Source organism: Helianthus annuus, chromosome 15 (assembly GCF_002127325.2).
Source record: "Helianthus annuus cultivar XRQ/B chromosome 15, HanXRQr2.0-SUNRISE, whole genome shotgun sequence".
NCBI lineage: Eukaryota > Viridiplantae > Streptophyta > Magnoliopsida > Asterales > Asteraceae > Helianthus > Helianthus annuus.
This window is the reverse complement of record NC_035447.2, coordinates 172,181,395-172,316,670: the sequence shown is the minus strand read 5'-3', so window position 1 is coordinate 172,316,670 and position 135,276 is coordinate 172,181,395. Positions and strand designations below refer to the sequence as shown.

At 38.3% G+C, this 135,276-nt stretch overlaps 5 protein-coding genes and 2 long non-coding RNA genes across 8 annotated transcripts; 3 read left to right on the top strand and 4 right to left on the bottom strand.

Moving 5' to 3' along the window:
- Positions 1-13,695: 13,695 nt before the first annotated feature.
- On the bottom strand, positions 13,696-14,943 carry LOC110914640. The gene is made up of 2 exons (XM_022159424.1): positions 14,238-14,943; positions 13,696-14,168 (listed from the first exon to the last, which is right to left on the bottom strand). The coding sequence occupies exons 1-2, from the start codon at positions 14,941-14,943 to the stop codon at positions 13,696-13,698; spliced, it is 1,179 nt and encodes a 392-aa protein (XP_022015116.1).
- Positions 14,944-15,022: 79 nt separating this feature from the next.
- LOC110914641 lies at positions 15,023-73,257 on the bottom strand. Its single transcript, XM_035984523.1, has 3 exons — positions 72,931-73,257; positions 15,806-15,934; positions 15,023-15,725 (listed from the first exon to the last, which is right to left on the bottom strand). Exons 1-3 carry the CDS (start codon positions 73,255-73,257, stop codon positions 15,150-15,152), a joined length of 1,032 nt encoding a protein of 343 aa, XP_035840416.1. The 3' UTR covers positions 15,023-15,149.
- Positions 73,258-87,740: 14,483 nt separating this feature from the next.
- LOC110912986 (cytochrome P450 90A1) lies at positions 87,741-93,972 on the top strand. The gene is made up of 8 exons (XM_022157840.2): positions 87,741-88,302; positions 89,481-89,630; positions 89,744-89,989; positions 92,360-92,446; positions 92,532-92,610; positions 92,773-92,879; positions 93,382-93,500; positions 93,587-93,972. The coding sequence occupies exons 1-8, from the start codon at positions 87,769-87,771 to the stop codon at positions 93,732-93,734; spliced, it is 1,470 nt and encodes a 489-aa protein (XP_022013532.1). The 5' UTR covers positions 87,741-87,768; the 3' UTR covers positions 93,735-93,972.
- Positions 93,973-94,594: 622 nt separating this feature from the next.
- On the bottom strand, positions 94,595-96,539 carry LOC110912987. 2 transcript variants are annotated; one of them, XR_002578323.2, is made up of 5 exons: positions 96,348-96,539; positions 96,207-96,251; positions 95,328-95,481; positions 94,958-95,254; positions 94,595-94,804 (listed from the first exon to the last, which is right to left on the bottom strand). It is a non-coding gene; the product is annotated as an uncharacterized LOC110912987 (long non-coding RNA). The 2 variants fall into 2 exon arrangements; XR_002578322.2 differs by having other exon boundaries at positions 95,355-95,481; positions 96,348-96,533.
- A 1,666-nt stretch (positions 96,540-98,205) lies between these two features.
- LOC110914642 (KH domain-containing protein HEN4) lies at positions 98,206-99,940 on the top strand. Its single transcript, XM_022159426.2, has 4 exons — positions 98,206-98,210; positions 98,516-98,662; positions 98,794-98,803; positions 99,458-99,940. The coding sequence occupies exons 1-4, from the start codon at positions 98,206-98,208 to the stop codon at positions 99,905-99,907; spliced, it is 612 nt and encodes a 203-aa protein (XP_022015118.1). The 3' UTR covers positions 99,908-99,940.
- Positions 99,941-110,887: 10,947 nt separating this feature from the next.
- On the top strand, positions 110,888-113,630 carry LOC110910931. Its single transcript, XR_002576592.1, has 3 exons — positions 110,888-111,005; positions 112,096-112,184; positions 113,459-113,630. It is a non-coding gene; the product is annotated as an uncharacterized LOC110910931 (long non-coding RNA).
- Positions 113,631-121,224: 7,594 nt separating this feature from the next.
- LOC110912988 (PHD finger protein ALFIN-LIKE 2) lies at positions 121,225-124,645 on the bottom strand. Its single transcript, XM_022157841.2, has 5 exons — positions 124,344-124,645; positions 124,233-124,265; positions 123,156-123,378; positions 122,313-122,433; positions 121,225-121,673 (listed from the first exon to the last, which is right to left on the bottom strand). The coding sequence occupies exons 1-5, from the start codon at positions 124,441-124,443 to the stop codon at positions 121,419-121,421; spliced, it is 732 nt and encodes a 243-aa protein (XP_022013533.1). The 5' UTR covers positions 124,444-124,645; the 3' UTR covers positions 121,225-121,418.
- Between the last annotated feature and the right edge of the window lie 10,631 nt (positions 124,646-135,276).

Genomic DNA, 135,276 nt, shown 5'->3' with positions numbered 1-135,276 from the left:
TCATTGATCATTACAAGCACTACAATCAGACCAGAGGTGATGGTAGGTGTCCCCTAAGTGTTATGGGTTGAGCATAGGGTGCCCATGCCCCATTTGTTGGTTTTTGATCGTTCAAGACTCCAAAAGTCAAGAAAACATCAATATTCTGCATCTGGGCACTTTACGCGGCCCGCATGGGAGTTCCCATGCATTTTAATGCGGGTCGCCTAAAGATCAAATAACAGACGCGAAACAAAGGAGGCTCGCGGCCCGCCTCAACTAATCCTTAACCTTCACGCGGGCCGCCTAAGGTTAAGATTTCAGGATTTTTAAATCTTTTTGTAATGATTACAGAATCTGGCCATTAATAACGAAATCTTTCGTAATGATTCACCTGACCTTTCGGTTTTGAAGGGGTAACCTTGCGGTTCGGCCCTCGGTTATTTACCGATAGGGGCCTCGTGTTAATTACCCGCATTATTAAGTCCCCGGTTTATTTATTAATTATATTGGAAAGCCTTAACTTTCACTGTTGACGCTTTTAACCCTTCTTCTACGAATTCGATCGTAACTTTCTCGTTTCATATCGAAACTTCGCGAAATTCATATATATTATTCTAGTGAGGGTATAATACCGTTACAAAGTTTTTGGAACGTTAAAGGGTCACTCAGAGGTATTATTAAACATGTTGACACAGTTAACCCCTGTAGTTTGTAATCTCTCACTTTCTTCCGCGTTTTGTTTTTGTACGATCTATAATTTATTCGTTGAAGGTTTAAGCATTATTTAGGGAATACTATACAGTATATTTACCCTTGTTGACATTTATAACCCTCGAATTTATATACTTTCAAGGTTTGTCAAAATTAGTCCTTTATTTATTATAGATGCCACGTGTAAACAAATGACACGTGTTAACACATCATTGGACACAAAAATTCGAGGTGTTACATTAACAGTGGTAGTTCCAGGTACAACTTTGAGGAGGAAACTCACAGGTTTGGGTATGGTATTTAACTTAGTTGCACAATCGATGCCATTGTGACACACTCGTCTTTCCTAGTGACATCTTTCACATGTTTTTATGTGTCTGTTGTTGTAGACTTTATTTTTCATAAATTTTGATTTTTAAGGTTTTTCATTTTTAGAGAATGGTTGTAAAAAACAAAATTTAGGGGGAAAATTTGAAATGAAAAGGAAAAAGGGGTTGGAAGATTTATATTTAGTCGTGGTTTTTGCAAAATGATTGTGATCTAATATGGGAAATGACAAGAACTAACTTGATTAGGTATTGACATAATTAGGATCTAAAGGAAGATGCGGTTTCAGGTGAACTTTATGTCAGTAGGTTCAACATTTCAGACAAGTAAATTGCAGCTTGGTAATACACATAAATATTGAACGAAAAAGTGGAAACCCACCTTGTTGTAGGGTTACACAAACTGAAAACATCCAAAAAGGGTTGTGAGATATAAAACACCCACAATGCTCGTGTGTCTGTATAGTAATATACACAAAAAAAACATGCAATGACATACAATTACCAAAGACACACAAAATTGTGCAAAATCAAAAAAGAGCAAAAAAGGCATGCAGCATCAATGACGTGCATTAGGAATAAAAGATACGTCTTGGTGCGTACATATATATAAGTAATATTTTACCAATTAAACTCGTATTAATTTGGTGATTAACTTCTTTGATTGTACAATGGCACAGACCCAAAGCTCTCATAACCTGATCTAGATAAACTCTTAGGATAAAAAAGTGATTAACTTCTCTTATTATGCGGCGGCATATGCATGAACCTCTCATCATCTGATCTCAAAAGACATGAGGATGGATAGGTTTTACCGCATAAGTATGGGGTTCATTGGTTTCTTCTTAAAAGTATCTACAACATGATAAACAATCATTGAATGCACGATGAACGAATGATGCATTAATTTTAAAATGACAAACATACCGAAGTTGCTAAAAATTCCAAAAATATTTTGATTTGTGTACAATTATTTTTAAGTCTTCCATATCATATTGAATGTGTCTCAAAATGTTTGAGATATTCTTTGAATTGCACACTACAGATGAATATAGTTTTGTCTATTATTTGAAATTGTCTAAAGAACATATGGAGTTGTGTTTGTGATTATGTACATGTTACTGTTGGAACCTAAAGACTATTGTATACCGATGGTCGTTTAAAGACATGAAGCTTTGAAGATTAGTCTAAATGTTTTGGTTGTTGGCGTCATAAAGTGACGCCTGGACAATCATTGCATAGTTTTGATGTGTTCTTTGTGTTGGGATTGTCATTTGTAGTCGTCACTTAGTAACGGTGCTGCCACTCTCACTAGCGTCGTTGTCGCCAGCACTCATGATAACAGTGATGTCGGTGCCCTAGTTTAAGGCCTATATATAGGTGGTCAATTGGCTTTAGGATGTTAGGTTTTTGGATTATCATTTCACCGGTGCGTGTTTGTCATTGGGAAGATTAGCAAAGTCTTGATCGTATTGTAAACTTTTCTAGATTATATTCAAAGCTTCTTATCACGTTCTTATTGTGTTCTTGCATATACTTAAAAGTTTTCTTAGTTTTCAATCCATTTTCGGGTCAAACATCAAACTAATTGATGTTTCAGATCTGATTATTGTTGAGAAACATCATTTGCATTGAAAGATCCGGGTTTTAGAACATATAGTTACTTCGACGATTAGCTATAATGATGGTTGATTATGAATTGAGCAAGATATAAGACCAAAGCACTTGTTTCCTCAAGCTTGTAGAATATATTAAGCTAGAAAGCCTCCTCCTACGTCTTCTTCTGATTCACTAAAAAGAGAGATGAAAAAGTAAGTTCATGCTTGTCAAAGATGATGCACTCAAACAGGGGGAGATTCTCATATTAACGTATTCAAAAGACAAAAGCGACGGAAGTGATCTTAAACAAAGGGAATTTGGAAAGCATCAGTCTAGGGGGAGATTGTTATGTCTTGAAATTGATACTGAAGCTTGCCAAAGTGAATATCACAGCATGCATGGATTGATGGTTCTGAAGATGATTCAAGAAGTTGATAACATTAGCCTAAGGAGGAGATTATGCAAGTTGAAGGATCGGATCTAGTAAGTCTTGAAGACTTTTGATGACCGATGACACTCGACAACACTCATCAACTGTCGTCGGCAACCCAGACACAACATGCGAGTCTTAAATACTAGTTAATACAAAGCTCCAAGATATCCATGCTATCATTCGAGGAATTACCCGTATCTAGATATTTAAACATAGTTATTATTATTTTTTTAAACAAGATAAAGAATAGTTTAGTGACCTTTTGTTAATACAACTTTTGGAAAATATATTAGTGACATGAAGTTTTGAAACGCCCAAATTTTTCACATTTAACATATAACATAAACTTCCACTTGTGGAGCCCCAAATTCCTCATTCGACCAATCGACACATAATAATTTTTTTTACAATTTTACCAAAATTTTGACATGACCCGTTCGTAATAGGTACCTTTCTCCCTGTTTTAACAATACCATTACTATTAATACTACGACACTTTCCAACATAATCAAAGTTAAGACCGTATATGGTTCGCCATGAACCTTTTGTACAAACTACACAAAAGTTTAGTATCCAAACTTTTACTACAAACTAGACATTACAAAATAACATTTACTAAACAAAATGGTAAGTTAACCCATCAAAACAAACAACTTGGACCGGAAGCGCATAAGTTCGACGTTTCGTGTGTGTTTGGTTCGGTGCGCCGGTATCAAGCAAGGGATTTACCTAGCATTCATAACAAAAACATTATTAGTTCAAAACACATATTACTTCAAAAATCCTTTAATTACCTATCATTGTTCAACCCGTTAACATGTCTTGTTACTTTATTAGCATCCATACTTCCATTCGGAAACATCCAATGTATCGCTTTCCGAATCATTCACCATGAATCATTAAAGACCATACTTTTCAATACACTTACATCAATCGACCCGTTATGAACCTTTACAACAATTCCATAGAACCAAATACTACTTTTCATAAAACTACATTTAAAGTAAATAAAGCTCATATGAACTTACCGCGATCTTGTGATGGTTGTGCCTTTGAGTGACTTGCGCCTTCTTCCTTCTTTGTGCCTATATGTCATAATCTCGTACTTTAGCTTTCTTTTAACATTAATTTCACAATCCTTATAGTATGTTATGGCATTTACTAGTCACATATATCATTGTCATGAGAAAGTTGCATCATCTTAACAAGTATTCATGCAAAAGCCATAACTAAACTCATTTAGGCATTTTGTCAAACACATGGTGTGCATATCACTAGACTAGCATAATGTACAAGCATTTTAAGCACAACTTTCATAGTTCACTCCTTGAGTAACATAAACATCCTACCATGTTAGAATCTATCATTCAAATCAAGAGCATACAATTCTAAATCAATATTCATAACAATTTCATAATTCAATCATCAAATTAACCTACAAAACTTCAAAATTTCTAAGCATTATTTGACATGCAAATGGGTTTTTGCCCTAATCATGTCCATACTAAAAATTAGCATCTAGTGATGTCTAAATCTCCTTAGAAACCGTTAATCATACTGAATTTAACATTACATTCACGAATTATACTAAACCCATTAAATCAAACATCACCAAATTGCAAAATTCGACTTACTTGATACAAGAAACACTTAGGTGATCACCATTCTTATCTCATGCATTCAACTAGACCCCGATTTCCCTTTTAATTTGATGGATTTGTGAAGTTAGGGTTAGATGAGGAGTTCTTCTTGGTTCCCTGCTCACGATCGCACACCCACACTTCCCTTTACTGGGCATTTTTCTTGTATTAGGTGTTTTAAATCAACATTTTCATTTTAACCCCCTCATCTATCCAAAACATGACACTTTCTCTTTTGTTTATTTATTTATTATTCTAGTAACATTTATGCATACATAAGGCTATTAAATTTATTAATATTAAAACGTATCATACGAAATTCGGGGTGTTACAAGTCTACCCCCCTTAGAGAAGGTTTCGTCCCCGAAACCTGAACACGTACCAAATAATTCTGGGTAATGTTCTCGCATTTCTTCCTCCGCTTCCCACGTGAGATCCGATCCCTTTCGATGTTATCATTGAACCAACACTTGCCGAATGGATTTGTTGCGGAGTTGCTTTACTTTAGAATCTTTTATTGCCACCGGCTTTTCAACATAATTTAACTTCTCATCTACTTCAATATCATCCAAAGGTACGTACGCCGTCTCATCCGCTAGGCACTTTCGCAATTGCGATACATGAAAGGTGTTATGAATTCCATCCAACGCGGGTGGTAATTCTAACCGATATGCCACCGTCCCAACCCGGGCGAGTATTTTGAATGGCCCAATGTATCGAGGGCCTAGCTTCCCGCGTTTACGAAAACGGATTTTTCCTTTCCATGGAGAGACCTTTAATAACACATGATCTCCCACTTGAAATTCTATTGGTCGCTTTCGTCGATCCGCATAAGACTTTTGTCTATCTTGCACTGCTTTTAATCTTAACCTAACTATATCAATCTTTTCATTCGTCTTGGTCACTACATCTTTTGGCGCGATCTCTCGTTGACCCACTTCCCCCCAACAAACCGGGGTTCTACATTTCCTTCCATAAAGCATTTCGTAGGGGGCCATTTTTATGCTGTTATGATAGCTATTATTATATGAGAATTCTACCAAAGGTAGTTGATCATCCCAGCTTCCTCCGAATTCCATAACACACGCCCTTAACATATCAACTAATGTTTGAATGGTTCGTTCTGACTGACCATCGGTTTGTGGGTGGTAGGCGGTGCTGATGTGTAATTGGGTTCCCAATTCATCGTGAAACTTCCTCCAATAACGAGATGTGAACCGGGTATCCCGATCAGATACTATAGACACCGGAACCCCATGTTGGGATATGATCTCGTTCATGTAGACTTCCGCCATCTTTTCTGAATTATAATTTTCCCGAATAGGTAGGAAATGTGCACTTTTGGTCAGTCGGTCAACGACCACCCATATTGCATCGTGCCCTTTTCTTGTCTTGGGAAGCTTAGTCACCAAATCCATCGTTACATGTTCCCACTTCCACACCGGGATCTCCAAGGGTTGTAACTTTCCATACGGCTTTTGGTGTTCGGCCTTTACTTGGGAACACGTCAAACACTTAGCAACATACTTGACAATGTCTCTTTTCATCCCCGGCCACCAATAATTCATCCTCAAGTCTCGATACATCTTTGTAGCCCCCGGATGAACGGAGTATCGAGACTTGTGAGCCTCATTCAACAATAATTCTTTCACCTCACAATACCGAGGTATCCAAATTCGGTTGTACCTCGTTTTCATACCATTTGCATTCTCTTCCAATTCATGAATAAACCCTTTTGTTCTTTCTTTCTTTGGGTCAACAGCATTTAAAGATTTCGTCTGAGCTTCTCGAATTTCATCAAGGAGTTTAGAGGTGACTACCATCTTCATGGATTTTACCCGAATCGGGGATGGGTACTCCTTTCGACTTAGAGCGTCCGCCACTACATTAGCCTTCCCGGGATGGTAATGAATGTCACAATCGTAATCCTTAATGAGTTCCAACCATCTTCGTTGCCTCATATTGACATCTTTCTGCTCGAAAAAATATTTGAGGCTTTTATGATCCGAGAAAATTGTACATTTCACCCCATAAAGGTAGTGCCTCCATATTTTCAAGGCGAACACTACCGCCGCCAGTTCAAGATCATGAGTCGGATAATTGCCTTCATGTTGCTTGAGTTGTCTCGAAGCATAAGCAACGACTTTACCTCTTTGCATTAACACACAACCTAGACCTTGACGAGAGGCGTCAGTATACACCACCAAACCATCCGTTCCATCCGGTAATGTCAACACCGGAGAGTTTGAGAGCTTTTCTTTTAAAGTTTGAAACGCTTTTTCTTGTTCTTCACCCCATATAAACTTTTCATTCTTCTTTGTTAACTTCGTCATAGGAGAGGCTATCTTGGAGAAGTCTTGGATGAATCTCCTGTAGTACCTAGCCAAGCCTAGAAAACTTTTTATTTCGCTTGGATTCTTCGGGGATACCCAATTCATTACCGCATCTACCTTGGACGGATCCACATGAACACCGTCCGCATCGATCACATGACCCAAAAATTGTACCTCTCTAAGCCAAAAGGCACACTTTGAGAACTTTGTGTATAACTTTTCCTTGCGAAACGTTTCTAATACATCACGTAAATGGGAAGCATGCTCTGCTTCACTGCGGGAGTATATCAGAATATCGTCGATGAAAACGATTACGTACTTATCAAGCATATGTCGGCACACCCGATTCATTAAATCCATAAACGCAGCTGGTGCGTTTGTCAGCCCAAAGGACATTACTAAAAACTCGTAATGTCTGTACCGTGTTCGAAACGCGGTTTTCGGTACATCTTCTTCTCGCACACGCAGTTGGTGATAACCCGACCGCAGATCGATTTTTGAAAACCAACTTGCCCCTTGTAACTGATCAAATAGATCATCAATTCTGGGCAACGGGTATCGATTCTTCACCGTTAATTTGTTCAACTCTCGATAGTCGATGCACATTCGCATCGAACCATCTTTCTTCTTCACGAATAGTACGGGTGCTCCCCATGGTGGAACACTTGGTCTAATAAAACCCTTATCGAGCAACTCTTGAAGTTGCGTCATCAATTCTTTCATTTCGGTAGGGGCCAACCGATAAGGAGCCTTAGCTACCAGTTTTGCACCCGGGTTAAGATCTATTTTGAATTCTACTTCTCGTTCAGGCGGAAGGCCTAGTAGGTCTTCCGGAAACACATCCGGATATTCATTCACCACGTTCACATCTTCAAGCTTTGGGACACCTCGATTGGTGTCAATCACATAAGATAGATAAGCTCTACCCCCGTTCCTCACATGTTTAACAGCTTTGATTATAGAGCACAATTTCGGCTTGATAACCCTTTCCCCTTGAACACTTATCCGTTTCCCCCCCGAGGTTACTATATGAATGATTTTCTTTTCACATTGAATTTCAGCATGGTTTTGGGCTAGCCAATCCATTCCTACCACTACTTTAAATTCCCCCATGTACATTGGAACAAGGTCTATATTAAATTCCTCATCTTCGATTATTATCTTACAGTTTTTACAAATATCATGCAACAAATAGCTTTTACTATCAACAACTTCAACCTCTAAGGGTATTGACATCTTTTCAAGTTTAAACGATGGGTGAGCTAACAATTCATTAGAAATGAATGACTTACTAGCCCCGGAATCAAATAAAACATTCATAGGCATAGAATTAACCAAGAATATACCTGAAACCACGTCCGGGCTAGCTTTAGCTTCATCCGAGGTTAACTGAAACATCCTTCCGCGAGCCTTGGGGGGCTCATCCTTCTTTCCATCTCTCTTTGCCCCTTGTTGGAGTTTCGGACATTCCGCTTTAATGTGCCCCGTTTCATTGCAATTATAACACGCCTTTGAGTTTTCGGGGCACCTATAAAACAGATGTCCCTCACGTCCACATTTGTAGCATCCCTTCTTTCCTGACAAACATTCACCCGAATGATGCTTCCCACACATCTTGCAAGTCGGAATTTCACTACTTGCTTTCCCTTTCTTGCTTTGATCTTGATATCTTGCCTTTTTCGATGGGCTTGCGTTGGTAGGCTTCTCCGCTACCCTTTTTTCTCCCCGTTCAACCTGCCTTTTTATCTCAATTTCTCTATCTCTTGCCCATTCAATTAGTTCATTCAACGTTGCACACTTGGAGGGATTTACAAATTCCCGATATTCGGCCTTTAGCATAGCATGGTAACGTACAATCCTTTGCCTCTCCGTCCCCGCTATCTCCTCACAGAACTTCACCCTTTCAAGGAACTTGTTTGTTATCTCGTCAATCGTTTCATCCTTCTGTCTGAGACGCAAGAAGTCTTCCTGAATCTTATCAATTGCGGATTGTGGACTATAATATTTCAGGAATGACTCCTTGAATTCTTGCCATGTTAACGACTGTACTTTATCATCCCCCAATTCCTTCGAGTATGCATCCCACCAATCTTTTGCTCAAAATTGTAGGAGGCCCGTGGCAAACATTACTTGATCTTCCACTTCACATCTACTTCGTGTAAACACGGCTTCAGTGCTTGAAATCCACCTTTGGCAAGCTATCGGATCAACATCCCCTTTGTATGGTAAAGGATTACATGCCATGAACTCTTTGTACGTACATCTCCGTTTGCTTTTCTTCACTTGCAATTCACTAATCATTTCTTTCAATTCTTCCACCTTAGATGTTACCGAGGTATTAACTACCTCCAACACTTGTCCCTCGACTTCCTGAGCTAGTCGGGGTATACTAGCCTCAATTGCTTTCTTTACCTCTTCCACAACCATAGTTCTTATTTCATTTCGGCGTGCTTCATCGTCATCATTCACGTTCACCCTATCAGCCATCTACATAAAACATTTATCACATTCATTAGATTTCATTTCATACTTGCCAACATCATATTATCATGACATTTCCCATTCATTATTCGTACTTCATGCCTTGTCGTTGTCGACAATCGTATCGTGTCGTTCTTATCTTAGACATTCATTCATTCTTTCTATGATAACAAATGTTTCTTCTCAACATTCACATGTACTTTCCCTCGAGTCTAAATCACCTAATACATTTAATTTCATGCATTCTCGTTGTATATCAAGCTATCCTTGTGACTTGATAAGCATTATTAGGGTTTGAGGGTTTAAATTAAGGTTTTTGTTACTACCTGCGGTCTTGGTAAGCTTTGGTTGCCCTTCCCTAGCTGACGGTGCAAGAAAAGAAAAATTTATATCTGGTCGCCACCGTAAGCTACGGTGGCCACCGTAGCTTACGGTGGAAGAAAAAAGCTTACGGTGATAATTTACTGTCTTACGGCAGAAATTTGCAGCCGCACGGTCGTGCGTCCAATTGCACGACCGTGCATAACCTAAAACGTTGGGAACCCTGGCAGTGCACAAGCCCGTGCACTGTCTTACTCGGAAACGCACGTTCGTGCGACCAGTGCACGACCGTGCACCGTGCCCAGTTGCTTAATTGTTGCTGAAAATTTCCAGCCAACCCAAGTTTCACGAAAACGGACATAACTCATTCGTTATTGATCCGTTTTACACGATTCTTTTTCCTACGCGTCCGAAATTTAATTACGGATCCGTTTATCACTTCGGGTCGCATCAAAAGCTGATTTATAAGCAAACGGCTTATAAACCCCTTTATACATTATTTGACCCGTTCTAACCCCAAACTGAAACGATTCATTCCCTAACATTCTATAACATTTCGAAACTAATTATTCATACTACAAAAAGAAAATTTTCAACTTTTAAAAATACTTACTTGCTTTGCGCCGCGAAACGAACACACACTTCCTCACGAGCTTTCAGTTTGAGTTCAAGCACTTAATGCTTAAATCCCTCAAACCTAGGCTCTGATACCAACTTGAAACGCCCAAATTTTTCACATTTAACATATAACATAAACTTCCACTTGTGGAGCCCCAAATTCCTCATTAGACCAATCGACACATAATAAATTTTTTTTACAATTTTACCAAAATTTTGACATGACCCGTTCGTAATAGGTACCTTTCTCCCTGTTTTAACAATACCATTACTATTAATACTACGACACTTTCCAACATAATCAAAGTTAAGACCGTATATGGTTCGCCATGAACCTTTTGTACAAACTACACAAAAGTTTAGTATCCAAACTTTTACTACAAACTAGACACTTACAAAATAACATTTACTAAACAAAATGGTAAGTTAACCCATCAAAACAAACAACTTGGACCGGAAGCGCATAAGTTCGACGTTTCGTGTGTGTTCGGTTCGGTGCGCCGGTATCAAGCAAGGGATTTACCTAGCATTTATAACAAAAACATTATTAGTTCAAAACACATATTATTTCAAAAATCCTTTAATTACCTATCATTGTTCAACCCGTTAACATGTCTTGTTACCTTATTAGCATCCATACTTCCATTCGGAAACATCCAATGTATCGCTTTCCGAATCATTCACCATGAATCATTAAAGACCATACTTTTCAATACACTTACATCAATCGACCCGTTATGAACCTTTAAATTCCATAGAACCAAATACTACTTTTCATAAAACTACATTTAAAGTAAATAAAGCTCATATGAACTTACCGCGATCTTGTGATGGTTGTGCCTTTGAGTGACTTGCGCCTTCTTCCTTCTTTGTGCCTATATGTCATAATCTCGTACTTTAGCTTTCTTTTAACATTAATTTCACAATCCTTATAGTATGTTATGGCATTTACTAGTCACATATATCATTGTCATGAGAAAGTTGCATCATCTTAACAAGTATTCATGCAAAAGCCATAACTAAACTCATTTAGGCATTTTGTCAAACACATGGTGTGCATATCACTAGACTAGCATAATGTACAAGCATTTTAAGCACAACTTTCATAGTTCACTCCTTGACTAACATAAACATCCTACCATGTTAGAATCTATCATTCAAATCAAGAGCATACAATTCTAAATCAATATTCATAACAATTTCATAATTCAATCATCAAATTAACCTACAAAACTTCAAAATTTCTAAGCATTATTTGACATGCAAATGGGTTTTTGCCCTAATCATGTCCATACTAAAAATTAGCATCTAGTGATGTCTAAATCTCCTTAGAAACCGTTAATCATACTGAATTTAACATTACATTCACGAATTATACTAAACCCATTAAATCAAACATCACCAAATTGCAAAATTCGACTTACTTGATACAAACACTTAGGTGATCACCATTCTTATCTCATGCATTCAACTAGACCCCGATTTCCCTTTTAATTTGATGGATTTGTGAAGTTAGGGTTAGATGAGGAGTTCTTCTTGGTTCCCTGCTCACGATCGCACACCCACACTTCCCTTTACTGGGCATTTTTCTTGTATTAGGTGTTTTAAATCAACATTTTCATTTTAACCCCCTCATCTATCCAAAACATGACACTTTCTCTTTTGTTTATTTATTTATTATTCTAGTAACATTTATGCATACATAAGGCTATTAAATTTATTAATATTAAAACGTATCATACGAAATTCGGGGTGTTACAAGTTTGGATTTAAATATTTGTTTACTATATGATATGGCGAAGCTTGAGATTTCCGACCGGGTGACAGAAGTCATTGGACCTAAAAGTTTCTATAAAACCAGGGGGCCGAAAACGTATATACACAAAATTTTCTATACTAAAACTACATACTCTCCACTACTGAGCGAAAAGTTTGGGGGATCAACCGCCCCCTCCCGCCCCTTAAAAGCTACGCACATGAATTGATAAGGGCATTATATGCATGTGCTTGGTAGGGAAAGTGTGGATGGTCCATTTTTGAAGCATTTGCTGGATAACTATAACTCATATATTTAAAAATGTGTTTTTAAACACTTGGCTTTTTTATTTATTTTCAAAACATCATGATTATTTATAAAAATCATTAAAACTAAGGTTTTTTTAAATATAGAGTTAAAGCCATTTTAGTCTTTATGGTTTGGACCATTTTGTCAGTTTAGTTCAAAGGTTTCATTTTTCGTCTGTGGGTCCAAAAAGGTTACACCGTTGCCATTTTAGTCCACTGGGTTAACTTCATCCATTATTTCTGTTAACAAGAAAGGAAATTCGGTCATTTTATATGACCAAATTGCCCTTCTAGTTCACAGAATTACATATAAAATAACCGAATTGCCCTTCTCGTTAACAGAAAAAATGGATAAAGTTAACCATGTGGACTAAAATGGCAACGGTGAAACCTTTTTAGACCCACAGGCGAAAAATGAAACCTTTGAACTAAACTGGCAAAATGACCCAAACCATAAGGACTAAAATGACATTTAACTCTTAAATATATTTATACAGCTATAGTAAATAGGATTTATCTTTATTGTAACAATTCAATGAGAGAAACTGATATTATATCTACATGGTAGAGGATCCTGTACATTAATCCAGAAGTGTGAGAAGTGTATTATAACAGTATATATAACACCATATAAACACCGTATAACACTATGTAACACTATATAACGGTGTTATATGATGTTACATTGTGTTATACGATGTTTATATGGTGCTATATTGTGTTATAATACACTTCTGAATTAATGTACACTATCCCTACCCATATCTACGTTACATTTTGTATAGTAAAAAATATTTGAAATATAAAAGTGACATATACCTACATAAAATGAAGCATATAGGTGAAAATGGAAGAAGATTTACCAAATAGTAGGTTTTGTCTAAGTAGTTTAATAATGATTGTAGAGATAACATCCGTCACTCTAAGGTGCTGTTTGTTTTTTCTGAGGTAAAACGTCTGCAGTCTGCGGACCACATCTGCAGACATCTGTAGCAGAAGTGCTGGACCAAATGTCTGCAGTCTGCAAGAAGAAGACTGTTTGTTTTTTTTACTTCTGCAAACTGCTGAAATAAACAGAAATATAAATAAACTGATTTATTAAACTTAAAAGAGTTTTTCAACATTCAAACTTAAATAATAGTTATACAATACTTAAATAATATTCATAAAAAAGACAATAACATTTTTTAAAGCATTGTATCCGTGCTTTGCATTAACTGCTCAGCAATCTCATCTCGTAACTGATTCATATATCCTCGATCCAATGCAGTACCATGTGCTTCAACCTCGTCTTCACCAGCATTAACGTGCACTTGCCTATTATGCACCGAAACATTGGGTTGATCGTATTCTGTAAACAATTCATCGCTCAAACCCTCTTTCCTTATAAAATTATGTAGCGCGAAACATGCAATGGTAATGTTCCTTTGCGTAACCAATGGAAATGGTGCCATCCTCTTCAAAATAGGGAATCTTGCTTTAAAGACACCAAAAGCACGCTCAATTACGTTCCGAAGTTTTGCATGAGCATGGTTAAATTTCTCTTTATTAGTCAATGCACGTCTTCGGCGAAAATCTCCTAGCCAACACCTCACATTACGATATGGAGCCATAAATCCCCGTATATGTGCATACGCGGCATCACAAAGATAATACTTGTCTGTAAAGATATACAATTATTTTAGAAAAGTAAACCAAGTGATAAATATCTAAAAGAACATAAACATACCTTGTGGTGGAAACGGGAATGGTGCATCTGGATCTGATAATGCCTCTGATAATATTCTTGCATCATGTGCTACACCTTCCCAGCCGGCCACGACGAACGTAAAAATCATGTTGAAGTCACAAATTGCTAATACGTTTTGATAACAATCTCCTTTTCCTCTTCCTCTATATAAATCTTGTTTACTAATAGGGACAACAGCATGTATTAAAGTTCCATCTAGTGCACCAACTGCTCCTTTAAAAACCCGTCGTAGTCTCTTGTTATGTCCCGGTATGTTTGGATTAGGATTGAAAGAAGTTGGTACTATCATTTCTTTAGCAAAAAGCATCATTTTATCCAACACTTCATAAAAATATTTATGAATTGTTTGCTTTGAGTGTTGAAATCTACGCTTGATAACTACATATCGTTGATTATGACCGATTATCATCAAAAACATAGCCATCTTCTCCTCAACCAATACATGTTTACTATCCTCTAATGAATAATTTACTCTAAAATGTGCGCATAGTCGGACAAATGATTCACGAGACATACGTAGAAGATCAATGCATTGTTCGGGATTTCCTGTCAATAACTCTAACGTGTATTTATGTCCCGTCATACGCGAATCATTGTCTCGCACTCGTTTTAAACCTCTCTTCCAAAAAAACCGGACATACAAGTACATAAGAATAACGAGAAGTAATTTCTTATTATAATCCATTATGAACCTGTTTTAACAATTATAAACAATCAAAAGCATAAGCATAAACCAAATGATACAATCATCAACCAAAAGCATACAATGTTAAACATAAAACCATACAATGTCTAAAACATAAACGAAAAGCATACAATGTCAAACATACAAAAGCAATGAATCTCTCAAACATAAACCTAGCAGTCGTGTTAAGCATATAAAGGTCTTCACTACTTTATTAGGCCTAAACTTTTTGCCGTCATTCCGGTCCACCCTCTTAAGACCTCGGGAATTTCTGGCAATGCCATCCACGCCTCTCTCATGTCGGAGGACACCCCAAAAATGTGAAAAGCAGCTAAGAATATAGGATCTACCGGGTCTAACCCAACCAACTTTAACTTCTCAGAACACTCACGAACTGTTGGCCCTTCTTTGCCTTTAATCAAAACATGTAGAGCCTTGTGCATATCACGTGCTAAATCATCATGGTTAATAGATGATTTTGAGGTTTTGGCCCTTTTGTTTGGATTAGGCTCAGAAGTGGGCTCGGAAGTAGGCTCAGAAGTGAGCTCTGGAGTAGGCTCTGGAGTAGCCTTAGAAGTGTCGGCATCATCTTGTGTGTCATGATAATGGGTGTCCATAATCATAAGCGATTGGACACGATGACAAGAAGATCCAACCCCGGATGTTGTTTGGGTTGAGGTCCACTTGCAATTTCCAGTGGTAGTATTTCCATCAAACAATTCTGCACAAAGTTCTGGAAAGGGCAATGGAACTGTCTTCAATGATGCAGCCTTCGGATGCCCCTAAACCCAAAGTAAAAAAAAAATATTGTTATAAACTTTTTTTTTAGAATTATGTTTAAAATTTATATAAATGAACATACCTTCTTAAATTCTTCCCATTCCTCGTTCGTTAAGCTAAAAGTATTTGTTTGAGGGTTGTATATGTTGCCGGTTTTGTTTTTCAAATACACCCAACCTACGTATTTGGCTTTTAGATTATCATATGCATTCTACATTTGTTTTTGTGTTAAATCCAAACCAAACTTTTCCTTAAGAACTTTTCCTAATTTATTCCACGAGTCTTTATGCAAACTCAAGCCTTTTCTACCCACCGTGTGTATCTCTTCAATGCAAGTCTCTAATAAGCATTTTAGATGGCCGTTTGACCATTGTTGTTTCTCTCCCATTTCTACTAATCATGTCAATTAAAACATAAGCTAAGCGAAGCGAAAGCGAAAATTATATTCAAACAAACAAAAATCCTTAATTAAACGATTCATCAATAAGCATAAACGAAGCGAAATATTCCAAAACACCCAACATCTATATTCCAAAACATAAGCGAAGCGAAGCGAAAGCGAAAATTATAATCAAACAAACAAAATCCTTAATTAAACAATTCAGCCAAGAACTAACTATAAGCATAACCGAAATTCAGCCAAGAACTAACTATAAGCATAACCGAAATTCAGCCAAAACATCTATAAGTATCTATGTACCAAAACACATTTAAGTTGATCTATAAGCATCTATGTACCAAAATATATTTATGTTGATGTAATAAAAAAAAAGAAGAGTCTGACTAGAAAATTATATATATACACATGACTGAAATCAAGTAATTATCAAATAAATCAACTGAGTTTGATAGCATCGATGTTTGAACAAATTAACAGATCTGGAAAAAACATTTGTTATAATAAATTCAGCAAGAACAAAACCTCAAAATCAGCCAAGAATAAAACCTCAAAATCAGCCAAGAACAAAACCTCAAAACATTTGCTAGCAAATTACCCATTTGTTATAATAAATTCAGCCAAGAACAAAACCTCAAAATCAACAATTGTACCTACCAATCTACTATATTAGCAACAAATTACCTTAGATCGGCGGTGGAAGGTTTTAGATCGGGGGTGGAGAACGACTCGACGGTGGAGAACGGCGATGGAGAACGAGTCGGCGGTGGAGAACGGCGGTGGAGAACGACTCAGCGAGGGGTGGAGGGCGGTGTGGCGGCGGCTGGAGGTGGAGGAGCAGGGGAGGTCGCTGATGAATGGAGGAGCAGGGGAGGTCGCTGATGAATGGAGAATGGGAACTAGGGTTTGTGTGTTTGGAAGAGGTTGAAGGGATATGAGAAGAGGTAAAACAAGATCTGCCCGAGGAAGAGGTTCTGAAGAGGTTTTTTAATGAATTGTCTTCTAAAAAACAAACAAGCTTCTGGACCCTATGTCTGCGCGTGGTCTGCTTGATGAAGACAAAAGGGGTCCTGAAGCTCTTTTAACAAAAAACAAACAGCACCTAAGTAGAATGAAATGACATTTTGGTCCCTAAACACAAACTTTTATCATTATGTATTCTCAAAATATAACATAAAAAATCAAGTACAGAAAAAATCAACATAAAAAATCTAGTACAAAAAATTCAGTACAAAAATATTATACAACATAGAAGGACAACACAATTTTAGGTTTTTTAGTTATCATATTTTATATAGTAATACGGTACCCAAATTAAAAATAAAAAGATAATCGATTTTATGGTGCAATTTTTTTTTAAAAATTAATGTCGATCTTATGGTGCAATTTTTCTAAATATACCCTTACACCCCTCTTTTTTCTTACATTTTTATCTTAGTCATTAATTTGAAAAATAAAATGTTAAGATCTCTTCTTGTTCTACTTAAATACAATCAACTTTTTATTTAATCCTATCCTAGGTGAAAATAAAACGAATTATAAAAAACAGAAACTTTAAAGTAGAAACATTAAAAGTGGCTCAAATGCTATTCTTTATGGAAGATTCAGATGATACGTGAAAGGAGAAGCAAGACATGAAATTTGTTTGTGTATTTTATTGCTATGGGAAGATTCAAATGAAAACCACTTTTAACGCAAAAACTTGAAAATTAACTAAAAAAGCTTAAAAACATAAAAAAAAATTACAATTTTTTTATTAAAAATCGCTATTTTTTATATATAAAAAAACTTTTTTTCAGAAAAAAAATTGTAATGCACATGTATAGTACACTGCTTTTAGCTCTATAAAGAGCCGCCTCTCCTCAGAGAGATTTAGCAGTTATCTAGTTTTATAAAACTAGAAACTCGTAATTTCGTAGATGATACTCGAAATCACTAGAGTGTGATCTTAGAGCGAGTATCAAAAGTGTCTGGAACCTCTAGAACCAGTATCTGCTCCATAATTCGCGATCCAGTAGCTTTAGAGATTCTAGCAGGGTTAATCGTCCGTTAGCATCAATCCTGAAAATCATCTGTTTGGGGCTTGAACAAGATTCAATGCGAAACTCATGGGAAGTAACTCAGCGTGCACTACAATGTTTTTTTTTTTTTTTTTTTGAAAAAAAAGTTTTTTATATACAAAAATTAGCGAAAATTGGTATGTCTTTTAGGTTTTTTTAGTTAGTTTTTGAGTTTTCGCGTTAACTAGTGTTTTTCATTTGAATCTTCCCCTTTATTGTTATAGAGATAAAAATTTTAACTTATTTGTACACCTGCCAATTTTTAACTTATTTTCCTCTATTACTCTCTAACTAACTAAAACCTAACCTAGTTAGTTTTTGCTTATGTGACATCTGATGCAGCCCTTTTTGCTGATGTGGCAGCTGACATGGCCTTTTTGATGACGTGAGAGCTGATGTGGTAGCTAACGTCGTGTTTTTGATGACGTGGCATCTAACATCAGCTAATTGTGTTAGGGTTCAGTTAGTTAGGGAGTGCCAGATGAAATAAGTTGAAAGTTGGGAGTGTTGTGGTACAAATCGAAAGTTAGGAGTGTTATCGGCCAATTGATGAAAGTTTAGGTTATTTAACCCAATATCCATTTTTTGTATTAGGCCCAAATGAACAAATGAAAAATAGTATTTATTGCAAGGCCTAATTGAAGAATCAATTTTAGAATAAAAAAGGTCCACTCTTCTAACTCTAATCAATATGCAATTAGCTTAATTTCTTGCTAACTGTAACACCGTGTGCGCTCGTTTCACCCAATGTCGTCCTCTATTGGGGAGAATTTAGTGGTGTCGCAAGGATAATCCAGATTGGTTAATGGATTTTTATAGTAATTTCTGTATATTACGATTTACCCAATTATTGTTAATTCTAAATCCCTAATTGATAATTCGAATCTTTGAATTTTGATATCATGCCTCTGAATTCACGATTGAAACTTTGAAGGCAGAAAGAAGAAACAACGTTTTCTTTACACCTATTCAAAAGGACCTTGACTTTATAGTTCGCTTAGGGTCTCCAAAAATGTTTTTTGATTCCTTCCGATCAGGTGTTTAAATTCATTGGGTACTTCATCCATGGCAACATTTATATCTATGAAACAACGAGAATCTAAACCATTAATCACGTGGTCTCGTGTTTCCAATGTTTTCCTTTTACTTTTAAATTTGGAACTTCAATTAGGCTATATGGCATTGAATCTCCATAAGCCACCTTAGCGCCACATCAATAAGAGGCTCTATTACCTCTCTAATAACACCCAAGCAATAGAATAACACCCAAAAAAATCATTACTCAACATTTTCAAATTAAATTTACATGGCGAGTTGGAATAAAACATAATCAACCGAAATTTAAAATATTAAAACTAAAGGTACGAATTTAAATAAGGGATATTGGCCTCTAATAATCCCTACTAGACGTCATTGACCATTGGCAGCCCCACCTCTTTTATTCCCGCTGACAGTCCCACCTTTCAACTATTTTTCCTCCACAGGTGGAGTTAAGTTTTTTTCCGAATTACAATCTGCGCTCTAGGACTTTTGATCAGAACGAGGATACGAGTCTATTGATGTAAAACTTACCTCGAAACGGTGCTCCAAACGACTTGATTTTTGTTAATTGGAAGTTTAAACCCCCGAATTGAAGCACCGTTTTCGTCGTTTGGAGCACAATTTCAAGGTAAGTTTTACATCATTCGACTCGTATCCTCGTTCTGATCAAAAGCTCTAAAACATTAGTTTGTAATTCGGAAGTTAAGTTTTTTTAACTGAGGACCGGTGGAGGAAAAATAGTTTAATTTAACTGAGGACCGGTGGAGGAAAAATAGTTTAAAGGTGGGACTGTCAGGGGGAATAAAAAAAGATGGGACTGCCAATGGCCAATGACGTCTAGTAGAGATTATTAGAGGCCAATATCCCTTTAAATAAAAATAACAACACATTGTTCTTAAAATTCTATAGGACAGATTCTCAAAATTCTCCAAGCCGCAACATTAGCAAACTGAGTGTTGTGTTGTATTTGGTCCCCACTACTGGCCGCGACAATCACTTCACCTCAGGTAAACCCTTCTCGCAATTCAACGCATTGATAAAACACATCTCAAATCATGTACACTTTGTTTGTAGAAGCGAAAACCTTCCTAATATTGCATTAATACGCTGGTTTTCACCCACATGTTGATGGAATGTAGACATAACCATGTTCCAAAACCGTCACGAATCTGAAGGCATCCCTAGCTCGACGACGTCCACCCAACTCGTGGCCAAAACAATATCCTCTTTCTCAGTCCAACTTCATGCTATTTTAAAATTCAATAAAGAGAAATTTTTAGAGTAAAGAATGAAGAGTGAGATGAGGTAAAAAAAGGTGTGTTATATATAGAAAATAAAAAGAATTTGACTTTTTTTTTTAAATTTGACCGTTCACAAATGCTCATAATACATGTCACCTACTCTTCCTCATTTCCATTTGTTATTGTGCTTGCGAGTAAGTAATCAATGACACCCCTCTTAACGACGTTTGGGAAACGAGATGGAAGAGATGCAATATTAGTGGTTTTTGTCTAAGGCGAAGAGGACGCCAGTCCATACCACACAGCCTTACCCATGGTGTCCGAGTTCGATCCCCACTTGAGACGGTTCATTCTCCTCTGTGACGGCTCTCAACTCGTCAAGCCCTATGATGAACGAGGTACCTATGAGGTTTTTTTTCTTAGACGCCGGTCACTCTCTGATGCCAGCTAGGACACGGTTAAAACACTCATCTCTGGTCGGAGAGGGGTGACGAGCCTTCCTAATGTGAGGGTGTGGGGTGTCTCGCACAAAAAAAAAAAAAAATGTGACACCTTGTCGTTAAAAAAATAAAATAAAAGAAGCTAATTTGTACATCAGAATTATTTTGAAATTCAAAAAATAAAAATTTTATTGTGTATTATTGCTTTTGCTATTGATATTATATTATAGTTTATGACTTGGTTTAAATAATTTTTATTTTAGTTTGGTGATGTGTGAGAGTCAAAATGTCATTTCTAAATAATTTGGCCAAATTGGGGCAGAAGACAATGACTGAACAGAGGTGCACGTGATGAAAGTGGGCCCTATCATATATCCCTTCATATATCCCTATCTTAATCTCAATCTATTTAGAAATTGCTGTTTGTATTCATATTCGCCAGTCGTACCGCACGTGCCCCCATCGCCAACGAAAACTTCAAATCAGTATGGGAGTGTATTTCATTTTTCTAAACTGGTTAGAATATTTTTTTAAATATTTTTTTCTAAAGGAAAAAAAGTTTATATGAAGAGAAGGAGAGAATTGAGCTATGGAAATGGGAGGAAGAAGCTTATATAGACTTTAGCGGCAACACAGGACCCTTGACTGGAAAAATCTTGGAGAATCTGACCGGGAGCCAGACACGGGACGTGGTCAGCTCTTGTGAATCCTGATGGATTTTCGAAAATCTTCAAGAAAGCTTTTTGTTGTTTAGTGGTTGAGGCACGACCCGTGTCTCGACTCTGCAGGCCGAGGGAGATCTTCGAAAGTCAACTGAGGATCGTTTTGTCACTTTTCTCGAAGCACGATCTGTGTCTGGGACGCGTTTCAAGTCGGAAAACGCGTTTTTTGTCCTTTTCTGATGGAGGCACGCCCTGTGATTGGGTGGCACAACCAGTGCTTCTAGTACTTGACCACAAAAATCATATTTTAGCTCCGTCTCGTCGAAATATTCAAGATTCATATATTATAGTCCCCGTAACTCATTTCTTAGCCCCGATATATGTTTATGTCAAGTTTTGGGCTGTTCTCGTTTCATCGTTGTCGTTTATTTGGTTAAGGAGACCACCACTTCATCTCTTCTTGAGGAGACCACTAAATATCCATGACTTGAGGATCATGCGCGGGGCGTGTCTTGCAGGCACGGCCCGTGTCTTGAGCTGCAACTTGACATTTTCTTATTTTTTTTCATTTTTCGCTTCTTTTGTCATTTTACGGCCTAATTGTCCTGAAAATAAAAAGTACACAAATTTAGAACTAATTTACTAATATTTTTAAGAAAACAATCTTAGATTTGAGCTTGAAATGATGTGAAAATATATATAATTATGGGCACATCATTGACCAGGTACCGGTCGTGCCCTCACTCCCAATTTATATCTATCTTAAATGATAAAGTCGGTGGATTTTAGCGAATTAGTCCTTTTTCATTTTAATTTGAACCTTGCTTTTGTTTCTTTTCTACATATATGGTCCCTCCTGCCGTCTTTGTATACTATTATATTAGTATTGTCATTTCGTCATTATATTTTCCTATATTAGGCTGGATAGTTGCTTTATGAATTGTAAGCCTTTGAATTTGTAATATTTTTTTCTTTTTTACATTACTTCTACTTATGCGTTAATTTGAAGGGAAATAGTTTGCTTATAATAATGAAGAGAAGTTTGTTCATCGTTTGTCCAATTGCAAAAATTTAACATTATACTTTTATATCAAGTGTGGAGTTACAATAGGAAGTTTATTTGGCTCGTAAGGCTAGGAAGTGATCTTAACCATCCATTTAGTTAATCAAGGGCTAAGATTAAATGATGGAAATTGAAGGAAAGAAAAGAGGCGCGTGAGTTTGTTTATGGTCATTCTAATTCTAGTCAATCAAAGTCAATAGCTTCTCTCTCCTCCAATTCCCTCCTATTTTTTAAACGTTAATAACTCTTTCATACGACATTATTTTTTTATAAAAATTGCACCAAAAAACGAACGTTTTTTTATCTTTAAAACGAGTATACTATTGCTATATTTTCAAAAAAAGAAAAAATTAAAACCCAGTTGCGTAAAACGCAATAGAAAAACCCCCAGTTACGTAAAACGCAATGAAAAAAAACCTAAAAAATGACATTTTTCTAAAACGCAATGCACAAAAAACACAAAGAAATGACTTATTTGTAAAACTCAATGGCTAGAAAACACAAAGAAATGTCTTATTCCTAAAACGCAATAGACTAAAAACTCAAAAGAAAATGTACTTTCTAAAACGCAATGGACTAAAAACACATAAAAATGTGTTTTACCTAAAACGCAATGCACCAAAAACACATAAAAAGTGTTTTACCTAAAATGCAATGCACCAAAAACACAAAGAAATGTCTTATTTGTAAAACGTAATGGCCAAAATGTCTGTTTTCTAAAACGAATGGACTGAAAACACATAAAAAAGTGTTTTACCTAAAACGCAATGCACCAAAAACACAAAGAAATGTCTTATTTGTAAAACGCAATGGCCAGAAAACACTTAAAAATGACTCATTCTAAAACGCAATGGACTGAAAACACCTAAAAAATGTGTTTTACCTAAAACGCAATAACTAAAAACACTTCAAAAATGTGTTTTACCTATAACGCAATGACTAAAAACATTTAAAAATGTGTTTTTTTTTCTAAAACGCAATAGCCAGAAAACACATAAAACTCTCTTATTTCTAAAACGCAATGGACACATAAAACTGTCTGGGAACTGTCTGTGACTGTGAACTGTCTGAATTGTCTACGAATTACTGTCTTCGAAATGAGCCAATTTCTGGAAAATTAATTTTTCTGATGCATTTTTATTACAGCAATTTAATCAGAAAAAAAAATTTCCGAGCTGACCCTTGGACCCAGCCAGGGGCTGCCACCCCTGGGACCCCGCTACCAGGGGCGCTGCCCCCGGACCCCGCCATGATCGTAAAACGCAATGACTAAATTAAAAACCCAGATCGTAAAAACGAAATTAAAGAATTTCTTACATGGATCGAAGTGATTTCTTCAACAATTGACGAATTTTGAATGATTGAAACACTTATCAGCGCTCGAATCGAACGAATCGAGTGATTATCTCCAAAATCACCGAAAAAACGAGATTTTTTATGAAATTAAACTGGGTTTCCTTCAAAAAAGCTGAAGAACACGTTGATCGGGTGTTTGAATCATTGATTAGTGATGAAAATCGCACTATAATGTAGTGATTATTGAGATAGAAAGTGAAGAAATGGTTGAAGATGGTGGGTTTTGAAAATGGTGGGTTTTGAAGTTACTGAATTTTGAAAAGGAAGAAAAAAGGGTTGGATTGACTAAAATACCCTTTTTCTTTATTTTAAATGTTGCCACATGTCATAATCCTATTGCTTCCTACACTTCCTAGCCAAAATAAACTTCCCATTTGATCCTTTACCTTTATATCAAATCAAATACGAAAGACTAGCATATAATACTTAACTATAAATCATCATGTGTTTTTTAGTTTAGTTAGCATGCCCAGAGTATTCATATTCATTTTCATATGGTTACTTTAAGTTTAGTTAGCATGTCAAGAATATTCATTTTCATATAGTTACGATTAACTATAACACGGTTTTTCATTGTCTTTGAACGCATGTGGATCATCCATCACATAGAAGGCAAGCGATAATTACTTTACGTTTTGATCCAATCGTAATGCTCATATAAGTTACACTAAGTTCAATTGGATACGTCAAAACACGCCTTTTCATAAATTTAATTAACGCATCACATAACGTATGGACTAATCTATTCGATGTTTGCGATGTACCCGTTCCGCAACGCGCGCGAGTCTTGTAACTAGTTTACCGAACATTCTCTAATTATTCAACCTTGTATGCTTATGTTCATTCAATCAAGTTTGATGGCATCTATCTTTGAAGGCATGAGTGACTAAGTTATTCAATCACTTGGAGAAGATAAACCCTTGATTACCTTTTGCTTTCTTTTCTATGGGACAACCATTTAGTGTCTTTATAATGACTTCAAATAAATGATTTTCTATATCGAAAGTGACTTTTCCGAAACACTTAAGAAAATCCATTAACTTTGTGTTTGTTGGTTCAAGATTCATATTTCTATGTAGTTTAAAAACACGTTAATTTCGTAATTTCCTGGAAGGGGGTTAGAAGTAATGGGTTAGACTTTGGGTATTTGAGGTTCTTGTCTTGCATGCAGAGGTTATATTCATTTAATATTTTATTTCCAACATTGCAGTGGTTGTAATATGATAATGATTGTGACAACTTTCCAATATTTTTATAGGTCGTAATGCCTCTAACTAGGATCCTTCCATTTTATGGCATTAACACACATATTTCTCTTTCTTCATATAACGATTTTAGGTGGTTGTCATGTGGCGAGTGATTGTCGCAACTTTTTGAAGAGACGTATGATTTGGTAATCTTAATCGAAGCCATTTCTATTTCTGGATAGTGATCGGTTCGAAGTCCAAATTAAAGGTGTTAATCATGATATTAAGGAGGAATCAAGCACAAGTGATTCTTTCTTGTGATTTTTTTTTCAAACCTTTATCTTTTGTTTTGGTGATTTTGTAATTTTTAACGGTGAAATCATAAAAAAAAAAACAACTCTCTTCTTAGTTTGACTAGATGTTGATCGCATCCTGATACTAAAAGCCCTTGAATCCTTGGACGCTCCCGGTATCCTACCATCGCTATACTATACCAACAATGGGTGCACTTGCCTTGACGTGTCATAGTAGTGATCGTATCGTATCGTATCGTGATTATAAATTTAAAGCTTGAAAACAAGTAAAAATAACAAGAAAAATATATACTCATGCGACCACGTCAAGTTTTTGGCGACGTTTTTTTGGGATACAATGATTTTAGGAAAGCTAAAGTTGGCGGCCTAGTTATTTTATATTTTGTTGCTTCATATGGATCGAACAACATACTAAACGGATCACACTCGATTCATTGACGTGTCGAGTTGAGACCGGTGGAATCAATAATACTAGATCGAAGATTGATGAAACAAATTTCAATAATAATGATCACAAATTACAATACCAATAAAGTTTACCTCTTCAATAAATCTCAATGTCCAACCCTAGGTGTGTTCCACTATGGTTGGTGACTCACACCAATTCTCTCCACTACAAATGAACCCTAACAATCCTATTTATAGTCAGTCATGCAACTCTTGTAACTCACCTAGCCGCCTCTAGGAACTTACATGTGATACTAAAACAAACACTCTTAGTTTTTCTTATAGTTGTTGAAGCGAAACTAGCTTACACACCATAGTGTCGCATAACATATTAATTTCACTTACAATCTTCAATCATAAAGCTTGCATCAACAGACTCTCCCTTAAGTTTTTGACTTTATCTTGTATCTTCACGAATCGGTCGCTAACCGGAAGTTTTTCATTTAAGATCTCCATCACAATGTAAGCTCCTCCTGATTGTAGGTCCCTCGGAGGATGAGGTCAAACCTTAACCTTGTTATGTGAAACACACTAGCAAGTGCGGAATCCAAGCTAGAGTGCAAACCGAGTTGAAACAAGCACAAACACAACACACAAAGTTCACCGATTAACACCACTTGTATTAATACGAATGAAAGGTTCCGGTTACAAACTCAATGTTTACAAGTCAGTTTTGCAAACTCTCTAAGTGTGTGTGTTCTTGACAGAATGCTCTCCTATCTCTCGAGTGTCTATCTTTCTGTCTATGTGCATCTCCCTTCTAGTGAACACACTGCATGGGTATTTATACCCAAACACAGCAAGTCTGTCCGAAGGATCATGTGGACTGCTCGATAGATGATCTATCGAGCATCCAGCTATCGAAGGATACACATATACCTCGAAGGATGGTATATCCTTCGAGGTCCAACTGCATCTATCGAAGGTTAACTATCGAAGGTTAACTTTCGAGCATATCGAAGGATCTATATCATCCTTCGATGTCTCATCCTTCGAGACAGACAAAATACAACCATATTCAAACTGTTTGTCCAAGTCAAACCAGGAGGACGGTTGACTTGGTCAAACTTACATGACTAACAAGGACATCGTTTTACATCGTGACCGAATACAGACAAAGTACAGACACAAGTGCACCAACAAACTCCCCCTTGGCTGTAGCTTTGTCTCGATCTTGATCATCTTTGATCTTCGTGTCTTCAAGACTCTGAAGTCCTTTTAAGTCTTCAATGTCGGAGGATCTTCAAAGTCTTCACGTCTTGAAAGCAGAAAGTGTATCAACAAACTACCCGTATCATGTAGGAAGTGTGTTGACAAACTCCCCCTTAACATAAGCTCCCCCTTGAGTTATGCTCGTGAATGACTTGATCTTTATAGCTTGAGATCCTTGTGGTGTTGATGATGGTCAGCGGCAACTCGATCATCTTCATCATTTGAGTGCCTTCACGTCGTGTCTTCATTCCGAAGCTTGTCATCGACTATGTTCTCCTTGCCTTTAGGATCTGCACATGCAAGAAATCTAAACGCGTAATGAGAACAACTGCTTGGAATATAGTTAGCATAAACAAGTGACACACGTATGACCATGTTTCAACCAAACACCGTCCGACAGTTTGAAAGTTTAATAAATTGTCAATTTTAGATTTAACTTTCAAAGACTTGCAAATATCGACCGTTTATGAAGATTTAGTCAATTCGGTTTTCGTTCAGGTTTCAGGTAACGAAGACTCGAGATCCAACATCGTACGATCGAAAATAAAATGGAAATAAAATCTTTTTGGCTTTTATAAAGTTTATATTAAAACATACCTAAATTTTTTTTTTTTTGTATTTTTGAATATTTCAAATGTAAAGACTGAAAGCAATAAATAAATATATACAGACATTCTTTTTGTGAGTTTCGAGGGTAAGAGAATCATATCAGTGTACGGTCATGCCAAGACACTCTTGTTGTTCAGTTAGTTAACATTAAGATAAGCATCCTATAACAATTATCGGTATTGTTGTCCACTTAAGCTCAACTTATCAGATGTAATCATGGCGAAGGGATACGTTAAGGTATGATTTATACTTACCGACCGGTGTTCATCCACATCACGACACATTCCCGTATCAAGGTATGCACGAGGGTTCATCTTACCGGTGAGTATACCGATTATCATCTGTTTGACCGTATATGATGTGAGATTCTCACTTATTTTGATTTGAAAACAAGCCCTATGTGATATAATCACTTATTGATGAGGAACTTGATTTTCATATGCATGAGGGCACAGGAGCAAGTCCGTGAACAGGTCAGTACTTTCGTACAGCAGAGAGACGAACTTGACTCCCGGATAAATGTGATATATTATCACTTATTTGATTGGACATGTGATTGTTTATCACTTATTGAGGTCGAATGCAGTATGTAATATGTACACGTATGTATAGTATCATGGAAGATCTAGACTTGCGTCCCCGTTATTTTTCGGTAAAAGATACAACCATGATACCCAGATGATAAGCAGCATAAAGACCGAATATCTCAGAACCTCGGCAATCTATCAAACGAAATTTCGGTACTAAGACCATATGCCAATGAATGGTTCCCACCTGATCTTCAGTCGATTTAAGTTTATATCACCCTGCACACTTTAAAATGATTGTGAGCCTACCGATACATCTTATATAGAGCTGCTTATCGTTTTTCATTTAAGGTTTAAAGAGGTTTGGATAGACCACCGATGTACTATCATTTTCTCTTTTTCTCTCCAGGAAACTCATTTTTGTTTTTCTATTGTTTTTGTGTTTTTGAAATTTTTCGATGTTTTTGGATTTTCAGATTTTGGATTTACTCCCCCTAAAATCAATAAACTAAGATAAATTTAAAAACACAAGGTATTTACAAAAATGATTTTCCGATGTTGGTTTTACTCTTGCTTGACCTTAATGCCGTTTACCAATAATAAAAAGTCAAATCTTGATTTGTCAAATGCTTTGGTAAATAAGTCGGCACGTTGGTCATCGGTGTGGACCTTAACAACATCGATTAGCCTTTTCTCAAAGCAATCACGTATGAAGTGATATTTGATTTCGATGTGTTTGGTCTTTGAGTGCTGCACAGGATTTCTAGTGATCTGTAAAGCAGCAGAATTATCAACGTAAATAGGAGTAGTTAGGAATTCAAAACCGTAGTCCCGCAATTGTTGTTGGATCCACAGAACTTGGGAGCAACAACTTGAGGCAGCAATGTATTCAGCTTCGCATGTTGATGTAGCGACGCACGTCTGCTTCTTGCACTGTCATGTGACTAGGCGATTTCCTAAAAACTGACATCCAGCCGTTGTGGATTTGCCGTCGATTTTGCATCCGCCAAAATCAGAATCACTGAAAGCGACCAATTCAAAGTTATTATCCCTAGGGTACCATAGACCGGTGTCAGGGTAACCCTTCAAATAACGAAAAATCCTTTTTACAGCTGCAAGATGTGAGGCCTTCGGGTTGACTTGATATATGGCAAGCAGGCATGTTGGGTACATTATGTCTGGCCTTGATGCTGTGAGGTACATAAGGGATCCGATCATTGCGCGGTAGTATGAGGGGCTAACAGCTTCACCCTTCAAGTCTGGAGTAATTCCGTGATTTATCGGCAATGGGGTACCAATGGGCGTTGCATCAGACATCTGGAACCGGCTCAAGATGTCACCAACATATTTAGCCTGATGGATGAATATCCCAGACTCAGTTTGTTGTACTTGTAGGCCCAAGAAGAAGGTCATTTCCCCCATAGCACTCATCTCGAATTTATCCTGCATAATGCGCTCGAAATTCCTACACAAGACATCATTAGTAGAACCAAAAATAATATCATCAACGTATACCTCTACCAGAAGAAGATATCCATCTTGTTCTTTGATGAAAAGAGTACAGTCGATAAGACCTCTTCGAAAACCGTTCTCCAGCAGATAGTTAGATAAGGTTGCATACCAAGCTCGCGGTGCTTGATGTAGACCATAGAGAGCTTTGTTGAGCAAACAAACCCGATCGGGATGGATAGGATCTTCAAAACCTGGAGGCTGTTCGACGTACACCTCTTCTTCAACCACACCATGTAAGAATGCACTTTTGACGTCCATCTGGTAAATCTTGAATCCTTTGAATGAGGCATAATCCAGAAAGATCCGAATAGCTTCCAGACGTGCAACAGGTGCATAGACTTCGTTGTAGTCGATCCTTTCTATCTGACGAAAACCTTGAACGACTAAACGAGCTTTGTTCCGGATAACAACTCCGCGGTCATTCTTTTTGCATTTGAAAACCCAACGGGTACCAATCTTCTTGTATCCAGCAGGTTTCTCTACGAGTTTCCAGACACCAAGCTTCTGGAATTGTTGCAGTTCTTCCTGCATTGCTTCAACCCAAGAGTTATCTTTCATGGCTTCTTTCCAAGTTCTTGGCTCTTCCTGTGAAACATAACACGCGAAAGACCAATCGTTTTGTTGCCCGGATTCTCGAATAGCTGCATACAGGCCTGCATTGTTGTTGTTTCGCAACATGTTTCTTGTTTGAATGCCACTTTGCACATTTCCAATGATGTTTTGTTGAGGATGGGTATTATGAATCCTTGTTTCTGGATTATCTGGAACTGGAATATTTATACCCAGGTTGTTGAGATTGAGATCAACAATTAAATCAATGCCCGGAATTGACGAAGAGGGTGATGCAGTTGCTTCAGCTGTTCTATGGGTATCCACTGGAGGAGTACCCTCTGAAGTACCGTGAACTGCTGTTGTTGGAGCTTCTTGATCTGCATCCAGAAATTCATCATCCTCTGAAGATTCATTCAATTCAGCAGCATCGTGAAAATCCTCATTGTCGAGAGTATTATTGTTCACCGAAGATGGTTCTTGATTGACAAGAATTGGACGAACCACCGGTGAAACTGTTGCATTGTCACTCTCGAAAAACATCCTTGCCGCAACACTTTCTTCAACGGCTTCAACATTGATCGAATTGAAAAAGTCATCGTACTCAAACATCCAAGGCTGACCAGGACATTTGACTGGCAAAGTGTGCCTTTGTACTCTGACCTCAGACCATTCTCGACCCTTTTAGTCTCTAGATTCCAGACTCGTAAGTTAGGGGTGGCATACCCAAGAAAGTATCCATCAATTGCTTTTGCCCCAAACTTTCCATTAGGATCGATGATTGTACATGGAGCTCCAAACGGTTCAAGATAAGACAAATCTGGTTTCCGTTTTTGAAGAAGCTCAAAGCAGGTCTTATTGTGCCTTTTGACTGTAAGGACTCAGTTCAATGTATAACATGCAGAGGCCACAACTTCAGTCCAGAATGGAATGGGCAACCGCGACTCTACCAACATTGTCCTAGCAGTCTCGATCAATGTGCGGTTCTTACGTTCAGCGACGCCATTCTGTTGAGGAGTATAAGCTGCACTAAACTCATGAAGAATACCCTTTGAAGTGCAAAACTCCGCCATGGCATGATTTTTAAATTCAGTACCATTGTCGCTACGTATCCGCCTAACCTTCAACTTATACAAATTCTCAATCTGAATGATCAAGTTTTTGATAATGCCAAAGGTTTCACTCTTGTGTGCCATGAACGCCACCCAAGAAAATCTTGAATAATCATCAGTTATCACGAGGCAGTATTGATCACCCCGAATACTCTTGTGCTTGACAGGACCGAACAAATCCATGTGCAAACGTTCAAGAGGAACTGCCACCGTGTTGATCTTCTTAGTAGGGTGCTTCTTCTTCGTTTGTTTACCCTTTTGACACGAAACACAGACGTCTTGAAGATGGAAATTTTTGAGGGGAACACCATTCACCAATTCATTTGAAACCAAATGATTCATTTTGCGTAAGTGAATGTGACCCATTCGTCTGTGCCAAGAAATAGATTCTTTTTCTGTGGCTTTAGAAACGAAACAAGTTGCTTGTGCAGACGTAGTAATAGCTTGGCTCATATCAAGGTCGTACAAATCATTTATCCTTGGAGCTGACAAGAGAATCCATTCTTTTGGAATTTTGAAGCCCGGCTTCAGCACATAACATCCATTAGCATCAAAGTGTACTGAGAATTGCTTGTCACAAATTTGAGAAACACTAAGAAGATTGTGATCAAGTTGTTGCACAAAGTTGATCTTGTCAAAGCTGACAATCCCGTTGGATATCATTCCTTCACCCGTAATATATCCACCTTTATCTCCAGCAAAAGCAACATAACCTCCTCTAATAGATTTGACGTCGTAGAGAAGCTTCATGTCGCCTGTCATGTGCCTGGATGCCCCACTATCAACAATCCAATGACTACTGATAGTTCCTCCTGGAACACCCTGCACATGAACTCAAATGATTAGTTGGAGATGGGGACCCAAGCCATTGTGGTCTTGGGTCTTCCATTTTCATCAATAACAATAACTTCTTGTCTTTGATGATTGGTGAATTGTGATGGTCCCCCTGATTCAGTAACCGTTTTTGGTTTCCAGGTCTGTTTTGTTTTACCAGTGTTATCTTTTGAAATTTTAACTTCATGGTTGTCTAAAGTTTTTGAATTGTCTGGTTTTACAGAAACAACTGTTTTGTTAACCACATCGGTTTTAATTGCCTTTTCAATTTTCTTGACCTGTTGGCGTTTCTGTTTCTTTTCCCTTTTTTTTACAAGGCGGGGATCTTGTTTTGCAGAAACAGATCGCTTACGGTCAGTTTGGTCACGGGGAACATCAACCTTTTCTTTTTGTTTATGAAGATATGGACAATTTCGAATTATATGTCCAATTGTTCCACACTCAAAACATGATCTTCGTTCAACAAACCCCGAAGTATCATGTGTTCTTTTAGCCGATGATGTTGAACTTTGTGAACCCGAGGTACTAGGCTTTGAACTGGTTTGTTCATTTCTTTTCAGAACAGTAGCTTTCTTGACAAAATCTAAGTTAGATTTATTTTCAAACGTTTCAATTTTGTCCGTTCCCGTCGATTTCACAAAGTTTACATTCTTGTTTTTCTTCCGATTCGGCTTCTTTTGAGTTTGAGCCGGTGATTTTGCTTTTGGCTTGGTGTGATTTTGCTGTTTCTGCACTGTTGGTAATTTCTTGTTGCCATATTGTTTTCGAATTTCGTCCTTTGGAATAGGAGGACACTGTGTAACTGTAACACGTGGTCCTGTCTTTCCCAAAAACTTACTAGTCGAATTCTCAAAGACTTTACTGATTAAGGATTGATTAACATTCTTAATAGGAAAATCTTTGTCTGAATAAATCTTATCATCACCAACAAGAGTGTACAGCAAGTTCACACTCTCCGACTCTTCTGCAGATGAGGACTTGATTGCAACAGTCTTAGCGGGTTTTGCAGGAGGATCACATAGAATATGATTCTCAAGAGGTATGTCCTCATTTTTGACTACCGCATCAGACTTTGCTGGGACAGCATCATCAGATTCATCATCAGAAGAATCAGCATCCTCAGTAATGACTGGAGGATCCTGATTCAGTTCAGCAGAAGACACACATGTATCTGCTGATACATCCGAATCTGATGATACTTCCTTTGTATATCCAAGCCCTGCTGCAAATTCTTTCACATCTAGAGGCACAGATGGTTCAAAGAACACTCTGTCCTCCTCATCCGGCATGGCATCATAATTATGTCTCACTGGTGGTGGACAATTTTTATAGCCTATGCATGTGACGTCCCTTTTCTCCTTTTGGACATCAATGATGTGATCCAACACATAGCTAGAACTCAAATAACTATCTAACTTGAGTTGGATTGCCTCACTTTCCGTTTTTACACAAGCCATTTCTTTTTGCATTGTCTCAAGGCGAGATATATACAAATTAATGTCAGTTTGTTTTCTGGAAACCATTTTAGTTAACTCGGTTTTATCTTTCTTTAAGTTTTCGATTACCGATTTAAACTCCTTTTCATGATTTTCATAAAACATATTGGCTTCTGTACATTTGGAAAGGTCCACAGTCAATTTCTGATTGTGAATAAAAGTCACATCATACTTTTCTTGCAAAGCTTCATGCTTACTTTGCAAGTCACACAGATTCTCATTCACTGTAGTATGTTTGTCTTGCAAGTCAAACAAGCTAGCTTGTAAAGCATCATGTTTGCCTTGCAACTCAGACATACTTTTCTCTACATCAGCACATCTAGCACGCAACCTATAACATTCATCACAATTTACAACAGTGGGTTCATCGACACATACCTGACTTGACGAACCGTCGACATTAGCTATAAAGGATGAATGGAGAGAAGACGAAGTATAAGCAGCTTGATCCACCAGAATAGATCTTCTATCTCTTAGTGCTGCAGCTTCCTCCAAGAGCTCATCAATGTCAGCATCAATCGAAACATTTACTGTCTCACCCACATGATCATCACCTGAACTGGATGATTCTTCATCAACACTCCTGCTGTACCCAGAAGAGTCTTCATCTTCAGAAGATTCACCACCACTGGCGGAAGATTCTCCACCACTGGTGTGAACTAAATCCTTCACAACTTGAGCAAAACATGCTGTTCCATCTGGAGCATCACCACTCAACTGGATTGACCAGTCACAACCTTCATCCATGTCACACCCCGATTTCCACGTGTCTCACCGGTGGGCCCGGTGGGGGATTACCGTGACGATGTTGGCAACAATAAAGTCAAACCACACAATTATATAATGCACAGCGGAAGCTTAAAGATAAATAAATATATTTCAACCTCTGATTGTAATATCAAATGTATTACAGAAGTCGAATGTATCCACAGCGGATCAAAATAAATAAATATTGTTCATTCAGATACGGCATCGAGTTTGCGAGACTATTCGTGATGCTTAGGCAGCTAATACCAGCCAATTTCGTCTAGCACCTGCACTTAATCTTTTTGGGGAAAATACGTCAGTTTACACTGGTAAATACATTCAACTGACACATTTGAAAATGTTTATTAAAATTGATTTGAATGCACAAGGCACAAACTCTTTTATAACTTGGGAAAATTATAATAAAATCTTGTGAACGTTTTACATGTTCTTTTATGCGTTCAGTAGCCCGGGTCGTGCCGGGTTAAAGATTTATAGACACACCACGTTTGCGTAAAACCGTAGTATAAAAACCAACGGCTACGTCTTTTAATTTAATGTCGACACTTTATACCGGGTGTACGCCTACACCGGGATGTCGATGGTCGTGGCCATTTCGTAAAATGATGCCAAGGATATCCGGGACAACGGTCATTAAACCCCCCAAAGGCTTTTAAGCAACAAAACTGTTTAAATGAGCCGATCATATTATTTAATTAACCACCTAAGCGATGGATGAATATAATGCTCAATCAAGCGGTATTAATATACCGTAACCCAAGCCCATATAGGGGAAATAAGTTAAAGTATTTACCTTTGCAAGTATATTTCCTTAATTGGATTAAATCACCGATAGCTTTTACTGGGGCTCCTAATCTGGAACGAAGGTTTTAATTAACCTCTTAGAATCCTAACGAGTCTTTATAATGGCCGTAGCCTAGACCGGTTGGTTCCGATATATATAGATATGGTTTAATCGCGCGAAAAGGCGAAAACCGAGAATGGAATGTGATTCTGCCCCAAACAAGTTCAGAGACTTGTTTTATATGGGTTCAGGGTTCACACTCTGGATTTTGGGGGTTCAAATAATATAATTTGACCCGTATCGGCTAGTCTATGAAAACTAGTTTCATAAGCCGAACCGTGCGCGCGTTAGGCGAAACGGTTAACCATGAGAGTCGTACGCTTATTTCCTAAGTCAATATGCCTTAAATGGGTTGTGGTATCAGTAGGATACCTTCCGTGACGCCCGTAACGAGTTTAAGTTAATATTATGCCCCGTAGGGGCTTTTCGGTCATTTTAAAGGCTTTAAAAAGGCTTTTCGAGTTCTACAGGAAATCTGAGTTTCCCGAATAGCTTATAAAGCTTAAAATACTTTATTTATTATTTAAAACCGGTAGCAACTGGAATCGGGTCAAAAGACCTTGTAGAACTCATGTTTTGGCCGAAAAGGGCATATTCGGTATTTACCGAACCGTAGCCATAACCGCAGGTTATGAGCGAGGTAAAAAAATTATTAAAAATCTTTAAAATTCCCAAAATATTATTTTAATACAGTGGGTAAAAGTTTTGGTGACGAAATCTTGGTTTAGATAGGTGTTATGCTAATTGCGCCGTTTATTACAAAAGTTTATTTAAATCGCGCTAATTAGCATAACTCTCATTCTAGACCTCGGATTGACGTGAAACTTTAAGGACATGCTTATAATTTAATAAGCAAGGTTTTGGTCCGTTCACGTGTCCGAAATACTCGTTTTAATTTCAAAAGGCCGTTACGGTCAACTTATAGGCGAATGATGGAAATGCGTAAAAGACTCGGGTAACTCATGAACCGATCACAGAGGTTGATACCAACATGTAACCTGGTCCTAAGAGAGTCCTAAGGTATATCTATACCTCACTAAAACGGGTCAGAACTGAAGTCAAAGCAAAAGTCAAACTTTTGCGACATTCGGCTCCGAACCGGTTCAATATAGCAAATGATCGATTCAAACGAGCGCAAACAAGTTTATATACTTATTATCATGTTTTATAAGTGTCAAAACAGGTTTCATAACATATACATTACAGATTATGCATAAATCGCTAAAATAGCTTTCTGTTGACTTTTTAACCGCACGTTTGACTCGATATTTGACATAGTTAGAGTGGTGATCAGGGGGAACCATTTTAGAGGTTTATTACCCACATAATTACCTACTCAAAACTACTTTTGATCCGTCATAAGACTGAACCATTTGCAAGTTATTGTAATGACAACCGTTAGTTACGACGGTTGTGTTTATAGGCTAAAACTATGGAAATGTATGACCAAAATGGTTATGAACGACTTACAGAAGTGTGTTCTTGCTTATAGAGCAGAGATGGATGCTAGAGAGCTCTTTGAATGATCAGATGAATGTGTTTTGTGTTGTGTGAATGTTATGCACATAATGTGGCTATTTATAGCCAAGGAAAGCTCTCTAGATCACTACACAACAACCTACACTGATCATGATGATGGGTAGATGTCTCCTGAGGTGTATGGGTCAAGTGTAGGGTGCCCATGCCTCATTTATTAAGGTTTAATCGTTCACAATGTTCAAAAGGCAAGAAACTACAATGTTTCTGCATCTGGGCACTTTACGCGACCCGCATGGAAGTTCCATGCTCCTTTAACGCGGGTCGCCTAAAGTTCAAATATCAGGCGTGTAATTTAGGAGGCTCGCGGCCCGCCTACACTTAAGCCTAACCTTCACGCGGGTCGCGAGAGGTCAGTTTTTCAGATTTTTAAAATCTTGTGTAATGATTATCAGAATCCGTAATTAATAACGAAATCTTTCGTAATGATTTACCTGACCTTTCGGGTTTGAAGGGGTAACTTTGCGGTTTGGCCCTCGGTTATTTACCGATAGGGGCCTCGTGTTATTTACCCGCGTTGTTAAGTCCCCGGTTTATTTATTAATTATTCAGAAAGCCTTAACTTCTGTTATTGACGCTTTTAACCCTTCTCATACGAACCTGAGTATAACTCTCTCGTTTTAAGACGGAACTTCGCGGAATTTATATAGTATATTCTGGTGAGCGTATAACACTGTTACGAAGTCTTGGGAACGTTAAAGGGTCACTCAGAGGTAATATTAAACATGTTGACACAGTTAACCCCTGTAGCTCGTAATCTCTCACTTTCTTCCGCGTTTCGCTTCCGCACGATATATGATTTATTCGTTTGAAGGTACAAGCATTATTTAGGGTTACTATACAGTATATTTACCCTTGTTGACATTTATAACCCTCGAATTTATATACTTTCAAGGTTTGTCAAAATTTGTCCTTTATTTAATATCAATGCCACGTGTAAACAAATGACACGTGTTAACACATTATTGGACACAAAAATTCGAGGTGTTACAATCCACTTGAACCACAAGTGCCCGGTTGGCTTGGTTGTTGACAGGCACTAATGTACGCTCATTGTTTCTGTTCTGGTTCTGCTGGTTGCCTTGGTTTCTGAAGGGGTTCTGGTTCCCGTGCTGTACTGGCTTTGTACATTCCCTTTTAAAGTGACCCCGTTCACCACAGTTGAAGCATTTTACTGCCTGTTTATCGAACCCATACTTGGTGTCTTTCTTGCTTTCCAAGCTGGTTCTGCCAGTACTTTCCATCCAATCCTTTGCTCTTCTCACAGCACTAGCAAAGGCCCACTTGATATCCATCAAGTCCATCTCTTCTTTATCAATCTGCCGATAGTCTTCTTGTGTCAGATTAATGTTGCCAATCTGACCTTCTATTAACCCACAGTATGCGCTCACTACAGTGTTAAGCAGCTCCATGTGTTCCCTTGCTACTTCTACACTGACTTTAGAGAAGCTTGAAGTGTCGAGCTGTACTGTATTTGGCTTTGATTGCTGACCAGCAGATGATGTTCCTCCATAACACGCATGTTGTTGTCGAGAAGGAGGAGGAGGAGGTGGTTGTATTGGATTTCTGCGAAGCTTCTTCACCTGTCGATCTTCAATCGACAAAGGTTTTTCTATGAACTTTAAGCTCTTATCTATATGCACATCTGTATGCGGAATCACCAACGATTCATCGGCGAAGCACTTCTTGAGATTGCAGATGTGGAACACATTGTGAATTCCATTGAGCTCTTCAAGCAAGTTCAACTTATAGGCAACTGATCCGACCCGTTCAATGACCTCAAAAGGTCCTATGTATCTCGGACTCAGTTTGCCTTTCTTGCCGAAACGCATCACCCCCTTCCAGGGTGACACCTTAAGCAATACCTTTTCACCCACTTCGAAGTGAAAGTCCTTACGCTTTGGATCAGCGTAGCTCTTCTGCCTATCGCGGGCAGCCTTGAGACGTTCCCGGATCTGGACAATCTTGTCCGTTGTCTGGAAAACAATCTCTGGTCCTGATAATTGGACCTCTCCTACTTCCGCCCAACAAACAGGCGATCTACATTTTCTACCGTACAATGCCTCGAAAGGCGCAGCCTTTATGCTGGTGTGGTAGCTATTATTGTAGGAGAATTCGATCAGGGGTAGGTTCTTATCCCAGTTACCACCTAAATTGATCGCGCATGCACGAAGCATGTCTTCAAGCGTTTGGATAGTATGCTCACTTTGACCGTCCGTCTGTGGATGGTAAGCCGTACTAAAGTTTAAACGCGTGCCCAAAGATTACTGGAAACTTTTCCAGAAGTGAGATGTGTATCTAGTATCCCTGTCGGAGATAATAGACACAGGTATGCCGTGTAAGGCTACAATCTTATCAACATAAAGTTGGGCTAACATATCGGAGCTATACGTCTCCTTGATGGGTAGAAAATGAGCTGATTTAGTCAGCCTATCGACTGTGACCCATATTGTATCGTTTCCTTTCCTGGTTTTGGGTAACTTGGTTATGAAGTCCATAGTTACGCATTCCCACTTTCACTCGGGAAGTTCAGGCTGTTGTAGCAAGCCAGACGGCTTTTGGTGCTCGGCTTTGACTTGAGCACAAGTCAAGCACTTTGCTACGTGGGTGGCTACAGACTTTTTCAAGCCTATCCACCAATAATTTGCCTTGAAGTCTTGGTACATTTTATCAGCACCAGGATGAACTGAGTATTGGAACTATGGGCTTCCTGGAGAACAACATCTCGTAGTCCTCCATAAATCGGAACCCATATACGTCCGTTCAGCCTCAAGATTCCATCCTTGCTAAGAGTCAACTGCTCCTCAGTTACTCCCAGCTTTTCATTTGGATAGTTAGCTTCCAACACAGCCTCTCGCTGTGCAGCTAATATCCTTTCAATTAGATTGTTCTTGACTTCAATGCTCTTGGCATTGATTCGAATGGGTTTTACCCTTTCCTTTCTGCTCAAGGCATCGGCGACTACATTCGCCTTGCCGGGATGGTACCTGATCTCGCAATCATAGTCATTCAGGGTCTCCATCCAACGGCGTTGCCTCATGTTCAACTCTTTCTGGTTGAACAGGTGCTGGAGGCTTTTGTGATCAGAATACATCACAAATTTAATGCCATAAAGGTAGTGCCTCCACAACTTAAGTGCAAATACAACGGCACCCAACTCCAAGTCGTGGGTGGTGTAATTCTTTTCATGCACCTTTAATTGCCTTGAAGCATAGGCAATCACCTTGCCCTTCTGCATAAGCACACACCCTATGCCTGTGTGTGATGCATCGCAGTAAACTACGAATTCATCTGTACCTTCTGGTAATGTCAACACAGGTGCGTTGCTTAGCTTTTGCTTCAGTATTTCGAAGGACTCTTGCTGCTTTGGGCCCCAAATATACTTTTCTTTCTTCTTGGTCAAGGAAGTCAAGGGCGCAGCAATCCTTGAAAAATTTTCAATAAATCTCCGGTAGTATCCTGCTAACCCCAGGAAACTACGGATTTCGGTAGGCGTCTTTGGCTCTTGCCAGTTCATGACTGCCTCTACCTTAGCGGGATCTACTCGGATACCACGCTCACTCACAACGTGTCCTAAAAATTGAACCTCTCTTAGCCAGAATTCACATTTCGAGAATTTGGCGTAGAGTTTCTCACGCTGTAGTAATTCGAGAATGCAACGGAGGTGCTTCTCGTGGTCTGCTTGGTTCTTGGAATAGATAAGGATATCGTCGATGAAGACTATGACGAATTTGTCCAAGTACGGCTTGCAAACGCGATTCATGAGATCCATGAACGCAGCCGGTGCATTTGTGAGCCCAAAAGGCATCACTAGGAACTCGTAATGACCATAGCGAGTCCTAAATGCTGTCTTATGTACATCTTCATCTCTGACCCTTAGCTGATGATAACCCGATCTCAAGTCGATCTTGGAGAAGTAGCTCGCTCCTTGCAGCTGATCGAATAGATCATCGATCCTTGGTAAAGGATATCTATTCTTTATGGTAACTTTATTTAGTTCTCGATAGTCGATGCACAACCGCATCGATCCGTCCTTCTTCTTTACAAATAGGACAGGAGCTCCCCAGGGAGATGAACTAGGTCTGATAAAACCTTTCGCCAGCAGTTCATCCAACTGGGTCCTCAGTTCTTTCATTTCCGTTGGAGCTAGCCTGTAAGGTGCTCTTGCTATCGGAGCCGCTCCAGGAATGATGTCTATTCTGAACTCCACTTGTCTATCTGGTGGCAAACCAGGTAGTTCTTCGGGAAAAACCTCAGGGTATTCAGAAATGACAGGAAGATCCTCGATCTTCGGCTTTGGTTCTTCAATTATCACCTGAGCCATGTAAATTACGCAGCCTCTGTTCAAACACCTTGAAGCTTTCAGCATAGGTACGTCTTCGGGTAACCCGTACTGCGTATCTCCTCGAATGGTAAGCGATTCACCATTCGGAGTCTTTAGCACTATATGCCTCTTGCCGCAAATGGTTTGGTCCTGATTACGGGATAACCAGTCCATGCCTAGCACAATGTCAAAACCCGCTAATTTGAAGGGAAGTAGAGATAAAGGAAAAGAATGGTTCCTAATGGACATTTCACATCCTTCTAAAACAGTAGAGACGGTTTCGATCGTGCCGTCTGCTAACTCTACTTCGTATTTCACGTCAAGGGTTTTGATTGGCATATTTAGTAGTTGGCAAAATTTCTGGTCTACAAAGGACTTATCAGCGCCAGAATCGAATAGTACTCTTGCAAATATATTATTTACGAGAAAAGTACCTGTAAGCACATTGTCGTCCTTAACCGCTTCCTTTGCATCCATGCGAAAAACTCTCGCATTTGACTTCTTTGTCTCTTCCGCCTTCTTGGCATACTTTGGGCAGTTACTCTTGATATGCCCCTTTTCGTTACAACCGTAGCAGGTTGCATCCTTGATCTTTTTGCACTCCACAGTCTTATGATCCTTGGACTTGCATAGTCCACAGGAAGGAGTCTTTGATTGCGACTGTGAGTTCGATGCAAATCTGCATTTCCCAAAGTGGGGTTTCTTGCAGATCTTGCAGCTGGGCCTTTCACCAGTTTGCCCATCCTTCTTTGCCTCCGACCCTCTTTTGCCTTCACCGCTTCCACGGTGCTTCTTCCCTGATCTTCGTGAGGTATCATCCTCACGTTTTCTCTTCTCAGCCTCCTTGTTCCTTAGTGTCCTCAGACGGACAGCGTCTAAAGTTAGAGACAAGGAGAGGTCAGTTACTGACCTGAAGGTCGTCGGCCGAGAAGCCTTTACGCTAGCCTTTATTGCAGGCTCTAATCCCCCAATGAAACGGGCGATTCTTCTGGGTTCTGGTGTCACCAGGTATGGAACTAGACGAGACATGGTATTGAAACTCGTCAAATACGCCTGGCAGTCCAGGTTCGTCATCACCAGTGAGACAAAATCAGCCTCTATCTTTTCAACCTCGTGCTGAGGGCAGTAGTTTTCTTTAATGAGAGCAATAAATTCCTCCCATGTCATCTTGTACAAAGCAGACTTACCAGATGCCTGCACCAACGCCCTCCACCATGCCAGGGCCTCGCCCTTAAAAGACTGGGACACATACTTCACCACATCCCTCGCTGCACACCCGCTGATGTCCACAATAGTGTCCATCTCATCTAGCCAGGTGATGCAATCAACAGCACCTTTCTCCCCTGTGAATTCCCGGGGCTTACATGATACAAAGTATTTGTAGGTGCAACCCTTAGCACTGGATGCATCAGTATATTCTCTATCGCGATGAACGCTGTGCTCAGTGGACGAGTGTTTGTCGTCATCTTTCTTGGGTTCAGAGGGTGGTTTGGAGTGTGTCTTTGGTTTAGAGGGTGGTTTTGACACGGTTCTGCCTTGGGACTCAGTATATTGACGATCAATAGCTGCCTGAACAGCAGTGTCAATCAGAGCCTTCAGTTGTGCGCCTGTCAGATGCACTGGCGTATTGTCATAGTCATCTTCATTTGTGTGGCTGTTCTCTCCATTGGGATCCGCCATTGTAACTTGAATCTGTTACAGAAGATAACAAAATTTTATTTAGGAGATTATTATATAATTGTCTTTTATGACAATTTGTCAACCATGGTACAGAGACCATATTTTGGTTAACTTATTATTTCATTAAATATTAGGATTTGAATATATTCTATTTCAGCTATATAAATAGTATTGGCGGCATAAAGCCTAATCATGATAATGTTTTATAATATTAGCCGAGATTTCAGAGAATCAAAGGCATAGAGGTTCGAACCGTAGTTCTCTTATCTCTTTCTGACAGAGAGTCATAGACTACCACTGCCTTTTGTCTTTATAAGACAATTATTATGGCCCATAGGCACTACACCTCTAATGGATGTTTTAGTATGGTTGGCCCGTAGGCACTACATCTCAAATGGATGTTTTTAATAAGGTTGGCCCGTAGGCACTACATCACTAATGGATGTTTCTATAAGGTTGGCCCGTAGGCACTACATCTCTAATGGATGTTTTAATATGGTTGGCCCGTAGGCACTACATCTCTAATGGATGTTTTAATATGGTTGGCCCGTAGGCACTACATCACTAATGGATGTTTTTATAATACTGGCCCGTAGGCACTACATCACTAATGGATGTTTTAATAATACTGATCACCTTCATTGGTGATTTAACCCCCGATTTATAAATCATTTAGTGGGGTTTTGAAATCCTTAAAGGATTATTGTATAAGAATGACGTGCGTGATTTTTAACGAATCACGTCTGCCATGATTGTTAACATGCGTACAGAGGTTAACAGGGAATCAGAATCTTTTCAATTAGGTCGTACCATCTTGACTGGATCTTAAAAGACACCAAGCTAGGTTTCACCTTTTTTAAGATTCTTTATCTAGGCAGATCAATATAAAAGGAATGGTTTTGATTTATTTTATACATATTAAAACAAAACGCATAACATACATTCCATAATCTTAAATACAGTTACATATTGCCCTAAACGGGTCTTTCAAATAGTACATACCTCCATAGAGGTTTAAAAATAAGTGACAAGTCCACGCAGGGACTAATACAAGATAGATGTCCATGCAAGGACTAAAGATAAGTCCACGTAGGGACTGAAATACTATAAGTTGTCCACACAGGGACTTATTTCAAAATAGAAATTACATTAGTACAGCTATTAAGGGCTAATGGTCACGTTTCTTCTTTTTGCCCTTTAGTAGGTTCGCCAAGCCTTTGAGAAATCCTCGGTGGCTTTTCTTCTCTTCCTCGAACTCTCTCTCCACACGATCTAGTCGATGGAGTATTTCTTCCTGTTCAGGAGGAGAGAAACGTGGTTGTGGCGCTTGATGCGGAACTGGAGGTCTGGGAGGTATTGGATACCCATGAGCTGAGTAGTCCGGTGGTCCCATGTTTCCATGTGCTCCGTCAGGGTAGCGCGCATTATATCTTGCCGACACCACATATGGGTCGCGCTCATAGCCGTAGTTGTATTGTGCTTGTGACGGTTCGAACGGGTTATAAGCCGTTGGACCCGTGTAAGCAGGTATGGGTTGGTCATACCCAAATGGTGGCGAATTTCGTGCAGCTGGTGCGGAGTTCGCCTCCTGTATAGGACTTGAAGGTCCTTCTTCTTGTAGCGGCGGATAGTGGCTACTACTAGAATGTCGAGGAGTGCTGAAGTGGATACCCCCTCCTCCTCGTGTAGACATACGAGCATTTGTCCTCCTACGCCTTGGCGGATCAGGTATTACTGGTTGTGCCGGTGGCGGAGGTGGTGGCGTAACTGCCTCAAAGCGTGAATCCTCAGAGGGATCCTGTGGATGTCTCGGTTGTTGAGATGTCTGTTGAGGTGGTGTGTAGTACCACTCATGTCGGTCAAACATCGCTTGGAAACTGTCAGGTCCTTGATAGGGCGTTCCATGGAAGGATGACCCATCAGAAACTTCTATCGGATGCGTGGGCGTACCACGAGCCGGTTCAGTAGGATCCTCATCTTCCTCCATGGGATCTTCAGAAAAGTGGTCTTGTGGCCCTAGTGGAACAAATCCTGAGGGTTCCTTTATGTAGTCGGTCGGATTAAACTGACCTATGTAGTATGGAGTAGGGTCGTCATAATTCCGGGTCGATACCGAACGTTGTAGAGGTATGAAGGAAGGTTGTGGGTTGTTGGGATCATTTTCTGAATTTGTCCCAAAGGAGTGCCGGTAAGATGGCGTCGAGCTGTGCGAAGTGGAATGCCTCGCAGGTTCGTACAGATCTCTTCGTCGTTGTGGTTCTTCACTCCTTGTCATTGAAGGATGTCTTGTACCTGATGGTCCAGCTTCGTTATCGTGATGTGTCACGATTTCTCCTCTGCCTCTTCGTCCCCTTCCTCTTCCTCGGAATATAACAGGTGGCATTTTCCTGCTTAATAAAACTTTGAATACAATAATAAAAGAAAAGACAAAATTGGAATAACAATTCGAATTTGTCCTAAGTTCTTGTCTAGACTCAAGTATGTGCAATTGTGTCATTGAGATTAAACACAATAGGATAGTGTTTAATTCACTCAATGTTGGCTCTGATACCAACCTGTCACACCCCGATTTCCACGTGTCTCACCGGTGGGCCCGGTGGGGGATTACCGTGACGATGTTGGCAACAATAAAGTCAAACCACACAATTATATAATGCACAGCGGAAGCTTAAAGATAAATAAATATATTTCAACCTCTGATTGTAATATCAAATGTATTACAGAAGTCGAATGTATCCACAGCGGATCAAAATAAATAAATATTGTTCATTCAGATACGGCATCGAGTTTGCGAGACTATTCGTGATGCTTAGGCAGCTAATACCAGCCAATTTCGTCTAGCACCTGCACTTAATCTTTTTGGGGAAAATACGTCAGTTTACACTGGTAAATACATTCAACTGACACATTTGAAAATGTTTATTAAAATTGATTTGAATGCACAAGGCACAAACTCTTTTATAACTTGGGAAAATTATAATAAAATCTTGTGAACGTTTTACATGTTCTTTTATGCGTTCAGTAGCCCGGGTCGTGCCGGGTTAAAGATTTATAGACACACCACGTTTGCGTAAAACCGTAGTATAAAAACCAACGGCTACGTCTTTTAATTTAATGTCGACACTTTATACCGGTTGTACGCCTACACCGGGATGTCGATGGTCGTGGCCATTTCGTAAAATGATGCCAAGGATATCCGGGACAACGGTCATTAAACCCCCCAAAGGCTTTTAAGCAACAAAACTGTTTAAATGAGCCGATCATATTATTTAATTAACCACCTAAGCGATGGATGAATATAATGCTCAATCAAGCGGTATTAATATACCGTAACCCAAGCCCATATAGGGGAAATAAGTTAAAGTATTTACCTTTGCAAGTATATTTCCTTAATTGGATTAAATCACCGATAGCTTTTACTGGGGCTCCTAATCTGGAACGAAGGTTTTAATTAACCTCTTAGAATCCTAACGAGTCTTTATAATGGCCGTAGCCTAGACCGGTTGGTTCCGATATATATAGATATGGTTTAATCGCGCGAAAAGGCGAAAACCGAGAATGGAATGTGATTCTGCCCCAAACAAGTTCAGAGACTTGTTTTATATGGGTTCAGGGTTCACACTCTGGATTTTGGGGGTTCAAATAATATAATTTGACCCGTATCGGCTAGTCTATGAAAACTAGTTTCATAAGCCGAACCGTGCGCGCGTTAGGCGAAACGGTTAACCATGAGAGTCGTACGCTTATTTCCTAAGTCAATATGCCTTAAATGGGTTGTGGTATCAGTAGGATACCTTCCGTGACGCCCGTAACGAGTTTAAGTTAATATTATGCCCCGTAGGGGCTTTTCGGTCATTTTAAAGGCTTTAAAAAGGCTTTTCGAGTTCTACAGGAAATCTGAGTTTCCCGAACAGCTTATAAAGCTTAAAATACTTTATTTATTATTTAAAACCGGTAGCAACTGGAATCGGGTCAAACGACCTTGTAGAACTCATGTTTTGGCCGAAAAGGGCATATTCGGTATTTACCGAACCGTAGCCATAACCGCAGGTTATGAGCGAGGTAAAAAAATTATTAAAAATCTTTAAAATTCCCAAAATATTATTTTAATACAGTGGGTAAAAGTTTTGGTGACGAAATCTTGGTTTAGATAGGTGTTATGCTAATTGCGCCGTTTATTACAAAAGTTTATTTAAATCGCGCTAATTAGCATAACTCTCATTCTAGACCTCGGATTGACGTGAAACTTTAAGGACATGCTTATAATTTAATAAGCAAGGTTTTGGTCCGTTCACGTGTCCGAAATACTCGTTTTAATTTCAAAAGGCCGTTACGGTCAACTTATAGGCGAATGATGGAAATGCGCAAAAGACTCGGGTAACTCATGAACCGATCACAGAGGTTGATACCAACATGTAACCTGGTCCTAAGAGAGTCCTAAGGTATATCTATACCTCACTAAAACGGGTCAGAACTGAAGTCAAAGCAAAAGTCAAACTTTTGCGACATTCGGCTCCGAACCGGTTCAATATAGCAAATGATCGATTCAAACGAGCGCAAACAAGTTTATATACTTATTATCATGTTTTATAAGTGTCAAAACAGGTTTCATAACATATACATTACAGATTATGCATAAATCGCTAAAATAGCTTTCTGTTGACTTTTTAACCGCACGTTTGACTCGATATTTGACATAGTTAGAGTGGTGATCAGGGGGAACCATTTTAGAGGTTTATTACCCACATAATTACCTACTCAAAACTACTTTTGATCCGTCATAAGACTGAACCATTTGCAAGTTATTGTAATGACAACCGTTAGTTACGACGGTTGTGTTTATAGGCTAAAACTATGGAAATGTATGACCAAAATGGTTATGAACGACTTACAGAAGTGTGTTCTTGCTTATAGAGCAGAGATGGATGCTAGAGAGCTCTTGGAATGATCAGATGAATGTGTTTTGTGTTGTGTGAATGTTATGCACATAATGTGGCTATTTATAGCCAAGGAAAGCTCTCTAGATCACTACACAACAACCTACACTGATCATGATGATGGGTAGATGTCTCCTGAGGTGTATGGGTCAAGTGTAGGGTGCCCATGCCTCATTTATTGAGGTTTGATCGTTCACAATGTTCAAAAGGCAAGAAACTACAATGTTTCTGCATCTGGGCACTTTACGCGACCCGCATGGAAGTTCCATGCTCCTTTAACGCGGGTCGCCTAAAGTTCAAATATCAGGCGTGTAATTTAGGAGGCTCGCGGCCCGCCTACACTTAAGCCTAACTTTCACGCGGGTCGCGAGAGGTCAGTTTTTCAGATTTTTAAAATCTTGTGTAATGATTATCAGAATCCGTAATTAATAACGAAATCTTTCGTAATGATTTACCTGACCTTTCGGGTTTGAAGGGGTAACTTTGCGGTTTGGCCCTCGGTTATTTACCGATAGGGGCCTCGTGTTATTTACCCGCGTTGTTAAGTCCCCGGTTTATTTATTAATTATTCAGAAAGCCTTAACTTCTGTTATTGACGCTTTTAACCCTTCTCATACGAACCTGAGTATAACTCTCTCGTTTTAAGACGGAACTTCGCGGAATTTATATAGTATATTCTGGTGAGCGTATAACACTGTTACGAAGTCTTGGGAACGTTAAAGGGTCACTCAGAGGTAATATTAAACATGTTGACACAGTTAACCCCTGTAGCTCGTAATCTCTCACTTTCTTCCGCGTTTCGCTTCCGCACGATATATGATTTATTCGTTTGAAGGTACAAGCATTATTTAGGGTTACTATACAGTATATTTACCCTTGTTGACATTTATAACCCTCGAATTTATATACTTTCAAGGTTTGTCAAAATTTGTCCTTTATTTAATATCAATGCCACGTGTAAACAAATGACACGTGTTAACACATTATTGGACACAAAAATTCGAGGTGTTACAATCCACTTGAACCACAAGTGCCCGGTTGGCTTGGTTGTTGACAGGCACTAATGTACGCTCATTGTTTCTGTTCTGGTTCTGCTGGTTGCCTTGGTTTCTGAAGGGGTTCTGGTTCCCGTGCTGTGCTGGCTTTGTACATTCCCTTTTAAAGTGACCCCGTTCACCATAGTTGAAGCATTTTACTGCCTGTTTATCGAACCCATACTTGGTGTCTTTCTTGCTTTCCAAGCTGGTTCTGCCAGTACTTTCCATCCAATCCTTTGCTCTTCTCACAGCACTAGCAAAGGCCCACTTGATATCCATCAAGTCCATCTCTTCTTTATCAATCTGCCGATAGTCTTCTTGTGTCAGATTAATGTTGCCAATCTGACCTTCTATTAACCCACAGTATGCGCTCACTACAGTGTTAAGCAGCTCCATGTGTTCCCTTGCTACTTCTACACTGACTTTAGAGAAGCTTGAAGTGTCGAGCTGTACTGTATTTGGCTTTGATTGCTGACCAGCAGATGATGTTCCTCCATAACACGCATGTTGTTGTCGAGCAGGAGGAGGAGGAGGTGGTTGTATTGGATTTCCATACATGTCTGTGGTGGGAGGTGGCTTAACAGGAACTTGCACTGGATTGCCATACATATCTGTGCTCGTGCTTGTGACAAATGTCGTTTGTAGTGGAGCATGTGGACCGGTTCTTGCAGACGAAGAATTTGAAGTTCCATAATACATTTCTGGATTCTGTGGCAATGGAACTCTTTTTGCCTTTAATGTCTCCTCCTGATCCTTGTTTTCTAAAAGCTGCACGAAGTCGTTAATATTTGTAGTTCTCAACACTCCGTTATACTTCAAGATTTCCAAGAAACTACTCCATTGGGGAGGCAAAGCATCAGCAAACTTCTTCACCACTTCTGCTGTAGTTGTTGCTACTCCAAAATTATTCAACTCGGTAAGCAAGTGATAAAACCGGCTTGTCATGTCTCCCAAAGACTCCTTATCCATGCACGTGAAACAGTCAAATTCTTTCTTGAGCAGATCATGACGCAATTGACGTGTTGCTTCATTCCCTACTCCTCTGGTTTTCAACCCATCCCACAGCTTCTTCGTTGTCTTGAAACTGACAAACTGGTGGTAGATATCTTTGCTCAACGCCTGAGTGAGAATGGCGTATGCTTTCTTTTCCAGATCATACGTTTTCTTTTGATCTTCAGGAAGATCTGCAAACGTAGCAGTATCTGAAGCAGCAACCTCTATAGCTTGATCAAAATCTGTAGTGAAACGTATCCACAGTTCGGTATTTTGCCCAAGTACGTATGTACGAAATCTATCAACCCAGCCCGGATATTCATTTAAATGCATCAACTTTGGAGGTCGATTCAAACTTCCGGTTTCGCTTTCGCTCAATAAGATACTTTGAATGCTTGGAGTTTGATTCGATACTAATGCCCATTGACTTGACGATATGGCATTTGCTTGTGAAGATGTCGACACCGGAGACTCGGCCCATGAAGGAGATAAACTTGTACTCGTGTACTTTCCAGTGTCTGGAGCCGGTGTACCCCACCATGAGGGAGTGGAACTTGTACTTGTATATTTTCCACTATCTGGAGCCGGAGTTCCCCACCAACTCGGATTCATGTTTGAACAGAAAATTGAATTCTATATGAATATCCCGACAGATAATAGCAAGCCGAAAGATCCAAGCTCGTAGGATCTGAAAAACACAAACTTGTTAAATCTAAACAGACCACAATCGAAGGATCAGCACTTGTTCGAAGGATCAACAGTGTTCGAAAGATCACTGTTGAATTTTGAACAATGATTTCGACAGATTCACAAATTCGAAAGATTCACAATTTGAAAGATCCTTATCTTTCGAATATATATCCTTATCTTTCGAATATATATCCTTCGAATAGATTCCCTGGATCGAAGGATAAGTCTTACACTTCGAAGGATTGTTCGAAAGATAGTTATCTATCGAAGCTTCCTTGATCGAAAGATGATCTTTCGATTTCGAAGGATATCCTTCGATCGCTTCTGACGCAACTGACACTGAGATGACAGGTTGGTGAAAAAGGTGATGGGTTGGTAGTCAACTTTCGGCAGAAAGGTATGTTCAGACCTTTCTTTCTACCAACTTTGATTTTTCAAATAAAATATTCCCAAAATGGAAAACCTTATCCAGAAAATCCGGTCACCGGAACACACCGGAATTTGGCCGGAAATCACCAAATTTCTTAAAAACAAGTTTTAAGTTACCCAACCCGTCTTTTAACACACCCGGTTGGTTTAGAACACGTTTTTATGTTTATAAATGCAAGAAAACCACCAAAAACGGGTACAAAACCAAGTGTCCAAACACACCAAGACCTTGAACAAACCCGGTTTTTAACAAGGTAAAGAGCCTTAGCTCTGATACCACTTGTAGGTCCCTCGGAGGATGAGGTCAAACCTTAACCTTGTTATGTGAAACACACTAGCAAGTGCGGAATCCAAGCTAGAGTGCAAACCGAGTTGAAACAAGCACAAACACAACACACAAAGTTCACCGATTAACACCACTTGTATTAATACGAATGAAAGGTTCCGGTTACAAACTCAATGTTTACAAATCAGTTTTGCAAACTCTCTAAGTGTGTGTGTTCTTGACAGAATGCTCTCCTATCTCTCGAGTGTCTATCTTTCTGTCTATGTGCATCTCCCTTCTAGTGAACACACTGCATGGGTATTTATACCCAAACACAGCAAGTCTGTCCGAAGGATCATGTGGACTGCTCGATAGATGATCTATCGAGCATCCAGCTATCGAAGGATACACATATACCTCGAAGGATGGTATATCCTTCGAGGTCCAACTGCATCTATCGAAGGTTAACTATCGAAGGTTAACTTTCGAGCATATCGAAGGATATATATCATCCTTCGATGTCTCATCCTTCGAGACAGACAAAATACAACCATATTCAAACTGTTTGTCCAAGTCAAACCAGGAGGACGGTTGACTTGGTCAAACTTACATGACTAACAAGGACATCGTTTTACATCGTGACCGAATACAGACAAAGTACAGACACAAGTGCACCAACACTGATTAATTTGAGTTCCAATTTAACTAGCACTCCCCTTCTTGATAAGCTTTACCTGGTTAATCAGGAATCTCTAATATAACCAACATATGATAAAGGTTAATTCCTCCTAATTTACCACCTCGTGTGCATAACTAGATTGTCTATATGTTCTGCGACTCTAATACCACTTGTAGGTCCTAATTACTATCTGGTTCTATCAGGGGAGGGGGGGTGGTTCACTAGTGATAGAATTTATCACTCACAAGCACCAATCAAGTTCCGCCATGTCATCGACCATTTTTCCATCACTCACAACCTTTTTTAGTGGAAATACCCATCACTCATAACACCCAACAATAAACCCCTATATCCCCTCACAATTTTCCATTCTTCACGCGTGATATATATGACGCGTTATCAAATTACTCCGTTATCAAATGAAGTGGCGGTGGAATATTATCAAACTCCACGCGTGATATTTGTCTATCACGTGCAAACAAACTCCCACCCCGGGTCCTCTCAATAAGGATCAAACACAAATGTATGCATGTGCAGAATCCATGCATATAAGTATCGTGTTGGTAATGTAGAAACATGCATAAGCAATGCAAATATCAATATTTTTTTTATTTCATCAACTTAAGGTGCATACAGACTTTGAATGCTTAAAAGGTTACAATGACCAAGATTTGACACGTATTAGTAGTGAAACAAGAAACAAACCCACCAACCTAGTCCGTCTCGCTTGCAAGTGGCTAGGCAACACTAACGAGTGTCACTTGCATTAGCAGAGTCGCTTACACTTCAACATGCAAAACAAAATACGACTATAGATTACAAGATGTCTATATTATCTTCTAAGCTCGTCATCAAGTATGCACCCACAACATCTCATAAACTTTATATGTATTTCATCTTGAATTTCTTTATGTAAATATCGTTATTAATTAACCTTCAATAATACCTTTAACTTTTGTTTCATATTTCACAATGCTACAATATTGAACCTTAAGTTGATTGGTCAACATTTTTCCCTCAAGCATCATAAATATAGTATATATTATAATGTAACATCTAACTTGAAGTAGTATGGTGAATGAAAGTAGAAATTGGATCATTTGATACTTCATGGTTTAGAAAGGTCGAATCCGTGTTTATTTTAAGCTTTTTATAAATTTGAGCTTGAAAAAGTATGTTTATCATGTTATTTTTGGAAGAGAGAACTTAGTCAATGAATCTATATCTATTTATACTATATAATAAAAGAAACTATTTTGAGAACACTTGTCATTATATTAGGCCATGTCTTATGATAATAATTATTATTTTAGCTTAATCTTTTCTAATTAATTATAGATAATCCTCTCACTAAATATTATTTAGTTTAATTATTACTTTTATATTTATCTATTTACTTCAAATTCAAACTTAGTTATCTAAATTGATATTAGAGTAAATTATGATTTTGACCCATGTGGTTATATCACTTTTACCCTTTTAGCCCAAAAAGGAATTTTTTAACATCTGAGTCCTCAACGTCTTTTTTTCTAACCTTTTTGGACCCCAACTTCTTTTTTCTAACCATTTTGGCCCCTAAAAGTAAATGGATGAGGTTAGTGTTAGGGGCCAAAAGGGTTAAAAAAAAAGAGGTTAGGGGCTAAGATGTTAAAAGATTCATTTTTGGCTAAAAGAGTAAAAGTGATATAACCACATGGGCCAAAATCGTAATTTACTCTTGATATTAACTATATATTTGAAAGTTTTGTTTAGTCTGGTATCAAATAGATTTTACGAAACTTAAAATGAAATTAACTAATATTACTTATCATTTCTACATTTATAAGTTTTAAATAAAGGGTTAAATTTATTGAGACTTCGTAACATTTACAAGTTTTAAATAAAGGGATCTTTACAATCACCATATCCATCGCGTATCGAGTATTATCCATTAGTATATTGAAAGATATGACTTTTTTATTATTGGTATATAAACTTAGATTTATTAAACTCGTGTAGTACACGTGATTTTTTTTTAAAGATATACCTTTTTTTTATTTTTTACTATACAAATTTACATTTATTCGACCCGTGTAATACATGAGGTTTTTTAAGATGTAACTTTTTATTATTTGATATATAAAATTAGATTTATTCAATTCATACAATACACGGGGGTTTTTTAATGATATATTTTTATTATTATTTAGTATAAAAATTTACATTTATTCAACCCGTATAATACACAAATTTTTAAAGGTGTAACTTTTTTATTATTTGGTATATAAAATTACATTTATTCAACTCGTGTAATAAATGAGGTTTTTTAAAAATGTATTATTTTATTATTTGGTAAACAATATTACATTTATTCAACCCGTGTAATACACGTGGTTTTAAAGATATAAATTTTTTTATTTGGTATATAAAATTATATTTATTTAACCCGTACAATATGGTTTTTATAGATATAAATACTTATTATTTCATATATAAAATTATATTTATTCAACCCGTGCAATAAATAAGGTTTTTAAAGATATATTGTTTTATTATTTAGTATATAAAATTCATTTATTCGACCCGTGTAATACACAGAGTTATAACCTAGTATAACATATAGTAATGAATTCGTTAGTTTTTATTTCATCTATCGCTATTATTATTTATTCATAGAATATTAGGTAATGAGGAGTATAACATATATTAATGAATTCGCTAGTTTTTAGGTAATGAATATAACATATAATTAATGAATTCGTTAGTTTTCATTTCATCTATCTCTATTATTATTATTCAAAGAATATTTAGTTATTAATTGGTACTTTAAGAACATTAATTCAATAATTTGTAAGTAAGCGGTTCAATGATAAAGACACTAAAGCTATAGAGGTGGTTGGGAACGTTAAGTCCCAAACATTCTTGTGGTTGAGAAGTAGGTCGAGTTTTAAGAATTTATTGTGAAAAGATTGGTATGATAACTCGTTGTATATGTTGTAATTTTGTATATGTTGTAATTTTGTTTGCGGCTTCCTCGGCTTGAGGGGGTGCGTGTTTTAGTGAAGTTTAAGTTTAAAAAAAAAACCGTATATACCAAATAATTATACACTGAAAATAGGAAGATGTTATCAACTATATCAAATCACATCCATTCAAGTCCCGTTTACATCATCCTTGTTGTTAACTATATAAGACAACGATCACAAAGCAAAAGCAAAATTCAAAACTAAAAAGTCGTTGATTTTTAAGATGGAATAAAACAAATATGTTTCAGTCAAAGACTATTACTAATGATCGATTTGATATCTATTAATGTCACAAAGCATCAAAATAATCTAATAAAGTGTTTTTTTTTTTAATTTAAATAGATAACCTAGTTATGTTTATATCTGTAATTTTGAAAACCATGTGTCTTGTAATAAATTTAAAACTAATGATAACAAACGACGTTCCATAAAAGATGTATTCTATCAATTAAGGGGATGTTTGTTTACCTCTTAATGAGATTTTTAATGGTTCAGACATCTTACTGGTTCAGCACTTAATGGTTCAGACTGTTTGTTTCATGAGCAGATAGTTGAATGGTTCAGACATTTGCTTCTGAATGGTTAAGACCTCTAATCTAAATTAGTCAGACATTTGCATCTGAACGGTTAATCATTATACAAACTCTTAATGGTTCAGACCTCTTACTGATTCAGCACTTAATAGTTCAGACCTCTTACTGGTTCAGCACTTAATAGTTCAGAGCTTTTACTGATTCAGCACTTAACCATTAAAATGTTACTAGATAGCCCCTAAGTCACAAGTCTTTTTTTATTCTTGTTACCTTTGTATATACATATTTTCGTTATACTCGATGATAAAATATTACATTTAATTGAAATAAATGTCATTACCCAATATTCCAAAATTATGCCGACACCTATCACTCCTCCATCGTTATCACCTTTGGACACGTCTGTTGATTTGAACCCTAAACCACTCGTGTGCCATTATGCCATTAATAGCCTCAAAACTAGGGAAAACAATGAAATAAAATAAAGAGTTATATATGCAATAATTTTTCATGATATATCGGTATTATAAAATATGGAAAGTGCATCCCCCTTTTCGTATGTATATACTATATCAGGGATGTTCACGAACTAAGCCGAACCGAACGAACATATGCTTGTGCTGGATAGTTTACAAACCGAATCGAGCGGAGCAGCTCATTTAAAACCGAGCCTCAAATTAATCGAGCATTTTTCGAGTAGTAAATATTCCGAGCGAGCGTCAAGCGAAGTTCGAGCGATTTAGACAACCGTGTTGCCCAATTTAAATTTGGTGAGAGATAGTGATAACGTCGGGTCTCGAGTTTTTATGTCTTTAAAAACAGGCACATTTCATAGCATAATATTTTTCTTATGAATAACAATGTTGTGGCCGGCGAGGCAATGATCATATTGCACGAACAATGACGATGAGAGCAAGAGACGATCGACTTGGGGTAAAACATGAAACATTGAGGCGATGAACTGACTATCGGTTTTGGGTTTAACTTTTAGATTTGATATTAATCTTTTTATTGGCGTGATTTGGTTAGTACGTATAGGTATAGTTGTAAATTTGTATATAGTGGACCAAAATCTAATAGAGTGGTATATATAAAACTATAAATTTAATTTATATTTAAGTATATATGTGTATATATGTGTTTATATATGTATGTGTCTATGTATATGTATACATATACTAATTAAAAATAATAATTCGAGCTGAACCGAGCCGAGCGGACCTTTGCCCATGCTTGGCTCGTTTACAAACCGAACCGAGAAGAGCGACTCGTTTACAACCGAGCGTCAAATCGAATGAGCAATTTCAGAAAGTGCGTCGAGCGAGTGACGAGCGGCGAGCAGTTTGATCAGCCCTATACTATATATCTCTCTGCATATATAGTTTTTCTTAATGGTTATTTGATTTAAATAACCTTAACTTTTACTTGTTGGTTGACAATACTTCTAACTAATGCAATGTTCATCAACACTCTCAACTTTTAACTTGCTATTCTCTGTAACTCTCAAATTAATTAAACTCTAACCCAGTAAGTTTAACTCTAACCCAGTATGTTTTATTGCTGACGTGAACTTATTGTGATGAGGTGGTGTGCTGATCTGCAAATTAAAACAATACACTTAATTAGAAAACCCACCCCAACCTTCACACACACATATACTCTCTCTCTCACTCTCTCACTCTCTCTCTCTCTCTCTCTTCTCTCTCTCTCTTTAAACTAACCAGAGAAAACAACCTCAATGGAGACGAAAAAATCGCAAGATACCAACTCGATGAGATCATCGGCGGAAACAAATAAACCTCCAGCCGATTCGCCCCTCCACTCCCACTATCGGAACTCGTCGAATTCCTACTGGAAACCACAAACCATATCCAATCGTCCCAACCACCACCTCCTCTCAAGCAGGTGTTAGCGTTTGGTGCTACTCAAGCCGCCACCATAGCTCACACTATCAAACCAAGTGTTAGGGTTAGTCAGATCTGATGGTGGCGATGATAGGTGAGGTGATTGTAGTGATGGAAATGGTAGCAGTTTCATGTTATGGTGACGGTAGGGCGGTGCGTTTTGATTTGGGGATGGTGGTGGGTGGGTGGTGGCAGGTTGTTGGGTTATGTAAAATCTTCTAATGATAAAATCCAAAACCCAAGGAAACCATCTTCTCTGCCTAATGAAATAAGTTTAAGTACAATTTCAGTTTAGAAGTTTCCCCCCTTGAAAGCTTTACAAACAACCACCAAAAGTGTTGGAATAGAATTGTTGCCTCAAAGTATAGAAGAACAGAAGTACAAGTGTTGGATTGTCAAAGTGTTAGTCAACCAGTTAACAACTAAGTCAACAAAAGTCAAAACTGAAGACCAGAAGACCAAGTCAGCAAGTTAACAGTAGACCGGAAGTACTAGATTCCTAAAAGTGCTGGAATCCTCCAGCAGTTTAGGAATCCAACTGTTATCTCTTCTTTATTATAGAAATAGTTTAATGTAATAATACCTTTTGTAACTATCCAACAGTTTTGTTAACTGCTGGTAGTTACACCCTAATCAGGTTGTTTAGGGTCGATTTCATGGTGACGTCATCAGCAGTTCTCTCCTCCTATATATAGTACATGTGTGTCGTTGAATTTTTTAACACTTAGAGCCAAAATACATAAGAACTAAGTGGGGGAGAGAGAGAGAGAGAGAGAGAGAGAGCGTCTAGTGAGGGGGAGTACATTCTGTACTATGATTGTATTGTAAACATTTGAATTGAATGAAATCTTTATGCAATCATTCCTAAATCTAACTATGTTGATGATGATGTGTTTGTAATTGAATTTCCATATCTATTCTACTGTTTAATCAAAAACACAAACTTCACTCTCTCAGATCCAATAATTGGTATAAGAGCCTATTACACTGAATTGATTTCAACCCTAATTCAGAAGATAAACTAGCTCATATTGATAACTGATTGAGTGATCTAAGGGCTTGAGAGGAATTAGACCAGTCAAAACACTAAATTGTTTTGATATTTTGATTTCTGAGAAAAAAACTCAATATAATTCATAGAGATGTCAATCACTCATGATCCTCACAATACTGGATCGGCAAACAAGCCTCTGATGCTCGTTCGCCATGAATTCAAGATATGACAATGAAGGATGGGTCACCACTTATCCTAGCAGAACACAGGTTACTTGAGATCTGTGATATATGGCCCACATGTTCCCTCTATACCGAGTAGCGAAAGACAAGATGTCAATATTCCTAAAAACCCACCGATTACTCCGAGCAGGATTTCAAAAAGTTGGAGCTCGATGCTAAGGCATTCGGGGTATTGGCCATGGCCTTACCCAATGAAATCTATGCTAGATTGCTCCATTTTGAGAATGCCAAGGAGTCGTGGGATGTTTTGAATGAACAATTTGGTGGTATAGATGAGCTACAAGAGAATAATAGAGAAATCCTAAATCAGCAGTATGAAACATTTACCCATATCAAGGGATAATCTCTGTAAGGACCTGCAAAAATGTCCCAAAACAACCCGTAAGTAGAAACCCGGACCCCTAAAACCCAAATCCTTGTTGAAAATCAAGAAATTCAAAATTTAGGGGTCGCTCGCGGGCCGCGTAAGACTTAAGGGAAGCTTACGCGGGGCGCGATAGCTCGATGGTTCGACCGGATAAGCTTTAGGCCACGTGGCGGGCCTACGCCTGACACGCTAGCCCTAGTCGTAGCTAGGGTGGCCCTCGCGGGCCGCGTAAGATCCTCTTAAGGTTTACGCGGGCCGCGAGAGACTCAAAATCTGGCTATAAATAGTACGTCCATGGGGCTTTCATCTGTGTTCGAAAAATCAGTTCAAAAGACGAAAAATACTGCTCAAATTCAAAGATTTACATAGGGAAACGCTGCTACGATTACAGAGTATTAACTCGATCACTGCTACGATACAATGTCCGATCGATTGAAACCGATCCGATTAATGTTTAAGTGTTGCCCGAATCCGGGCTATACTTTGTCATTCGTCGTGAGGGTTTTGATTTCGTGAGTTATCGTAAATGTTGTGTTAAGTTACTGACCTAGTTTCGTATGCATTGTTATTTAAGTAGGTTACCAGGCTAAATCAGTAGGCAAGGTTCTGTCCAACTAAACTTGCAATGTGAGTCATTCTCTTTTTATCAAATTGCTTTACAAAACCCTAAATGTTTTCCAGTTATACTTTGCAGTGATTAAGTCTTTGCTAATCTTTAATTACTGGCAGTATATGGGGGTTTTGTACACATTACTACTAATGATTTATCACTCTTAGGTGGGCGAGCCTAATTAGTGATATGTCCACAGTCATAGATCCGGTCGAGTGACAACTGGACCAGATAATTAATAGATAAGGGCAAATACAAAAACTCTTAATGCTGTAAATTGTAACAATGTGTCGTTTTGAGCAAATTGAATGACTCGCCAGTATTTCCCCGCTAATAAAATCTTTTTAAACATGTTTCAGGTGATTTACTGTGAACCAGGAAAGAGTGCCGCGTAGCACTACGGCTTGAAGAATGTGGCTCAGTAAATAAAAGAAATAAACATGTAGTAAAACAGGGAATTTCCCCGTGAAATTCCTTTATTGTAAATTATGGGGTTTATCCCAAAAATGTGAAATAAAATAATTGGGTGTTTTCAGTTTAAAAGATCCTGTTAAATTTTCCGCTTCCAAAATAAACCCCAATACCACGGGTATCTATTCCGCGGCTGCTAAAACGGGTAAAACCGGGTCGGGGGTCGTGACAGAAAAAGGTGGTATCAAAGCCACTGATTTAAGCCAATTAAGTATTTAGAAATACTTAATTTTCCAGATTGTCATTCTATGATTCTGTGAAAATTTAATTTACAATAAATGAAATTTTAACTTAAATTTGTGTGTTTTTCTTCATGTGTGCTAACAGCATGAATGAACTGTCGGAGGCACTCCGAAACTTTACAATCCATACCACCAATATGGATATCACAGGAAACCCATCTGGCTACCAGGCAGCTACTGAGGAACCACTAACATTCCAGGCCCAGGCCCAGGAGAAACCAAAGCCGAAAAAGAGGAGGAGAATCTTGGACTGGAAATGCGGGCGTAGGAAGAAGCCAGCTGCCCAGAAGTTTAAAAAGACTGAGGATCCGAAAGATAAAGTGAAAGGAAAGGAGATCAGGGAAAGTTCCGGGCAAGCCCAAGAAATGCCACCTTAGGAGGAGCTTGATAGCAAACTGGAAAATTGTGACCTCATCGGACCTGCCGATGAAAACCTTTTCAATTTCCCAGCCCAATCACAACTTCCAATTAATTTGGAGCCTGCTATCCCAGATCCTATTGTCAACAACCAACTTCTACCCGGAGAATTGGAGGAATGGTGGACGAGCGACTGGCAGTTTCAGAACTTCATGAATAACCCCAACTTCTATTTACCCAAGTTTGATCTTGAGCCTGCACCAAACCCACCTATGAGCATAGAAAACTTGGCTGAACTCTGCCACTATGGCGAGGAACTGGTGGATGTGGGAAATAGAATTCGGGAAGTGGGGGAGAAAATCACGTGGAAGTACGACGAGAGGGAGCGTCGTTTCTGAAAGGCCGGTTACCTGTGGTTGTGTGTTTAATAATAATAAAATATAATCATGTATAATAACTCAAAATAAAACTTTTGTAATATAACTGGTGTGTATCGATGCATACTAATATATAAAAATATGAAAGTCGCAAAGTCGACAATTTTGGTTATACGTGTTAACGTGATTATGTGTGATTACTTTATTGTGTTTGGTTGTTATTTATTTTGTGACAATAATTTGCATACATTGTTAAAAATTATTCAGATGGAAAACGCAGAAAACCAACCAGTCAACGAAGTTAATCAAACTGAACAAAACAATGAGGATCATTTTCTTAATAGGCAAGACATAGAAAATATCGTTGCCCAGGGAATAGCCAATGCTATCCCGACAATCATCGCTGTTGTTAAAAGCCTTGTTGAACCTTCGCAAGCCAACGATAGTAAACACACGCGTGATGATAATTTTAGTAACAGTGTAAATGGAGGCGGCAACAATGATTATAATGTGGTTCAAGCCCCAATACTCAAGAAAATGAAAGTTGCAACACCTGGTTGCACTTACAAGGAATTTCTTGCCTGTAAACCGGTCGAATTTGCAGGCAATGAAGGGGCGACTGCCGCACTGCGTTGGTTAGAGAAAACCGAAGCAGTAATTAAAATAAGTATATGTGCCGCGGAAGATAAGGTCATGTATGCATCTCACCTTTTCAAGGAAGAGGCATTGGAATGATGGAATACGGTGTTGCAAGCTAAGGGAAGTGACATGGCTTATGCCATGAGTTGGGAAGAACTTAAGCGAGTGGTGGAAATAAAATTTTGTCCCGAATATGAAAAGGAACAAATGGCAAATAAGTTCCTAAGCCACCGAATGGTGGATGTTGACTGTCGAGGGTATACTTCGAAATTCTTCGAGTATGGAAGAATTGTACCAACTCTGGCTTTACCAGAACCGGTACTTATTTCTCGCTATATTTGGGGTTTAATTAGCGAGATTCGTGATATCGTCAAAGCTGCAAGACCCCGCACGATTGATGATGTGGTGGAATTGTGTCACACCCCGATATTTCCACATATTACCGGTGGGCCCGGCGGGGAGTATCGTGACGTAGTTGATATCATCATTGTCAATACACACAATAATATAGCACAACAGAAGGCTTGGTGAATAAACTATTACAAACCATAATGTCTGAGTGTTCGAGTTTAAGAATATACAGACTGGAATGTAATAAGATCCACAGGCGGATCATAAAAGTACAAAGAAACAAAAACAACAGACTTCAGGTATCTTATGGATTTGCAAGATCCTCTATTGACACCTAATAGCTCCAGCCTATTACGAGAGGTATCTGTCAATCAGTCTTTTAAGAAAATACGTCAGTTTACACTGGTAAATACAATTAACTAACTCTTTTGAAAACATTTATGAAAATTGATTTAAGTGCACATGGCACAAATCATTTATAACTTGGGACAATTATTTAACGATAATCTTGTATACCGATTTACATGTTTGTCATACAATTGGGGCCGATTGGAAGCCGGTCGTGATTAACCGACTCACCACTTATAGAACCCACAAAGGAGTTATCCCTAACTTGTGGGTTTATATTTTAGCATTTGCATCTGTCAGGTGTATGCCTACACCCCGTGCATAGGTCGTGACCATTTTCAAATGAAATAAGCCGTGGATATCCAAGACACGGTCGAATTAACCCCCAATTTTCATGTTATCAAACAAAACGGATTAAAACGGGTTATGCAATTTATTAATCACAATCCGATTAAATGATTTCATACCCGACCATGTGGTATTACTATAATACCATATCCCAAGCCCGTATAAGGGAAAATAAGTTAAAAGTATTTACCTGATGCTAGCAGTATAATCCTAAAGCTTTTTGAAGGCACCTTCTACCGGAATCTATTTAATCTGTATAGAAGGTTTATTAACCTATTAGGATGCTAACGGGTCTTTAATTTAGTCAAGAACTTAGACCGGCTAGCTAGAAGGAAACCTTACGGTTCTAAACGCTAGATTAAGTGGAGACCGGAATAGAATGTGGTTTAGACCCGACAAGCTTGGATACTTGTATAATATGGGTAAACTAAACACATTCTAGAATTTGAGAATTTAATGATAAGGTTAAGCCCGTTTCGGCTATTTTACGTAAACTAGTCACGTAAACCGATCCGAACGCATAAACGCGTAACGGGTAACCAAATAAATTATATACAGGTCTTAATCGGTATTATGCTCAAAATATGTTAATACATTAGTAAGATGTTAACATATATGCCCAAAAAGTAATTTAAACCAAGTTAAGTCCCATAAGGGCATTTTGGTAATTTTAATGCTCATAAAAGAATTTAAATATTAAACTGAGTTTCAGGTCTGATCTAATCAATAAAAATATGTATTTTTATAAGTTATAACAGTAGGGTACTTTATATATGTGAAACTTATCTTATATAACCAAACTATGCACCGTAGGGGCATTTTGGTAATTTCACATAGGCTTTAAAGGTAAAAATAGACTTCTGAGTTCAAAAACTTTGGCTTACTATTTAATTATATAATTTAACTTAAAACATCAGTAGGTAATAAGTTTTATAGGCCAAAAATAGTTTTAACTCATACTATGTGCTAAAAACGCTTAAAAGTCGGTTTTAAGGGATATTCGGGTTAAAATAGGAAATCTGAGTTTTTGATCAGTTTATAAAGTTCAAAATATTTTATTTATCATATAAAATCAGTAGCAAAAAGTTTGACATCAAAATGTTATGTATAACTCATTTTATGCATGAAAAGGGTAAAACCGACAATTACCGAAATCAAGCTATAATCCTATGTTATGCTCAGCCTAAAAATAAATAAAAATCTTCGAAAATCCCAAAATATTATTTTACATCAGTAGGTAAAAAGTTTGGTATCAAAAATTGGGTTTAGATAGGCTTTATGCTAATTACGCTATTTAATTAATAAAAAGCTTTCTAATTACGCTATTGAGCATAACTCCTAATCTAGACCTCAAACTGATGTCAAATTTTCGGGACAAGTCTAAATATCAGTAGCAAAGGTGTTTGTCCATTCACATTGCTAAAAATCTCAGTTGTGTGTCAAAAGGGCGTTTATGGCATTTTTAAGCATATTAACAATCATGTGCATATAATTCAAACCATTAGGCACCATGCAATATAACTTCAGAGGGTTATACTACTGAGTAATGTGGTCCGAATGGAATCTTAAAACATGGGAGAATCAAGCTTAAACGCGTCAGAACTGAAAGTCAAAGCAAAAGTCAAGCTTTTGCGACTTTTGGTTATAAACTGGCCTTAGACTATTAATTGCCGGGTTTGGACTGATAAAACATGTTCTAATATTAATTACCAAGTCATTAGAATGTTAAAATATAATTTAGAACTTCTGTTTTATTAATTTTGATCATTTTTAAAACATTCTGTCCAGTTTGACTTTTTGTCAAACTACTTTGACCTGACAATTGACTAGTCAAACGAGATAATTAGGAGGTACCCTTTTAGGGGTTAATTACCTACCTTAATATGGTTCCATAACCACTTTCAATTTGATCAGTGGCTGGTCCATATGTGATTAAAACGAAAGTCAAATCTAATTTACGACAAGTAGGGCTGTAAACGAGCCGAGTCGAGCCGAGCTAGACCTAGCTCGAGCTCGGCTCGAACTCGATTCGAGCTGGCTCGGCTCGAGCTCGAATTTCAAATCGAGCTGAGATTTGAGGCTCGAGCTCGACTTGATTAGAATTCGAGCTAGCTCGGCTCGGCTCGATCTAGCTCGAACTATCAAAAAACCGCAAAATTTACTACTTAAAAAGCCCTTAAAAATGAATTTCTTCATAGACCGAGGGCTATAATTGCCATTTAATTTAACCATATAGCTAAATATGCAAGTATAAATAGTTGATTTACTTTGTAAATTGTCTTTACCTTCTTTTATAGGGGAGATACTCCCTTAGTTTTTGTTTTCTAAGAGATATGGGACAAAAAAATGAAAGATGTAAACCTTATCGAGCCAGCTCACGAGCTCACGAGCCGAGCAAGGCCAAACTCGAGCTCGGCTCGTTTACAAACCGAGGCGAGCCGAGCTGGCTTGTTTACAACCGAGCCAATTTCGAGCCGAGCTTTCTTCGAGCTTTTTTCGAGCGAGTTTCGAGCGAGCTGCGAGCCACGAGTTTTTTGAACACCCCTAACGACAAGTTTGACTTTTAAGTAAATAAGCTAATTAAAACGACTAAGCAAGTAATTAGAAGCTTACTAATGGTCCTAGCTATCTTTTCTACCCTTGTAAGTCTTCTCCTTGTCCTTTGCAAGCTCCAGAAGTTGTAGTATAAGAAATTGTTGTAAGAGTGCTTGTGAACTCAAGAACTAGTTCCTTTATATAGCAATTCACAAGATCATAGATCATTTCCAGGTGTTAAGGGAGGCCCTAGGATCACCCCAGGTTTCCTAGTTGATGAAATAAACCGACATATAGCCCCTAGAATCGATACAATCAAAGTTAAGGCAGTGGAACAGCCTAACCCGCACCTGGCAGCCCTTTTCTACGCTGGGCATTCTCAGGCGGGCCGCGTAAGCCAAAGAGGGGGCTTACGCGGGCCGCGTAGGCCTGTTTTACTGGTTAAATCATTTTGAAACTTTGCAGCTTTAGTCCCTGGTCGTATAAAACCCTTTTTAACCTTATTGTTGACATATAAGGCCCTTGTAGTTAGTTTGTTGAGGCTCAAGGATGTATAAACCAACTTCGTTAGGCTCGGGTTTGTTAAATATCACTACGAATGCAAGTTTCATCAAGTTGACACTTATAGCCCAAAGTCTTGAAAACATGCTTAACGACCTCGAAAACACGTGAAATTTTTATCACTTATTCTTGAGAGTATATTTGAATATTCCGAAGCTTAGGTTTCGTTAAAAGGTCACTCAGAGGTCAAAATTGACATGTTGACACGTTTAACCCTTGTAGTTTTATAATCTTCCGATCATTTTCACAAACGGCTTCTTATATCCAATTGATCCCTTGTTTAAGGATATATTCATCACGTATGGTCATTCAGAGGCACAAGTTTGGTATGTTGACACTTTTAGTCCCTTCGCTTATATATTTTCACTGTTTGTCAACTTTAGTCCCTCAAACTCAATATTTCACATATTTAGAGTTTAGGACACATGTCTATACATAATTGGACATGTTCTTACGTGGTGTTACAAATTGGCCAACACCTTGACCGACGGCCTGGTACGTACGCGGGAAGAAAACAGGAAGAAGGAACTAGCCCAAAAGATTACCCAAGGCTTCCGTGGGGGTAATACTAGTAATTTCAAGAGAAAGGGTACTGGGCAATCTTCCACCCCGCCATTCTACGGAAATTGTAAAAAGAAACATTTTGGAAAATGTAAGGAGATTGCAATTTCTGCAAAAGATTAGGCCACCGAGAAGAGGATTGCAGGAAGAAATCAGTAATCTGCTACAACTGCGGCGAAACAGGGCACTTCAGGCCTGACTGCCCGAAACTGGGCAAGCCAACTGACAACAAGGCCAAACCTGCAGAAGGAACTACTAATAAGAAGAATGCAAGAGCCTTTCAGCTGACCACGCAGGAAGCCGATCTGATTCCGGATGTAATAGCTGGTACGTTCCTGGTACACGATGTTTACGCAAAAGTATTATTTGACTCTGGTGCAAACCAAAGTTTTATAAATACTTCATTTTGCCAAGCTCTTAACCTACCTTTAACCAAACTTAGCCAGATTTATACAGTAGAAACGCCGATGGAAATTCTGTTAACATAGATTAGGTTTTGCAAAAAGGAAAGATAGAACTTTTAGGCCACAAATTTTCTACAAACCTGCTACCTATGAATTTAGCTGGATTCGATGTCGTGCTAGGAATGGATTGGTTAGTAGCCAACCATGCTCGAATCCTCTGTGATAAGAATTCCATAGAAATTTATACACCTGCAGGAGAAGTAATTGTGATCACAGGAGATTAGCCACATAAACCAATGAAGTTCATTTTAGTAATGAAAATTGCTAATTATGAACGGAAACAAGGAATAGTGTATATGATTTTGGTAATCATTAACACTAAAAGTAAGGAACTTAAGGAAATTCCTGTAGTATCAGAATACCCGGATGTATTCTAAGAAGAACTACCAGGATTACCGCCCAATAGGGAAGTAGAATTTAGAATTCATCTAATTCCCGGAACTACACCAATAGCTAAGGCACCCTATCGGTTAGCACCCACCGAAATGCTAGAATTGAAAAAGCAGTTAGATGAATTGTTAAGCAAAGGATTCATACAACCTAGTTCATCCCTTTGGGGAGCACCAGTGTTGTTTGTGAAAAAGAAAGATGGTTTGATGCAAATGTGTATCGATTATAGGGAATTGAATAAGGTTACAATTAAGAATTGATACCCATTACCCAGGATTAATGATCCTTTCGATCAACTTCAGGGAGCTAGATACTTTTCTAAGATAGATTTACGCTCCGGATACCATCAGTTGAAGGTACAAGAAGAAGACATACCTAAAACTGCTTTCAGAACTAGGTATGGTCACTACGAGTTTACAATCATGCCTTTTGGACTAACAAATGCTTCTGCAACATTTATGGACATGATGAATAGGATCTGTAAACCGTATTTGGATAAATTTGTAATTGTTTTTATTGACGATATACTTATTTATTCCAAAAGTTAGGACGAGCATTGTGAGCACCTACATGCACTCTTAACTTTGTTAAGAAAGGAAAAGCTTTATGCCAAATTCTCGAAGTGTGAATTTTGGCTACAGGAGCTGCAATTTTTAGGTCACATAGTGAATCACGAAGGTATTCACGTAGATCCCTCCAAAATAGAAGCGATCACCAAGTGGAAAGTCCCGCAATCAGCTATCGAAGTTAGAAGTTTTCTAGGATTAGCTGGGTATTACAGGAGCTTCATAAGAGACTTTTCTAAGATAGTTGTACCATTAACTAAGTTAACCTGTAAAACAGTTAAGTTTGAATGAGGACCTAGGCAAGAAGAGGCCTTTAAGATTTTAAAGCAAAGATTAACAAACGCCCCAATTCTTTCCTTACCAGAAGGGACGGAGGATTTTGAAGTTTACTGTGACGCTTCTAAGATAGGATTAGGATGTGTGCTGATACAACGCAAAAAGGTAATTGCGTATGCCTCAAGGCAATTGAAAAAGCACGAGGAAGATTATACGACTCATGACTTAGAATTAGGAGCAATAATTTTTGCCCTTAAAATTTGGAGACACTATCTGTATGGAAGTAAGTTTACCGTTTATACAGATCATAAGAGCTTAAGGTACATATTTGGGCAAAAACAAAATTAAACATGAGGCAAAGAAGATGGATGGAAATTCTAAGTGACTACGACTGTGATATTCAATATCACGAAGGAAAGACAAATGTAGTCGCAGATGCCTTAAGTCATAAGTATCATGAGAAACAAAGACGGGTTCGTGCTCTTAGATTAAATCTATGGTTAGATTTAATGGAACTATTGAAGAACGTTCAAGAAACAGCAATCAAGGATGATGCCGAAGGAATGAAAGGCAGGATAAAAGAATTAGAGCGAGGGACTGACGGAATTTGGAAATTCCACAAAAAAAGGATTTGGGTACCTAAGCAAGGAAATTTAAGAGATAAAATTTTAGAGGAAGCCCATAAATCGAGATATACCATGCACCCTGGTAATAATAAGATGTACCAAGATTTAAGAAATAACTTCTGGTGGATAAGAATGAAAAAGGACATAGCTAGATATGTATCTAAGTGTCTAACTTGTTCGCAAGTTAAAGCAGAGCACCAGAAACCTTCAGGATTACTCCAACAATTAAAAATGCCTGTATGGAAATGGGAACTCATAACAATGGACTTTGTTACTAAGTTGCCCAATACCAGGAAAGGTAACGACGCGATTTGGGTGATTGTGGATCGATTAACCAAATCAGTCCATTTCCTGCCCATGAAGGAAACCTTTAGCATGGAAAGATTAGCAAAATTATACGTAAACGAGGTAGTATCCTTACATGGAGTCCCATTCTGCATTGTATCAGATAGAGATAGTCGTTTCACTTCTCATTTCTGGACAAGTTTTCAAGAAGCAATGGGGACCCAGCTGAATTTAAGTACTGCATATCATCCCCAAACAGACAGACAAAGTGAAAAGATGATCCAAACCCTGGAAGACATGCTCAGGGCATGTGTAATAGATTTTGGTGGGAACTGGGATGACCACCTACCCTTAATCGAATTCTCCTATAACAATAGTTATCATGCAAGTACCGAAACTACCCCATTTGAAGCACTGTATGGACGAAAGTGCCGAACTCCAGTTTGTTGGGTAGAAATAGGAGAAAGTCAATTATCAGGTCCCGAGATTGTGCAGGAAACCACCGACAAGATAACTCAAATCAAGGAAAGACTGAAAACAGCTCGAGATCGCCAGAAGAGTTATGCGGACAATCGGCGCAAGCCGCTAGAATTTCAAGTTGGAGACAAGGTACTCTTAAAAGTTTCTCCTTGTAAAGGGATAGTTCGGTTCGGTAAGAAAGGAAAGCTAAGTCCAAGGTACATAGGACCATTCCCAGTGATCCAGCGAATAGGACCAGTTGCCTATCGCTTACAATTACCAGAAGAGCTGGCTGGAGTACATGACGTGTTTCATGTATCTAACCTCAATAAGTGTTTATCTGACGAATCCCTGGTAGTACCTCTTCACAATATAGAGGTAAATGAAAAGTTAAAATTTGTGGAGAAACCGCTTCAAATAGAAGATAGAAAGGTCAAGTTTCTCAAGCACAAAAGACTAGTACTGGTCAAAGTCAAGTGGGATTCGAAAAGAGGACCTGAGTACACATGGGAAGTGGAATCGGAAATGAAGCGAAAATATCCTCACCTGTTCCAGTAAATCTCGAGGACGAGATTTTAAATAAGGTGGGGAGGATGTAATGACCTGTAAAAATGAACCAAAACGACCCGTAAGTAGAAACCCGGACCCCTAAAACCCCAATCCTTGTTGAAAGTCAAAAAATTCAAAATTTAAGGGTCGCTCGCGGACCGCGTAAGACTTAAGGGAAGCTTACGCGGGGCGTGATAGCTCGATGGTTCGACCGGATAAGCTTTAGGCCACGTGTCAGCCACGTGGCGGGCCTACGCGTGACACGCTAGCCCTAGCCGTAGCTAGGGTGGCCCTCGCGGGCCGCGTAAGATCCTCTTAAGGTTTACGCGGGCCGCGTGAGACTTAAAATCTGGTTATAAATAGTACGTGCATGGGGCTTTCATCTGTGTTTGGAAAATCAGTTCAAAAGACGAAAAATACTGCTCAAATTCATAGATTTACATAGGGAAACGCTGCTACGATTACAGGGTATTAACTCGATCACTGCTACGATACAATGTCCGATCGATTGAAACCGATCCGATTAATGTTTAAGTGTTGCCCGAATCCGGGCTATACTTTGTCATTCGTCGTGAGGGTTTTGATTTCGTGAGTTATCGTAAATGTTGTGTTAAGTTACTGACCTAGTTTCGTGTGCATTGTTATTTAAGTAGGTTACCAAGCTAAATCAGTAGGCAAGGTTCTGTCCAACTAAACTTGCAATGTGAGTCATTCTCTTTTTATCAAATTGCTTTACAAAACCCTAAATGTTTTCCAGTTATACTTTGCAGTGATTAAGTCTTTGCTAATCTTTAATTACTGGCAGTATGTGGGGTTTTGTGCACATTACTACTAATGATTTATCACTCTTAGATGGGTGACCTAATTAGTGATATGTCCACAGTCATAGATCCGGTCGAGTGACAACTGGACCAGATTGAGCAATATTTTTTTTAAGTTTCAGTTTCACCCCTTGACTTTCACCTACTATCAATTGTAAACTAACTTGTTTTTTTTTATTATGTATGCATTTTAAGTTTTACATCCTGCCCCCTTTTTCCTATAGATTATATAACTAGGGGTTTGCCCCGCCCGTGTTGCGGGGCACTGAGCCGAATATTTCTCTATCATAACATGTTCGTCCATGTTTTGGTTACCTGTACATACTACTTATAACACAATCCCAAAAACAATACACTGAGTCAACCAAATAAATTAAAACACTATCATACTTTTGCTTAAGAAACACAAAAAGATAGAAAAACTATAATTTTAAACTAAGGGCAAAATTGTAATTTTTTAGGAAAAATGAGCGTGTGCCAGGAAGTCGTCTGGCACGAATAAAAATTACACCGAGTCAAACAATTAAAATAAAGCACTACAACAATTTTCTCAAAGAAAAAAAAAAGCTAAAACGATGGCATAACTGTAATTTTACACTGGGGACAAAATCGTAATTTGACTGGGAAAGCAAAGAAAAACGATGTGAAAAATGTGAATTTAAATTGAGGGCCAAATCGTAATTTTGCTGGGAGGGAAAAAAACAAAAATAATGGCAAAACTGTAAATTTAAACGGGTCAAAATCGTAATTTTTAACCAAGGGCAAAATTGTAATTTTTAGTTGGGGGCGAAAGCATAATTTTATTTTGAACTGGGGATAAAAACGTAATTTTGAACTGATGGCAAATTCGTAATTTTAAAGCGGTAATAAAATCGTAAATTGGTTGGGCCAATGGGGGAGTTCCAGGCAGCTGTCTGGCACTACTCCTCCATCTTATGTCTGTAGTTGTACACTGGGGGCAAAAGCGTAATTTGTATGGAAAAACAAACAAAAACAATGACAAAAATGTAAATTTAAGTTAAGGGTAAATCGTAATTTACCTGAGAGGAAGAAAACAAAACTATTGGCGAAACTGTAAATTTAAACCGGGCAAATTCATAATTTTGAACCGAGTGTAAAATTGTAATTTTTCATCGGGGGTAAAAACATAATTTTATTTTGAACTGCTGGTAAAAACGTATTTTAAACTGATGGAAAATCGTACTTTTAAAGCGGGACAAAACCGTAAATGTTATAGTTAATTTTCCGCCAAAAAGAAAAATCAAGGAAAGGACTATCCGGACACCCTCTGCGCCTATTTTCACACTTTTTGTGCCCTAGACGCCTCGTATAGGGCTATACGAGGCGTCTATGCACTGAATTCAAGGGGGTCTCAGAGGGTGTCAGGCACAACGTTTAAGGAACTCTATACGAAGGGTACAACCCTATACGAGGCGTCTAATCTTGGGTTTTTTTTTGGCTAAAATGAGGGGTGTTTTGGTGGGTTTTGGTATGATTTTTTGGATAGTTTTTGAAGATATGTTTTTTGGTTGAAAATTTTTTTGGTTTTAAAAAATGTTTTGTTTTGTTTTTTTTTTTTTTTACACTATAAAAAAGTTTTTGTTTTTTAAAAATCAACTATTTTAAAAATTGGCTCTTTAAATATATTATATCGATTAAATATTATAATGTTTTTAACATTTTACTTTTTTAAAATATTATTCTTCCGATTAAAATTTTATCTCTTTCAAATATTGTTTCCGTATTATATTCAGGGGATATACTGTTTCCATATTATATTCAAAACATATTTTGTTTCCGTATTATCTCAATTTAAGACAACAATCATTAAGTAATCGAATAACTGAAAACAAACATAAATATGGCATATGTAAGATAACTTTATATATCCATAACAAAAATATATAAGATAAGTTTGTACATCCATAATAAAAATAAAAAACAACAACAGGTCTATGCATCCAAATCCAAATCCGAATCCGAATCCTGATGCTGCTGATGTGGTACTCGAGCCGGTGGAAGCGGTATCGGGGGTAATCCTTCTCTCTCTCGTCTTTCCTGCTCGGCCTGTACCAGCCAACATACCAAATCGTTGAGCCTGTCAAGCTCCGCTCGTACATCCGGATGTAGCGCAGCTCCTGGGGCATGACCTGGAATAACGTAACGTGGAAACTGAGGCGCCCCGGCAGGTGGCGGTGGCTGTGGCACCGCTGCACCGTCTACATCCTCTGGAGGGTCCTCCACGGGCATTGCATCAGCAGGATCTGCAGGAGGATAAACGGCCTCGAAATGCTCTGGTAGGGGCTCCTCTGTCCATATGCCCCCATCGCGGTTTTTATACCGCAGGCCAACGGGGAACCTCTTGATTACCTTCATCCCCCACAGCGACTGAAAACCCATCCGCGTCGGCATAATTGCCGGCGTCCGTAGATGTGGGTCCTGGTGCAGTACGAGGCCCAATGAACGAGCAATGACGGTCACGTACCCCCCGCCATACAAAAATCCGCGCTCCTACCGGTGATGGGCGGAGGCGTAGTACTGGGCTAGACCGTGTGCTAGCGCGTACGGCCTCCTATACAACAAACAATAAAGGAAAAAAAGATCTGTGGTCGTACACCACTCACGGCTGTAGCCGCGCGCTGAAATAGAAGCAGCGAGCAAATGGTGCAGATACCTGCAGATAGTGTTAGCGAAATACAGAAACAGAGATTAATAAACAATGCATATAATCACAATAATTGCCGTAATAAATGTACATACCTGTACAGTGGGTCCCTAACAAACGACACCCTCCCCTTCGACTTGTCGTGCTCCCAATGATTCTCCCCCGCAATCACCTGCCAAAACCCTACAAGAGTGGGTTTGTCAACCACCACTAGCCCCGCTGTGTAAACCTCAGTCTCGATCTCCCCCTGCATGTATAAACCACAATGCACCGTAAACTCTGCTAGCGTCATCGAACGCATAACGCCAGCGAGCCTGAAAGAAACCTCAGGCGGAGGGGGAGCACCTGGGTGCGGAAGCGGCACTGGGACCCCAGGAGCGTGAAATGTGAATGACGAAAGGAACTCGACCAGCAGCTCCCTGTAGGTCGGCGTGTGCGCCAAATCAAAAAGACGATGCCACGGCAAATCGACAGGTATAAACCGACGCACTCTCGGCGTCTCAGCAATCCCATCTATCGCATCCCAGTCGATCGCTGCATGCGATCCAATGTGCATCCTCCTAAGCTTCTGGCAATGACGGGCGGCATCGGTGCCGTCGGGAAACTCTAGATACGGATGCCCCTGTAGCGTATCTAGAGGCGGCCGTCGTCTCCGTCGTGGACCCTGCTGAATCGGCTGACCCCCCGGCGGTGCCCCATGAAGCTCTACGTGAATGTCATCGACCTGAATCATATCGTCCTCCATAATCAATCTGCAATTAAATACCGTATACGTATAAAAACAATAATAAATAAATAAATAAATAATAACAATAATAATAATAACATTAATAATAATAATATTAATAATAATAATAATTAATAAATAATAATAATATTTATAATAATAATAATTAATAAATAATAATAATATTAACAACAATAATAATAATAACAATAATAATAATATTAATAATAATAATAATATTAATAATAATAATAATAATATTATTAACAATAATAATAATAATAACAATAATAATAATAATATTAATAATAATAATACATAATATTAACAACAACAACAATAACAACAACAACAATAATAATAATAATAATAATAATAATAATAATAATAATTAATAATAATAATTAATAAACAATAATAATAATAATAATAATAATAATATTAATAACAATAATAAATGATAATAATAATAACATTAATGATAATAATAATAAACAATATTAATAATAATAATAATAATAAAAAGAATAATAATAACTATAATAATAACATTAATAACTAAAAAAAAAGTTTCAGAGCCTCGTATAGCCCTCGTATAGGGCTATACTCGGCGTCCTGTTCTACCTGCTTCATCTTCAACCTTTGATTCAAACCCCCAAAACCCAACAAAAACCAAATTTCAGGGCAAACCTACGGTCTAAAGGCAAAAACGAGGTAAAAATACTAAACTACGAGATGAAATACGTACCAGTGATGCTTCAAATTTTCGAAAATACGGTCGAAATACTAATCCGAGGCGTATAGCAGTGTGTGCTCCGTATATATGTTTGTTTTTTGTTTGGGGGTGATAACCAGGGTCGTCTAGGCCCCGCCAGCCTTATACGAGGCACAGACGACTCGTACAGACCTATACGCGTCGTCTAGCCTTTTTGTTAAATGACTATTTTGCCCCTGTATAGCCCACAGTATAGGCATTATTCAGAGGCAAAATGGTAATTAACCAATCCAAAAAGATATTTCTGGAGTGGTTAATTACCATTTTGCCCCTGACTAAGGCCTATACTGGGGGCTTTACAGGGGCAAAATGGTCATTCAATAAACATTTTTTAATAATTAAAAAAGGAAAAAGTGTAAAAGTTGCCGCCTCAGTTGTATGGGTCGTATAGATCTATACGCGTCGTCCAGCTTTTTAAATTACCTTTAAGCCCCTGTTAAAGGGCTATACTGGGGACTTTCAGGGGTATATTAGTAATTAACATAAAATATTTTCAAAATTCAAATTTAAAAAAAAAGAATTGTTACCGCCCCATTAGACTACACGTACAGGTCTATACGAATCGTCATTTTTCAAAAAATTCAAATTTTGATATTCAAATATTCAAATTTTCAAAAACCCGCTCAAATAGACGACCCGTATAGATCTATACGAGGCGTCTGGTGAAGGTAGAATGACTTTTTAGCCCCTGAAATAAGCCTAGATTGGGGACATATCAGGGGCTAAATGGTCTTTCGGTCAATCATATACGACACGTCTAGCTCTATACGAGTCGTATATTTGTAATTTTTTTATAAAAATGTTATTAACCTGTTTTAATGAATTCTAATTATAGAATAATGATAGAAATTATAATAAAAATTATAGAAATTGTAGAAAATTATAGGAATTAATACAAAAAAATACTATTAATTACAAAAAATACTTTTAATTACAAAAATATACTATTAATTACAAAAATCATTCTTCCGTACAACTATCTATGTAATTAAGATTGGGGTTTGATCTTGGCGGAGGATTCATTATCGATGTATACCATTCTAGACGTGGCAAGTACATATCTTCCCATTGTTCCGTATGGAGTCTTCGGTGGGTCAACCATAGCCCGTGTGCTGGTGGCATAGGATAATCCCCTTCCAGCTTAACATGTATGAAGTGGTTCTCGTTAACATGTGTAAGCGTTATGAATAATGGTTGTTGATTAGCCGGAGGACTTAGTATCGGGAAGTAAGTGGAACTCGCACCCATAGTTGTCGTTAACAGGTGCACCCCGATACCGTACGTTTGTGCAATAAGAAGTCCTGCTAAGGGGAAGTCCATCCAGTTATCCTCCCCACAACTGGACACTAAATTCCAAATTAGGCCCTGACGATGCCTGTAAAAGTAGCCTTCATCCTATGCTTCAAATATTGGGAACCAGATCGATTCGTTCTGATCCATTTCTTGGACAAGGTCCCTTCGAATGAGCCCCCATGAACTCTGATCCATACCTAAGCCCACAGCCACAGACCGAAACCCACAATGAACGTCCGGCATCACATCTCGTATGCACGAGACGTGCATATGAAACACTGGTGGAATGGCAGACTTAAACCGTTCGATGATTCCCACGTACTCGTCCCCAATGATTAAAGGAAAACCATGATCATCTCATGTCTCTTTCTTCTTAGAACTCTTTGAACGACTTAGGCTCGCTTTGGGTTTTTGGGACCTTATAACCGACTGTTGAGAGGCCTGTGACGGAACGTACGAGCTGTGGCAAGGTTTATCATACTTACTTTGTCGGGAACCTTCAAAGCACGTGTTTGCATCACCGAAGGAGCTTCTTCTCAATTCTTCATCTATACGAGAGGCCTCGTCCAACCTTTGTTGTACCTGCTTTGTTGTTGGTCGGCCACGAGTATTTTGTTGGACAACCGGTGGTTTCTTGGTAGATTTCTTTGGAGTCAACACCGCTTTAATCTTTGACATCAGGATTTTTTGCTGAGCTGGGGGGTGCGAATCTAATTGTTATCTAACAATATTTAGCTCTTCGACCACGTCAACGTTATCGTTTATCAATTTACAACTTTGGAAGTTACGTTTCCGCCAGAAGACCTTTATGTCTTCGAGTTGAATCGGACGCTCTGCACGGTTAAAAACAACATTGTTTAAGTCACATGATTAACGGAAATATATCACACAAGTTTTGTACGTTTAACAATTATTACCTTCACACATGTACTTTTCTATCCTACAAGCACAGGGCAACCCACAGCTGTACCACATTTTGCAACCACATGATGAATGAAAGCGCTCCAAGACATCTAGCTTCCTAATTGCCTATCCCCTCAACAATTCAAGGGCTGTATGGGATACTTTTCCAAGTAGGTGTTGAAACATCGGGTGTTTGTGGTGGTTCATTCTTTTTTCGATGCTTTCTCGAAAAGTCTTCCTTATTTCACCGAACGATGTCTCAACTATATCCCGGACACAACCAACTACACGGTCCATCGAGCTCCTATCTAGGACGTATCTCTTTAAGTTGGCGTGTTGGCTCTCAACTCGGTTTGTGGTACGATTACCAACGTTGCGCCTCTTATCAGTCCACGTAAAGACGAACCTCTCCTTATAGTCTTTTAGCCAGTTATCGTACACGTAATTGAAGACTCCTAAAAAGTAAAAATAATTTAATAAAATTTGCATAGGTGAGTCGTATGTTATTAGAAAAACTTACTAGAACGTTTGCACTCCACAAGTCGCTTTCGCATGTTGCGCAAGTGGTACTCGTAGATGGGTATGGATGGAGACTCAATCAATGTCCCCCAGAATGACAAAAATTTCTCCCAGTCTTCGTCTGTGAAGGCACCCTTGCAGTGCTTCATAACATTCTGTTGTATGTGCCACCTGCAAAGAAGCCTGGAGGCGTCTGGAAATACTTTAGCACACGCGCCCATAAGGGCTAGGTCTCTATCCGTTAAAATCACACGTGGCTCTATACATTCATCCAACATTGACTTGACCCTCTCTAGCACCCACACAAAGTTATCACCCCGTTCTTTACTAACAACGGCATGCGCGATAATAAACGATTTGTTGGTAGGCGTCACACCAACAATCTGGATAAATGGCATATTGTATATGTTCGTTTTGTACGTCGCATCGATCAGCATGACGTGGGGGAATGCACGCCACATGTCTCTCGAGTACCGATGAAGAAAGAAGATCTCCGTTACGATCTCTGTTCCGGGTTCCTCCCGTGTCTCGTAAATAAAGTCGTTGTTTATCAGCATGCTTTCTAGTGACGGCATGGGAGTCAATCCTTGTCTTTGTTCGGCTCTAATCTTCGCCACAACGTTTTGAACGTCTTTCTGAACATGAAACCTGTCGGGGTTCTGCTTCCTTAACGTTTGAAATATTTTGCGCGGCTCCATGTTTTGAGTTGTCAGCTGTTCGATCAGTTTCATTTCGCTTGGAGTAAACCTTCGCACAAACGCGTGGGCCGACAGGTCCTCACAAAGTTCGTGGTTATGTTCAATTGTTCCGTCTTTTATCTCCCAGGTTTCATACGGGTGGTTTCGGACAGCTAGCAGGTAATACGGGCAACCGGTTTTTTTGCTTCCAGCTTTTCTAAGTGTTGCTGTAGTCTGGTGCTCACCACCACGATCATATTCAAGCCATATCCTCCCGGTTCTTCCCCCGATTTTCTTTGATCGACGGGTGACAATAACGAAACCATCCGCGTTTGCTATTTCTTGTATTCGTTTCTTTAGTTCATCTAAAGAGTTGAAAACCTGTAACATCGACAATAATAATAATAATAATAATAATAATAATAATAATAATAATAATAATAATAATAATAATAATAATAATAATAATAATAAAATAATAATAATAATAAAATAATAATAATAATAATAATAAAATATTAATAAAATAGTAATTTATACCTGCTTTTTTAAGTACGGACTGTCCAGGATGGGAGGTGCCTCACCACCTTATCTACCATATCCACCATAACCACCATATCCTCCAACGTCCGGATTGTTTTGATGAACGTAAGGAGTGCCCGGGGAAATGAATTGCTGATGATCACCGTCTCTTCCGTATCCACCGTATCCACCATATCCACTATCTCCTCCTGTAACACCCTGTGTTTTCGAATGTCAAAGTCAAAGTCAAAGTCAAAGTCAAAGTCCAAGTCAACTTTGACTTCTTTGACTATAATTAGTCTATTTTATATTTTATTTGTATTATGTGGAGTAAGTGTTGATTAATCAGAATGAATCGAAGTAATCGAATGTTTAATCGACGCGAACCGATTTACGACTGTGAATAGTAGGAAGTAACAATGCGATAAAGTTAACTAATCAGTAATCAAACCGATCTAACCATCATCGAACTCGAATCTCGAATTACGCGAACTTTTGGTTGTTGTTATACGTGTGTGTGTGCCTTATGTGTTACCTGTGCGTGTTTACTTTATGTTTTGTGTGTGATCAGTCAAATCAATCGAAACTCGAATTGAAACTCGAAACTCAAAGCGAATGCAATCGAAATCGAATTATGACGAATGGTAATGTCAAGATAGTGTGAATATAGATGATTGTATGTTAGATATAGTGATTGGGACTGAAAGTAATTTGAATAGGAAACTCTATCGTACTCGTATCGTCTTCAATCGAAATCGAAATATCGAAAATCGTCGCACCGAACACTCGAACCAGGCTGTTGATCGATCAGGCTGTCAGCCAATCGAAAAGCCCAGCCGATCGAATGGACTGTCCGATCGAGCAGGCTGTCCGATCGGGATGCCTGGCCGATCGGCCAGCTCTTTCCCATTTTGGAAGCCTATAAATAGGCCTGTCATTGTCATTCTTTCCACTTTTGGAAACCCTCTGACCGACCAGCTCGTGTTCTTCACTATTTCTCAGATTTCTCTCAATCCCGATAAGATTTCATCCTAAATCTTGTACGTTTTTTTATCAATGAACGCTCCTACACCTTTCTATCTTTCAAATCTTGATTTCTAACCGTGAAATCATCAAGATCTAAGCATTCTAGGATGATGTCATCATGGTGTTCTTCAAGAACATCATGTTTTGGCCTCAACCCACCATGAATAGCTCGGATCTAACCGATTTCCACATAAACAAGCTAAGATCTATCACATATCTGAACATTTACATGGTGTGAAGGATTGAAGGAAGGATTTCCAACTTTCTTTCAACTCTATTACACTCAATGCCTTCAAACCGGTGGAAAAGGAGCTTGAGCTGACTCACCAATCATTCTAGTGGATGAGTGGTTCAAGATTCGGATTCTATCTACGAGGTTCACTGACTTCGGGCTAAACATCAAACTAGCGTTCCGAGCAGTTTACCGGCCGGACTTGGGTGATTCCTGTCCGAGCAGGGGAAACAAGTAAGAACGAAAGCTCCATGGTTTAGCTCGTTGTCAAACTACCTCAAATCATGTCAAATAACCAAAACAACCAAGTGTTAGACGAACAGGACGACCAGGTCAGGATGCTGACCGAACGGTTAGGCTGTCCGAACGGACAGCCCAACCGATCGAACATGTCAGCCGATCGACCGGGCCAGCCGATCGGCTAGCAAGTGGCCCCCATACTTTGACAATTCCATGAAGTATAGTATTGAACGAGGTGATGTCCGATCGAACGAACCGGTTGGTAAACATTACTCATCGGATCATGAGATACTATGCTTCAACCCTTAATCGATTTACAACTCGTAGTAGTACGGAGTGCAACCCGATCGAACATGTTGTTCGATCGAACTGGTGACCTCCAGCTGAGGACTGACGGGTGGTCCGTAGGACAACCCTTAAAAGGTCTAAATATATGCACATTCCATGCTTTATTCGGTTAATCGCTTGAACTTGGTAACCACTAGATGATTTGATATACAGGTGTTAAAGTGTTCAAGATGCTGGAATTAGGAAGCTTAGATGGATGTGGGAAGATGGCATAATCAAGATGTGAAGAAAATCAAGTTTTTAATGAAGAAATGAGGAAAAAGAAGATACATCACCTTAACCTACGACCTCTGCCGTAGGCTACGGCCCCCACACCAAGTGCCAAGATGTCTGCCGTAAGACAGACCCCATGTGCCGTAAGGATATGCTGAGTGCCGTAAACTACGGTACCTGGCGTAGCTTACGGCGCTGTATTGACTTTCTGGCCCTATTGACCGCCGTAAGCTACGGCAGGCGACGTAGCTTACGGCGCTGACTGATCCAATTGTGTAACCTTCGCATTTATTGGCCATTTGATGGGGATTTATGATGTCTAATCATGCAATTTCGGTTACTACTTGGCTAGAACGAGTTGGGAAGTATTTGAGAGGCACTTGGGAGTAAAGAACATCATCTTGGAACTATCTAATCATCTAGTTTTCATTAGTTATTGTTGGTGATTCTTGTAAACAACAATTTCCTTCTATTTTGCTACAATGTTTGTCCAAGCCATGAGTGGCTAGGTTCTTTATGGTCATCCTAGGTTAAAGGTTTGCATGAAACAATTATGTTTTGATTCCATAATTTCTAGAATGGTAAACTCTATCTATGTCTAGTTTATCATGGTGTGTGATTGCTTATTTGTAAAGTGTTGATTCTTATGATATTCTAGTTTGAAACCATACATTCTTGGTGCCGTTGGCAATCGAGATATCATGGGTAGAATTAGGATTGGGTAAGGGTTGATTGGTCATCGGGTAACAACCTCACGTTCTAGGAATCTGAGTACTTAGTTCCCTTTCATCACAATAAGTAATTATGCATGAACTATGTCTATGTAGTTCTTTCTAGTGGATGATAGCACAATTGTTGAAGCAAACCGGAAACTTAGGATGGTCATTCGTCTCCAAATTGTTTACAAACTCAACTTTCATTTCACAAATTACTTAGTATTTTTAGTTTTAAAAACCAATCCAATCAAACCAACTCTTGAATTTCATTTCTCTTGCAATTAGATTAATTTAGTTAAATTAGATAAACTTTCAAATAACACATATTCCACAAACTCCCTGAGTTCGATACCCACTTGCCACTATCTATATAGTTGTTATTGGGATTAAATTTGATTGTGACCACGACATCACGTCAAATTTTGGCGCCGTTGCCGGGGAGTAGTGCGCAACGTGTGTTATTTTTGCTTTTCTTTTTAAGTTTGTTATTTTTCTGGTTTACGCTGGGTGTGTTAGTGTGCAGGTATTGACAGGTGCATGCGTACTAGGAGCTCTCACAAGCTATCACCATTGGCGTTTGATCCGGAAATTGAGCGAACATTAAGGGGATTAAAAAAAATGAGTTACCAAGAGAAGTACAATTACGGTGATTATTATGAATATTCCCAACTTTCATATGAAGGCCCTCAGATGTACGATCAAGACTATTATCATGCTCAGTATACATTTGATCAGTATGGTTATGAATGGGTAACCCAACAACCTACTTTGCACTATCAGTCACATAAATCTGAAAGTCTTGACGAGATGATGAGAAAGAGACACATGGTTCATGTTGAAAAAGAATTAATAAAACCTCATTTGTCAATGGAAGAACGAGTAGAACTTTTGGAATGGAAATATGATTTGTTACCAAAAGAGGTGAAAGAGATGAGGCCAGGGACGTCGATATTGGAAAAACGTCAAGCAAAACAACACTGGATATATGTGCAGATTGAACAAATGACACCTATGGGTGATGTAGAAGAAAATGTTGTGAGTCCTCCCGAACTTGAAACTGAATTATTAGGGCCAAATGAGGAATATACAATTGAAATTATTGTGGAGGAACCACCTATGGAGAGCAAAGTTGAGGGCCTTTTACTTGATGAACCAATCAAAGTTGATTACAACTCTCCGGCTGTGGTGGTTATGGAAACCAAGAGTGTTAAGGATGCATGTTTAGAAACTAGGAAGGTGGTACTTCATGATGTGGGAGATTTCATTCATAAGTTATGTTTATGGGAGAGTTTGGATTTGTTGGGCACAGAAAACGAAGTAGTGAAGTGGAGAGTAAACTACCGAGCATTTGTTGGAAATTCGGTAGGAAAATGTGGATTTAAAGAATTTTGCAAAGAAAGATGGGACGTGACAAAGCACACACACGATAGAAGAATCAAACACCGTGCTTACATCAGCAACGAAAAAGGTAAATGTGCATTGAGACCACCTTGAGACATATCAGGTACGGTCTGGCTGAAGACCTAAATTTTAGCGCTGCTTGGGAGGCAACCCAAGGTGTTTTTAGATAAGTGTGGGGAAGATGTGCGGAGAGTTGTGTGAAGGTGATGATAGGAAGTCGGATTATCTACAACATCTGTTGTGTCAAACTTCACCAGGTCAATGTACTCTTTCCTTAGTTTTGTTATGTTCTTTAGGATTAAAATATTGGTATTTGTTGTTAACAAAAAAAAAAAATTGGGGTTCGAGATGTAAAGCAAATGTTGGTGTTTTTGTTGAAAGCGATCTTTCCCTCAAAACCATACATTGGGACAATGTATCCCAAGTGTGGGGATGGGGGAAATTTTTGAGAAATTAAAAAATTTTGTAAAACCAAGCGAAAAGTGTAACAATTTGAAAACTTGATATTGTGTCATTTGACACACCGACACCCGTTCTTAGTCTTTTCTTGGTGAGAATTGAGCCACATATGAAAATTATTTCTTTGTTTGAGTGGCGGTGTGTGTAGTGTGTAAGTAGAACTTGTGTGTGAATACTTGTTAAATCCTAGAGTTAGCATGCTTTTGAAGATGATAGGGGACTTTTAGGTAGCCTCGTCTAGATGTGTGAGAGTGCGGGATTGGTGGGTTGGACCTCATACATTACATATATGAGCTTGGTATTGTGAGGGGTGGGGGTTTGGTCCATAGAAAGCCATGTTTGAGCCTTAAACCATTCGATTGAAACCCAAAGCCTACTTCTTATATAAATTATACCCTATTGAGATGACTCGGTTTAGGAATTTAGTTTGTGATTGTTGATGTTCTTGTATATATTGTTGAGTTTTATGTGTTATGAAAAAAAAATGAAAAAAAAGAAAAAAAAAGGAAAAAAAAATATTTAGTTGTAAAAGAAGTTGTGTGTATAGTTGATGTTTGCTTTGTTTAGTAGTAGAAATAAAAACCTGGTCTAATCAATTAGCTCTTGCATATGTATTCCACCATTTTCCTACCTTTGCACCTAGCCCCGTTACAACCCGTAAGTTCCTTTGATTCAAAAGCATGCTAAATATTTGTTAGGAGGAAACTTGATTCTCATACAAGCTTATTGTCGCACACGCACACATACACGCGTTGAGTGGTTTAGCATAACATGCTAATTTTTCTTGTCACCGAGAGTTGTGTGAGGGGTGTGTCTTGCGGTATGATTGAAAGTTAGTAAAAGGACGGCACTTTAGCTTGGTTTGCACCATTGGTCTCTTGTGGTTGAAAATATTTTTTGAATAGGTTGCTTGGGACAAGCAACGGGTAAGTGTGGGGATGTGACGGGTGGTCCGTGGGACAACCCTTAAAAGGTCTAAATATATGCACATTCCATGCTTTATTCGGTTAATCGCTTGAACTTGGTTCCCACTAGATGATTTGATATACAGGTGTTAAAGTGTTCAAGATGCTGGAATTAGGAAGCTTAGATGGATGTGGGAAGATGGCATAATCAAGATGTGAAGAAAATCAAGTTTTTAATGAAGAAATGAGGAAAAAGAAGATACAGCACCGTAACCTACGGCCTCTGTCGTAGGCTACGGCCCCCACACCAAGTGCCAAGATGTCTGCCGTAAGACAGACCCCATGTGCCGTAAGGATATGGTGAGTGCCGTAAGCTACGGTACCTGGCGTAGCTTACGGCGCTGTATTGACTTTCTGACCCTATTGACCGCCGTAAGCTACGGCATGCGACGTAGCTTATGGCGCTGACTGATCCAATTGTGTAACCTTCGCATTTATTGGCCATTTGATGGGGATTTATGATCTCTAATCATGCAATTTCGGTTACTACTTGGCTAGAACGAGTTGGGAAGTATTTGAGAGGCACTTGGGAGTAAAGAACATCATCTTGGAACTATCTAATCATCTAGTTTTCATTAGTTATTGTTGGTGATTCTTGTAAACAACAATTTCCTTCTATTTTGCTACAATGTTTGTCCAAGCCATGAGTGGCTAGGTTCTTTATGGTCATCCTAGGTTAAAGGTTTGCATGAAACAATTATGTTTTGATTCCATAATTTCTAGAATGGTAAACTCTATCTATGTCTTGTTTATCATGGTGTGTGATTGCTTATTTGTAAAGTGTTGATTCTTATGATATTCTAGTTTGAAACCATACGTTCTTGGTGCCGTTGGCAATCGAGATATCATGGGTAGAATTAGGATTGGGTAAGGGTTGATTGGTCATCGGGTAACAACCTCACGTTCTAGAAATCTGAGTACTTAGTTCCCTTTCATCACAATAAGTAATTATGCATGAACTATGTCTATGTAGTTCTTTCTAGTGGATGATAGCACAATTGTTGAAACAAACCGGAAACTTAGGATGGTCATTCGTCTCCAAATTGTTTACAAACTCAACTTTCATTTCACAAATTACTTAGTATTTTTAGTTTTAAAAACCAATCCAATCAAACCAACTCTTGAATTTCATTTCTCTTGCAATTAGATTAATTTAGTTAAATTAGATAAACTTTCAAATAACACATATTCCACAAACTCCCTGTGTTCGATACCCACTTGCCACTATCTATATAGTTGTTATTGGGATTAAATTTGATTGTGACCACGACATCACGTCAAGGACTCACTTTGGAGGTTCCTAACCGATCGGTTAAGCCGGCCGATCGAACAGACCGTTCGATCGATCGACCTGAAAGGTAAGGACACTTCAGTGTTCTCAAATACTACAACGAAAACTTCAAAAGGTCAAACCATCATATACGAACACATCCTATTCAAAGGAAGAAACAATCCACTCGAACAGTCCAGCCAATCGAGCCTGCTGGCCGATCGATCCCTTTTTGCTTTTAGCACTTTTGGGTGTTACATACATTACTTATATCAAAACACAATCGATCACACTACTCAAACTATTTGAACGCTAACCGTTTCGCATGTATTATGTGACTAAATGAATGCTTGTTGTTATGTTTACACGTGGAACGCTGTCTACCTGCCTTAACGACGTAGTACTATAGTTTGGACTCAGCACCCGTTCACACGGGGGTTGTTAAGGACAATTACTTGCATGGATTATGGTGGTAATCATGTATTGCGAACTGTCTCGGACAGTCAACCCGCAGTCATTGGTATCGATAGATCCATGTCGATAATTAACATGCTTCGTTTTCTTCTGTGTACGTGCTGGTTATGCGTAAACTATTCGAACTCTATATGCTATTATCAAACTTGTATGCTCACCTTTACATTATATGTATTGACTTTATTTTAACGTATGTGACAGGTGTTTAAGATGTTTGCTTGCTAGGAAAGCGAGGCTAGAATAAAGCTCTAGAGGCCCCCAAAAAATAGTTGTCTGTCAGGAACAAGCGTCTAGAGCATAGTTGTCTGTAGATCTTGTCCGACTGGGTCTTTAGGAGCATTTGAACAATATTTATTTGTTTTTATTTAAATCTGAGTTGTCGAAACAGAATATTTGACTAGATGTTATTTGTAATAATTTGTTTTGCCATTTGAGGCACGGTATGGGACGTGTTATACAAATTGAATGGTAATGATAGTTGTTATGGAAACTTCTGGACAATCTGTTTCGCTCAGTGCCATGCCCCGATGATTCCGCCATCGGTTGGGGTGTGACACCTCCGTATCCACCGTCTCCTCCGTATCCACCGTCTCCTCCGTATACACCGTTTCCTCCGTATCCACCAGCATGGTATGAGTCATCTACATGGGTTGTTTCATCAACAGGAGGATGCTTGTTCAAATCCAGAAACAAGCTGTTTTGTTTCCTTGTATACTAGACACAACCTCCTCTTGCTCATTAGAATCGGGAACGCCAGACTCCTCCAAAATAGACAACCGTATCATCATTAGTAAATAATAAACTAAAACAACAAGTAATTAAAACATTTAAGCTAATAACTATTACCGGAACGCTTTCGTGCCCCCAGTTGTCGCTAGAATACTACCCGAAGATATAGTTGTCGTCCCAATATGATGACATTTCAATACTCCGGGATGATAAGAACACAAATACAAACAACAAGAGTGTCTTTCGAATAAATACAAGAAGAAACAGAATGTGTGAATGTGAGTGTTTGTTGAATGCTCGGGTGTGGACCAAGAATGCACTGTATGTTGCATTTTATGTGAGATATAGACGCCTCGTATAGCTCTTGACTCCCCGTATGCCTTTAAGTCATGTCAGACACATAGTCTCATCATAGTCAAATCAGTCAGCAAGACGCCTCGTATAGACCTATACGAGGCGTCTAAGCACCCTCATATTGGTCCTCGTACAGGCCTAGACTCCCCGTCTGATGTGATTGATGTGACGTTGTACGAGGTGCAGAAGCTGGTCGGGAAAAGAAACCCTATACGCCTCGTATAGCCCTATACGAAACGTCTAGAAAGGTATGGAAATAGGCATTAAGGTGTGTAAATATGTACACCTAAAATCAATTGTAAAAGAGATGCAACATCTCCTAAAAAATATATATAAAATAAAAATAAAAACCAAACTCACCACTCATCACTCACTTTATAACCCATAGAAAACACACAAAATAAACGAAATAACAATGGACTACTACTTCCTTCTCTCTCTTCTCTTCACATTCTCTCTCTCTACACTTACATTCTTCCTCCTCCGACGAGTCACCACCACCGCCACCCGCCGGAAAACCCACCATCCTCCAGGAACCGTCGGTTTACCATTCATCGGAGAAACACTCCAACTCATATCCGCTTACAAAACCGAGAACCCTGAACCCTTTATCGACTCACGTGTTAAAAAATACGGGACCGTCTTCACAACACATGTCTTCGGTGAGCGAACCGTTTTCTCAGCTGACCCGGAAACCAACCGGTTCATTTTGCAGAATGAGGGCCGGTTGTTCGAGTCGAGTTACCCCGGTTCGATAGCAAACTTGGTTGGGAAACACTCTTTGTTGTTCATGAGAGGTTGTCTTCATAGACGAATGCATTCTTTGACCATGAGCTTTGCTAACTCTACTATTATTAAGGACCATTTGTTGGTTGATATAGACCGGTTGGTCCGGCTCAACTTGGATTCGTGGACCGGTCGGGTTCTACTCATGGAGGAAGCAAAGAAGGTACTTATTTTACTTATTAGTCACTAACTCCTTTTTATGTTGTTGCAATAAATTTGGTGTCCTTTTTTTTAAACTTTTGAGTCTTGTTCTCAACCATTGAGATGTGGTTACGACACACAGCTTGTTGCCTGTTTCCCTGTCATGTTATATGTAATTTCTCGTAATCTTGGTTTGAAATTTCTGTTAGATTTGCATGTTTTTGTGATTTTTGAGTCTAAAGTCGTATATGAAAGTTGTGTTATCATATACCCACGTGTTATGATTCTTAACATATATTTTTCTTTTTAGTTTGGAAAGAGGAATATTTTAGAATTCATTTTAGAATGGTTACTAGTATCATTGTCTATCTAGATATTTTAGTTCGGTTTTTAAGTATCTTTAAACTCATTTTATTATATCATTTAAAGAAAATATTCTAATTTAAAGAAAATATTTTTTTAGTTGTACTTTTTGCATTGATTGTACTAATTTTACACAATGGACTATCGATCAATCCGGCTAAAGAAGAACATTCATGTACTCGCTCACATGGTTTCATTTTCTCTCTATTTTTAGAACAATTTAACCGTGACGTTTTATACGACAACCGACAAACTAAGATTTATTTAATTATCTGATCTTGTTGGTTAGCAGAGTATTAACAGAGCCTAACAGGTTCCCATGGTTACATGGGCGTAGCATAGTGGGAGCGGGAGGGGGCGGCCGACCCCCGGAACTTTTCGTTCACCAATGGAGAGTATTTAGCTTTCGTATAGAAATTTTTTGGTATACACGTTTTTTATCCCCCGGATTTATAGAAACTTTTTGGGTATATACATTTTTGACCCCCTGGTCGGAAATCTTAAGATTCGCCACTGCATGGTTATAAATAAGAAGTTTTAAACTTTTTTTATATATTAAACTATTAAAAGTTGTTGATATGTTTTAAAAAATATCCAAATTGTAAAGAATGAAACATGAGAATGCATAATAACATCATGTGCATGTGTTATATGTTATGATCTTATGTAGTGAGTGCTTCTCATGCTTGGAAGGTTCCATATATTCCATTCCATGTGTTCTTTCAAAAGTGTTATGGGCATAATTATTCTTGATTTGATTTGGATCAATTATGTTATCCTCAAATAAATAGGATAATAATATTTTTTTATTGATTAATTATATTATAAATTGCATAGATAACGTTTGAGTTAACAATAAAGCAACTATTGAGCATCGAGCCATGTGAGTGGACCGAGAATTTAAGGAAGATTTATATGCGAGTCATTGAAGGATTCTTCTGCATTCCTATTCCAATGTTCTCCATCACATACCGTCGTGCTATAAAGGTATTAATTAATTAAGTGTGGATATTTTTAATAAAAATAAAATAATAGTTTTTATGTAGTTTTGTTAACAAAAAGGCGAACCGTTATATTTTGTTTTTTTTTTGTTTTTGAAGGCGAGAGAAAGGGTGGCGGAGGAGTTTAGTTTAGTGGTGAGGGAGAGGAGGAGAGAGAGTGAAAGAGGGACGAAGAAAAACGACATGTTGGCGGCATTGTTTGACAGTGGAGTTGGTTTTACAGACGAAGAAATTGTGGATTTTTTGGTGTCTCTACTTGTAGCGGGGTATGACACCACATCAACTACCATGACCCTTGCAGTTAAATTCCTAACCGACACACCATTGGCTCTTGCTCAACTCAAGGTTCGGTTCGGTCTCTCTTTTTTATTTTGCTTGCTTTTAACCGTAACGTCTTTTCAATAAGTGATTTTAAGTTTAACTACTTAACTAAAATAGAGCAGCACAACTCCTTCCTTGTTCGTATCAGCATCATATTAGCTTTTTCACTACTAGTCATAACTTGTCAAATCACGAGAAATAATATGCCTCTAATGTCAAAACCATTTGTAAACTAAATTAGAAAAGACAATGAAAAAATATGTGATTGATTAATGTTGGAAAGCGTCTCACTCTCTCACCTTCGGCGTCAACAACAAAGTGGCAAACCTCTTTGCCGCACACCACGACTCGCCGAAGCCCAAGGAGTGGAAGATGTCGATTCGCCGCGTATTACCCGAAACATGCCGATCCAATTTGCCCCCTTAGAGCATTCACATCCCAACCATCAAATTATGTGAGGATGGGTTTTTATATTATAAAGGGTATAAAAAGTGGTTGTGAGTAGAGGAGAGAGAAAATGTTACTGTTCATCTGTATATTTGGGGGGACACTGTTCACCCGTTATAATTTTTTAATATGTTTTGAAAGTGATTGTGAGTTGAAGTGAGAGAAAAATGTAATGATAATATTATTTAATTGAAATGAGAGAGAAAAAGTATTTGTTTTTAGTGGAAATATATTGATATAGGAGTTGTTTTTTAGTGGAATGTATGTATAATTTAATGGTTTGGATGTGAATGCTCTTAGGGTGCTAGGAGTTTATATAAAAGTAAACTAGGCTTCATATTTTTCATAAAATTTATTCAAATTTTTTTTTAATTTTCTTTGTTCCTAATTGTTTAACAAAACTCTCCTCAAAAAGGAAATCCAATTGGAACTAAGTTACTCAAGAGTCATGATCAACGGACTTTTCTAATTCGGTAAAAGGTCATTTATTATAATATATCAAATTAAATCATTATATCCTTTTTAAGACAAAAGATGTACAAGTGAATATCACTACATAAATTTACATTTACATACACATACAAATACAAATATATATAAAAAGTAAATGAGAATGATAAATAAGACATTGTGTGGGGAAAATAAGAACCAATTAATGGTAACAAACCTACCTACTGATAGAAGAGTTGGGTTTTTCAATGAAGACTTAAGTTCAATTCTTACTTGTGTCATATTGAGGTGGATTGGATATTGGGCAATGATGGTGACAAACCCACCGAGTGGGGTTCGATCCTGAGTCACACCCCGGTTTTCATCCGTTTGTTACTTCAGCGAGGCATCTCGTATGGAGGCAGTACGGTTTTCGGGGAAACGTCGTAACCAAGTCTGACCAACCCAGCGTGGACCCGGTTAAGAAAACATAGTCTGAACAGATCTTGGTTAGAACCGCTATTTAGATGGTATGACATTGAGTCACTAAAAAAGAAAGTTACCGTTCAAAAAAAATAATGGTAAAAACATTAAAAAAAGAAACAAGAAAATCTAAAGTCAAAGATCTTTTTGTTGGCAAATGAAAAATAGTGAAATACAGACTAGAGACCAAAGAATCTGATGCAGGTTACGAAAAAAAGTATATTATGGGGGATCGTGTGGCTCGGAAATTAAGGTACATTTATCGTCCCTTATATAGGACGGCGTAACACTTCACACCTAGTTTGACCTATAAATCCATACCTTTTTCAGGAAAAAAACACTTGGATTTAGGATGTTTGAATCGAGCAATCGAGCATTAATCCTTTTTTTTTTCTATCAAACATTCAAGTTATATCGATGAAAAATATTAAACAAGCTATGTATTGAAAGCATAAAGTTATAATTTATAGTAACATATTTCAACTCGAAGTAAGAAACGAGAGGGAATTCAATGGCGGGGTCGCGTTTTCTGGTTATTGACTGATGAAAAGTAGCATGCAAATACATATATTTAGATTTGAGTTAATTACGTTTTTAGTCTATGTGGTTTGTTAAAAATAATCATTACAGGTGTGTTAGTTTAAAAAATGCTAAAATAGTCCTTGTAATTTCACTTTTGTAACAATTACAGCTCACCCTCACTGTTTTGTTGCAAAATGGTATCTCTTGAGGAACATTGACGGTCAACGGTGTTAGAAGTGGAAGACGATAGTCGGATGGTGGGGACACAAAAATATATATTAATGTAATAATAATAGACAATGGAAGAAGTTAGTGATGTAGAATTTAGTACATGTTAACATGTTAACTATGCCAAAATTAGTGATACACAACTTTTAAATATGCTCGCTTTGTCATAGTTCGTTAACAAATTTTAGAACTATGGTTTACTAATCTTTATGTAGCTTTTAAACTTCTTAAGAAGTTTTTCTTACAATTATATTTATGATTAATGTGGTTGTCAATCTTTCACAGAAAGAACAAGATGAAATTCGAGTGAGAAAGACCGACTCAGGGCCTCTCGAATGGGAAGACTATAAATCCATGCCATTCACACAATGCGTAAGAGATCTATTAAACATTATTGGCATTTCAAAAAGCGACAAATTTATTTGCGAATATGTAACTCGGATTATATATGTTACAGGTGATTAATGAAACATTGAGAGTCTCCAACATTATTAGCGGCGTTTTCAGAAGAACGATGGCAGACGTTGACATTAAAGGTTTGCTCATGAGTTCGATCCATTGTCCTACTGTATACCTATATTGTAAGGAGTGTATTGTACAACATAATCTCTCGTACCATGTTGTATAGCGCTACCCTACAACGTATATCAAACATATGTCGCTATATGTTAATAGTTTAGGATGTATATTTTTCCTAGGTTATAGAATTCCTAAAGGATCCAAAGTGTTCACTTCACTCCGGGCAGTTCATCTTGGTCAAGAAAATTTCAATGATGCTAGAGTTTTTGATCCTTGGAGATGGCAGGTACATGACCCACTCATCTCCTCTTCATTTTCCTACATATTTATAATATATATATATATATATATATATATATATATATATATATATTGAGGTTCATGTAAAAATGGCATTTTTCGTAAGAAGTGTGAGAAAGCATAGGAATTGACATGTATGCATAACGTTTTGGACTTAGGCATGATGTTTTGGGTTTTTTTTTTTTTGGCAAGAAAAACACAAAACATAACAACTTAAGACACAATGCAATGAATTCTAGGCTTAAAACTTAAAACACAATGCTTAACACTTAAACACACTACTTAACGTTCTTGGCATGGTGTTTTAAGTTTTAAGCCTAGAATTCATTGCATTGTGTCTTAAATTGTTATGTTTGGTGTTTTTTCTTTCCAAAACATGATGCATATCGATCAATTCCTATGCATTCTCACACTTTTTAAGCCTAGAATTCATTGCATTGTATCTTAAATTGTTATATTCTCATTTTTGTAAATATTTTTATAACTAGAAATCTTCAAATCCAACAAACTTCATGCCATTTGGAGGAGGGCCAAGGAGATGCCCTGGGAATGAGCTAGCCAGAGTCGCGCTCTCGGTTTTTCTTCACCATCTTGTTACTCGGTTTAGGTAAAGAATAATAACTTTTTCGCATTCGTTTCACACATGATTCTATGGTCCCAAACTTAAAACTAACTACATTTGTTTCTTCAAAGTTGGGAGCCCGCAGAAGATGATAAATTGGTGTTTTTCCCCACAACAAGAACTCAGAAGCGATATCCGATCATCGTGAAACGTCGTAGTAAAGCAATCAAGCCATGTAAAGAATTCGAAAAGGAAAGCTTGAGCGGGGCAAGATTTTGAAGTTAAGATGCGATGATATGTAACGAGAACTTCAGTATTTAAGTTTAGGATATTATATATTCACATATTGTTTTATATCCTCATTTCTCACATGAAAAAGTCATGTTGAATAGAGCTAATTCTTTTGTAAACATGTTCTAGCATATAAATCATGTTGGCCGTGCTTTGAGGTGGAGACACAAATATGGATGCTAAAATATTAACATGCATGATGATAACTTGAGTAAATTTGTTGTAATGAATTGTAATTCCTCAATGCATTTAAAGGTTGGGTAAATTAAAATAAAGTTAGCGAAACAGAAATATGGATCCAATGATATGTGTCGGATAAAGCTCCTATAGGCTTTACTACGTCACGTAAATATCATGTCAGTGTCAACTAGACATGGGCTATATTGTTAACTGGTTTGTAGTGAGATAAAGCACCATAAAGCCTCTGTCATCCTTACTCGATTGTTATTTTTAATTTTATATTTTTAAATTATTAAATATTATATAAAAAATAAGTATCACAACAATATACAAAACAAAACATTTTATTAAACTAGAATCACTAGTACAGAAATGATTAAAAGATGCGGGTAAATTGGCTATCAGATGCGGTTTTAGACCCGCATCTTATGGCAAAGCATCTTATAGCTATAAGTCAAAAGATGCGGTTCCAAAAGATGCGGTTGTAGACCCACATCTTTTGACAATTTAAGCAAAAACTATTTTTTCTCAATATAATCAAGAAATGTGGTTCTAGAACCGCATCTCTTGGGGTTTAAGCAAGAAAAATATTTTTTTTTTCAAATTTTAAGAAATTCTATTAAAATTTCTCATTATAACCAAATTATCTAAAAATGAAAATAAATATAAAAAATTAAAACCAATAAAATATAATCCAAGAATATAAATTACAAAGGTTTCAAAGTAACACAAAATTACAAAAGTTTCGAAGTAACACAAATACATATATCTCTAAAGATGAAAATGATATACTATAACTTCTTGAACCGACCCCTTCATACGTCCAACCCAAACCAACATCTTCAATTCATACTTCCAACTAGAATCGTAGAAATTACCTAACAAAACATAATACTAAATTAATATAATGAAGCTTACAAGTACATATGAAATTGAACAAATTCTTTCTCAATACAAACAAATTATTATAAGCAAAACAAACAGTTCTTGAAGATACGGCAAACACATAGCAAAAGCAATGAAAATCGAACCTTGTAGCTAAGAGATGAACAACGACTGAAAAGCATAGATGAGTGATCGTCTTCATGAAGTTAGGTTTTTGAGTTTTGACTCTTCAATTTTTGCTTGAAACACTAAAACAACCGCCACTTTTCATGCTTTCCGATTGATTCAAGAGTTCAGGAGTTCATGTTCCAATTGAAACCCAAATTACAATACTTGTTTTTTTTTTTTAATTTATGGGCCCTTTTAAAGTGGGGGGCAAAGCCCTTCCTTGACTTCTATCCCCCTCGAGTCAGCTCTGATTAGCCACGCCCCAAAACAATAACCTACAATAGCATAACATACGCTTAATATTAGCATAAATCATGACAGTAATAAATGGAAAAAGAAGAAACTTACTATACAGACAAGTTACAAGAAGATTACATTAGTCTAGAAAACATATTTGCAAAACACAATATCAGCGTCTTCAAGCGCCTTAGAGAGATTATCACCACCAAAATCAGCAACTTCAAGTGCCTTTTTACCCCCAACAATGCAATACCTCAAACACCTAACCAATAACAAGAGAACAAATAGCAATTTATTCGCTCAATTTATTATTAATCCATCTACACTACCACCACAACAATCTATATCAGCTTATTTCATAACATAATGTTGTTATAAATTAATTTCATGTTACTGTCCTCTAACTGTGACCACATGAATTGAGGATCAGTTTCAATGATTTTAACACTATCATCCTCTATTAGATGACATTTTTTATTGAGATACGAGTATACAACTAAATTAAATTCGACAAGTGTTAGAGCTTAACAAAATAATAATGCATATACACACATATTAACCTGACAAATACATACACAAAAATATACTAGTACATATGTATACCTAGACGAACAGATACAAATAAATACAACATGAAGAACCATTAATCACAAAGAGTGTTTAGATAAAGGATATCCTTCTTGAGAAACAACCATCCATAACAAGATCACAACACTCTAACTTAGATTCGCAGAAAGAAAAACCCTACCATTTTGTTAAATTCAAGGCGATCCACTAACAGACAAGTTAAATATCCCCAAATTTAAAAATGAGACGGATCTATTAACTAGGTAAATAAGAGAATCGCGATACAAATTCTGAAAGTTAGAAACATCAAACACATACACACCAATCAAGAAAACAGTTTGCTTCTAAGTTGAAGAGAAAAACATGGTATTTTCTTATTATTGATCAACTATCATTCTTCATGCTTAGAATAAGACGAACCTGGATAATCTGGAAAGTGATAACCCTGTATTTTGTAAGAAGAACCTGGATAAGTGAAACTAAGTTCAATTAGGTCGTTAAAAGCTAAAATAAAACCCTAGATTTTGCACATTGTAACGGGTTTAATCAAGGGGGTTTAACCTGGTGGTTCGAATTGGAGGAGGTGCGTCAGTGGTGTCGCGTGGCGATGGATCGAGAAGGAGCCGGGAGATAAAGATGACGGCAGTGGTGGTCTGACCATTGCAGAACTGATAAGAAAGAGGGGTAGAACGGGTGATGAAGATGAGTTTGAGCGGGAGATGAAAATGAGTTTGGGGTAGAGCGGGAGAACTAAAAATTTCAATAAAATTTTCACAAAACACTTGTTCATTGTTTTCCTTTTATTTATCGGCCTTTAGACCGTGGGGTATGGTGGGGCGTGTGTTACGAGCATGATGTGACACATGAACTATGGGGCATCCAAGACCAAAAACCAATTTTAAAGGGGTATGGCGGGGCGTGGCTTGGCCAGGTGTATTAAAATAAAAAAATAAAAATCTAAAATTTAAACATGGTCCGCTATGCCCTAGCCAACAAGCCAATAAGAGCCGGCCACATAGGATCGCTAGCATGCCCCACTTCCGGCCTTAAACTCCCGCCCAAGGGGCCACACTCAAACCCAAGCCCACCCGGGATGGTGACTTGGGCGTTTCTCTCCAACCCCACCCCATACCCCATAGTCTTAGCATAATCCTCATTTATGTAACAAAAAATATTATAATGTATATTAAATAATATAATATGTTTCAAAATGTAACAAAAAGTGTTATATAAGGGTCTACATATTCACACACTTAGGGCTAAAATGGTAAGTTGCCATTTTCTTTTTTTTTTTAATATTAAACTTCAGGGCAAGACTGAGCGTATAAGATTGTTTAAAAGACTATTATACCCTTGAGTTAGGGCTAGACTGGGGGCAACACCGGGCTAAAATGGTCTTTTGGACCACACTAAGGCTTGCCCAGTACGCAGCGTATATTTTTTATTTTGTTTTTTTTTTATTTTCTCTTTTAAGTTCAATAACACTAATATTAATTATAAAAAACACTAATATTAATTTAAAAAAAAAACTCATATTATCAAGACTGGACGTACAGGACAAGACTCGACGTCTAGGGTTGTTTAAAAAATTGTTATACCCTTAAGTTATTCTAACGTTATCAAGTCATTCTATTAGTTTATTTGAAATAACCATAATGCCCTTGTTATTAAACTACAATATAAATAAATAAAGAGATAATTATGTTTTTCGTCTCTATGGTTTGTTGAAAATAACTATTATTCAGTAGTTTAAAAATTGTCAAAATAGTACCAGTACTTTCACAACTTCCACCTTCAACTCACTAACAATGGTGATTAACAACTTCATCTATCTACTATCCTTTGCTCTAGTCTTCACTCTCTTCGTTTCTTCAAATGCATCTGGAATATCATCTGCTCCGGCTCCGCACCTTCTCCACTTAATTCATCTTCAACATCTCCCACCACTACACACACATACTTGAACGATGACCACCTCTACCACCCATTATACCTACCACCGTCATCAAACTACCACCCCTCCTACCCCCACACCCCATGGCCATCTTAGTTTAAAAAAAGCGGGAAGCGCACAAAAGCGATGAGGTCTAAAACCGATTTTTAAAAAGCGAAGCGCAAAAGCGGTGAGCTTTTCGTACGCAAAGCACAAAGTGATTATATAATTTATTTTATATAACCCATAAGTGTTTAGCATCCAATACCTATGATTTAGCTATAATTAAGCTTTATATATGTTTTAAAATGAAAAAAAAACATAAATGTATAGCATAAAAAGCCTGTTGTACAACACTCAGAAGCATAGAAACACCCCATGTACAAAAAGCGTGCGCCTCAGTTGCGCTTTAGGTCAATTTTCACCCTAAAAAGTGCGCCTCAGTTGCGCTTTATGTACATCGTGCGCCTTATGTCACGCAAGGCGATGGGGTTTGCGCCTAGATGCGCTTTGCGCTTAAGCGCGCTTAAGGCACGCTTTTTTAAACCAAGATGGCCATTATCTTCAAACAAATCATCGGCCAACTCCTTTTATACCGATAAATTCTACCCATTTCGACCACTACACCTGGCACCGCTCAGCCTTCATCTCATCCTTTCGTTTTCGGGTTAGCCTCAAGGTTTCCCATCAACGTCAATTGTGAAGGAAAAATTAGGTAGCCGGCAATTTCAGATGTGATGGGGGGAAGTTAGGAGGTCAGTGATTTCGATTCTGGTGTAACCGTTGACGGAGATAGATTTGGCGCCGGTGGAGGTGACGACGGAGATCCGGTTGACGGTGATATGATGGAAGGAAGCGGTAGTGAAACTGAGTCGTCGGAACAAAGTTGTGGAGTCGGAGCATGTGATGTTCTGGAAGGAACTAAAGAAATGGAGAGTGAAAAGTAAAATAAAGGATACTGGTACTGTTTTGGCAATTTTAAATTAATGGACTGTAATGGGTATTTTCAACAAACCACAGGGACGGAAAACGTAACTAACTCTTTATTTATTTCAAATTTAATTTTATATACAGGGGCATTATGGTCATTTCAAATAAACTAAGAGAATAACTGGATGACGTTAGTGAGGTTGAACTATAATTATTACAAAAGTGAAAGTAAAGAGACTGTTTTAGGAATGTTTAAACTAATGGATTGTATTTGTTGTTTTCAACAAACCACATGGACAAGAAAACGTAATCATCATCAGACGGTACGTTGATACGTACACTAACACATACCTGTATGTGTTAAGTATGTACTTGTATACACGTAAAAGTACGTACATATATAAATAATAGAGTTAAATGCTCGGATATCCCTGTGGTTTGCCCCTTTTTCACCTTTAGTCCCTAACTTTCTAAAATTACAGCTATAGTCCCCAACTTTTCAATTTTCGTTCCCGGATAGTCCCTGTGCCTAACATCAGTTAGTTTTCTCAGTTAAGAGGGTGTGAAATGAAAAAAATACCCTTTTCCTTAAAAAGGCCAAACTACATGGACTATCCAGGCATCTTCTTCATTTTTATTGACTATCCGGGCAGTTTTTATTTGTAAAACCCCACCACCACACTTCATTTTCAACCTCCACCCACTATCACCCTCCTCCACCATCACCGCCACAGTCACTCTCCACCAATTGTGACTACAGATCCCACCATTTTAATTTGATTAATCGCCGCTGAGATCTAAAACCAAGGCGAAAATTAGAATCGGTGAGACGGTTCAAGGGTGTGGTGAACGTGTGGTCACTGTCCACAGTACGAGTGAGGAGACGAATGATTTTGATATGAATGATGACCGTGTGTGTCCGGAAACGGACGCTATGTTCAAAGTGCATGACAAAGTTGTTGCTGAAGCGGATAGTAATCGTGAGGAAGCACTGCAAGTTACGGTGCGCCTTCTTGTGCCATCGGGTCAGATTGGTTGTATTATTGGAAAAGGTGGACAGATAGTTCAAACTATACGGTCGGATACCGCTTCTCAAATTCGGACCCTGAAGGATAATCACGTTCCCGCTTATGCATTAAGCAATGATGAACTTGTGCAGATATCTGGCGAACCGTCTAACGTTAGAACGGCACTTTTCCAAATAGCGGCTCGCCTTCATGATAATCCGTCACGTTCACAGCACTTGCTTTCATCATAAACACCTAATGTTTACCCGTCGGGTGGTTCACTTACGGGCCCGCCCGGAGGTGCATCGTTTATGGGTTTAACTCAACTACTCGGTGCTTACGGTGGATACAAGGGTGAAGGTGGTTTCTACGCGGGTCCGACGGACGAATCTTCGCTAAAGGAATTTTTCTGTCTTTGATCTGTCCAACTGCGAACATCGGTGGCGTAATCGGTAAAGGCGGTGTGGCGATTAATCAAATTAAAATGGTGGGATCTGTAGTCACCCAATTGGTGGAGAGTGACTGTGGCGGTGATGGTGGGTGGAGGTTGAAGATGAAGTATGGTGGTGGGGTTTTATAAATAAAAATGAAGAAGATGCTCGTATAGTCCGTGTGGTTTGGCCTTTTTAAGGAAAAGGGTATTTTTGTCATTTAACACCCGCTTAACTGAAAAAACTAACTGATATTAGGCACATGGACTATCCGGGAACGTAAATTGAAAAGTTGGGGACTATAGCTGTAATTTTAGAAAGTTAGGGACTAAAGGTGAAAAAAAACAAACCACAGGGACTATCCGAGCATTTAACTCTAAATAATAAGTATGTACTTGTATACATAATAAATCAATAACGAAAAATAATAATTTTTGTAATCATAAAATACATTTGTTTATTATATGAAAGTTATTTATTTGTTATTATTGTTAATACGAAAACCTTTTTTTATATCTTGTTGTTTAGTATTATTAAGGTAGTGTTTGGTATGCAGGAATGTGAGGTGGAATGGAATGGATGATTACGAGGGAATGGAGAAAAGTGTGTTTGGTTGGTCAGTGGAATGGAATCACTCATTCTAAAATGCATTCCATTTCCTCAAAATCATTCCTTCCACCACCCATGTTTTTTTTTTTTTCCATTCCATCCCCCATTGCACCATTCATCAACAACACCACAACCCACCACCTTCGCCACAACCCACCACTACCACCACCCACCACCGACGCCATCGCCGCCACCCGCCACTACCTGACCCCGACAGCCACCGCTGCCGCCGCCACCCACTCGCCACCGTTATCACCCGCAGCTGCAACCAACCGCTAACGACACTCGCCGCCGCCGCCCACCACCATCGTCGACGCCACCACCACCGCCACCACCAACCGCCGCCACCGCCACCAACCGCCACCTCTGCTCCCACCCACCACCAACGACCACCTTGCAACCATCACCACTCGTCGTCGCCGCCGCACCGCCACTCGCCGCCACCACCACCACCCTTCGCCGCCGCCGACACCCACCACCGCCACCTATAACCACCCACAATCACTACCACCGACCACCACCACCACCACCACCACCACCACTCACCGCTGCTTTTATTACTCCGTTATTCTTGCCTACCGAATAATACACAATAATAACTCATTCCATTCACACATGGTAACCAAACAAGACATGCAATAGTAATGATCCATTGCATTCCCTCGTCCATTCCATTACCTCGTCCATTCCATTCCTTCGTCCATTCTATTACCACATACCAAACAAACCCTAATAGAAAAAATGAATCATACATATATGGTTAGTTATCCTAATTTTTATTCTAAGTCTTTATTTATTAATCAATACTTCATTTAGTTAATACTTATTTTTTATTAATAGTTTTTATTTATAACCTTTATATCAAGAAATGCGGATTTAGAATCGCATTTATTGGCTCTTAATTTTTTTTAGAACACCTATAAGATGCGGTTATATAAGAACCGCATCTTCTTGCTCATGTTTTATTCAAAACAAACATAAGATGCGGTTTAGAGAGGGTAACCGCATTTTTTTAAAACACTCATAGCATCTTTTGATCACTTTTGTACTAGTGAATAAAAAAGATTACAACCCAACTTAACTAAAAACCATACATAGAAATTTATTTAAAACAAACGACTTAATTGTTAAAATGGACACGCAAAATTTTCTAACCCGCAAGATGCAAGAAGGTTCTGCCCTGATGTAGTTGGTATTCCACATGAGCACCTCAATCGCTTGCTCTCCAGTTATGCTCTCTTTGCGGTTCGAGGCAATGATAAAGAGACTCTCGAAAAGTCCGCAAGTTGCTCGCATCAAAACAAACCTTCCAGTAAAGTAATGTGATTCTAGTCACAATTGTTTGCACCAACTTGTTGACGAAAGTGCTTAAAAAGTGTGTTTCAAGTAGAATGATGATCTGGAGGTTGCCCTTGCTCCGCAACATGCACCCAAATGGTAGCCAAAGCAATCTCCTCTTCCCTGTTCCATCGGTTCGTCATAAAAAAAGTTGAAAATATGATAAAGATTTTTGAAATTGTGGTGTGAATGGTGGTGAGTTGTAAAAAAATAGTGAAGATTGGGGATTTATATAGGGGTTTTGGGGATAAAATTTAAAGATCTTTTTTAAATTATTACCGCTTTTAATGGTCAAAAACAAAATTATTACATGCCTAGGTGGCATGGGGCGCCACCCGACACGATTCAACTTTATAATCACTTTAAGCATACTTTTTTGTGTGCAAAATCTAATATATTTTTATATTTAAGCATCTGATATTAAATCAAATAGTCATTGTAAAGAAAAACACTTTTAAATCAAATAGTTATTGTGAAGAAAAACACTAGAACATAATCAATTACTGGAACATAATCAATGAATACCTAAATCACGTATCATATGTGCACGCAATAACAAAATTCTCAATGTAACATTACATCTATAATCACGTAAATGATCAATGAATATCTAAATCACATACTAGATACTCAATGTATACCAAAATCTAGAATCACGTACCATGTGTGCAAAAGTGGTAACAAATACTCAATATAATAATCACTATCATGTGTGCAAAGCAGTAACAAATGCTCAAATGTAACACTACATCTATAATCACGTAATAACTTATATTACATATCTAATCACGTAGTAGCATAAAACAATTAAGTTCTCATTGTACCGAATGCATAATCACGTAATAAGCATAACTTTAGTAAAAAAAAACATTATACAATCAAAAAAGTTATTATAACGTAATTACGTACTAATACATATCGTTTGACATTACACGTGTTACATATGGTACATGATTATAGATGTAGGGTCACAGTGAGCATTTGTTATTGCTTACACATATGGTACACGTGTTACATAAGGTTGTGTGATCAACAACAGCAGGACTGTACCAATCAAGGAGCAATGATTGCAGGCATGATCAAAGGAGAAAACCCAGGTGTAGTGCAGTGCTAGATCGGATCAACAGCAGACTTCAAAGGTGGTGAAGTAGCGGGCTTGATCAAGATTGAAGAAAGAGGATGTTGCCTTGTTTGTGGTTATTAGTTCATGTGTTTGGACAAGTTATTGGTGTGATCCCAAAGGAGTCAGAAGACAAGGGTTGGGGTGTTGTGTTAGCTGCAGCAAAGGCGTTGATACAAAGCGAACACAAGATACTGAGTATTATGGTGAAAGAACTTCGTGTCTTACTTGGTATTCAAGACCTAGGAGTAACTTAACAAGATTATGGGGTGATTGTTAGAACTAATCTTGTCAATACTCAAAAGTTGGGGGATGGTAAATAGTTTAGTTTATTTTAGGTAGTTTATTTATGGTAGTTTTATTTTATTATTATTTAATTTCCTTGGAGGAGTAGGTTACTTGTTCTCCAAGGTTTTGTTTAGTATAAATAGGGATCATAGTTTAGGATTTATGTACATTCACTTTTAATCAAAGAGTTTTTCTTGTTAAATTTATTGTTTGATTAAGTTGAAGAATGTCTGGTTTCCAACAATTGGTATCATTTATTGTTTGATTAAGTTGAAGAAGGCCTGGTTTCCAACAATTGGTATCATAGTGGGATGATCAAGACCATTGAGAGTTGAAGAAATTCGTTAGGTTTAACTTACATGAACGAAAATAAAGAAAATGATATCTGGGAGTTGCACAAAGAGATAAAGAAAAGGATGATTTTTTGTTCATCTCGATTAAAAGAAAAAGGAGTAGCAATTTTTTTGTCCTTTAGTGGAGTTTGAAAAATAAAAAAAAAGGGTCTTTGTTGCTGTTAAAGGAACGAAGGAGGTTTTTTTTTTATTTAGTCACACAATGGGAATTAAAGGGAAAGAAAAAAGGTTGTTGTGATCAAAAGGCAGGTGTAAGAAGGTTTGTTGATCAAACGGTAGGAGCAGGTTGTAGTGATTAAGGTTGTGTGATCAACAACAGCAGGATCGTAGCAATCAAGGAGCAGTGATTGCAGGCTTGATCAAAGGAGAAAACCCAGGTGTAGTGCAGTGCTAGGTGGTGAAGTAGCGGGCTTGATCAAGATTGAAGAAAGAGGATGTTGCCTTGTTTGTGGTTATTGGTTCAAGTGTTTGGACAAGTTATGGGTGTGATCCCAAAGGAGTCGGAAGACAAGGGGTGCGGTGTTGTATCAGTTGCAGCAAAGGCACTGATGCAAAGCGAACACAAGATACTGAGTATTAAGGTGAAATAACTTCGGGTCTTACTTAGTATTCCAGACCTAGGAGGAACTTGACAAGATTAGGGGTGATTGTCAGAACTAATCTTGTCAAGGGTGAGGATATACTAGGAAGTTTATTTTGCTAGGAAGGCTAGGAAGTAATCTTGACCATCAATTTAATTAATCAATGGCTGAGATTAAAATGGGTGAAAGTGAACAAAAAAAAGAGGCGCGTGAGTTAGTTTGATGGTATTCTAGTCCATTCAAGTCAATAGTTTCTCTCTCCTCCAATTCCCCATCGTTTTTAAAACGTTAATAACTTTTTCATACGACAATATTTTTTTTATAAAAATTACACCATAAAGATGAGCGTTTTTTTATCTTTAAAACGAGCACACTATTGCTATACTTTTGAAAAAAAATTCGAAAACCCAGATGCGTAAAACGCAATGAATAGAACAACACACTATAACCTAGGTTCTAAAACGCAATCGAGCTTCATATGGTCGTGATTTATTTTTAACATGGTCATGCCTCTATTCTAACATGATCATGTTTATGTTTTAGCATGATCATGTTCTCTGCACTCAAATTATGAAGAAAACGTACCTAAAATGCAATGGGTTTCACATGGTCATGTTTCTCTTTTAACATGGTCATGTCTTTGTTTTAACATGGTCATTTTTTTGTTTTAACATGGTCATGCCTTTGTTTTAACATGGTCATGCCTCTGTTCCAACATCCAATATCAAGGTTCTAAAACGCAATAGGTTTTAACATGGTCATGTTTATGTTTTAACATGGTCATGTCTTTGTTCCAACATGATCATGCTTACCTTTTAACATGATCATGTTCTTTGATGTTATTTTACACTCCAATTCTAAAACGCAATGAAACCCAAAATCAAGATTTTGCACTACAGATTCTAAAAAGCAATAAAGCTTTAACATGGCCATGGTCATGCTTTTGTTCCAACATGACCATGCTTCTATTTTAGCATGATCATGTTCTTTGCACCCCGGGTTGTAAAACGCAATGAAACCAAAAATCAATATTTTGCACAATGGAGTTTTAACATAGCCATGTTTAAGTTTTAACATGGTCATGCTTTTGTTCCAACATGACCATGCTTCTATTTTAGCATGATCATGTTCTTTGCTTGTAAAACGCAATGAAACAAAAAATCAATATTTTGCACTGTAGTTCTAAAAAGCAATGAAGTTTTAACATGGCCATGTTTATGTTTAAACATGGTCATGCTTTTGTTCCAACATGACCATGCTTCTGTTTTGGCATGATCATGTTCTATGCACCTCAGGTTGTAAAACGCAATGAAAACAAAAATCAATATTTTGCACTGTAGGTTCTAAAAAGCAATGGAGTTTTAACATGGCCATGTTTATGCTTTAACATGGTCATGCTTTTGTTCCAACATGACCATGTTTCTATTTTAGCATGATCATGTTATTTGCTTGTAAAATGCAATAAAACTAAAAAACAATATCAATGAAGTTTTAACATGGCCATGGCCATGTTTTAACATGGTCAAGCTTTTGTTCCAACATGACCATGTTTCTACATGTTCTTTACACTCCAGGTTGTAAGACGCAATGAAACAAAAATCAATATTTTGCACTACAGGTTCTAAAAAGCAATGGAGTTTTAACATAGGTTCTAAAAAGCAATGTAGTTTTAACATGGGTATGCCTTAGTTCCAACATGATCATGCCTCTGTCCAACCATGATCATGTTCTTTGCACTGCAGGTTCTAAAACGCAATGAGTTTTAACGTGGTCATACCTTTGTTCCAACATGATCATGCTTCTATTTTAGCATGGCCATGTCTCTGTTTTAACATCCAGAAGAACAAAAATGAAAAGAACTCTAACTAAAACATAATGAGGTGAAAAACGCAATTGAGGTTTGATAACTAAAACGCAATAAAAATAAAATATAACATAACTTACAAAAGAACTCTGATTAACGACGGTGGACGGAAAAAGAACTCTAATACATCGTGGGGAAACTGGTGGCGGTGGATGGTGGAATGATGGTGTCAGATCTGAAATACCCAACAGGTGGTTGAAGGTGGTGGTTTCAGATCTAGTTTCCGGCAAGATGGTGGCGATCGTAGGTCGTAGTGGTGGTGGTGGTGGTGGTGGAGGTGGTGGAGTTGGTTGTGATGTGGTAGTTTATAGTTTTGAAAATGGTGGATTTGAGTATGCGGGTAAGAGAAATGAATTGCAGATGCTGGGTTTTTTTTTGATGATGGTGAGTTTTGACCAAAATACCCCTCCTTATGTTTTTCACCTTTGCCACATGTCATCCTCTTATTGCTTCCTATCCTTCCTAGCGAAATTAATCTTTCTATTTGATCTTTTCCCATCTTGTCAATACTCAAAAGTTGGAGAATGTTAAATAGTTTAGTTTATTTTAGGTAGTTTATTTATGGTAGTTTTATTTTATTATTATTTAGTTTCCTTAAAGGAGTATCTTACTTGTTCTCCAAGGTATATTGTTTAGTATATATCGGGATCATAGTTTAGGGTTTATATACCTTCACTTTTAAGTAAAGAGTTTTTCTTATTAAATTTGTTGTTTGATTAAGTTGAAGAAGGTCTGGTTTCCAATACTTTCATGGTAAACAATCTATCACAATTCATGCATGCCCCCACCTATTAATATTAGACAACTTTATAGTGGTTGTTAAGATATTTACTAGGCACTTTAAACAAAGGTCTTTTACTTCAACAATAGTCTCTACTTAATTTGCATGCTTTTACGGATGCCAACTAGGCGGGCGATAAAGAAAACTATCATAGAACCACCGGTTATGTTGTCTTCTTGGCTATAATTTTATCTCTTGGAGCTCCGAACGTCAAAGCACTCTAGCCCGTAGCTCTACTAAAGCATAATTCCAAACGGTTGCTTCTACTATAACTGAAGTTCAATGGTTAGCTCAAGTTTTGATTGAGCTTGGGTGCACTCAGCAAGTTGATGTCCTCACAAAGCCACTTCTATGACCACGGTTTCAGTTCCTAATCTCCAAGATTGGTCTCACTATTGGTTCGTCCGTCTTGTAGGGTTAAGTGACCCGCTCAAATATTGCCGCCAGTATTTTTGTGGTATATATAAATTTAAATGTATTGTATTTAGAGATAAGATAGTCAATTGTAATTAGTTAGATTCTCCTGTTTATCTCCTAATCTTTCTCATTGTATGATGGCTTGTAGTTGTATATGTATGATGGTTGTGTATGTATGATGGTTCAGGTTTTCAATTAATCAATTCAGTTTTACACATTCATTTGATACTTGAATTCTGAGTAAATTACAAGTTTTGTCTTTTATCTATACACTAAATTACTGGCTGTGTCCTTTGCCTTTAAAATTGATAGGTTTTGTACATTATGTTTCAAAATCCTACACGTTATGTCCTTTAGGCCTAACCCAGTTTATTTTTTCAGTTAAATAAGAACATGTGCAGGTCATATGAGGGTAGATATGTAATTTGTTAATCCGCTTATCTTTTACCCCAATATAAACCATCCTAAACCCTAGTCCTTCACATTTCCTCCAAATTGAAATCAGACCTGCCACAACCTAGTGCCACATCACTCACCCCACCACCCACGACCACCATTTTCCAGGTACAAAAATCGAGCAAGTGCACCCACATCTCCTCCATCCAAGGCGGCGTGTGCATACCACGCCTCTGTTATAATTATAAATGTAAAACACTAATGTTAGCAACGGTGGCAAGCATATGGATCCAGTGCAGCTCTGGAGCCTCCTACACCTTCGGAATATACTCTTCCACCCTCAAATCCACTCAAAATTACGATCAAACCACTCTAGACACCGTCTCCGTCTTCAAAGACATCGGCGCCAATATCGGAATTTTATCCGTTCTACTCTTCGACGTCGTTACCGTTAATTATCTCTCTCTCTCTCTCTCTCTAACCTTCACACATTATCTAAACTACAGACCACTACCGCAACCACTCGGCCACCATCGGTTACCGCCACCACCCGATCACTGGTTCCTCCCATCGCAACACCACCGCCGGGATTGAACATCAACGCCCTGCTTTGAGGTTTCCAAACTCGGACTCCCTTGGTCCAAATCGGTAGAATCCAAGGGTGGAGAGGACGAGATAACACCTGAATTAAGTGGGGGATGTCTGATTCATCTAGATTTGTGGGCAATTTCACAAGAACAGTCACTCTCTATTACACACTTGTGTGTATTCTTGGTGTAACTAGAATATCCCAACAATGACGGATGATAATGTTTCTCCCTGCAAAAATTGTGATACCAATTTATCGCAGACATGAATTATTTGAGGTTTGGCCTTCTCTAACGGTGCGAGAGCCATCTCGCGAATGAACTTTGACTTTTCTGCTGCTGATGGCCTGTAAACCAGACTATAATCATGCTCAGACGACGGGTTGAATGTCATACGCGCCCGTGGCTTGTAAGCTTCATGATTCTTCTGAAGTCTTCTAAAAACAGAGGGCTCTTCTTGTTTCTAAGTTGAGTCCTCTTCCTCAGTATTGTACTCCCATTCGTTGTTAATGTTGTGCGGCCCTAGCCGGCTACTCAACGGAGGCTTCCGCTGTTGGTGAGTGTGGTTGTCATAGTTGCTCTCTGTTTCTCCATAAGTATCGCGCGTATCGCACGTACTTTGCCTTCTTTGTGAGGATGACCTTTTGTGCTGTTGACTCTGCACATGTGCATGTTGTGGAGTTTGGTTGTTCACCTGTCGTGGAACGGGATGTCATAACCCCCGACCCCACCCTGGGAACGGGAGCCGTGAACCAGTCAGATGGTATCGGTGTTTATTAAATACGCAGCGGAATTTTTTTCATGAAGATCGTAGTTAGGAAATAATTTTAGAGTTTCAAAACACCAAAATTTTATAATAAATAAATGGGATAAAACCCCGGTTTTATTCACAATACATTTATAGGGATCAACCCTAATTATTAAAAACATGATCTCCTTTTTATTTAGGTAACTTTTGTAGCCACTTCTTTAAGCTTTCAGTGCTCCATAGCTGACTTCTAATAGCTTTCACATCAAGTTACCTGAAACGCATTTTTAAAAAGATTTTATCAGCAAGAAATATTGGCGAGTACATTCTAATTTATAAAAACATTAGTTGTTATAACATTACAGTATTAAGGGCGATTACAATGTTTATATCTACCAATATACTCATTCAGTACTTGCCACTCGACCGGATCTGTGGCTATGGTCATATCACTCATTGGCTAACCCATTGTCCAATTGTGAAGGTTATCAAGTAATGTATACAAAACCCCATAATACCGGTAGCAATTGTAGAATACAAAAACTTAATCACTGTAATTATAACTGATAAATATTTAAGGTTTTGGAAAACATTTGAAATAATGGCTCATAGACGGTGAGAAAAAGAGAATGGACTCACTCTGTAGACTTAGGTAGTTATAAAGCTTCCTGTTGGTGTTCCTGATTATATTCTATTAAAATAAACAATGCACACGTGTTACTAAGATAACCCAAATCACATTAGCCATACAACACGAGACAGAACTCCAACGAATTGCGTCAGGCAGAACCTTGACATGCGTTACGGAGTCCTAGATCAATCGGGTAGGGTAACGGATTAGTGATCGGCGTTAAAATACTTACAACGAGGCAGAGCTTCGTGTATTAGGGGTATAATACCTGATAATTTTCGCCTATAATAAAGGCAGAGAGAAGAAAGAAAATGAACTACTGAGACTGAGGCCTTCGGCCTCCTTATATAGGCTAAAAACGGGGTCTCTCGCGCCCCGCGCCCCGCGAGCCCCTCCCTTGTTTCCTTCGTGGCCCGCGAGCCAGGCCTAGCTACGGCTAGGTTTGGTTAGTCACAAGTGTAGACCTGCCGTGTGTTGTGCCACGTGGCACATTGAGCGTTCGCCAGCTAGCTCTCGGTCGCGCCCCGCGAAGCACACGGCCAAGTTGGTCGCGGCCCGCGAGCGCCCTATAATTCTTGTTTTATTTGATTTTTAATGAAATTAAGGTTATACGGATATAATTTTGCGTATACGGGATATATTAGGAGTGTTTTATGAGGGTTGTTATACGGGAGTCACGAAAGTATATGGTTGTATCTGCGCTTGAATCAGTGCTTGTTGTGCGCTTAGTTGCACGTAGATCAGATTCAGTGTCGCTTGGGACTTTGCGTACCAGGAGGCCAGAGTTTCTCCTTCCAGTAATCCTAACAGCGTAGAGATGTTTGATGGTACTGGCGCTGACGGACCAGTTGTAACGCCCCAAAAACCAAAGTGCTTAATTAACTAGTAAGGCTTCTTGGGATATGACATGAAATAAAAAGTAAGACTAGCTAACTTGGTTAGGGTTATTGTTAACTAAATAGATAAGTTATGACCAAGTAAAAATAAGATGGCAAACATGAGGGACCAAATCTAGCAAGTTGAATTAAAAGTTTATAAAATCAAAACACTAGTTAGTGTGTGTATGTATGTCGTGTTTAGAGAGAGGGAGAGCAAGAACTCCCTTGATTCAACCCATCACAAATTCCCCTAAATCAAGATCAAATTAGATGATGAAGCTTTGCATGAACGAGGATTCCTTATCATCTCAACCTAACAAACATATGGTAAGTTGTAGTTTTTGATTTGGTGATAATGTATGAAGTGGGTTTATGATAAATTCTTGAATTTGTATGAAATTAAGTATGAAGGTGTGTTAGAATCACCAAATAAAACTTAAGGTATGAATAATTTCAAGTAATTTGATGTTTTGACATAAAACTCACTTGGTAATGATGAAGATGGTGACATGGGTGTATCACTATGACCAATCCTTGTGCAATTCGGGTGTATGATATTGTATGTGATGAATTCTTATTAGATAAATTGAGCATGACATGAATTTATTTGATATTTAGTTGTTTTGGATGAATTAAAGTGATAAGATGGAAGAAGAGCATGAAATACTTGTACATTAGGCTTGGAAATTTGTACGCACACCAAGTGTTTGATAAAATGTCTAGGTGAGATCACGAGATGAGATTAGATGTAAGTAATGGGTGAAAATGTATAGGATGTGTATATGATGTAATTGGTAATAAACTAAACATGAGGATAGTATTTCAAATGGAATACATGAAGGATTTTTGGTTTGTTACATGATTTGACCAAGAATATGCATTAGAAGCTTGTACCATGTGCTTGAATGGTGTAATGCTCACCATGTTAAATTAACTAACACTTGTATGTGGTTATCAAATGTAGAATTATGAAAGCATTAACATGTGTAAAAATTGATTATGTTTATATTGTATATGTGACTAAGTGATCATGTAGTTATAAGGGCCATACAACATGAGTATGAAATGCATATAATGTTATTACTACGGTCCGCCATATCATTATGAGTGTGTGTTCATAAGTTGAAAGTATGAAAGTAGGAAAATTGACTTTCATAAAGTCAACAATGCATGAGAAGCATGGTTAGGCTTTCGGGCACAATTACGAGTAGAGAAGTCATATGTTATGCACTAGATGATTTATTGGATATGTATGATGATAATTGAGTTACGTGAGAAACAATGCGACCATTAGTGTATGTCATATGTATGCGGTAGTTGACTAATGCAAGACAAATAATGTATGTATGGAAAGAAATGAATGTTTGTATGTATGAGCATATATGCTAACCATGATATAAATGTGGTGACATGAAAGGATATGAACAATATTAGCATGGACTCAAGCATGGAGAGCTAACGGGTCAAGAGGAGGCAAGGAAGCGAATACGAATACGGACGCATAACGTAAGTGATTTCCGAACTAAATTTATTATCATATAATGAGTTTTGATTGCAAAAAAAAATATGGGAATCATGAAAGGATGGGTAGTAATGGTAGAACGAAAGTAAGTAAGGTCGTATTGGGTAATATGTGGATTAGTTATGAATAAAAACTATCGTTAAGTTCAAACGGGTCAAAATGTAGAAAGTATATGTCGGATGTGGAATTTGGATGTTATGGTGTGGGAATCATGTTAGAATGTTTAGGTCATCATAGTACTAAGGTAAGTATTGTTGTAGCGGGCCTAAGTAGTTAACTATGTCGGAAATAACTTGGTAAAATCAAACGGGTCAAATCAAGAATGTATGATAAAACTATAGATTTGATTATGGAGACATGGGGGCTTGGAATAATGTTATTATACGATTTGGGAAGTCCGGGATGCGCGAACGGGGGTCGAAACAACGAAAAGAACGAAATTTGGCGTCGGTGCTGCAGGGGCAGTGTCGCCCAACCTTTCTTCGTTTCTTCGTTTTTCTTCAATTTCGGACCCTGTAGACCCATTCCCAAGCCCCGTTAAGCTTCCATAATGTACCCCCAACCTTACCAAATAGTTTTGTAAGGTACGGATGATTATAGAACTCATTTTTAAGCTCCCGAATTATACCCCAAACTCATTAAAGAGTGATTATTAAATACGGGTAAGAAGGAGGCGTGTATGCAAGTATGTGTGGGAACGAAATAAATATGTAGGAATGTATGAATAGATTAATTGTATGTTAGTAGATGGAACCCATTAGTAAACACGAATAGAAATGAGTATACGTGTAGATTGGTATGTATGAGACTTATATGTATAGTAGTTTGTGACCAAGAATTGTTAGTATGAATATGTGAGAATGTAAGTTGTATGGAAGAGTTTGGATAGAGGGGTAGGTGTATGAAGTAGGATTTATCATACTCGAAAGAGTTGGATTAGATAATATGTATGCGTGTTATTGAACCATATGTATTCGAATGAGTGAGACTTGGATGTATGTATGCATGTATGTATGGTGTAATTATACAAGAGTATTAACAATGGTAACTGGGTTGTCTTTGAGAATGAAATGAAATGCAGGTACATTATTGTTGACTTATTGAAGGTTAAACACCGAGATGAAATGCTGGAATTCAGAAAGATAACCGAATGGAATGCATATAAGGATAGAACGCGACGTGATTCTATAATTATGAACCTTAGATTATATATAATGTCACCAAGTACTAATGATGTGAATGTATGTGGTGAATGCAGGTTGTATGGAATCACGGATCATCATCACGAAGTGTAAGCGGTTGAAGATCGAGTCATAAAATAAATTGTACGGGAATGTGTGATTATGTAATTTAGTAAACATAAGTTATGTTTTATATCCTAAATGAGAACGAAGAATGTATTTATTGTAAAAGAGTTATTTTAAAATGGACTTTCAAGTATGTCAAGACGATTATAAAGAAATAAATTTTAAGGGTCGTATTTCCGTTGCGTCTTTATGGTTAAAACGTGTTTGGGTCTTACACCAGCGTCATGACTTGTTGGGGTTATCGTGTAGGTGGTGCGGACGTTGCGCACGCGGATGGCCCCAACATTTGTGTCGTCCCCCTCAGTGGACTCGTCACTAGGTAGGCTTTGGACATGCACAATGTCTTCCACCGTACCTGCTTGAGAGCGTGCACCAGTGGGTGTGAAAGGAATTCCCTGACCAGCCATTGATCGAGAGGAAAAGAACAGCTCAGAGAAGAAGATGAAAAAGTGATTGTAAAAAATCGGTGGGTGCCAATGAAGAAACACCAAACTTATCTGGCGATTAATTTGTGGATTGTGTCTCAACAAATAAGGTTAATCTTCTTTGTCTCGTCCAAGCTGTGATGATGATTCTCCTGCAAAACACTAAACACCCCGTTAAGCTCGTTACGAGGAGGGGAATAGGGGGTTCTCCTCGTAACCACTCTCCGTCGTGAGAATAAGCATATGCTTTGAGGATTAAGTATGTAATTAAGAGAGTAAGAGAGCAAGAAAGTGGATCCTTAAACCTGAAGTGAAGGTTCCTATTTATAGCCGGAGTGGTGTGAAAGTAGATAGGCTGATGGGCCTTGGGTAACACCAAACTTATCTGGCGATTAATTTGTGGATTGTGTCTCAACAAATAAGGTTAATCTTCTTTGTCTCGTCCAAGCTGTGATGATGATTCTCCTGCAAAACACTAAACACCCCGTTAAGCTCGTTACGAGGAGGGGAATAGGGGGTTCTCCTCGTAACCACTCTCCGTCGTGAGAATAAGCATATGCTTTGAGGATTAAGTATGTAATTAAGAGAGTAAGAGAGCAAGAAAGTGGATCCTTAAACCTGAAGTGAAGGTTCCTATTTATAGCCGGAGTGGTGTGAAAGGAGATAGGCTGATGGGCCTTGGGCCTTGCGGTCGACAACAAGGAATATCCGTTTTGTCCCCTGTGCCACGACCGTTGGTGCTTCTGGGCGAGAGGAGAGCTGGCGCACGTTGATTGGATCCACGTGGCCTGACAGTTGTCCTTATTGTCTGTTCTGTCATCAGCGGCTAAGTGGAGATCGTGTTGCAGCTGTCGGCGCACGATGATTGGTGCCACGTAAGCGTCCTTGTGTACCTTCTTGTCTCCTGTACGATTGTCAATCGTGGAGCACGATCAGATACAACCTATTGGACGCTCATTGGCTCGTTGTTCTACCACTTGTACCTTAGTACTTGTCCTTAGATTAGCTACGCTTCTCTTGTGACAACCCTCAAAATTCCATGTATTCCGTACAATTTATTATTGATAATTAAAGTGCTTGACGACTGTGTGGAATTACTTAACTGCTTTCTGATATCTGTGTTATGCTTACATGTGCTTGTTAACATACTAGTAGTATGCAGAAAAGTCACTAAATAGTCCGTTATAATTTCCTAAGAGTTAGAAATTAAAAGTGTTACAAAAATATACATAAAAGACACTTTACGGATTAATTAAGCACTTTAACGGAACAGTATCAAACCGAACAACCGGACTTTACCCGGAACATAAAAATATTGCCAATGACATTGTTTATACTTTTCTGAGCCAATTAGGGTCCCCGAATACCCTAACATCCGTTATATTACACTACACACTAGTAACTAATCTAATCACCCAACTAAACTAACCAACACCTAACTAGATGATTGAAATTCAACCATAAACACCCCCCCCCCATGATCTGATCGGTTCCCCTAGGGAACACACACCACCCAATTTTGAATATTTTAATCATGCTTGTCCTATATCTAGAAGACATATTATTTGATGGGTAAAGCTCTAAACTTGGTTTATAAATAAAACCCAAGGATCACATTTCACTTCAAAACACTTAAACAAAATTTGGCACTCTCATCTCTCCCTCTCCTTATAATCGGCCGAAACCATCAACCCATATCCACCCATCATTCAAGTCTTATTCACTCATTCTACATACACACAAGTGTGCTAGAGATCATACGAGGAGACTCGGTGCTTTCGGAATCTCAAAGACCTCTCTAGATCGCTTTTATCCACCTAGTTTTCACTTTGATTCTTCCATAGCCTTGAGCTAGTTGTAAGTGCTTCCAAACACTTCCTTGTTCATGTTTAAAGTGGTTAATAAGAGATTTAACGGATGAAAATCAAGAACACTAAAGATCAAAACATAAAGTCTTGAATGAAAGATAAACTTGATGGATAAAGAGTAGATGTGTGTGTAAATCATGTAGATCTTGTGTTGTTATGATTCTTGTTGATTTCATGATGATTTTGCTGGTTAATATTGATGTTTGATGTTGTTGTGATCACTAAACATGTTAACAGAATTAATCGAACACAAATTAGAGAGTTAAAAGCTGAATCAGAAAGCTGTTTGGTTTTACAGCCAACTTCAGTTGGCTGTAACAGGACCATAACTTAACAAAAAATGCATTTTCTGAAGCCTAGATTTATGTATTATGAAATACGGTTCTAATGGCACTGGAATCATAATTTTTGGACTTCGTTTACTATTTTTAAAGTGTCATTCCGTAACAGCAGCTAGAGCTGCATTTGTCTGCTGAAAATATACGTTCTGTTTTCTGTCGTAACTTGAGTTCTGTGTAGAGTTAGATCATGAAACTGGTACTGTAGATGGATACTGATGTCATAGTAATTGTCCCACTGAAATTTCGTCAATCCGACTTACAATGAATTTTTAGTGAATTATTCCGTGGGCTGCAGTCAGAAAATAATGAATCTGATTGCAGTCCGGAAAATGATTTTTATTAAAATATTGGTGATGAATTAGATCCCGAGATTTTTACACAATAATATTTGGGTCGTTTAGCATCTTCTGTAAAAAGTTGGGAATTTTTGAAATAAGATAACTATTTTATTAAAATGCTCGAAAACAGCCCAGTTTCAGATATTTAAGTTGAAATGACATAAGTAGTAATTTGCGTGTCTAAATGTCGAGTATGCTATCTGTGAATGATCTAACATGTTATGTGTCGATAAAAGTGTTATGTGCAATGTCGTATGTTTATTTGTGAATGGGAATAGATGGGGAGGTTACATGGGCATAAACCGTTAAAGTAATGCATGTTATGTGATAGATACGTGTAGGAACTTTGTGCTCTATTTGAAAACCACTAAATGACTAACTGGTAATCATATTAGGACGTGATTGACCGACCTTGACTGTTAGCTATATTTGAGAATCTAACCGAGCAAACCAAGGTGAGTTCACACACTTTCTAAGGCATGGGATTCCCGGTGGTTTGGGAATGGGTTAAAGAATTAAAACGGAATCTACATATCTTACTTAGGTAAGATATGTACGGTCATCCTCCTCAGGTAGGATGCCAGTATTAATCCTGCGTATTCTCTTTGGGAGAACTGCGTACGTTCGTCCTCCTTGGGTAGGACAACAACCTTAAAACTTACTAGACAAAACTCTATCATAAGTCCCTCATTTTATATCGACTTAATCGCCGAGGCCAATGGTGAACGGGTCATTAGTTAATAGCGCTATTAGGTTTAACAAACCTCACACCGTGCCAGTCGGACGGGCGTGTACTAATGGACTATGGTAAACCATCAGTGATGATAGACACTGATGTAGGGCACAACTTACTTGCGTAGTAGTCGATATCATACGGTCTAGTAGTTCACATGGGGAAGCCCCCACTAATCATGGACAGGGTATGGGTAATAAAGAATGAACTGTTTAAATTTTCTTTCAACTATGGGGTAACCCCCACGGCAATTACGCCAACGAAAGACAAACCACGTTTTCATAAACAACTTAAAACAAAACAACCAAACGTGAACTCACTCAACTTTGTTGTTGACTCGTTGTTACATGCCTTACAGGTCGCTAAATGCTTGGAGCTTGCACGAGGAAGGAGTCGTTGTGGAGTACGGACTGTTATGTTCCGTGCTTAATATTTAAATCCTCATGAACTGATTAAACTTACGCTTTGAACTTTAAACTTATAAACTATGGACTTATGATTTGGACTTTACGTTTATGCTTCCGCTGTTTAATTTAAAACTTGGTTAACTAACTTTTGGTCACCAATCGTATTGTGGTTGGCTTTATTTACTTAAATATGTTGTTCAGTATGATTGGTGGCTCGATCCTGGTCATGTCACGCCTCCAAGCGGTGGTGCTCCGCATGGTGGATTTTGGGGGTGTGACATCTCTCATCCGCGCGGCTATCAGAAATATCCCAAGTAGCCGACGCAAGGTCAAGGAAGCGAGGGTTTTTATCCAAAGAGCCAAGTGTTAAATCTGGTCTTGTGTTTGCCTTGACCCCACGCGCGACCTAGGTGATACCTATTTGGTCGGCGCAGGATTGGGAAAGCAACCAAATTAGTCTGTTAAGGGTATGGTCTCGCGCGCAACCTGTCTGGTCGGCGCAGAATTTGGGACCATACCCCTTCAATTTCGATCCACCAATTTGAGTTGAAATCCTTGAAAAATAGCACCGAATTTGATTAGCTTCGTAATTTTAACTTTGGAAGGTGAATGTTTTCAAATAAAATAATATGATCAAACTTTGAATTTGAAGATGGTGAAACCCAAATTCAATCACCAGGCGGCTCTGATACTAGAGAGAGAAATGGTGGAGAGAGAGGGAGTCTTGGGTGTTATATATTTTATTTTATCTTTTTTTGTTTTTTTAATTAACATACTTTTAATTAAATGGGTAAAATTACAAAAATACCCTCATGTGATATGCACATGATCCTATTTAACATTAAAAACAAACTGAGTTAGAGCTAAAGGACATAACGTGTAAGATTTTGAAACATAAACTACAAAACCTATCAATTTTAAAAGCAAAGAACACCGCCTGTAATTTGATATATAGATAAAGGACAAAACTTGTAATTTAATTCTCTAGGATTAGGATCAAATACAAAGGATCCTAATTGTAAGAAGTGTAAGAAGGATTTATAGAGTGACAAGTGTCCAATAACCTAAAAAAACCCACTACACAAAAAAACCCCACTACAAAAAAAAAAAAAAAAAAAAAAAAAACCTTAAACATCCACCACCACCAAAAACCTAACCCCCCCCCCCCCCCGGGCACCCCACATCACCCACCCTAAAAAAAAAAAAAAAAAATTCTTTTTTTTTTTTGCCGAGGGGGTTAGGGGTGGAGGGTGTGGGTGAGTGTGTGTGTGGGGGGTGGGGGGGGGGGGTTAGGTTTTTGGGGGGTGGGGGGGAGGGTTAGGTTTTTTTAGGTTTTTGGGGGGTGGGGTGGGGGGGGTTAGGTTTTTTTTAGGTTTTTGGGGGGTGGGGGGGGGTTAGGTTTTTTGGGGGTTTTTTGGTGAGATATAGTTTTTTTTTTTGTTTTTTTGCCGGGTGAGGGGGGGGGGGGGGGTTAGGTTTTTGGGTGGGGGGGGGGGGGTGTTAGATTTTTGGGTGGTGGTGGGGTGGTTTAGGTTTTTGGTGGTGATGTAGTGAGTTTAGTTTTAGGTTATTGGACACTTGTCACTCTATAAATCCTTCTTACACTTCTTACAATTAGAAGCCTTTGTAGAATAACTTGACCCTAATTCTCTATACAACTAGAAACATCATATCTCAAACGCTTCTTGGATGGCTGCTTTAACAAGTTCTAACCATTCATTGATGAATTCAACTATTCAACATGTGTATCTTAAAACCTCCAAATTTGGTCAAATCAGATCAAATTTTTAGGAACTCCCATGGTTAAAATAGATAAACTCATGATATATTGTTTCCAAAGGTTATTTTATAGACATCAAGTAGGATGATTATAAACATATATACACCTTGATTACTCTTTCTTCCATAAATGCATGTCTTCACTAACCGTTTGAAACAAGTGATTGGCAAGGTTGTATCCGAAATGCAAACAGTTTTCCTTTCTGGTCATAACATCGTTAACGAGGTTTTGTCATGGCTTAGGAGATTAAAAGCTCAGGCTTTCCTCTAAAGATTGATATCGAAAAGGCATGTGATAACCTTCATTGGGAGTTCCTGGATCTCGTATAATTTCAAATGGATTTGAAAGATATGGCGTGTTATGTTGGTTGCAAGCCAGTTAAGTTTCCCTTTCAATACCTCGGTCTAAATGTGGGCGGTAATATGAATAAATGTAAACAGCTTGAATCAGTTTGGCGGGTATTCTTATGGGGCAGTAATTTAGAAAACATGAGCATTAACTGGTTGGCGTGAGACGTAGGGTTGTTCAAAAAGCTCGCGGCTCGGAGCTCGCTCGAAGCTCGCTCGGATTTAGCTCGGAAAAAGCTCGCTCGATTTGGCTCGGTTTAAAAGTGAGCCGAGCCGGCTTGGCTCGGTTAGAAAGTGAGCCTAGCTCGGCTCGGTTTAGCTCGAATTATTTTACTTATAATAAGTTTTAATTTTATATACATTATAATATATTACAAAAAAAACTGATTATTATTTACATGTATATAGGTTTGTAATTTGATATTTATGGCATATTTGAAGATTGATTACCATACTAATGAACTAATATTGTATTTTATTGAAATTAAAACTTATTTTGCGTTGTTAAACTTGATTTTGGTTTGAATTATATTAGATTGAACTTATTTTGAATATATTATTTTAAATTATTGAATAATATTTTAGGCTATTAAATTTTAAGAGATATATATTAGTTTTTTTTTATAAAATCGAGCCAAACCAAGCCGAGCTAGCTCGGTTTAAAACCAAGCCGAGCCCGAGCTTAGATTTTCAGCTCGGTTTCAAATCCGAACCGAGCCGAGCCAGCTCGGTTTATAATCGAGCCGAGCCCGAGCCCGAGCTTGGCCTGGCTCGGCTCGGCTCGGCTCATGAACAGCCCTACGTGAGAGCACGCTCCTTAGAAAACGTGAACTTGGCCTTACTCTCGAAATGGTGGTGGAAAGTTAGAACAAAAAAGGATAGCCTTTGGTTCTAAGTTAGTTCCTTTACTCATCATACCTACAACACTTCGAATTCCATTCCCTTCAAGGCCTCTGCGCCTTGTACGTGGGGTACAATTGTCAAAACTGGTGCAGAATTTGTAGAGGTAAACATCAAGTTGACCCACTTGATAAAAGGCCTGGTTGGTGATAGTAAGGTTGTACGTTTTCGGCTCGACACTTGGGCTGCCCATGCCCCCTTTAAGGATCTGTTTCCAGCCCTTTTTGAATTTGAAGTTGTTAAGGAGTAAGGACCGTCTCTTGTCCATGATTGTTGCTCACTCGGTCACTCCTCAACGGCCCTATTACTTGGCATTGGCGTTAGATGCATGACCCGGAAGGCTTGGTAGAAACTAACGAGTTGCATGGAATTTTGGACTCCCTTAGTCAGGTCCGCCTCTCTTCCTGCAGGGATAGATGGTCTTGGCTCGCGGCTCATGGTGCAATGTACCGAACATCATAGCCTTCTTGGTACGTGACTTATTGGAGTTCCACAATCATGCTAAGTTGTCAAAGTTTGAAATCTGATTTCAAATAATCTCACTCAATGAGTTAAGAGAAGTTGAGACAATGATATTATAGGGTTGTAAATTTCAACTGCTAAAAATTGGGACTAACTGCAAAATAAACCATGTCCTAAAAGAAACAAGTCAAATAACCACATATAGTAAGTAACCTATTTATATGTTGTAGAAAAGATAAACATCCTACTAGCAAAGCAAATATAGATAGATAGATAGATGATATTCAACATGTTTGTTAGAATTTCGGGTTTACGGGCGGATTTTCTTCGTGCTGCAAGAAGGGCATTTGTACTGCTTGATACTTTCAGCTTTCGCGGGTGTTATTTTCACACACTTACCGTGATACCACCTCTCGCAGATGTCACACCCGATCCAAAACTCATCACCGCTGTAATTCCCTCCACACGTCCCACAAAGGGTTTCCCCGTGCTCGTCTTCTTCCTCTTCTGCATAACCCTCATCATAGACTCTTGGTGTGCTTTTTGATTGCCCGTCATTCGTCCTCTGTAACCAAAACAAATCCGTATGAGTCAACGCTAGGGGTGCAAACGAGCCGAGCGGCTCGCGAGCTGCTCGAGAAAAAGCTTGAAACGATCCGAGCCTTATCGAGCCCGGTCCGAGCTTGAGCCTAAAGATAGCTTGTTTATTTATCGAGCCCGAGCTCGAGCCTCGCATGTGAAGCTCGTCAGGCTCGTCGAGACTTATCGAGCTTTAGCGCAATTTAGTTTTTATTAATATTTAATAACATTTACCCCTTACTTAAAGTTTTCTAGCACACGAGCCAAACTTATTTAAACTTGTTTACGAGCCGAGCACGAACCTAAAGATAAGCTTGTTCGAGCCTCACCTATCGAGCTCACGAGCCTGAACAAGTCTAGTTTTATATTTAATATATTTAATATATTAATTAACAGATAATAAACGAGCCGAGCCCGAGCTTGAGCTTTGAAAACAAAGCTCGAACCGAGCCGAGCCCAAACTCTCATAAGTATATTTAATATATTAATTAATAGATAATAAACAAGCAGAGCCCGAGCCGAGCTCGAGCTGAGCTCAGGCACTCGGCTCGTTTGCACCCCTAGTCAACACACTACCCATTTTGACCCGATCCGCCCATTTAACCACCTTTGACGTACTAGTTACCTTTGTGCTGGATCTAGACTTGTTGCCGTTATCCACATTCGGCTTGTCCTTCACATGCTTCCTCTCCGTCACGACTTCAAACACGGTGGGTATCTCGTTTATCAGGGCGAACAAACGTTTCCTGTTCAAGTCAGATTCAGAGTCTTTAGCCATGAACCAGTAACCAAAACCTAAACACGTCTATATTCTACTCGGCATTAAAACGCTTATATAACCAGTAACCAGTCTACAGGTGCCAATCGTGTTTGCTTGGTGAGTTAAAATCGTTGAACCCGAACACTAGCCATATATTAATTCGTGTCAAAGACATCAATCCTAACCTGACCCATTTATCTAAACGAATCAAACGAGATGTAATCAAGTTGTAACGTGTTATTTAATACGTAAACTAGTTGGTGGGTAGACTTGTTTAATTTATCATTGTTAACAAATCAAACCAAAAGCCCATTTGACCAAAAAGTCAACCCGAACAAGACCTGTTTTTTAAACGTTAAACAAAGCAAACCAAAGAACGAGAAACGTAACGACACACACACACACATATACATAGAGAGAGAGAGAGAGAGGAAGGTTTAAATACAAACGGCTCTTAACGTGCGACGGTACGCGACTACCAATATAACATGCGTAATTATGAAGAGTTAATTACTATTGTGCCACCGTGTTCAATTGAAGGCCTAGATTTGATCAGATATGCGGTTAAGATTCTCGCGTATGCATCGCAAGATAAGGTGTTAACCGGCCTCTATATATAGATATATATGCTAAAATGTATGAATGGAGATGAACGGAAACAAGGTTATAATGAAACGTGAGATACAATGGATGAGAAAGAACTGGCACCTCTCATTCCTATTCAAACGAGCACCGAAGTAGAAAGCAACCGCTAACAGCCAAGAGTCTGTATGCACGGCAACCAATGACAGCCAATCTCTTTTGTGCATCCCGTCTCGAGCAAAGTTAATACCCAAAGCCGGTTCCGGGAGTTCTGGAGGAACTTCCTCTGCTGGAAGTGTTACTTCCCATGTTTCGTTTGGATGTCCGTACAAACACAAGTTCTCCTTCTCTACAGGTGTTCAAAATTCATCAAATTAACCAAAGTTAAACCCGTCTAAAGTTAGTTCAATACACCAAGCAATCAGTCCATCACTTTCAGAACATCGAGTAAAATCAAACCATCACTTTCATAACATCGAGTAAATAACGTGAAGCTCACTGATTATATCACAAAAGAGCTCAAAATCACACAAATTATACAATTGCATTTGAACATTAAAACTTAATTACAAATTACTAATTAACACAAACAAAACTTCTATATGAAAGCAAAAATCAAACCATCGCTTTTAGAAAGTCAATAACGTGAAAAAATCACTGAGTATATCACAAAAGTGCTCAAAATCACACGAATTATATAATTGCATTTGAACATTAAAACTCACTTACAAAAAAAAGCACAAACAAAACTTCTATTTGAAAGTTAAATTTCTAAATTGTTCATCAATTGAAATCCAAAATTACTTCAAAATCAAACCAGCATTTATATAATATCAAGTAAATAACGTGAAGCTTAACTGCCTATATCACAAATGTGCAAAAAAATCACAAAAATTCTATAACTGCATTAGAACATTAAAATTCAAATACATACCAAGCACAAACAAAAATCACTGATTAAAATTCAATCTACTAGAAACTTATACTACAAAACTGTTTATCAATTTGAAAGCTAAAATAACTTCAAAAATCATATGAATTATGTACCTGCATCTAAACATTAAAATTCAATTACAAATTAAGCACAAACAAAACCTAAAATTACTTCGAAGATAATAACAAGTAAATAACAAGCAATAATCACTTATTACACCACAAAATCGCTCAAAAATCACACAAATGAATTCAAACATGAAACTAAACCTGGATCACAAGTGGCGTAAAATTCATCAACATCTGCAACAAGAAACAATAAAAAAATCAGCAACTAAACAAAGTCATAAGCTACGAAAACGCAAAAGAAAAGAAGAATACCGTAAGTGAGAGCTCGAACGATTCCGGCACGACGAGCGCTGTAATCCTTGAAGATCTCTTCAACGGTGCGAGGACTGGAAGAAATTGCAGCCATTTCCATAAACAGTGAATCAAAAGGTTTCAGATCTGAGAAAGTAGCGACGGATCGAGTTAGGAGAACGAATCAGATGTTCATTTTCATGGATGAATTTGAAGGTTTCAGTATAAAGCGTTTGTTAGAGAGAGAGAGAGAGAGAGAGAGGGAGAGAAGAGAGAAGAGAGAGAGAGAGGGAGGACTGGCTATCCGAAACAAGTTTTGACCTTTTTTACGGAGATGATGAGATTATAGCCGTCCGATTTTGATTCTTCTTTCTTATCTATGTCATCCAAATTTCACGTTTCAAGTTGAAATGTGATTCACATTGACCTAATGACAACCTCTTGAGGCTCTCGTGTCAAGGTGCACGTAACCAATGTTCATGAGTTGTTCGTGTTGGATGTTGTGCTCCTTGATCGTGTCTTTAAAAGCACCTATCGACGTCATCCAGAGTATACCTCACAGTTGTCGTTTGGCTTTCTCTCAAGCGTTGAAAACCGCTCTCTATAAGGTGGTTGAAAACCAGATCTGTTGAAGCATGGGTTAGGTTGTTCCTTCTTCCTCGTTGCACTTTGCAAGTGTTCAGACCAACAAATAGGGAAGAAAACAGGTCTCGGAATAGGAAGGCATTGCAACAAAGATCAATCCTGAATTCTTTAGCCACGTGAGGGAAAGATGATGGTATTATCATGCTAGTTAAAGATATATATTTAATAATCCTAGTGTGGGGTCTCTAAGTCAAGGAGGTGTTGATAATCCTAAGGAGAGTACGGTTTGTAACACAAATATCGGGCAGTGTCTTTGAAAGGTTGTAGATGGCCACTTTACAACTGTGGTAAAGGTGTTATGCTCCTCTGGTGTTGCTCCATACAATGGTAATACCATACATGCTTTAGAGGCTAAACACTCGTACAAGGATCCTCCATCTATGCTGGGCACTATATATTCTGAGTCTCCCCCTATGGCAAAGGTTGATAGTGTCCTTGGTTGCATTAAATCGTTTCCTAAAGGAACCTCGTGTGGGAGGGACGGCTTGAGGACACTACACATTTTTGATGCTTTATGTGGAGAGGGGTCTGCTATTGCCACTGATCTCTTAAGTCCCATCATTGCAGTGGTTGTGGTTGGGGGAAATGCTCATCAAATTTGGCGGAGTTTGTTGCTTCTGCTCCCCTCACGCCGCTCTTAAAACCCGACAACGGGATTAGACCCATTGCAATGGGTACTATATGGAGGCGTTTGGTTTCCAAGGTGGCTATGAAGGGTGTTGGTAAAGAAATGACCAAGTATCTTAATGATTTCCAGTTTGGGGTTGGTGTCTCGGGTGGTGTTGAGGCCATTTTACATAGCGTCAATGGGGTTTTAAACGAACGTCACACTTATGGTTCTCTTGCAATGATCACAATCGATTTTCTAATGCTTTTAATTAGATGGATAGATCAGTCTTACTTCACAAGGTCAGGAAGAGGTGTTCTTCTATTTCTTTGTGGGTAGAATTTCTATACGGGCAACCAGCAAGATTGTATCTTGGAGATTGACACATTTGGTCCACTACTGGGGTTCAACAAGGGGACCCTTTGAGACCACTTCTTTTTGCTCTTGTTTTGCACCCCATTCTACATCAGATTAGAGACAAATGCAAGCTTCTTTTTCATGCCTGGTATCTTGATGATGGGTCTATCATTGGAGATTCAAAAGAGGTGGCTAAAGTGTTGGACATCATCAAGGTCAGGTCCAACATTGGGTCTTGAACGATATTACTGAATCATAAGGGGTTTATACGACCCATCACTGAATTAGACGAGTTAAGCATGCTATTATATATTTATATAAGTTATATATTTTGTTTAAGTGTCAAAACAAGTGAGTTATAAGCTTAGAAATTCGTTTATGCAAATTTACGCAAAGTGTTGCATTTTTTTACTTTTTAAGTAACATGCTTAACCCGTTAATTCAACTAATAAACGTGATGATCTGGGGGTATGATCACAGAGGGATCACACCATCGTTATTACGATCACGTAGTAAAGTTCGGATTGAACTTTGACTTGATCATAATGGTCAGAATTGAAAGTCAAAAAACTATTTGACTTTTAGTTGATTTCTAACTAGAATAGTTGAAATGATTGAAGAATAAGACTTACTAGAGAAGAGGAACACTCGAGGATCACTTAAGGAGCAACTCCAAACTCAAGGATTGCTCCAAGTGAAAGACTAGAGTGAAAATGAGAAGGTGTGAGTTAAACGAACAACTTCACCACCTATTTATACTAATTCAAGAACACCTAAATCATGCCAAGTGTCCACTAGGTTGTTTAGGTACTGATTAGTGTCACAACACTTGGAAGATGGAGAAGAGAAGTGGCACAATTCGGGTATAGGTGGCATTCTTGGCAGCCAAGGCAGCCAACTGCCATTAAACTGTCACTGGCACACTCTTACGGACCGTAAGAGTGATGCCTTACGGTCCGTAAGGACCTTAGGCGCACACAGAAATTTAAACTCCCTTGCGGACCGTAAGGGCTAAGCCTTGATGTCCGTAAGGGACCTCCAGGAGCAATATTTTGAGATTTTTATATTTTAGTCCTTAGACTTTAATAATTTCCCATTTGGGCAGTTTTGTCCTTCCTCCTTCTACATAGTCGGGATTAATCGGAGGTTCCTCTTTCCACATAGTCGGGATTAGTTGGAGGATTGGACACGTGTCGTCGCATAATTGGATGAAAATTTCGGGTGTTACAATAGATCTTGTGTTAGACATGAAAAAATATAAACATATAAACTTGTTAGATGTTGTTAAAAAGTAGATCTAGCAAGTATACAAGTAGATCTAACAAAATACATAAATAAAAGTTGTGATGAACTTGATGGTCTTGAAATATCTCTTTTAAAAGTATGTTAAAAGTTATTACAAGTTTCCATGAGATTTGTGAAGTTATAAGAGTTCATGTTCATAAACTTATGTTTTAAAAGTGTGTATAAAAGTCTACTGACAACTTGGCCTTTAAAATAAATGAACACGCAAAGTGGTTATTTGTAAAGATCTAGACTTTTATCCAAGTTCATGTTCTTGGTTTTGTTGAAAATATATAAGATTTATGTTCTTGATGTTTATATGTGTTTATGATGAGTTTTGAAATTTGATTTTGAAGATGTTGTTAAACATGGAAAACATGATATTTTAGGGAAAATCATGCCAAAATTTTCTAAAAATCTAAATTGTGTTTAAGCATGGTTAAACAAGGATTTACAAAGTTAAATGAGTTATGTGCATTAATCATGACCTTACAAAGTTTTGGTGGAAAATGTAAGTTTAATAAACTAGAGTTTTCATAAAACTAAAATAGATATAAATATATATTTAGGACAAAATATTAAATATATATATATATATTTAGCAAATCATGTGAAAATGAGTATTTGTGTATATATTGTGTGTTATATGTATTTAGTATAAAGATATAGGTAATTATATCTAACTAAATAACAACAAAAATACACGTACAAGTACATGTAAAGAAATATGACAAAGTGTGTGTGTATATATGTGTGTGTGTACACCTATATACAAGTATACAAGGACAAAAAAAATACAAGAATAGATATATACCCATATCAATGTTATTGGACAAATCAGACAAACGGACAAGTATAAGTGTATATATATATATATATATATATATATTGAACGAAAAATATATATAATATCGATGCTTGGTAAAAATGTGTAACATTTCGGACAAGTAACAAAATATATATTTAACGAAGTATAAGAAATATATATTTTACAAATCAATCTTAAAAATATTTTATTTTTAAGGAACATCAAAGATATCTTTCACAGAGAATATAGTTCCAGAAAAACCAACAAAATACTAAGTGTAGAAATAATCCAAGAATTACAAATATATATGTATACATATACATATAAATATGTGCCTATGTATGCCATAACACACTTAGTAAAATACAAGAATACAAGTATTATACATGTACATACATATACGTACACATAGGACACAAGTACCTATGAAATAAGTATACATATACTTGGGTACACGTATACGTACAAATACATAACAAATATATGACTTGGTCAAGTATGAAAACAAGTACACATACATGTATATATATATATATATATATATATATATACAAAGACAATGTTAAAAATATATTATTTTTAACAAAGTATCAAAGCTGGAAAATGTATATATTTAAGAATGTGTATATATACACACATATGTACATGAACATAATCAAAGATTTATTGAAACAAGAATATATTTTTGGATAATAAAATATATTGGTTTTACTAAACAAAACAATCCTATGAGACACGAATACATACAAGGGGATAGGCCCCATATATTACATGAACAAGTACAAAGCAATCGTGTGAGACACAAAGTCATACAAAGGGGTTGGCCCCGTACATACACGAACAAAGAATAAAAATGTATATAGATACATTACACAATGAACATACGGATAATCAATCACCAACGTGTCTAAGCAAACAAGGATTTTCAAACAATCAAAACAAAGACAAGCCTTAACAAGGTTTATGATGAGGGACTTGTACATGATCAAATAATGGACCTAAGTGCCTTAACGAAATTAGGACACTTGTAGGTCGGAATACAAACAAGGAAAACCCAAGTGATTGCTAAAAAGTTTACCGTAAACATGCATGAGCTTTGATTGAGGCTCGTTTAATAAATGAGTCCGAGCCCGCTCGCGAGCCTAAACGAGTTTTTATTTATAGGCAAATCAGATTTAAATAATCCCAACTTTCTCAATATGGCCGATAATAATATCAACTCAGTTATTTGCCGATAATAATCCGAACTGGTCCACTTTTGGCCGACAATAGTCTACGTTAAAAATAGCTCAACGGAGTTAAATTTTTTTTTTTCGAATTACAAACCGATGTTTTAGAGCTTTTGATTAGAACGAGGATACAAGTTGATTAATGTAAAATTTACCTCAAAATACTTCCCCAAACGAAAACGGCGCTTCAATTCGGGTGTTTAAACTTCCAATTAACAAAAAAGCAAGCTGTTTGAAGTACCGTTTCGAGGTAAGTTTTTCATAAATCGATTCCTATCCTTGTTCTGATCAAAATCCCTAAAAGATCGGTTTGTAATTCGGAAAAAAAAAAAAACCTTAACTCTGTTAAGCTATTTTTAGCGGAGGACTATTATCGACCAAAAGTGGACTAGTTCGGATTATTATCGGCAAATAACTGAGTTGAGATTATTACCGGCCAAATTAAGAAGTTGGGATTATTTAATTCCAATTGGCCTTATTTATATAACTATTATTTAATATATTGAATATATATTTTTAATAACTATTGTTATATACAAGTATTCATGATAAAAATATTTTGATAATCTACGCTGCAATTTATATAATAGTTATAAGGGGAATTGGCCTGTAATAATCTCACCTAGATCTTATTGGCCATTAATAATCCCACCTCAGAATATTCCCCCCACCAGTCCCACCTTTCACATATTTTTCCTACAATGGTCCCCCGTTAAAAAAACATAACGGAGTTAAGCTTTTTTCCAAATCACAAACTGATTTTTAGGGCTTTTGATCAAAACGATGATACGAGTCCATTGATGTAAAACTTACTTCGAAATGGTGCTCCAAGTTACTTGATTATGGTTAATTGGAACTTTAAACACCTGAATTGAAGCGCCGTTTTCATCGTTTGGAGCACCGTTTCGAGACAAGTTTTACATCAATGGACTCGTATCGTCGTTCTAATCAAAAACCCTAAAAAATCTGTTTGTAATTTGGAAAAAAGCTTAACTCCGTTAAGGTTTTTTAACGGGGGACCATTATAGGAAAAATAGGTGAAAGGTGGGACTGGTGGGGGGAATATTCTGAGGTGAGATTATTAATGGCAATAAGGTCTAGGTGGGATTATTACAGACCAATTTCCCTAGTTATAACTATAAAGATTATTATACATATTATACATATTATAGATTATACATTATACATTATACATATTAATAGAAATTGATGATGAATAGTAGTTTAAGATTTTTTTTTAATATTATAGTTTTTTAAGTTTTCTATATTTTATTATTTTACTACTTTAATTTATTATTTTATTGTTTATTTATCTTATTATTTTAAGTTTTCTCATATAATATTATAGTTTTTTAAGTTTCTATTATTATATTGTTTTACGTTTTCTCATATAACATTTAAGATAATGTCTTAGCAACATTGATGCCCTGGCGATCTCGACGGTATAACGTCGGTATCGGTATCCTTATTATCAGAACCGTTACTGATATTCGTATTTATGGTTTTTGACCGATGTAAAACACATATCGATATTATTTTGGTCATATCATGACTTACCTTCAGTGTCAGTATCGCGTGCGGTGAACCAAGAAGAGAAACAATAGGAATGAAGCAAATAAATTGGAGAATCCTTCTTTTATTATGTTTCATATTTTTTGGGTTATCTTTCATTTGATATACCGAGTGGCGATACCGTACTGATGTCGTAATGAATCGAGCCCATGCCGAATGAATACCCGCCACAATGTGCGGGGGAATTTAACTAGTTATATATGAAAATAATTATAAAAACATATCAATACAATAGTAATTTATTTTTTACAAAAGAAAGAGCCCCTTTCGAGTTGAGCTTAGTTTTAAAAACTACTCACGAGTCAAGCTAAACTTTAATGTAAAACAATGAACAAGTTAAGCTTGAGCCCTGTTTATATCAAATTTAAAAATAGCCAAGCTTAAGCTGATAACCCTATACGAATTCAGGTTTAGTTTGGCTCGTTTACACCTCTAACGAAACATGGGCATTAAAAAGTTAGTAAATTAAAAAATTATGGCATATATAATAAATAGATTACTGATGTGGATAAAATACACATATTTGTCCCGTATAAATTGTACAATTTTTGTATAAGTTTTATTTGTTTTTATTTAGCTTTAGTGTTATATTACATTAGTTGGTGTTTTGGCAGGTCTGATGCAAATGGAGCAAAAACGAGTGATATGGAAATAATCAGTTAGTTGGGCAGAGTGAGGCGCCAGTGACCGAAGGAAATTCGCCACTATTTTCTAGGCCGCCATTGTGGTTGTTGGGGACGTAAAGCAATAAGAGATGAGAGATATCAAGTTTAATCAATTCTTAGGTGACAAACAAATCAACTTTGCACGTGCATCTTTTAGACTAATTTTATAGATGCGCATGAAAGGCTTTTTAGCCAAAAATATTGGACATGCATTGAACCATTGGGCCGTAAGAGGTTATATGTCCAGCAAGTGAAGTGATTTATTTGGTGGGCTGAAGGGGTATGGTCCCAAAAAGCTGCGCAAACCTTCGCTCAGGTTGCGCGTGAGACCATACTCCTTATTTAAGTAAATCTTACTAATTAGACCCTCGCGCGGCTTACACCACGTTCTGATCTACCCCGCGCAAGGCACCGCCCACAAGAGGCCCGGATATCAGCACTTAGCATGAAACGTTGGGACAAATGAGCATACTAACCCCGCGCGGGTTAGTTTGTTGTCCAACAAGAACTACACAGTAAGGAAGCGCACGGCTACCTATAGTGGTACATAAGGTACAAGTGGCAGTAAAAGGAGCCAATGAGCGTCCAGCAGGCTCTGGTCAATCGTGCGCCACGATCGTCTGACGAGAAGTACACAAGGACGCCTACGTGGCACCAATCAGAGGACGGAGACAACTGTCCCACGATCTCCACTTGTCTGCTGATGGCAGAAGGACAACAAGGCCGACAACAATGACACGTGGCTCCAATCAAGGTGCGCCAGCACCGAGGAACGTCTAGAAGCCACTAAGCGGTCGACGCCAGTGAGACAAAGAGCATATCCGTTATGTTGTCCGTTTCCGGCCCAAGGCCCATCAGCCCATAACCCCTTACACCTCTCCGGCTATAAATAGAGACCTCATTCCACAGGTTAAACATTCTATTCCCTCCACTCTCACTCTTAGCACTTATTCTCAAAGCAGTCGCTTATTCTCACGCCGGAGCCTGGTTAAGAGGGAAACCCCCACATTCCCCTCTTAACGAGTAACGGTGTTCTGTTTTGCAGGATCGAACCACCAAGTCGGAGCTCAAATATCCACAAGAAGATTAACCACTATGATAGAAACATAAACCAATCTCAATTAAGTCCCTAATTAGATCAGTGTTTCTTCATTGGCGCCCACCGATTTTTTCTATAACCACCCTCATCTTCTTTTATTTGAGCCTTTGACATCTTTTTCATCCTTCGACTATGGCTGGTCAAGGAACCATTTCAGAGTTCGGTTTCGGAACCAACTCTAACACGGCGTTGGGTGAAGGAATCCAAAACTTCCAAGCCCAACAAATCGAAGAAATCGGCGAAGTTGAAATCACCAATACTGGGGGTCCGCGCGGGAGCATCACCCGCATCACCCAAGTGGTCACCCCAGGGAACAACGGAGAAGGACCTTCGAACACAGCGCCAGCTCAAAATGTATCTGCATTACTAGGCTTACCAGAAGGTGAAACCCCAGCCTCGTGGTATGCCAAGAACATCGCCACCATCAATGCAGCATACCAATCGCTGATCGCGCAGCAAGCAGTTTTGACGGCAGAACCGTCCTTGGTCACCCCTCAGAGTCAGGGGGTGCGCCAAATGCCCCCGCCAGCCAATCTACAAGGCAGAATCAACAGGCCTCCCCCTACAAGACGTTTAAGCGTACAAGACACGCGCGATACAAGAGGGGAAACGGATAGTTACTACGACTATCCGTCGAACCTTCAACGAGGCCCTGTTCACAGCCGGCTCACGCCGCGCAACATGAACAACGAATGGGAAGAAACGGACCCGTATGATCCCACATGGGAAGGTGACGAGGAATCGTCAGTCTTTAATCGTTTACCAAAAAACCATGAGTACTACAAGCCAAGACAACACATTGGCTACACAGAAGAAGCTGAAAGAGATTTCCGCCTGGCATACCGACCAGCGGAAGCTGCGGAGCACTCCAAGTTCATCCCGAAAATCGCACTCGCGCCGCTGTCGCGAGAGAAACTACCCCCGACTGTTGGGAAATTCAATGGATTGACTGATCCAGACGATCACGTCAGAACGTTCACAAGTGTGGCTGCATGGGAGGTTGGAACATGCCTATGTGGTGTCATTTGTTCATTCAAACTCTTACCGGGGCGGCTCGCGCCTGGTTCGACAGCCTTCCGCCTGGAAAGATCAAATCATGGACAGATTTCAAGACGCAATTCCTGAGCTACTTTAGCCAACAACGTCGCTACCAGCGCGACACAGCCGAAGTAGAAGATATTTGGCGAAGAGATGGTGAAGGTCTTGAGGACTTCATCACCCGGTTTAACAAAGAATGTCTGGAAATAGGCGGCGTCAGTGAGCAACTGATGCGTTGTCACTTCAAGAAGGCCATACGCTGCGATAGTCTCATTAGAACTATCACAGGTAAAGATGGAATGCCGAAGGAGTGGGATAAACTAATGGAGGCCGCAAAAATCGTCGCGCAAACTGAGGAGTCCCTTGCTGGTGGTAAGGGTTACTATTCTGAAGATCGATTCTCCAGACAAAACACGCGCGACAACAACAACAAGCGTAACAAATACAAGAGTAACGACTGGAAGTCTGGGAGATCAAGAGGCCACGACGACAGGCCGCGCTACAGAGAAGGTGCGCGAGAAACAATTGACCGAATTGGTTACAAGAAAGCGGTCAGAGACGACAATCGTGACAAGCACTGGACTCCGCTCACAAAAACGCCAAAGGAGGTATTGATGACGGAGAATCACGATTTCAAGACTCCCAGGCCAATGACAAACAAGAAAGGGCAAGACCCCAACTTGTACTGCGATTTTCACAAAGATTCAGGGCACCTGACCGACGACTGTTATAGCTTGCGCCAAGAAATCGAGAGAGCGCTCAAAAGCGGTAAGCTAAGCCATTTGGTGAAGAATGTACGCAAGGAAACCCGCCAACTCCAGCGCCACGATGAAGGGAACCATAAAAAGGTCCGACGACTAGAGACTCACATGGTCAACGGACCCAGGTACAGCGCGAAAGAGAAAGGCAAACGCCCATATGAACCTTCTTGGCAAGAGCAGCAGGTTATATTTCCGGTAGTGCGCGGCGGACCTCGCGCCACACGTCCCGTCGTCATTACCGGTATAATCGGGCATTATGAAACTGACTACATATTCATCGACCCGGGAAGTACAGCCGACATCATTTACGAACAGTGTTTCAATCAGTTCGATGAGGAGGATAAAGCAAGACTCGAGCCAGTCGATTATCCTTTGTCTGGATTTTGCAACGAGATGGTTTTTCCACTCGGCCAGATCAGTTTCCCCGTCACGTTTTCTGACGGGAAACATTCAAGAACGACAAATGTGAATTTCATGGTGATGCCGGTAAAATCAAGGCATGATGTGCTAATTGGGAGGGAAACCCAGGGCGAGTTAAACATGGTAACCTCAACGCCCCATTCTGCGATAGGGTTCCCAACCAAAACAGGAGTGGCAATCATCTATGCGAAGAAGGAAGTGATGTCAACCGAAGAAATGCGCCCAACGAAAGCGGCGAAGGTCTCCACGACCGAGCCAGAGAAATGGGTTTTGAACCGCAAATACCCAGAGCAGACTGTGACAATTGGCCACGCCATTTCGTCAGACATCCGAACGCGTTTAAAGCAATTATTGTTTCGAAACATGGATATATTTGCCTGGACCCCGGCAGACATGACCGGTGTCCCGCGCAACATCACCGAGCATTGCTTAAACACTTACCCCTCTGTCGAGCCAAAGGTCCAAAGAA

Bases quoted from the DNA above. Each gene is read 5' to 3' on its own strand.
- LOC110914640 (XM_022159424.1), bottom strand. From the start codon at position 14,943: ATGGATTATAATAAGAAATTACTTCTCGTTATTCTTATGTACTTGTAT. The intron at 14,169-14,237 runs GTATGTTTATGT...ATATCTTTACAG, and splicing joins ATTCCCGTTTCCACCACAAG to ACAAGTATTATCTTTGTGAT.
- LOC110914641 (XM_035984523.1), bottom strand. From the start codon at position 73,257: ATGCCGACGCGGATGGGTTTTCAGTCGCTGTGGGGGATGAAGGTAATC. The intron at 15,935-72,930 runs GTATGTTGGCTG...AAACAAATGTAG, and splicing joins TTGACAGGCTCAACGATTTG to AATGCATATGATAATCTAAA. The intron at 15,726-15,805 runs GTATGTTCATTT...CTTTGGGTTTAG, and splicing joins AATGGGAAGAATTTAAGAAG to GGGCATCCGAAGGCTGCATC.
- LOC110912986 (XM_022157840.2), top strand. From the start codon at position 87,769: ATGGACTACTACTTCCTTCTCTCTCTTCTCTTCACATTCTCTCTCTCT. The intron at 88,303-89,480 runs GTACTTATTTTA...TAAATTGCATAG, and splicing joins TCATGGAGGAAGCAAAGAAG to ATAACGTTTGAGTTAACAAT. The intron at 92,447-92,531 runs GTAAGAGATCTA...TATATGTTACAG, and splicing joins CCATGCCATTCACACAATGC to GTGATTAATGAAACATTGAG.
- LOC110912988 (XM_022157841.2), bottom strand. From the start codon at position 124,443: ATGGAAATGGCTGCAATTTCTTCCAGTCCTCGCACCGTTGAAGAGATC. The intron at 122,434-123,155 runs GTGCCAGTTCTT...TGACTTGAACAG, and splicing joins CGTTTGAATAGGAATGAGAG to GAAACGTTTGTTCGCCCTGA. The intron at 121,674-122,312 runs GTAACTAGTACG...TTTTGGTTACAG, and splicing joins AGTCTAGATCCAGCACAAAG to AGGACGAATGACGGGCAATC.